Source organism: Rhinoderma darwinii, chromosome 5 (genome assembly GCF_050947455.1).
Source record: "Rhinoderma darwinii isolate aRhiDar2 chromosome 5, aRhiDar2.hap1, whole genome shotgun sequence".
Classification (NCBI taxonomy): domain Eukaryota; kingdom Metazoa; phylum Chordata; class Amphibia; order Anura; family Rhinodermatidae; genus Rhinoderma; species Rhinoderma darwinii.
In genome coordinates, this window is record NC_134691.1 from 24951830 (window position 1) to 25072141 (window position 120312).

A 120312-nucleotide genomic window follows, 5' to 3' on the forward strand; every position below is an offset into this window, starting at 1 on the left:
GTCCCTCTTTCGGCATCCAGCCCGACCTCCCTGGATGACGCGCCAGTCCATGTGACCGCTGCAGCCTGTGCTTGGCCTGTGATTGGCTGCAGCCGTCACTTACACTGAAACGTCATCCTGGGAGGCCGGACTGGAGACAGACGAAGGGAGTTCTCGGTAAGTATGAACTTATATGTTTTTTTACAGATACATGTATATTGGGATCGGTAGTCACTGTCCCGGGTGCAGAAACAGTTACTGCCGATCGCTTAACTCTTTCAGCACCCTGGACAGTGACTATTTACAGACGTCTCCTAGCAACGCTCCCGTCATTACGGGAGCCCCATTGACTTCCTCAGTCTGGCTGTAGACCTAGAAATACCTAGGTCCAGCCAGAATGAAGAAATGTCAAGTTAAAAAAGCAAGACGCATCCGCAGCACACATGACATGTGCATGACAGCTGCGGACTTCATTGCGGAACTTAGAATCTCCATTGAAGTCAATGGAGAAATTCCGCCATGAGTCCGCCACTGCTCCGCAACAGACAGAGCATGCTGCGGACACCAAATTCCGCTCCGCAGCCTATGCTCCGCAGCGGAATTGTACGCATCGTGTAAACGAACACTGCTAAATTAAAGTGAAAGTCAATGGAGAAACGGCTCCGCTGCGGATTAACGCTGCGGAGTGTCCGCAGCGGAATTTAAGTGGAATTCCGCCATGTGTGAACCCGCCCTAACATGGCAGAATTGTACATGGGATATAATAGAAATATGTCCTGAACATCAGCGCCTCAACTTCTACTGGACGGAAGAAATGCTACAATTATGTTCACATCTGCACTAGAGGTTCTGTTAGGAGCCTCTGTCGCAAATCTGGTAAAAAATGTCAGACACAATAGCGCAACAAGCAGCGCTATTTCGTCCGGTAAAACGACTGGCAACGTGACGGAAGCCAGAAGGACCCCATTATAGTCATCAGGGTTTGACGGGCGCCGTTGGTGTCCGTTATGCGATGAACCCGTCACTGCCGTCATTTTCGTTGTTCTGCTCCTATGACGGAGCAGAACAACGGAAATGAATAACTCAGATGTGAACAGAGCCTAATGCAGTAGAGCAAGGAGCAGTTTGCAGAAATCTCCTGACGTGTCTGACTTAACGGCATCGGAAAGACTCTTCTTGTACAGCTCCTGGTATCTTTGTTTTATCGTCTCAAGGTCAATCTGTGAAGAAAGAACATCGTTATCAGATCTGTACTATATACAGAAGTGTAACCTATGGTGCTATATACAGAAGTGTAACCTATGGTGCTATATACAGTAGTGTAATCTATGGTACTATATACAGAAGTGTAACCTATAGTGCTATATACAGTAGTGTAACATATGGTGCTATATACAGTAGTGTAACCTATGGTGCTATATACAGTAGTGTAATCTATGGTGCTATATACAGAAGTGTAACCTATGGTGCTATATATAGTAGTGTAATCTATGGTACTATATACAGAAGTGTAACCTATAGTGCTATATACAGTAGTGTAACATATGGTGCTATATACAGTAGTGTAATCTATGGTGCTATATACAGTAGTGCAATCTATGGTACTATATACAGAAGTGTAACCTATGGTGCTATATACAGTAGTGTAATCTATGGTACTATATACAGAAGTGTAACCTATGGTGCTATATACAGTAGTGTAATCTATGGTACTATATACAGATGTGTAACCTATGGTGCTATATACAGTAGTGCAATCTATGGTACTATATACAGAAGTGTAACCTATGGTGCTATATACAGTAGTGTAATCTATGGTACTATATACAGAAGTGTAACCTATTGTACTATATACAGTAGTGTTTCCCATGGTGCTATATACAGTATTGTAATCTATGATACGCTACTGTATACAGTATTGTAACCTATTGTACTATATACAGTAGTGTAATCTATGATACTCTACTGTATACAGTATTGTAATCTATGGTGCTATATACAGTAGTGTAATCTATGATACGCTACTGTATACAGTATTGTAACCTATTGTACTATATACAGTAGTGTAATCTATGATACTCTACTGTATACAGTATTGTAATCTATGGTGCTATATACAATAGTGTAATCTATGGTGCTATATACAGTAGTGTAATCTATGGTGCTATATATAGTACTGTAATCTATGGTACTATATACAGTAGTGTAATCTATGGTGCTATATACTGTAGTGTAACCTATGGTGCTATATACAGTAGTGTAATCTATGGTGCCATATACAGTAATGTAATCTATGGTGATATATACAGTAGTGTAATCTATAGTGCTATATACAGTAGTGTAACCTATGATACTATATACAGTAGTGTAATCTATGGTGCCATATACAGTAGTGTAATCTATGGTGATATATACAGTAGTGTAATCTATGGTGCTATATGCAGTAGTGTAATCTATAGTGCTATATACAGTAGTGTAACCTATGATACTATATACAGTACTGTAACATTTGGTGCTATATATAGTAGTGTAATCTATGGTGCTTTATACAGTAGTGTAACCTATGGTGCTATATACAGTAGTGTAATCTATGGTACCATATACAGTAGTGTAATCTATGGTGCCATATACAGTAGTGTAATCTATGGTGCTATATACAGTAGTGTAATCTATGGTGCTATATACAGTAGCGTAATCTATAGTGCTATATACAGTAGTGTAACCTATGATACTATATACAGTAGTGTAACATTTGGTGCTATATACAGTAGTGTAATCTATGGCGCTATATACAGTAGTGTAACATATGGTGCTATATACAGTAGTGTAATCTATGGTGCTATATACAGTAGTGTAATCTATGGTGCTATATACAGTAGTGTAACCTATGGCGCTATATACAGTAGTGTAACATATGGTGCTATATACAGTAGTGTAATCTATGGTGCTATATACAGTAGTGTAATCTATGGTGCTATATACAGTAGTGTAACCTATGGTGCTATATACAGTAGTGTAATCTATGGTGCTATATACAGTAGTGTAACCTATGGTGCTATATACAGTAGTGTAATCTATGGTGCTATATACAGTAGTGTAACCTATGGTGCTATATACAGTAGTGTAATCTATGGTGCCATATACATTAGTGTAATCTATAGTGCTATATACGGTAGTGTATCCTATGATACTATATACAGTAGTGTAACCTTTGGTGCTATATACAGTAGTGTAATCTATGGTGCTATATACAGTAGTGTAACCTATGGTATTATATACAATAGTGTGGCCTATATAAAGAAGTATAACCTATGATTTCTACAATTAGTTTCTCAAAAATCAGATCCCCATAGAGCTACGTCAGCGTAAAAATGTAAAAGTTATGACTGTTGGATTGTGGATTGGCTACAAAAAAAATCTTTCTGCCACTTGAACATATATAGCCCCCAAATTTCCAATAGTGAAGGGGTTAAATTACTGCCTCTCTTCCTCTTAGGCTGTGTTTTGTAGGGTTTTTTTGTTGCAGTTTTTGCCGTAATTTTCATAATTGCTGAAAAACTGCAGCAGTTTAAAAAACAATGTTGCAGCTCTGCCAAGATTAGAAAATCGATACAAAAAAGTTCAAAAACCGACTCGTAAATACAGAAACCCACGTACATGCGGCAGAAACAACTCTGTTCACACATATGGAACGGATTTTCATTTGATGAAATTCCTACAACAAATCTTCTGCGTGTGAACTTACCCATATGCCCCATGCACACGTAATTACGGACTCATTCACTTCTATTGCGGGAAGGTGTCCGTGCCGTAGAAAGGCTCCGCAACAGATAGGACATGTCCTATTTTTTATTTTTACGGACCGTGCTCCCATACTTTATATGGGAGCCTGACCTGCAAATGCGGGTGGCTGTCCGTGGCCGCCAGTGCCCGTAATCACGCACAGTGATTATGGGCACGGTCGTGTGCAGGGGGCCTTAAAAACTACCTGTCATTTTAGGTGACTTTTCAGTATGTGAGGAATAACACTATATATGGCCATTATATGACTTGCACAGGGGCGTAACTAGGAAAGACTGGGCCCCATAGCAAACTTTTGACTGGGGCCCCCCCCCTCCCCTGGGTGTCACACAACCCCCCCCCCCTTGTAGATAGTGCCTTTTTTACAGCCCCCCCCTGTAGATAACGCCATACAACCCCCCCCTGTAGATAACGCCATACAGCCCCCTCTGTAGATAACGCCATACAGCCCCCTCTGTAGATAACGCCATACAGCCCCCCTGTAGATAACGCCATACAGACCCCCCTGTAGATAACGTCATACAGACCCCCCCTGTAGATAACCCCATACAGCCCCCTCTGTAGATAACGCCATACAGCCCCCTCTGTAGATAACGCCATACAGCCCCCTCTGTAGATAACGCCATACAGCCCCCCTGTAGATAACGCCATACAACCCCCCCTGTAGATAACGCCATACATCCCCCCAGGTAGAGAAGGCCATACAGCCCCCTGTAGATAACGCCATACAGCCCCTTTTGTAGATATCTACAGAGGGGGCTGTATGGTGTTATCTACAAGGGGGTCTGTATGGCGTTCTCTACAGGGGGCTGTATGGCGTACTCTACAGGGGGGCTGTATGGCGTTATCTACAGGGGGGACTGTATGGCGTTATCTACAGGGGGGACTGTATGGCGTTATCTACTGAGGGGGCTGTATGGCGTTATCTACAGTGGGGGCTGTATGGGGTTATCTCCAGGGGGGGTCTGTATGGCGTTATCTACAGGGGGGTCTGTATGGCATTATCTACAGGGGGGGCTGTATGGCGTTATCTACAGAGGGGGCTGTATGGCGTTATCTACAGGGGGGCTGTATGGGGTTATCTACAGGGGGGGTCTGTATGGCGTTATCTACAGGGGGGGTCTGTATGGTGTTATCTACAGAGGGGGCTGTATGGCGTTATCTACAGTGGGGGCTGTATGGGGTTATCTACAGGGTGGGGTCTGTATGGCGTTATCTACAGGGGGGGGCTGTATGGCGTTCCCTACAGGGGGGCTGTATGGCGTTCCCTACAGGGGGGGCTGTATGGCGTTCCCTACAGGGGGGGTTGTATGGCGTTCCCTACAGGGGGGCTGTATGGCGTTCCCTACAAGGGGGGCTGTATGGTGTTCCCTACAGGGGGGGGACGCTGTATGGCGTTCCCTACAGGGGGGGCTGTATGGCGTTCCCTACAGGGGGGCTGTATGGCGTTCCCTACAGGGGGGGCTGTATGGCGTTCCCTACAGGGGGGGCTGTATGGCGTTCCCTACAGGGGGGGCTGTATGGCGTTCCCTACAGGGGGGGGGCGCTGTATGGCGTTCTCTACAAGGGGGGCTGTATGGCGTTCCCTACAGGGGGGGCGCTGTATGTCGTTCTCTACAGGGGGGGCTGTATGGCGTTCCCTACAGGGGGGGCTGTATGGATTTCCCTACAGGGGGGGCTGTATGCCGTTCCCTACAGGGGGGCTGTATGGCGTTCCCTACAGGGGGGGCTGTATGGCATACAGCCCCCCCCTGTAGGTAACGCCATACAGCCCCCCCCCTGTAGAGAACGCCATACAGCCCCCCCTGTAGGGAACGCCATACAGCCGCCCCTGTAGGGAACGCCATACAGAGTCCCCCCTGTAGGGAACGCCATGCAGCCCCCCCTGTAGGGAACGCCATACAGAGCCCCCCCCTGTAGGGAACGCCATACAGCGCCCCCCCTGCAGGGAACGCCATACAGCGCCCCCCCTGTAGGGAACACCATACAGCGCCCCCCCCTGTAGGGAACGCCATACAGAGCCCCCCCCCCCTGTAGGGAACGCCATACAGAGCCCCCCCCTGTAGGGAACGCCATACAGCGCCCCCCCCCTGTAGGGAACGCCATACAGTGCCCCCCCTGTAGGGAACGCCATACAGCGTCCCCCCTCCCAAAAAAATGCGACCTACAGCGTGGCCAACAAAAGACATGTATCCCCTATCCACAGGATAGGGGATACATGTGTGATCGCTGGCAGCGATAGGGAGATCGGGGGACTGAAAGTCCCCCAAGTTCTCCATGACTAACCTCTGACTTCCGGCGTCTGCGCAGATCACTAAAAATGAAAGGAGCGCTGGTCACGCATGCGCACAAGCGCGACCGGCGCTCAATTCATTTGTACGGAGCTGCCGATACAGACCCTGGAAGTCCGAGGTTTGTGATGGAGAACTTCAGGGGACTTTTAGTCCTCCGTTCTCCCTATCGCTGCCAGCGATCACACATGTATCCCCTATCCTGTGGATATCCTGTGGAGAGGGGATACATGTCTTTTGTTTAATGGCAGAGCGGGGAGATACCTCCCTGGTCTGCCGTAGTGTTCAGTGGCGTCCCGCTGTAGCAGCCATAGCGGCTGCTAGCGGAGCCTGCGGCCATGGTGGGGGCCCGTGCCGGCGGGCGACACGGGCCCCCTCATGCCGCGGGCCCCAGAGCAGCCGCTACTGCTGCTACGGCGGTAGTTACGCCACTGGGCTTGCATATGGTATTTATGAGCAGTTTCCCCCTCTGCATGCTCTATTTCTAATTGTCATTTGTCCCTGAACTCCAGAGGGGAAGGGGAGTAGCTGCTATGATGTCTCCCATACACAGCACAGAGAGAAGAGGATATTCTGCTCCCCTATCTCTCTTATATACATAGATGCAGCAGTAGCATGGAGGACATCATTCAGCAGTAATGAGCAGTGTAGCTGGGAGTTCAGCACTGGGGTGAGATAGTAAAATACCTACTAGTACAGATTGTCTACATGCGATAGTCCCTTTAACCCCTTTAGGACACAGCCTGTTTTGGCCTTGTGGACACAGATGATTTTTTCAAATCGGACATGTGTCACTTTATGTGGTAATAACTCCGGAACGCTTTTACCTATCCAAGCGATTCTGAGACTGTTTTCTCGTGACATATTGTACTTTATGTTAGTGAAAAAATTTGGTCGATAAATGCAATATTTATTTCTGAAAAACTTCAAATTTGAGCAAAAATTTGCAAAAATTAAAATTTTTCAAAATTTAAATGTGTTTGCTTGTAAAACAGATAGTAATACCACACAAAATAGTTACTAGTTAACATCCCCCATATGTCTACTTTATGTTTGCATCGTTTTTTGAACGTCCTTTTATTTTTCTAGGACGTTACAAGGCTTAGAATTTTAGCAGCAATTTCTCATATTTTCAAGAAAATTTCAATAGGCTATTTTTTCAGGGACCAATTCAGTTCTGAAGTGGTTTTGAGGGACCTCTATATTGGAAAGTCCCCATAAATCACCCCATTTTGAAAATTGCACCCCTCAAGGTATTCAAAACCACATTCAGAAAGTATTTGAACCCTTTAGGCCAGGGGTTTCAAGCACGCGGCCCGCGGTCCGCATGCGGCCCCTGGGGCCGGAGTCCCGAGCAGAGAGCTGGTGTCGGCAGTGGCGGATTATCATATGGGCGATTCGGGCGGCCGCCCGGGGCCCGAGGCTCCCAGGGGGCCCATGGCAGCCCGAACCGCACATCTTCCAAACCTATTCAGCGCGCTAGCGCTGCTAATTTCCGAAGATGAGGAGGGGAGGAGCAGGGAATTGGCCGGGAAAGGGGTAGGACACGCCTCCCTGACAAGTGCGCCATTGAGTAACAGAACAGCGACGGACGGCTGTTCTGTTACTCCAAAGCTGCAAGAGAAGAGAAGAGCCGGGCGGTCACCGGCGCTGAGGTTAGTTATCCTCCTACCCAACTGGTTCCCGACCGCTGGCTGTATTTTTACGGCCAGCGGTCAGGGATGGGTCCTCAAAACCCGAGCCATAGACTTTCTACGGCTCGGGTTTTAACTTGCTGCCCGCGCGATCGGGCAGCTGAATGTCGGGTCTCCGGCTGTCAGTGACTGCCGGGGACCCTGAGGAGAGGATAGAAGCAGCTTTCGCTGCTTCTGTCTTCTCCGATGTCTTCTTACACCGCGTTCAATGAACGCTGTGTATAGGAATAGAGACAGCAGCAGCGGCGCTGTCTCTATTCCTCCCGGTGATCATGTGACTGGTCACATGATCACCGGGTGCCGTTAGTGACAGACTGTTGCTGGGTCTAACTAGACCCAGCACAGCCCTATTAGTGACAATAGTCACTATGAGAGGGCTGATTTCCCCTGTAACTGGGGCTGCTGTGCAGCCCCAGTTACAGTGGAAAAACCTGGTGTAAAATAAAGAAAAAATATATATAAAGTTCCCCAAAGGTCTTCTTTGACCTTTGGGGGATAGACCATAGTAATAAAAAAATAGTAAAGTAAAGTCCAAAAAAAAAAGAAATAATAAATACACATAAAATACCCACCCCAAAATAAAAACGTTCCCCCCCCCCCCCCCGCCAAACATTGTTGTAACGCTAGCGCTGACCCAATTACCCTAATATAGACATGTAATATATTAAAATTTACGGTAAACAATGACGATTACAAATAAAAGGTCTATTTTAGGGTAAAACTGTTATTACCAAAAAAAATAGCTGAAACGTAAAAAAGCTTATTTTTTTACTATTATTTTCAAACTTTATGAATAAAAATTCTAAAATAGCAATTGTCTATGGAAAAAACGTCGTAAAAATCACGTCGTTTTTTTTTTTTTTTATAAAAATGTGTGTTTGGTGAAACTTGTAATTCCGTTTTATTAAAAAATATTTTCACTTTTTGAGATACAGCTGCTTTGTATCCTGTATCCGTCAGGTCAGCAGGACTGACGGGATCAGTGAAACGGGCCCTGCGCTAAATTCTAATCTTAGATGTGATAGATTTGAGGTGGATCCTGCGTGTCACTGATCCTGTCAGTCCTGCTGACCTGACGGATACAGGATACAAAGCAGCTGTATCTCAAAAAGTGAAAATATTTTTTAATGAAATCAATCAATCACACACATACTTATATATATATATATATATATATATATATATAATTATAATATAAAGTTTTTAAATGTGTACATAACCTTGTGGCACTATATACAAGGGGGAGCGCTGTGTGCCACTATATACAAGGGGGAGCGCTGTGTGCCACTATATACAAGGGGGACCGCTGTGTGCCACTATATACAAGGGGGAGCGCTGTGTGCCACTATATACAAGGGGGAGCGCTGTGTGCCACTATATACAAGGGGGACCGCTGTGTGCCACTATATACAAGGGGGAGCGCTGTGTGCCACTATATACAAGGGGGAGCGCTGTGTGCCACTATATACAAGGGGGAGCGCTGTGTGCCACTATATACAAGGGGGAGCGCTGTGTGCCACTATATACAAGGGGGAGCGCTGTGTGCCACTATATACAAGGGGGAGCGCTGTGTGCCACTATATACAAGGGGGGGGGCTGTGTAGTGCTATCCACAGTGGTATGTGTGTGGCGCTCTTTATAGGGGGGGCTTTTTGGTGCTATTTACAAGGGGGAGGGCTGTGTGGCGCTCTCTACAGGGGGGCTGTTTGGCACTATCTATAGGGGGCTGTGTGTAACGCTCTCTATGGGGGGGGATGTGTGATATATAGAGGGGGCTGTGTATGGCGATATCTATGGGGGTGTGTAATATCTACAGGGGCTGTGTGTGGCACTATGTACAGGGGGCTGTGTGTATGTGGTGTTTTACAGTGTGTGGTATTATTATATTCAGGCGCAGTGTTTGGTGCTATTATATTTAGGGGTACAGTATGTGGCACCATGATAACTTTATTTTCGTTTATAGGTGTGGAAATGTTGGAAAAGTGAGGAGACGTCTGAGTGGCAAATTCTGCAGAAATGAGTCATGGCCGGGAGAAGTCGTCATGAGCGCTGGACCGGATGGAGAAGAAAAGAGGAAAAAAACTACTAGAATCTGAGACGTCGTCACCTGTGAGTCACTAGATTTATAGAGAATCTGTCACCTCTCCTGACATGTTTATTATAGGAATCCTTGTATTTCACAAAAAGTCTTTCTGCAGTCCAGGACTGATAGACAATTCCCCTTGTCAGGAGGTTGTGTCCCTGCACAGTGTGATACTGTCAGTATGTAGGGACACCGCGCTGTGACAAGGGAAATCGTAACACTGTTAATGCTTGCCCAAAAAGGTAGTGTTAAAAATAGTTACGGCGCGGCAGGGCGGCGGTGAGGAAGGGGGGCCCAAGTTTGGGTAACAGCCCAGGGCCCATGGTCTACTTAATCCGCCACTGGGTGTCGGCTCTGCTCCGGGACTCTGTGGAATTCACTGACATTTCTGTCCATATATAGACAGTGTGTCAGGGTCTTCCCCAGAGCGCAGTCCCGGGCAGAGCGCTAGTACAGGCTCTGCTCCGGGACTCTGTGGAATTCCCTGACATCGCTGCCCATATGTGGACAGTGTGTCAGGGTCTTCCCCAGAGCGGAGTCCCGGGCAGAGCGCTAGTATAGGCTCTGCTCCGGGACTCTGGGGAGCCTCTGACATCGCTGTCCATACATCGACAATGATGTCAGGGGCTTCCCCAGAGCAGGAGTCCCAGTGATGTCAGGAGCACAGCTGGAGTCCCAGGAAGAGCCTACTAGCGCTCTGCCTGGGACTCCAGCTCTGGGGTTGCCCCTGACATCTCTGTCCATATATGGACAGTGATGTCAGGAGCAGAGCTGGAATCCCAGGCAGAGTGCCAGAAGCGGCTCTGCTCCGTGACTCCAGCTCTGGGCAAGCCCCTGACATCACTGTGGCAGCATCTGCAGATTGCACTGTGGCAGCATCTACAGAGGGCACTGTGGCAGCATCTACAGAGGGCACTGTGGCAGAATGTACAGAGGGCACTGTGGCAGCCTCTACAGAGGGCACTGTGGCAGCCTCTACAGAGGGCACTGTGGCAGCCTCTAAAGAGGGCACTGTGGCAGCCTCTAAAGAGGGCACTGTGGCATTATCTAAAAGTGGGTGTGTGGCAGTATCTGAAGGGGACATTGGCATTATCTAGGGGTGTGTTGCATTATCTACAGAGGGCACTGTGGCCTTATCTACAGAGGGCACTGTGGCCTTATCTACAGAGGGCACTGTGGCCTTATCTACAGAGGGCACTGTGGCCTTATCTAGGGGTGTGTTGCATTATCTACAGAGGGCACTGCGGCAGCATCCACAGAGGGCACTGCGGCAGCATCCACAGAGGGCACTGCGGCACTATCTAAAAAGGGGCTACCCAATCTTGACATGTGTGCTAACTGAGCCGCCGGACTGCATTTAGCGACACTTAAACTGGAAAGCTGGATTGTTGAAATAAGCATGTGGAGAAATATCTCAAATTTTAAACCTAGCGGTATTATTATAGTAATGTAGTATTATTATAGTAGTTCAAATAACTAATTGATTAACAATAATTTTGTATTGTATCAAATTTGAAAGTAATGCGGCCCGTCAACTTCCCATTTTTTCTATATGCGGCCCACTTACTCGGCCAAGTTTGAGACCCCTGCTTTAGGCGTATCACAGGAATTAAGGGAAAGTAGAGGTGAAATTTACAAATTAAATTTTTTTTGCCGAAATTCATTTGTAATAAAAAAAAATCTGTAACACAGAAGGTTTTACCAGAGAAACGCAACTCAATATTTATTTCCCAGATTCTGCAGATTTTAGAAATATCCAACATGTGGCCCTAGTGTCCTAATGGACTGAAGCACAGGTCTCAGAAGCAAAGGAGCACCCAGTGGATTTTGGGGCCTCCTTTTTTTAGGAATATATTTTAGGCACCATGTCAGGTTTGAAGAGGTCTTGTGGTACCTAAACAGTCGAAACCCCCCAAAAGTGACCCCATTTTAGAAACTACACCCCTCAAGGCATTTTTCTAGGGGTATAGTTAGCATTTTTACCCCACAGTTTTTTTGCAGAATTTAGTGGAATTAGTCTGTGAAGATGAAAATCACCTATTTTTCTGTGGAAACATAGAATTTTTTCATTTTTACAAGGAATAAAGGAGAAAAAGCACCCCAACATTTGTAAAGCAATTTCTCCCGATTACGGCAATACCCCATATGTGGTCGTAAACTGATGTTTGGACCCACAGCAAGGCTCAGGAGGGAAGGACCGCCTTTTGGATTTTGGAGCGCAGATTTTTCTGGATTGGTTTTCAGTGCCGCGTCGGGTTTGCAACGCCCCGGAGGAACCAAAACATTGGAAACCCCCCAAAAGTGACCCTGTTTTGGAAACTACACCGCTCAAGGAATTTTTCTAGGGGTATAGTGAGCATTTTGACGCCACAGGATCTTTTTTAGAGCTAAGGTGACCAAAAAACAAAGATTTTGCCGCTTTAAATTCTTCATTTCTTACAGCGTTCACCGTGCGCAATAAATTACGTTTTACTTTATTCTGCGGATCGGTACGATTACGCCGATACCATATGTGTATAGTTTTTTTTTACGTTTTGCAGTTTTTGCACAATAAAATTAAGTTTCTAGAAAATAATATATTTTCTGAGACACGCTATTCTGAGCCGTAACTTTTTTATTTTTTCGTCAAAAAAGCTGTGGGAGGTCTTGTTTTTTGCGGGACGGGTTGCAGTTTTTATTGGTACCATTTTGGGGTAAATGCGACTTTTTGATCACTTTTTATTCTATATCTTGGGAGGGGTGGTGACCAAAAAATAGCGATGCTGACATGGTTTTCCGTTTATTTTGTATGCGCCGTTCACCGTGCGGAAAAATTAACATTATAGTTTCATAGTTTGGGTCGTTACGAACACGGTGGTACCAAATATGTGTACTTGACTTATTATAGGAAAACAAAAACTTATTTTTACACTTTTATAAAATATTTTTATTAACTTTTTTTTACTTTTTACACTTTATTTTTTTGTTTATTAACTTTTCTTTTACTTTTTACACTTTATTTTTTTGACCTGCAGCTCTAATCGCTGCTAGAATACATTACACTACCTAGGTAGTGTAACGTATTCCAACTGTCAGTGTGACGTCACAGTCACTCTGACAGTTGGTCTACGAGGATCAGCAGATCTCCAAGTTCCCAATGCACACCTTGTCGCCGACAGTGTGCATCGGGAACGACACAGTGACTTCCTGTTACTCTGACAGGAAGCCTATCAGGACCAGCCGAAGGTTGGTCCTGATGGGCTTCCGTCCATGGCAGACACGGAAGCCATTGTTTGGCTTACGTTTGCCATACTAGCTATCGGCAAACCCCACGATTTCGGACCGGGGTCTGCCGATATGTTAGAAACCCCCAAAATTCGGCGATTGCAACCGAACGCCGAATTTAAGGGGTTAATTAGCCGAACTCAGCGGCAAAGGACCGCTGGTCGGCAAGAGTGGAATGCACACTGTCGCCGACAGTGTGCAGCGGGAAAAAGTAACCTCCTGCCACGACGCACAGTTACGTCCTCGTGCGGGTAGGGGTTAAGGTACATTCACATGTGGTGTATTCACTGTGTTTATTGGCATGCTTTTGTAAACACCACAGAAAAATATATTACTGTGCAAAAGTTTTAGGCAGTTGTGGGAAAATGCTGCAAAGTAAGAATGCCTTCAAAATTAGAAGTGTTAATATTTTTGTCAATTAACAAAGTACAAAGTGAATGAACAGAAGAGAAATCGAAATCAAATCAATATTTGGTGTGGCCACCCTTTTACTTCAAAACAGCATCAATTCTTCTAGGTGCACTTGCATACAGTTTTTGAAGGAACTCGGCAGGGGGGTTGTTCCAATTTTCTTGGAGAACTAAACCACAGATCTTCTGTGGCTGTCGCTTCCCCAAATCCTCCTGTTTCTTCATGTTATCCCAGACAGACTCGATGATGTTGAGATCAGGGTACTGTAGGGGCCGTATCATCACTTCCAGGGCTCCTTGTTCTTCTTTTAGACTGAAGATGGTTCTTAATGACATCGGCTGTATGTTTGGGGTCATTGTCCTGCTGCAGAATAAATTTGGAGCCAATCAGACCGCCTCCCTGATTGTATTGCATGATGGATAATTATCTTCCTGCATTTCTCAGCATTGAGGACATCATTAATTCTGACCAAATCATCAACTCCATTTACTGATACGCAACCCCAAACTTGCAAGGAACCTCCACCGTGCTTCACTGTTGCCTGCAGCCACTCATGATTGTACCGCTCTCCAGCCCTTCAGCGTACAAACTTCCTTCTGTTACAGCCAAATATTTCAAATTTTGACTTATCTGTACATTTTTCTGCACCACAGTTTCTATGTTTTTGTGCATAGTTGAGTCGCTTGGCCTTGTTTCCATTTCGTAGGTATGGCTTTTTGGCCGCAATTCTTCCATGAAGACCACTTCTGGCCAGACTTCTTCGAACAGTAGTTGGGTGTACCCGAGTCCCACTGGTTTCTGCCAGTTCTGAGCTGTTGGCACTGCTGGACATCTTCCGATTTCAAAGGAAAGTAAGCAGGATGTGTCTTTGATCTGTTGTACTAAGTTTTCCTGGCTGACCACTGCGTCTACGGTCCTCAACGTTGCCCGTTTCTTTGTGTTACTTCAAAAGAGCTTGAACAGCACATCTTGAAACCCCAGTCTGCTTTGAAATCTTTGCCTCGGAGAGACCTGGCTGATGCAGTATAACTACCTTGTGTCTTGTTGTTGTTCTCAGTCTTGCCATGGTGGGCCTGTGACATGAAAATGTCTTCCACAACCTCACCTTTGTAGCAGAGTTTGGCTGTCCCTCACCCAGTTTTAAGCTTCCTACACAGCTGTTTCTCTTACAATTATTGACTGTGTTTCAACCTTTTATATGAAAATTATGATCATTATCACCTGTTTGGTATAATTGGTTAATCATACACCTGATTATAAACCTACAAAATCCATGACTTTGTGCAAGTGTACCTAGCAGAATTGATGCTGTTTTGAAAGCAAAGGGTGGTCACACCAAATATTGGTTTGATTTAGATTTCTCTTTTGTTCATTCACTTTGTATTTTGTAAATTGATTAAAAAAAAATTATATTAAGGGTATGTTCACACGGCTTTCTATTCAGCCGTTAAATGCCCCTAAAAGTGTCTAAATATACGGAGGCTGAATGCCTCCAAACATCTGCCCATTGGTTTCAATGGGAAAAAAGTTGGTTCTTTCCGATGGGGCGTTTTTTTCACGCGACCGTTTGTAAAAACGGGGCGTAAAAAAACACCCCGTAAAAAGAAGTGCATGTCACTTCTTGAGCCGTTTTTGGAGAAGTTTTTCATTGTCTCAATGGAAAAACAGCTCCAAAAACGGCCGCAAAAAACACCTGATGCATAAAAAACACCTGAAAATCAGGGGCTGTTTCGCCTTGAAAACAGCTCCGTATTTTACGGCCGTTTTTTGTTTGCAGTGTGAACATACCCTTACGCTTATATTTTTGAAAGCATTCTTACTTTGCACGCACACAAAAGCAGCCAAGTATGAACATACCCTTAGGGCCACTGGCAGTATTATGGGTAGACTGTATACTGGATAAGTAAAAAGAAGTTGAGGCGTAGTGGGACCCATTGTGTCTCTGTCGCCCAAGGGCCCATATAAACCTGGAGCCGGCCCTGTTACTATATACAGTTCAGAGGTGTAGCCTATGGCACTATAGGCCTCCCATGTCTCAGATTCAGCAAGACTGTACCTCTGTCCCAGGACAAGTCACTTATGTCCTGGTAGAGATTATTTATCAAAGATTGATTCATACGGGAATACATATTTGGTACAGGAAGCTACAACTGTGAAGAAGTTTACATGTAACTTTCTTCTTGTCCTGGACGAGTGTAAGAGGATGTACTACAGCGTCTGGCTGTCAGGGCATGCTAGGTGTTGTAGTTTCTCAACAGCCGGAGAGCCAAAGGTTGGTGACCACTGCTATATACAGTAGTGGTGCCCAATGTAGTTTACACAATTGTATGACATATGGTATTATACACAGTAGTGGTGTCTAAAGCACTATACACAGTTGTTCGAAATATTGTACTATACACAGTTGTATGAGATATGGTACTATATGCAGTAGTGGTGCTTATGGCACAATCACCCATGATCAACACTTAACACTTTTATTATGTAGGTCAGGTGACTCTAAAATTATGATAACGATACGCAATAAAGGGGTAGTTGGGGTAAACAAATATGTGGAGTGTGTGTTTTTTTTTTTTTTAAAGAAACTATTGAAAAGTGAAATTCTAATTATTTTTTTAATCCAAAGTTTTTTGTTATGTGAATGTGTGGCTCATCTACATAATAACCACAGACCATTATATAAAAGTTAGGAAGGGGGCAATATCTAATGTATATAGCTCAGAAGTATTTACATACAATGCAAAATACATGATATATGTATCCAGCAACACTACTGGCATGCTATACCCCTCCTGTATTACCTCATCATGTCCTGTCTTTAACCAAAACACAAGTTTCATCATGTCTGGCTCAAGTCTATTGCACATGCAGCAGAAGTGTCCTGCGTTTACTGCTATGTTATAAATAATATCTCTGGTGCCCCCTAGTGTTTAACTAAGGAGTTTAGACTTAAAAAGAACCTGCACCTCTCCTGACATGCCTGTTTTGGTAAATATTTGCATTCCCCATAATAAAACAATTCTGGAGCCTCTTTTCTTAGAACTCAGTTGTACCATTCCTCTGTAATTCCTCCTAAAAATGTATGAATACATTGACAGCCGTGTGTTACCTGTTAGGGGTTTGTTCCTATACAGTCTGACAATGTCCAATCAGTGCTGTCAGTCTCAAACTATGTAGGGACAGCCCGCTTTGACAAGGTAAATGGTAACACCCAGTTGTCAATTTAATTATACATTTCTAGTAGGAATAACAGAGGAAAAAGACAACATAGAGTTCTAAGAAAAAAATCTCCATAATTGTAATTTCATGGTGAATACAAGTATTTACTAAAACAGACATGTCAGGAGAACTAACAGGTCCCCTTTAAAATAGATTTATCGGTAACTCTACAATGGTTAATAGTATAAACATTAAGAAAAAATTGTGCCCAGTTCAGGATTCGCTAAAAATTCAGTGTATTGGCAGTATTCGCAAAGCCTGAATAATTCCGGATTCCACGCCAGACAATATAAAAACTACCGATCTATAGTTTTTCCCATGGAAGTGAATAAATTCTAAAAATAGAGACCCATGGATGTCATTAGGATCCATATATTTAAACTCCATTATCTTCTATGGGTCTTCTATAGGGAGAATAAGAATCCGTATAATATGCCCCAAATATAATAGAAACAGGGGCATGGCTTATAGAGCATGAAGAAGAAAGCAGTGACATCCGTCCCTGGTGTTGAGGAGGGCCCTAAAGGCCCCTTTACCACATAAAAAGAGAACAGTATTATAAATGGCACATGGTGGGTGGGGGGCACGGTTTCCGATTTTGCATTAGGGCCCGGGAGCTTCAAGTTACGCCTCTGCAGTTCAGATTTGTGAAAGGAAATTTTAACAGATATGTATTATAAGCTTATAATAATCTTCTATTTACCATAGTGATACATAACAGCTCAGTAGGCCATGTGTTTTAAATGGGTTATAAGAGATTAGAAAAAAGGGAGGTTGTTGTAGGTTGTGTTTTTTCCCTCACAGAAACAGCACCACACTAGTCCCTAAGCTGTGTCTGGTAATGCAGCTTAGTCCAATTACTGGATACTGTTTATACATTGGATTCAATCATAGAACAGTATGCAGTAAGCTCCTAAGCTAGTGGTGGCTACAAGCAGTTAGAATTTTATCATTTAAATCTTTGTCTATACAGGGGTGTTAGGACGTTTCCTATTTGTGAATTACAAAACATATGTAGCCCATTCCGTATATAAATAGAAATAAGAGTAATAGATTTCAGAAGTTTCTTACCTCCGCCCTGGTGACAAGAATTCGAATTAATGCATCTTCATCTGTTCCAGCTCCCTTCATGGCTTTGTTAAGTTTCTTGGCAAAATATCCTTGACAATCCTTAGTACATTGTACTGAAAATAGATCAAATCTGGTTTATTAAAGTGGTATTATGATGAAAGCTTACATGATTGTTACTGGCTGTTGACTGGTTAATTAACTATGCCGAGAAAGCTATGAAGGTCCAGCATGGCATGACAGTCTTAAAGGGAATGTCCACTTTTTAACAGAGTTCTGTGTTCAGGGCCAACATTCTGTGCTCATTAATTTTATAACATGTTTATATAGTCGTTGCAGTTCCATTTTTCTAATACAGAGCTCTAAATCAACCACATAGATATAGACTAAAATGATAAAATTCTGTCTGCCTGTAGTTACCCCTAGGGGGAGTCCAAGAGCTTACTGCATACTGTTTCTACACTGAACTCAATAAAAACACAGTATGAAGTAAACTCCCCCTAGTGGTGGATCTCTGTTTCAGAAAGACAGAGTTTCGACCAATATAAAGATTAATGGATCGCTACAGAATGCTGGACAGATTTAGATGAAAAAAACTAAATGGTTTTCAAGGGTGGACATGTCACACTGATAGGGGGACAGGGAAACTGCGCTATCGGTAGCTGCTTGGTGGGGTCCCTAATTTCCTAAATGTATTTAATTACAGTATCTTGTCTAGTGGTATACAAAAAATAGCGTTCCAGAGTCAAAACATTACTCTTCGCCAAGTTGTAGCCACTGATTCTACTTTCTATGCTTTTCTTATAACTGTGCAATGTGGAGCACTTGCTATAAGTGCCCCAGTGCCATCATGTACCACCATTTACAGTATATGACCAATTGCATATGTGTAGTCAAGTGACAAAACCGCTGGTTAATAAATGCAAGAAACACACACGGCGCCACATAGTGTGAGTAAGCCCAGAATAACAGTCAAATGATGACGAATGGATGCTTACCACAGAAAGGTAGATCAATCACGTAAGACAGGTGAATAGCAGTGAGTGCTGCTGCCGAAATCCCAAACGGTCACGCCAATAAGCCACCGTGCAAAATAATCACATTTTCGTGAAAACGGGAATGTGTACGGCGCTGCTACTCAAACCGCTGGTTGGCATGAAATGGACCACTCATGTGCAGGAACATTGCTACTTTTAATGGGAAACAAAACACTGTAATTGGTCCCTGCTACCTAGTTGTACTGTGCAGGGTCCCTAATCTATTCACCAGAGCAGAGAGTGGTAAGAAAGAGTGTCTCTCTCTCTCTCTCTCTCTCTCTCTCTGGAGGACCCAGCAAGTCATTATATTACATGGACAGCCTATTGATTTAATTGAGAACTATGTAATACCTCATTTCCCCTGTGGTGGCGCTGCAGAACAATTGAACAGATTACATCTCATAGTAGGGGTCACCAGCAACGGGAAACCTAGAGATCTTTTATTGTCAATGGACCTTTGTAACAAATACGGATTGTCCAAAACAGACAGTTCCTTTACGTTTACTGTCAACAAGGTGGGAGGCCCATTGATGACTTTGCTATGGGTCCCTACAAATTCTAGTTGCACTCCTGTTGAGCATCCATCATTTTTATTGGACATCTGCGGATATCCAAAACCACTCTCAACTTTCGACTAATAGAGTAGGGGACTGTCATCAGCTTAAAGAGGACCTGTCAAGTCTCCTGACATGTCTATTTTTAGTAACTACTTATATTCCATATTCAATAACAATCCTGGAATATCTTTTCTTAGAACGCTTCATTGTGTCGTTACTCTTTTATTCTGTACACAGTCAGACGCTATCCAATCAGTGCACACTGTTTTAGACTGTATAGGGACACGCCCCTTTGACAAGAGTAATGGTAAATGCCCAGTTGTCAATTTATTCATACATTTCTAGGAGGAATAACAGAGGAATGGCACAACGTACAGTTCCAAGAAAATATGTTCCAGAATTGTTATTTCATGGGGAATATGTACAGATAGAGACACATCAGGAGAGGTGACAGGTCCTCTTTAACACGCAATGGAAGGACATATAATAATGATTTGATTATCGCTGATGCGAACAATAGCCCTTAAGTTATATTAGGACTACTATTCCCAGCATGCTAAGAGTTGTAGTTCCTTATAAGACTGAGAGTCACAAACTACACTACAGGGTGGGCCATTTATATGGATACACCTAAATAAAATAGGAATGGTTGGTGATATTAACTTCCTGTTTGTGGCACATTAGTATATGGGAGGGGGGAAACTTTTCAAGCTGGGTGTTGACCATGGCGGCCATTTTGAAGTCGGCCATTTTGTATCCAACTTTAGTTTTTTCAATGGGAAGAGGGTCATGTGACACATCAAACTTATCGAGAATTTCACAAGAAAAACAATGGTGTGCTTGGTTTTAACGTTACTTTATTCTTTCATGAGTTATTTACAAGTTTCTGACCACTTATAAAATGTGTTCAAAGTGCTGCCCATTGTGTTGGATTGTCAATGCAACCCTCTTCTCCCACTCTTCACACACTGATAGCAACACCGCAGAAGAAATGCTAGCACAGGCTTCCAGTATCCGAAGTTTCAGTTGCTGCACATCTCGTATCTTCACAGCATAGACAATTGCCTTCAGATGACCCCAAAGATAAAAGTCTAAGGGGGTCAGATCGGGAGGCATTTCTTCTGCGGTGTTGCTATCAGTGTGTGAAGAGTGGGAGAAGAGGGTTGCATTGACAATCCAACACAATGGGCAGCACTTTGAACACATTTTATAAGTGGTCAGAAACTTGTAAATAACTCATGAAAGAATAAAGTAACGTTAAAACCAAGCACACCATTGTTTTTCTTGTGAAATTCTCGATAAGTTTGATGTGTCACATGACCCTCTTCCCATTGAAAAAACAAAAGTTGGATACAAAATGGCCGACTTCAAAATGGCCGCCATGGTAAACACCCAGCTTGAAAAGTTTCCCCCTCCCATATACTAATGTGCCACAAACAGGAAGTTAATATCACCAACCATTCCTATTTTATTTAGGCGTAGCCATATAAATGGTCCCAGGGTGGCCGACAGTCCAGAACTTTGCATCAAGCAGAATTATTTCCACATCTCCCTTAATGTGATTATCAAATTTAAGTCAGACATTAGCAAAATTCCTCGGGGGGAAGAAGGATCCAGGTCAGGACCAGGGCAGGACATGCGTGAGACTGCACTGACATATTAGCAAAATCTGTTCCCAAAATGGAATTCCTGGCCCATGTAATGTCTATGTATGAGTCATGTGTCAGCGGGTAAAAGTGGTCTGTGGCCTGCCGCCCCCGCAGCCTGTACTGTGTGGAAATAGTTTATAGCTGTTTAAACAAGATTATTTATGTGAAAGAAAATTAATGTCTGTGCGGCTCATTATTAAAAATGTTATCTACTCATTGATCTGTGTTATTGCTTATTTTCCTATATTAAAGGGGTTGTCTACATTTCACAACGTCTTCTTGCATTGTGGTTCGCTCAGTCAACAGCTGATCATGGGTGGTCTTGGTGCTGGAAGCCATGTGAATTATCTTTTATTTTCCATATGGCACTCCCGCAGGAAAAAAGAGGCATTGCAGGGGACATTGAATCCAATGTGTGTCCATTATTTTCTATGAATGTTCGTGGTCCTCCAGAGACGAGAATTCTACTTGACTTGAATCTTAGCTTTACCTAACAGAGAGAGAGAGTCCCATATATAGGTAAGAGGTTTCTTATGGTAAACCTTTATCCTTCTCCAGATCCAGGTGTGTAAACATATGGTTCTAGCTCATTCACATTCAGAGCTGCATTCAGAATTCTGCTGGTTACCTTTTCTTAGCTATTCCACTGCGAGACATTACTTTGTTGACTGCTGATTGTTCAGTGTCTTACTGAGCATGCTCTGCTGTGGTGCATTGCAGGAGATATAGTGTTTAAAAATTGGAATCACTGAGCTCGATGTCAGATCATATAAGTACAAAGGGTTCCATGTAAGTTTACTGGTCCCCAATATACTAAACCAGCTAGAAGTACTGTAGTAATTACCTCTCATGCCAGAATAAGACAAAAGCCCTTGCATAAGTTCGGTAACCACATCCTTCCCGACAGATTTTACTTACATCCTATCACATTCCGCAAGTCTCCCAGGAATTGGAATAGATTATTAACCCCTGCCTCATTCCCAAGATACAGGTGATATTTCCCTGGGCATTGTGTGTGGGTAAACCTTACAGATTGTAAACGACTTCCAAATATTCCCCTCAAATACTAAAAATTTCTAGGAGAGCAATATAATCAATACAATCATTATTCCACACTTTGAAGACCCCTTTGAAAAACATCTTGGGGGATCTGCGTCTTATTTTTTTTTTTGGAAGGAGAAGTGGAATAGACTCATAATATTGTGTGATATACAGTGTCTAGATAATACCGCCACAAACTGCCAAGTAAAGGCATCCAACAGTGCATATGTACATAACAGTGAACATATAACTGGACCATACAGAGCCCATATAGCACAACTATACAGTAGCCAAATAATACCACAATTCAGTGCCAAATAATACCACCACACAGTGCCCAAATAATACCATCATACATGGCCAAATAATACCACCATACAATGTTCAAATAATACCGCCATACAGTGCTCAAATAATACCGCCATACAGTGCTCAAATAATACCGCCATACAGTGCTCAAATAATACCGCCATACAGTGCTCAAATAATACTGCCATACAGTGCTCAAATAATACCGCCATACAGTGCTCAAATAATACCGCCATACAGTGCTCAAATAATACCGCCATACAGTGCTCAAATAATACCGCCATACAGTGCTCAAATAATACCACCATACAGTGCTCAAATAATGCCCTCATACAGTGCTCAAATAATGCCCTCATACAGTGCTCAAATAATACCACCATACATTGCTTAGGTAATAATGTCAAGGAGTGTCTACATAACTCCTGCCTCATTCCCAAGATACAGGTGATATTTCCCTGGGCATGGTGTATGGGTAAACCTAAAAATTACAGATTGTAAACTACTTCCAAATATTCCCCTCAAATACTAAAAATTTCTAGGAGAGCAATATAATCAATACAATCATTATTCCACACTTTGAAGACCCCTTTGAAAAACATCTTGGGGGATCTGCGTCTTATTTTTTTTTGGAAGGAGAAGTGGAATAGACTCATAATATTGTGTGATATACAGTGTCTAGATAATACCGCCACAAACTGCCAAGTAAAGGCATCCAACAGTGCATATGTACATAACAGTGAACATATAACTGGACCATACAGAGCCCATATAGCAGAACTATATACAGTGAAGGAAATAAGTATTTGATCCCTTGCTGATTTTGTAAGTTTGCTCACTGTCAAAGACATGAACAGTCTAGAATTTTTAGGCTAGGTTAATTTTACCAGTGAGAGATAGATTATATAAAAAAAAAAAAAGAAAATCACATTGTCAAAATTATATATATTTATTTGCATTGTGCACAGAGAAATAAGTATTTGATCCCTTTGGCAAACAAGACTTAATACTTGGTGGCAAAACCCTTGTTGGCAAGAACAGCAGTCAGACGTTTTTTGTAGTTGATGATGAGGTTTGCACACATGTTAGATGGAATTTTGGCCCACTCCTCTTTGCAGATCATCTGTAAATCATTAAGATTTCGAGGTTATCACTTGGCAACTCGGATCTTCAGCTCCCTCCATAAGTTTACGATGGGATTAAGGTCTGGAGACTGGCTAGGCCACTCCATGACCTTAATGTGCTTCTTTTTGAGCCACTCCTTTGTTGCCTTGGCTGTATGTTTCGGGTCATTGTCGTGCTGGAAGACCCAGCCACGAGCCATATTTAATGTCCTGGTGGAGGGAAGGAGGTTGTCACTCAGGATTTGACGGTACATGGCTCCATCCATTCTCCCATTGATGCAGTGAAGTAGTCCTATGCCCTTAGCAGAGAAACACCCTCAGAACATAATGTTTCCACCTCCATGCTTGACAGTGGGGACGGTGTTCTTTGGGTCATAGGCAGCATTTCTCTTCCTCCAAACACGGTGAGTTGAGTTAATGCCAAAGAGCTCAATTTTAGTCTCATCTGACCACAGCACCTTCTCCCAATCACTCTCAGAATCATCCAGATGTTCATTTGCAAACTTCAGACGGGCCTGTACATGTGCCTTCTTGAGCAGGGGGACCTTGCGGGCACTGCAGGATTTTAATCCATTACGGCGTAATGTGTTACCAATGGTTCTCTTGGTGACTGTGGTCCCAGTTGCCTTGAGATCATTAACAAGTTCCCCCCGTCTAGTTTTCGGCTGAGCTCTCACCTTCCTCAGGATCAAGGATACCCCACGAGGTGAGATTTTGCATGAAGCCCCAGATCGATGTCGATTGACAGTCATTTTGTATGTCTTCCATTTTCTTACTATTGCACCAACAGTTGTCTCCTTCTCACCCAGCGTCTTACTTATGGTTTTGTAGCCCATTCCAGCCTTGTGCAGGTCTATGATCTTGTCCCTGACATCCTTAGAAAGCTCTTTGGTCTTGCCCATGTTGTAGAGGTTAGAGTCAGACTGATTCATTGAGTCTCTGGACAGGAGTCTTTTATACAGGTGACCATGTAAGAGCTGTCTATAATGCAGGCACCAAGTTGATTTGGAGCGTGTAACTGGTCTGGAGGAGGCTGAACTCTTAATGGTTGGTAGGGGATCAAATACTTATTTCTCTGTGCACAATGCAAATAAATATATATAATTGTGACTATGTGATTTTCTGTTTTTTTAAAAAATATAATCTATCTCTCACTGGTAAAATTAACCTAGCCTAAAAATTCTAGACTGTTCATGACTTTGACAGTGGGCAAACTTAGAAAATCAGCAAGGGATCAAATACTTATTTCCTTCACTGTAGTAGCCAAATAATACCACAATTCAGTGCCAAATAATACCACCACACAGTGCCCAAATAATACCATCATACATGGCCAAATAATACCACCATACAGTGCTCAAATAATACCACCATACTGTTCCCAAATAATACCACCATACAGTGCCCAAATAATACCGCCATACAGTGCTCAAATAATACCGCCACACAGTGCCCAAATAATACCATCATACATGGCCAAATAATACCACCATACAGTGCTCAAATAATACCACCATACTGTTCCCAAATAATACCATCATACAGCGCTCAAGTAATACTGCCATACAGTGCTCAAATAAAACCACCATACAGTGTTCAAATAATACCAACATACACTGCTCACATAATACCACCATACATTGCTTAGGTAATAATGTCAAGGAGTGTCTACATAACCCATGCCATAAGAGGCAGTGCCCAAATGACAGTGCTATATAGTGCCCAAATAATACTACTTTACAATACCTAAAGAATACCACAGGTGAAGCCAGCAAGTAAGTTATGGAAATGTATCATTTGTATTTGTCAATGTGGTCCCTGGTTTAGATCTTGGGGACTACTGCTGTATGGAGGTACCATGTATAGTTTGCAGAAGCACCTCTGGACACTACAGACACTAAAGAAACCCATTTTAAGGTGTCGTTTTTAGGGAACTGCTGCCAAATTTCTTCAGATATTTGTCAAATTTGTACTCCATTTAAGAAACAGAGATACACTATATGGACAAAAGTATTGGGACACACCTCATTGAATTCAGGTGTTTTGTTCAGTCCCAGTACCACAGGTGTATAACATCCAGCACTCGCCATGCAGTCACCTTTACAGACATTTGTGATAGAATGGGTTGTTGTAAATAGATCACTGATTTCCAGCGCGGTCCTGTAATAGGACGCCACCGGTGTAACAAGTCAGTTCCTGAAATGTCTTCCCTCCTGGATATTCCACCATCAACTGTGACTGATAGTATTGTAAAGTGGAAGGAACCGCAGCAATCTAAGCCACGAAGTGTCAGACCACGTGAAATTAGACAGCAGGGGCGCCGAGTGCTGAGGTGCATAGGGCATAAAAGTCACCAACACTCTGCTGACTCAATAACTGCAGATTATAAACCTCCTCTGGCATTAACATCCGCACAAAAACTGTGTCCCGGTAGCTTCATGGCATGGGGCCGAGCAGCTGCATGCCAGCCTTACATCACCAAGCACAATGCCAAGCGTCAGATGGAGGGGTGTAAAGCCGCCACCGCTAGACTGTGGAGCAGGGGAAACGTGTTCTGTGCAGTGACGCTTCTCTGTCTGGAGTCTCATGGACGAGTCTGGGTTTATTGAATTCCAGGAGAATGCTACCTGCCTGACCGCATTGTGCCAGCTGTAGTTTGGTGGAGGAGGGGTAACGCTATGGGTTTTTTTTTTCAGGGGTCGGCTCCTTAGTTCCCGTGAAGAGAAATCTTAATGCTCCAGCACACCAAGACATTTTGGACAATTGTAGCTTCCAACTTTGAGGGAACAGTTTGGGGTTCGTCCGTTTTCTGTTCCAGCATGACTGCGCCCCAGTACACAAGGTCCATATAGACATGGGCGGTTGGTTGGGTTAGTTTGGGGTGGAAGAACTTGACTGGCCGCACAGAGTCCTGACTCAACTCCATCCAACACCTTTGGGATGAACTAGAACGGAGATTACGAGCCAGACCCCCTCCCCCAACATCAGTGTCTGACCTCACAAATGTTCTTCTGGATGAATGGGCAAAAATTCCCACAGACGCTCCAAAATCTTGTAGAAATCCTTCCCAGAAGAGTGGAAGATATTTTAGCTGCAAAGGGGAAACCAACTCCATATTAATGTCTATGGATGTAGAATGGGATGTTATGAAAGCTCCTGTAAGTGTAACGTATGGATGTCCCAATAGTTTTATCCATATAGTGTAGGTAAATGCTATCTATCCCTACAAACTGCAGACTAAAGTCTGTACTGGATACTGGGCCTATCATGTACAGACAGCCGTAAAATCAAAGGCATCTGTAGCTAAGAGGGTGCGTAACCTTGTGGCTGAACCTGGAGGAGAAATAAGAGAACATCAATCGCATATTCCAGTCACACATACCAATGGTTAGATACGCTTTTTTTACGTCTCCAGAGGTTTCACTTTTAATTGCATCTTCAATGTTTTTCCCATGCAGCTGCAAAAAAAGTGGAAATATATTTATCAGGATTGTTAGTAAAACCCTGTTATATGATTATCTATTATAAATATATTCTGGGGAGGTGGCATTACAGAATGAATCCACCACTTACCACCCGCCATGTCACTACATCATTTATTCTGAACCACAGTCTTTGCTGACAAGTTATTTTTTGCCCAGGCTGTGCCCTCCATTGAAAGGGATATATTTTTTGCACAGGCTGTGCCCTCCAATGAAATGAATAGAAACCTTAAAAAGACTAAAAATCTAGGATGCCAGTGTGTCGGCTGTCATGTGGTCTTCCTCAGTGCAGGAATGTACTAGGCCAAGTTTGCAAAAATGGCAAAGGGCTTTGCGATAGTAACAAATACAAAACTGACAGACATGAAGAAAGAGGGAAGAGGGGAAAGAGCAGGGATGTGTCTTTGTATACCTGTACACATCTTAAAGGGGTTGTCTACTTTGGACCATCTCTTTTTGTTAGTAGGATCACCCGGTGATAAACTGAACACAAGGTGTCCTGCTACTGAGACCCCAGTGATTAACTGTAATCTGTTGGGGAACCTGGAAGCAAGCATTGACTTCTCCTGCAGGACCTCCACAGGGGAAACAAAGAATTACACAGTTCACATTGATATTATTGAGTTGTCCTTGTATTGTATGGAAGTGCCAGGTATTCCAGGTTATGGGAATATAGAATCTCCCACTCTACTAACTATTGACTGGATGACAAAGACAATTCTCCATACCCTCCAAAATGGTGTATGTACTATGTATGAAACTTCCCATCACAGCTTACAGTATGAAGAGCAGCTCTAAACTTAAAGAAGACCTCCAGTGGAACCACAATTTTCCATGTCTGCATCCCCCACCTGACTATATACTACACTACACTTCTTTTATGTATACTGTACTTACTTTTTGATCCGCTGCCTTGTCTGTGCTTTAAAAAAGCCTCCATCTTGATTCTTAGATTTCCCCAGCTTTCTCTTCCTCTCTGCTTTGCTATCAGTCCCATGATGCTTCAGCACAGCATCACATGACCAGCTAAAGACCATACCATTTCTGCATGCTGGGGGACACTGTGATTATCATTCTCTCTATATTCTCCTAAATAAGCTGAGAAACCATAAGTATACAGACAGGGGGGCCGCACTATATTCTTCTACATCATACCGGTGTGACAGGAACCTAAGTATCAGTGGTGGCTGATGATAGAAGTTTCTGTCCCACCCCCTGTGTATAACTAGTGTGGTACAGGAACTGCTGAAGTCTGTGATGGGTGACACATAGATCTCCATAGACACCAGTAAAGAAAGTGTCACCGAGCCGGATCCACACTGCTGCTAAGCAACCATCCCAGTCTGAGGGATTGGAATATGTTACGGTGCCAATGTCTGTGGTAAATAATACAATCACAGAGTTTACTTTATCGTCTGGGAAAAGTGCCTCTTGGGGGGGAAATGCAAAGACTGAATAATTCCCACAATACAAAGGATCTTCTATGAAAATTGTAACACTCATCATATCTGGGAAAAATCTGTACATCTTTGGCTATCAACGTCCGCGATACTTACAATTTCGTAAGCTTTAAATGTTGCTCTTAGCTGCATGTAGTTCCTTGTTGCCAAGATAACATTAAATTCCGACTCTTCTGTGCCCCATCGACCTTCTCCAGCCTAAGGCAAATACATGAAGGAATAGTCATGAACTGTTTCCATAAAAACTATTGTGTATATTTCATCTACTATTAAATATGTCTGTGTTCTTCAAGGAAATTGGCACCTACACAAACTTTGTCGATCCATACAGTTGTCTAAGACCAACCATAGATGAGCCAATTTCACCAACACCAATGGTCATCAGGACATCTGCCCATGCCCAGACCCTTTAAGCACCCACTTCGAGGGGATTCTTGCTCAAACATATTTGGCAGATAATTGGGCTGCAAAGTTATCAATATTAGATTGTTTGACACTCGTAATTCTCAGATTTTTTTTTACCCTTTCCAGTGGGCTACTACCTGCCTTCTTCTGGATCAACACTGTGCGATAAACTATTGAACTAGAAGCACCCATGTCTTTTTTTCAATGTTATTTTGTAATGATGCCGGGACAGGTCAAGATCTTTAGGGGCTCCTGGGCAAATATCTGTAATATTTCCTCCGATTTTTTTTGGAAAGAGTAAAATGGAACCATAATACTGTTCAAAAATTGTGACAGTGCCAAATTTAGGTATCATACTGTTTCCATGTAATACTGTCTGTAAGTACCTACGTGAAAGTGCCGTACAGTGCCCAACAAACTATATAATGCCCAAAAATATACTGCCACAGAGTGCCTAAATGATACCACAACTGGAGCTAAGATAAAGGTCGTCATAACAGGGTGATGGAGGTCCTATTACCTCTTTTTGCCCATTTTATAATCCAACCATAAAATATAGTGTCTTCTTATTTGATTTATTTCCACGTATTCTAAAAAAAAATGATGGATCCTCTCTGGAAAAAATACATGAAAGTTCTTATATTTTTCCTAGATATCTATTCAAGTCAGGCACTGCAAATAAGCAAAATATTAGCACTACTCACTTCATATAGCCTCTTGGCATCCTGACCAGCAAGATCCTGATTAATGTCCAGACCCTCATCACGATTTGCCTAAAAAAAAAAATACACAGTGAATTGGGTTGTAATTGGATAATTGTCATGAGTGGTTACAAACAGGTCTGGGATTTTATAATTTCAGATTACCAAATATTTAACAGAATTGATAATCTATAAGATAAAAAATTACTCCTCCCCCAAATACAACCCATTACATCCAATTCAGGTGGTGTCCAATGATATTTGTGCTCTTTCTTGTCTTAAGGACATTAACCATATTTGGTTTTCCGGTGCTAGACCTTTAAAATTCTGGTAATATTCTGAATTAAACTTTTTAGGGCCGATGTCAGATCCTTCGAATTTCTGGAATTTTTTGTAAAGGAATTTTAATTTACTAGCTGAACGAACGAGAAAGTCCCATTTCCTCATTAAGGTGCACGTTTAGGTCGGACAAATAGGGACCTTATTTTCTTGATGTGAGAGGAGATAAGTGGCTGCCAGACTCTTCTGACCTTTCCTAATAATGGAATCACCCAGGAAAAATCCAACCAGTCCAATCTAGTTGTCCCCATTACATCAGACATTGGGCATGGGTATGGCAGCCCCAAAGGATCCGTTAACAAACAGCTTCTGTTTATGGACAGCTTAACACTTCTTGGATCTATTATGATGGCTCCATCATAATAGAAGGTAACAAGGCTGTGACAGTCCCACCTCTTAAAGTAGAATGACCTAAATGTTGGAATGAGTAGGTCTGAATGTAGCTCTGGATGTGACTGGAGTATAAGACATGATGTTTCTCAAGGTCAACGTTACTCTGCATAAAATAGTAAATGATGTCCAAAAGTGAACATACATTTTAAAGGGGTTGTCTGAGACTAGAAAAAATGGTCTGATTTATTTTTTTCACTAGCAGTGCCACTCTTGTTTAATAGGATGTGTTTGGTATTGCAGATCTGCCTCATGAACTTGTCTGGGGCTTAGCTGCAATACCAGGCAAAGCCCGTGGACTGGAGTGGCGCTATTTCCAAGAAAAAAAATCACAAATTTTTTTTTTCTTTCAGAAAACCCCTTTAAGGGTCATTTATGATAAGACTATTATGATCCTTTGACTCATTGTATAAAGTTACAGATGATATTTTAGCTTTTGTGGATAAGTATAGGAGTTTATCAAGTCCAGTGTAAATTTAGTACCATGGTAAAAAATAAAAATAATTAAATCTGTATTTAAACCACTGAGGTCTTACATTTTGTATTACGTACTATAGTACTGTGGTATTATAATGGAAGTTTAAAAAAATATCTGAAATGGTTCTATACAAAAACAGACAGCGAGATCTGGCTCATAGTGCTGCTCTAATGTTTTCACTAATGGCCAGAGTTCTTGACATTTAAAAAACCCACTAGGGTTAGGATGTGAAAGAACGTCTTTTTTCTGGGCGGCTTTTGACAGCTCGCGCGGTGGGGGGAGCGGCACGTTTTTCCTTACTGAGGTTTCCCTCTCTGACCTCCCATTGAAATCAATGGGAGGCAGAAAAAACCTACAGCGCTCGTTTCTAAATACTTTTTGCAGGGTTTTTTGACTGTGGCCCTTGCATTAAATTCAATGGGCGCAAGCAAAAAACGCTGCGAAAAACGTGAAGTGTTAAAACAATGCTGGCAGTTCAAAACCTGTCTCAAAATTCCTGAAGGAATTTTGAGGCAAATTTTTTCTGCCTGCAAAAAAAGTCAGTGTGAACTACCCCTTAATGAGCGTGGGGCAATTACAGCGCGATGGTTCTAGATATAGGTGAATATGCTGTAAGCAGAAAGTAAGGAATCTGGGTTATGGCTACATTGAGGTGTGCACTACAGTCTAAGTGTACCCCCATAATGTCATATTGTAATACTCTAGAGAAGATCTGGGGTTTCTGAGGTCTTGACACTAATCTGACATTTTTATTCCTAACTCATCCCTAGAATTTAATTTCGTTTGGGTCTGGGTAGGGGGAACAGGCGTACACCTCAGCAGTAAAGTGTGTTCCCTCCACCTGAATTTTTCTTACTGTTTTGACGTAGTGAAAAATAACTTCTGTAGGGTCAAGGAGACGGCACATCTACAGGATCTCCGCCATTATAACTTGCCCAATGGGTAGAATCAGTTAAAATCAGAGCTTTGTGTAAAGTTACCTCAGATCTCTAAAGGCACAAGTTATAATGTAGATGAGCCGTATCCTTGACCCTACAGAAGTTATTTTTCATATCTGCCCAGTTTTCTTTTAAATGATACATTTTTATAGAACAGAACCCCTTAGGTCAACTTCAACAAAAGGTCCTAATAGAGATAAACCAGAAAGACGTGGAGTTCCCCTGAAGTGTCTCCACTTCTCATTAAAGACATATGTGATGCGGGCCGGCATAGACTTTTTATAGAACATCATGTTTCGAGCTAGTCTATTGGGTGGGAATGGGCCTACAGATTGCATAATAGGGATCAGTGGTGATCAGCATCTGAGGGCCATTGAGAGCAGTGGTGGTCAACCTAGCACATTATGGGGGCTTTGATGAGTCCTTTGTCTACATCCGGGGGCTTTGGCCCACCCCTGATAGGCATCAGTGACGTTCAGCATGTGCTCTTTGCAGACAATGTGCACTAGACATTGGCTCCTGTAATAATCCCATCTGAGGGCCATTTAGAGTAGTGGTGGTCAACCTAGAACATTACTGGATGACGGATACTCTTTCAAGTCTAATAGTAGTAGACTTAATTTGGAAATGTCCACGTTCTTGTAAAACACACTGGGTGTTGTACAGTCTGATGCCTGATTTCCAGCATATCTGATCACCACAGGCCCATTTGATATTCATGGCTTATATTATAACTACCTGTAACAATGAGATGAGTATCTTCCTGAAGTAACCACTGGTCTCACTCTTGACATCAGACTCCAAATCTCTGTCAAACACTGAAAAATAGACACATATCAATATAATAAAGTAAAACACATTCTCTACAATGTATTACTGCAGAGGAGTAATGGTACTTACATTTCTTGTATGCTTCTTTTATGCTTTTTATTTGCTGAAAAATAAAGATGGATATAATAAAGATATGTGTATTATATTATACAACCAGCTTTTATCGGTGGGCGCATAAAAACATCATTAATAAGTCACAAAGTCACTGCAGATTAATAAAAATACATAGTCCCTACTTTGTCCTTTTCCCCTCCCTCTTTATGTGGCTCCTCCCCCTGGTTTTACATTGAATTTAATGTACTGCCTGATATATGGCAGACTAGGAATAGACAGCTAATTAGGTAAGACATTATTTCTTTATAACAAAGCCACAGAATTTTATAAGAATGTCCTCGACATCTCCACATCAAGTTTTATAGCAATAAATAGGAGATCAGATTTAAGGCTGTGGTGGCTGAATGTGCGACGTTTTGTGTATACAGTTCCTATACAGATCCATATATCTCCATAGTTACAGACTACAAACAAACCCTGTGTAGTCTGATCCTGCAGTCATGTGTTACTCTATTCTAATTGTATGCTGTTATACAGTCTGCAAGTTAGGCCGCATGCACACGACCGTAGTTTTTACGGTCCGTGCATGGCCCTGGAGACCGGACCGCAGAAAGAATGGGCAAGCCTTATTACGGCCGTGTTCTGCGGTCCGGGCTCATTGAAAATAATGACCGCGGCCATGTGCACGGCCCGCGATTTGCGGGCGGCTCACGGCTAACACTCCGTGGCCAGCCGACCCGAAAATCACGGCCGTGCACATGGCTACGGTCGTGTGCATGAGGCCTTAGCAAGAAGAGGGAATAGATGGCTGGGAACAACTGACTAGAGGATTAGACTACGCACAGGGTTTTTTTGTAGTCTACAACCTTGGAGACACATAGAACAGCATAACCACTGAATACAAAAAACTGTAAAATATTTGTAATCAAGACTATTCGCCAAAATTGGTTGTAAAGTGGACCATACCCTTTAGGCAGAATATAATTGAATAGTCTATGAAGACCCTTGTGAGGTTGTGGACACTGTACCTGGTTAACTCTTGTACACAGGATTTGTATGAGCAGGGACTCATTGGTTCCTGCTCCCTTCATGGCTTTTCTGATTTCTCTTGCATCAAATTCACAGGGGCGGTCAAGCAATGCCAAGGCAGTCGTCTCAAATTTACCGCTCAGTTCACTTTTTAATACACCATCTAAGTCCTGAAAAATAAAAACACATAAAGGGGAGAACGGCATGAGATATGAGATTACAACCTGCACTAGACGCAAATATCCCACAAAACGTCCACCCCTATTTTATTGATTGAGTAGTGTTATATAGGAAACTGTCTGGCAGTGTTATTTGGGCACCTTATGGTAGTGCTATTGAGTACCATATAGTGGTGGTAATAAGGTGCTGTATGGTATGTTTATTTGTACATTGTATTATTTGGGCACTACGTATATATTACACCATAAGGAGGTTGTCAATAGAAGGTAGTGTACAGTGCCAGCCCCGGGTCTGACCGCTGATCGCTAAGACAAAGCTACAGTTGAGCTAGGTAAGCGATGTGCCAGTTTTTATCATGTCAGTTCCACGTTGCTTTGTCTGGAGGCTGCGAGGTTGGCCATTGGGTATAATGGACCAACCATGCAGCCTCCAGAGAAAGCAGGAGACAAAGTGGCACAGCGCCTTCCTAGCGCAACGGTCGCTTTGTTCTAACCCTCGGTGGGGTCACAGCAGTCAGACATTGATGGGGTATCCTATCATTATGTCATGAATATTTGTCATAAGACAATCCTAGGCTATGCACAACTTTTGAAAACTTTTTTTTTTTCAATAATAAAAATGTCTATCAGTATGTTTGGTGCAACTTTCTAATTACTTTTTATTAAAACTTATTTTTACTTTTTGAGATACAGCTGCTTTGTATCCTGTATACAGAGCAGCTGTATCGTGCGCTGAAACCTGAATCCGACAAGTCCGTGGCACTGACGGGTTCAGCGTCAGCAGGGCACGCAGGATCGAGCTGTTACCGATCATATATATGTTCATAACTTAGATGTGATCGATAACAGGTGGACCCTGCTGACACTGAACCCATCGGTCCCGCAGACCTGACAGATTCAGGCCTCAGCACAAGATACAGCTGCTCTGTATACAGAATACAAAGCAGCTGTATCTCAAAAAGTAAAAATAATTTTGAATAAAAAATAATTAGAAATTTGCACCAATCACACTGATAGACACCCTGATAGATATTTTTTTTTTAATAAAAAAAGTTTTCAAAGGTCTACATAGTCTTTAAGCATATATGTTGCAGTCAGTACACTACATATAGTACCTTTCCATACATTGTCTTGAATTTTTGTTTTACTTCCTGTCGCTGATTGGAAGATCTATTTGCCAAAATTTCAATAATTGCTTTTTCATCGGTTCCTATGAAATAAGAGAAAGGGATGAAAATCAACCAAGCTGCTGTAGTTTGAAAATAAAGCCCTCACCTATCAGTGTATAGAGGGGACCTGCAGTAAGAAGCCCTTATATAAAACAAATCCCACTCAATATTATTTTACTATAGATAACTAAAATAGCAAAAGCTTTTGTTATAAAAATATATTTTAAAGGATATAATACTTTTGCAACCAATGTGTGTATTGCTCCAATGCATGTAAAATAAGAATCAAAGCAACTTTGCAAATAGTTTTCATTAAAAAAATCTCCTACTGTTTTATGTATACAGTTCCTATGCAGACCTATATATCTCCATGGTTACAGACTACAAACAAACCCTGTAGTCTGACCCTGTAGTCATGTGTTACTCTATTTCCTTTGCCTCCTCTTCTTGCGAACTTACAGACAACAGAAGAGGAGGCAGATGAAAAAAAAGTATTATATGACTGCAGGGTTAGACCACACACATAGATCTGCATAGGAGCTGTATACACAAAATAATGTTGCTAATTTTTAAATTGTAGATGCATTGGAGCAATGAAAAAAATTAAGATTTAAAATGTTTAAAGCAGAGCCCTACTAAGATTTGCAGCATGATATTTATAATTCTTTCAGACGATCAGACAGGCAGACAACAAAATGTCACTTTGTTAGTACCAGTATGTGCTGACCATGTCTCAGTTTGTTGTTTGTTGCGAAGGAGCAATTCTCAGAATTTGAAATCTTGTGGAAATATACAAATTCACCACTAAGGGGCGCTATAGACTAAAATATGTGATTTGCAAATAAAGCAAAAACACATCATGAAACTCTTGATGGGAATAATATTATAAGTAACCCATTCTGTCCAATAAGGTTATTACAGGTGAGACATTGACATCTTTAGGGATTTAAACGTCATGTGAATAGAATTAGATAATTTTTTTACATTGGTAATATTCCATACCCATTATACCGTCTTTGTCTTTAGGGGGCACTGAACCTAACGTACAGGTAAATAAAATCTATTGTCCTCTGTTATCAACATTACAGGTTAGGGAGAGGCTTAATATTGTGTTTTTTAGTGGCATGGCTGGTAGGAAATTCAGAGAAATCGAAAAATTAAATGATTCCCAAAGTGCCAGTCAGAGGAGTAAAAGACTTGTAGTGCTTCAAGCGAGCCTGAAGGAACAATTTTGCTTCTGACACTGACCCCTGCATAGCTTTCAGTGCCCAGAGGCAGCCGGAACAACTGATCGGTGCGGGGTCCTAGTATCACACCCCCACAATCATATACTGATGACCTATCCATGTGAATAGGTCATCAGTATAAAAAACAGCCCCCAATCTGGACAACCCCTTTAAGTTTGCCTCTGCACACATCCTGTGAGACCTGGGTCTGTGGGTTTATATTTCGGATACCTACCCATCCCTTTACAAGCCTTGTGCAGCTTCTTGGCATCTCTTTCTGCATCAAAATCATGATGGTGCCGGATGGTTGGCTGAAAAAGACAAAAGGGAAAAATTGATTTACTAGTCCTTTGGATAATCAATAACTGATGCTCTTGGAATATAACGTATAGTAAATGAAAACATATTGCATTGGTTTATGTAATGATAAAACGGATTCAGAAATCATTCTGTTAATACAGCTAATAATCGAATACTACCCCTCATTATAATATGGGCTCATGCACGATTGCCACGGAGATTCTATATTATGGAGCAGTACAGTCTCCGTGCACTGCCGTAAATGCCCCGACGGTAAGTAGAGAGAGATTCTACCCCAAGGCTTCATGCACACAACCGCATTGGTTTTGCAGTCCGCAAAACCACGAGTCCGTTGTGGTCCGTCGGACCGCAAAGAACCTTTGTTGTGCATCCCTGTATCATCAGGACTAACGGATCCACAACAATTCACTACTATGGGCAAAGCCCCACGTGGCGGATTTGCGCTGAAATTCCGCTGCGGACACTCCGCAGCGTTAATCCGCAGCGGACCCGTTTCTCCATTGACTTCCACTTTTTTTTAGTAGGGTTCGTTTAGACGATGCGGAAAATTTTGCTGCGGAGCATAGGCTGCGGTGCGGAATTTGGTGTCCGCAGCATACAATGGATGTTGTGGAGGTGTGGCGGACTGTTTGCAGACTCATTGCGGAAGTTCTCCATTGACTTCAATGGAGATTCTAAATTCCGCAATGAAGTCTGCAGATGTCATGTACATGGTTATGTGTGCTGCGGAGCGTATTGGTTTTTACACATGACATTTCTTCATTCTGGCTGGACCTATGTATTTCTAGGTCTACAGCCAGACTGAGGAAGTCAATGGGGCTCCCATGATTACGGGTGACTACGTGTGCGCACCCATAATTACGGGTGACTACGTGTGTGCACCCGTAATTACGGGAGCGTTGCTAGGCGACGTCAGTAAATAGTCACTGTTCAGGGTGCTGAAAGAGTTAAGCGATCGGCAATAACTGTTTCAGCACCCTGGACAGTGACTACCGATCACAATATACATCAACCTGTAAAAAAAATAGAAGTTCCTACTTACCGAGAACTCCCTGCTTCTTCCTCCAGTCCGGCCTCCCGGGATAACGTTTCAGTCCAGGTGACCGCTGCAGCCAATCACAGGCCGATCACATGCTGCAGCGGTCACATGGACTGCAGCGTCATCCAGGGAGGTCGGGCTAGATGGCGAAAGAGGGACGCGTAACCAAGACAACGGCCGGTAAGTATGAAATTCGTTTACTTTCACTAGGGAAAGGGCTGTCCCTTCTCTCTATCCTGCACTGATAGAGAGAAGGGAAGTACTTTCACCTGAATACGCAATGGCTAGTCCGCATCAATTTACTGCACATTTTGGGCAGATCCGCCACAGAATCTGCAACGCAGATTCTGTGCGGTATTGATGCGGACAGTGGCGGAAGAAATACGCCACGTGGGGCCATGCCCTATTGGTGAATTCGCAAATCCGGACCATAAAGTTAATGTCCTTCGTTTTTGCACTCCTGATTTGTGGCCCCCACACAGATCCGTGTAAACCACGGTCATGTGCAAAAACGCAAAAGCACGGTCGTGTGCATGACATCTTAAAGCAATGCTCATAATACCGCTATACATCCGATTATTTTTTTGTACGGAATCCGACATAAAAATCCTCCATAAAGCTCTGTGTAAAATCTAAAGCAAACAGAGATACATGAGAGGACGTTTCATGCACCTTTATGGGTGTTTTTATTACAGTTCCATAAAAAAAATGAAAGCATAATATGGCCATGGAACTGAGCCCTAATACTAATGCATACTGCTGCTACTACTATTACTCATAATAAATACTACTGCTACTACTATTACTAATAATAAATACTATTGCTACTACTATTACTCATCATAAATGCTATTGCTACTACTATTACTCATCATAAATGCTATTTCTACTACTATTACTTATAATAAATACTACTGCTACTTCTATTACTAATAATAAATACTACTGCTACTACTTTTACTCATAAGAAATACTACTGCTACTACTATTACTCATCATAAATGCTACTACTATTATAAATGCTACTGCTACTACTATTACTCATAATAAATGCTACTGCTACTACTATTACTTATAATAAATACTACTGCTACTACTATTACTCAAAATAAATTCTACTGCTACTACTATTACTAATAATAAATACTACTGCTACTTCTATTACTCATAATAAATACTACTACTACAATTACTCATAATAAATACTACTGCTACTACTATTACTCATAATAAATACTACTGCTACTACTATTACTAATAATAAATACTACTGCCACTACTATTATTTATAATAAATACTACTGCTACTACTATTACTCATCATAAATGCTATTTCTACTACTATTATTTATAATAAATACTACTGCTACTACTATTACTCAAAATAAATTCTACTGCTACTACTATTACTAATAATAAATACTACTGCTACTTCTATTACTCATAATAAATACTACTACTACAATTACTCATAATAAATACTACTGCTACTACTGTTATTTATAATAAATACTACTGCTACTTCTATTACTTATAATAAATACTACTACTACAATTACTCATAATAAATACTACTGCTACTACTATTACTCATAATAAATGCTACTGCTACTACTATTACTTAGAATAAATACTACTGCTACTACTATTACTCATAATAAATACTACTGCTACTACTATTACTCATAATAAATACTACTGCTACTACTATTACTCATAATAAATACTACTGCTACTACTATTACTCATAATAAATGCTACTGCTACTACTATTACTTATAATAAATACTACTGCTACTACTATTACTCATAATAAATACTACTGCTACTACTATTAATCATAATAAATGCTACTGCTACTACTATTACTCATAATAAATACTACTGCAACTACTATTACTCATAATAAATAATAATGCTACTACTATTACTAATAATAAATACTACTGCTACTACTATTACTTATAATAAATACTATTGCTACTTCTATTACTTATAATAAATACTACTGCTACTACTATTACTCATAAGAAATACTATTGCTACTACTATTACTCATCATAAATGCTATTGCTACTACTATTACTCATCATAAATGCTATTGCTACTACTATTACTTATAATAAATACTACTGCTACTTCTATTACTTATAATAAATACTACTGCTACTTCTATTACTAATAATAAATACTACTGCTACTACTATTACTCATAATAAATACTACTGCTACTACTATTACTCATCATAAATGCTACTGCTACTACTATTATAAATACTACTGCTACTACTATTACTCATAATAAATGCTACTGCTACTACTATTACTTATAATAAATACTACTGCTGCTACTATTACTTATAATAAATACTACTGCTACTACTATTACTCATAATAAATGCTACTGCTACTACTATTACTAATAATAAATACTACTGCTACTTCTATTACTCATAATAAATACTACTACTACAATTACTCATAATAAATACTACTGCTACTACTATTACTCATAATAAATGCTACTGCTACTACTATTTCTTATAATAAATACTACTGCTACTACTATTACTCATAATAAATACTACTGCTACTACTATTACTCATAATAAATACTACTGCTACTACTATTACTCATAATAAATACTACTGCTACTACTATTACTCATAATAAATGCTACTGCTACTACTATTATTTATAATAAATACTACTGCTACTACTATTACTCATAATAAATGCTACTGCTACTACTATTACTCATAATAAATGCTACTGCTACTATTATTACTCATAATAAATAATAATGCTACTACTATTACTAATAATAAATACTACTGCTACTACTATTACTTATAATAAATACTATTGCTACTTCTATTACTTATAATAAATACTACTGCTACTACTATTACTCATAAGAAATACTATTGCTACTACTATTACTCATCATAAATGCTATTGCTACTACTATTACTCATCATAAATGCTATTGCTACTACTATTACTTATAATAAATACTACTGCTACTTCTATTACTTATAATAAATACTACTGCTACTTCTATTACTAATAATAAATACTACTGCTACTACTATTACTCATAATAAATACTACTGCTACTACTATTACTCATCATAAATGCTACTGCTACTACTATTATAAATACTACTGCTACTACTATTACTCATAATAAATGCTACTGCTACTACTATTACTTATAATAAATACTACTGCTGCTACTATTACTTATAATAAATACTACTGCTACTACTATAAGGGCGGGTTCACACATGGCGGATTTTCACTTAAATTCCGCTGCGGACACTCCGCAGCGTTAATCCGCAGCGGAGCCGTTTCTCCATTGACTTTCACTTTAATTTCGCAGTGTTCGTTTACACGATGCGTACAATTCCGCTGCGGAGCATAGGCTGCGGAGCGGAATTTGGTGTCCGCAGCATGCTCTGTCTGTTGCGGAGCAGTGGCGGACTGGTTGCGGACTCATGGCGGAATTTCTCCATTGACTTCAATGGAGATTCTAAGTTCCGCAATGAAGTCCGCAGCTGTCATGCACATGTTATGTGTGGTGCGGAGCGTATTGGTTTTTTAACATGACATTTCTTCATTCTGGCTGGACCTATGTATTTCTAGGTCTACAGCCAGACTGAGGAAGTCAATGGGGCTCCCGTAATGACGGGAGCGTTGCTAGGAGACGTCAGTAAATAGTCACTGTCCAGGGTGCTGAAAGAGTTAAGCGATCGGCAGTAACTGTTTCTGCACCCGGGACAGTGACTACCGATCCCAATATACATGTATCTGTAAAAAAAAATGAAGTTCGTACTTACCGAGAACTCCCTGTTTCTGTCTCCAGTCCGGCCTCCCAGGATGACGTTTCAGTGTAAGTGACGGCTGCAGCCAATCACAGGCCAAGCACAGGCTGCAGCGGTCACATGGACTGGCGCGTCATCCAGGGAGGTCGGGCTGGATGCCGAAGGAGGGACGCGTCATCAAGACAACGGGCGGTAAGTATGAATTTCTTTTACTTTCACTAGGGAAAGTGCTGTCCCTTCTCTCTATCCTGCACTGATAGGGAGAAGGGAAGCACTTTTCCTGCAGTCCGCAGCGGCCAGTCCGCATCAATTTTCTGCACATTTTGTGCAGATCCGCAGCCGTAATCCGCAACCCGGATTAGGTGCGGCATTGATGCGGACAGTTGCGGAGGAATTCCGCCATGTGTGGTCATGCCCTTACTCATAATAAATGCTACTGCTACTACTATTACTAATAATAAATACTACTGCTACTTCTATTACTCATAATAAATACTACTACTACAATTACTCATAATAAATACTACTGCTACTACTATTACTCATAATAAATGCTACTGCTACTACTATTTCTTATAATAAATACTACTGCTACTACTATTACTCATAATAAATACTACTGCTACTACTATTACTCATAATAAATACTACTGCTACTACTATTACTCATAATAAATACTACTGCTACTACTATTACTCATAATAAATGCTACTGCTACTACTATTATTTATAATAAATACTACTGCTACTACTATTACTCATAATAAATGCTACTGCTACTACTATTACTCATAATAAATGCTACTGCTACTATTATTTATAATAAATACTACTGCTACTACTATTACTCATAATAAATGCTACTGCTACTACTATTACTCATAATAAATGCTACTGCTACTACTATTATTTATAATAAATACTACTGCTACTACTATTACTCATAATAAATACTACTGCAACTACTATTACTCATAATAAATAATACTGCTACTACTCTTACTAATAATAAATACTACTGCTACTACTATTACTTATAATACATATTACTACTAATACTAATAATAAATAGTAAATACTACTGCTACTACTACTATTACTCATAATAAATGATACTGCTACTACTATTACTCATAATAAATGATACTGCTATTACTATTACTCATAATAAATGCTACTGCTATTACTATTACTTATAGTAAAAACTACTACTGCTACTACTATTACTCATAATAAATGCTACTGCTACTACTATTACTCATAATAAATACTACTGCTACTACTATTACTCATAATAAATGCCACTGCTACTACTATTACTTATAGTAAATACTACTGCTACTACTATTACTCATAATAAATGCTACTGCTACTACTATTACTAATAATAAATACTACTGCCACTACTATTATTTATAATAAATACTACTGCTACTACTATTACTCATAATAAATGCTACTGCTACTTCTATTACTTATAATAAATACTACTGCTACTACTACTATTACTAATAATAAATACTACTGGTATTACTAATAATAAATACTACTGCTACTATTATTACTCATAATAAAGACTACTGCTACTACTGTTACTAATAATAAATACTACTGCTACTTCTATTACTAATAATAAATACTACTGCTACTACTATTACACATAATAAATGCTACTGCTACTACTCATAATAAATGCTACTACTATTACTAACAATAAATACTACTGTTACTACTATTACTCATAATAAATACTACTGCTACTACCATTACTTATAATAAATGCTACTGCTACTACTATTACTAATAATAAATACTACTGCCACTACTATTATTTATAATAAATACTACTGCTACTAATATTACTCATAATAAATGCTACTGCTACTACTATTACTTATAATAAATACTACTGCTACTACTATTACTCATAATAAATACTACTGCTACTACTACTATTACTAATAATAAATACTACTGGTATTACTAATAATAAATGCTACTGCTACTATTATTACTTATAATAAAGACTACTGCTACTACAGTTACTAATAATAAATACTACTGCTACTTCTATTACTAATAATAAATACTACTGCTACTACTATTACACATAATAAATGCTACTGCTACTGCTCATAATAAATGCTACTGCTACTACTATTACTAATAATAAATACTACTGCTACTATTATTACTTATAATAAATGCTACTGCTACTACTTATAATAAATACTACTGCTGCTACTACTATTACTAATAATAAATACTACTGTTACTACTATTAGGGCATGACCACACGTGGCGGATTTCCTCCGCAACTGTCCGCATCAATGCCGCACAGAATCTGCGTTGCAGATTCTGCTGCGGATCTGCACAAAATGTGCAGTACATTGATGCGGACTAGCTGCTGCGGACTGCGGGAAAAGTGCTTCCCTTCTCCCTATCAGTGCAGGATAGAGAGAAGGGACAGCACTTTCCCTAGTGAAAGTAAACGATTTTCATACTTACCGGCCGTTGTCTTGGTGACGCGTCCCTCTTTCGGCATCCAGCCCGACCTCCCTGGATGACGCGCCAGTCCATGTGACCGCTGCAGCCTGTGCTTGGCCTGTGATTGGCTGCAGCCGTCACTTAGACTGAAACGTCATCCTGGGAGGCCGGACTGGAGACAGACGCAGGGAGTTCTCGGTAAGTATGAACTTATATATTTTTTTACTGATACATGTATATTGAGATCGGTAGTCACTGTCCCGGGTGCAGAAACAGTTACTGCCGATCGCTTAACTCTTTCAGCACCCTGGACAGTGACTATTTACAGACGTCTCCTAGCAACGCTCCCGTCATTATGGGAGCCCCATTGACTTCCTCAGTCTGGCTGTAGACCTAGAAATACATAGGTCCAGCCAGAATGAAGAAATGTCATGGTAGTAAAACCAATACGCTCCGCAGCACACATAAGATCTGCGGACTTCATTGCAGAATTTTGACTCTCCATTGAAGTCAATGGAGAAATTCCGCCATGAGTCCGCCACTGCTCCGCAACAGACAGAGCATGCTGCGGACACCAAATTCCGCTCCGCAGCCTATGCTCCGCAGCGGAATTTTACGCCTCGTCTAAACGAACACTGCTAAATTAAAGTGTAAGTCAATGGACAAACGGCTCCGCTGCGGATTAACGCTGCGGAGTGTCCGCAGCGGAATTTAAGTGAAATTCCGCCACGTGTGAACCCAGCCTTACTCATAATAAATACTACTGCTACTTCTATTACTAATAATAAATGCTACTGCTACTACTATTACTCATAATAAATACTACTGCTACTGCTATTACTAATAAATACTACTGCTACTACTAATAATAAATACTACTGCTACTACTTATAATAAATGCTACTGCTACTACTCTTACTAATAATAAATACTACTGCTACTACTATTACTTATAATAAATGCTACTGCTACTACTATTACTAATAATAAATACTACTGTTACTACTATTACTCATAATAAATGCTACTACTATTACTTATAATAAAGACTACTGCTACTACTATTACTAATAATAAATACTACTGCTACTGCTATTACTAATAAATACTACTGCTACTACTTATAATAAATACTACTACTACTACTACTACTACTATTACTAATAATAAATACTACTGCTACTACTTATAATAAATACTACTGCTACTACTATTACTTATAATAAATGCTACTGCTACTACTATTACTAATAATAAATACTACTGTTACTACTATTACTCATAATAAATGCTACTACTATTACTAATAATAAATACTACTGCTACTACTGTTACTAATAATAAATGCTACTGCTACTACTTATAATAAATACTACTGCTACTACTATTACTTATAATAAATAGTACTGCTACTACTAATAATAAATACTACTGCTACTACTTATAATAAATACTACTGCTACTACTTATAATAAATACTACTGCTACTACTCTTACTAATAATAAATACTACTTCCACTACTATTACTAATAATAAATAATACTGCTACTACTATTACTCATAATAAATAATACTGCTACTACTATTACTTATAATAAATGCTACTGCTACTACTATTACTAATAATACATATTACTACTAATACTAGTAATAAATACTACTGCTACTGCTATTACTAATGATAAATATTATGGCTGCCACTAATGCTAATAATAAATACTACTACTTTTACTAATAATAACTATTACTGCTACTACTATTACTAATAATAAATACTACTGCTATCACTATTAGGGTATGTGCACACGATAACAGCATTTACGTCTGAAATTACAGAGCTGTTTTCAGGAGAAAACAGCTCCTGAATTTCAGACGTAATTGCTCGTACTCGCGTTTTGCGAGGCGTCCACTAAGGACGTAATTTGGAGCTGTTCTTCATTGGATTCAATGAAAAACGGCTCCAATTACATCCCAAGAAATGTCCTGCACTTCTTTGACGAGGCTGTTATTTTACGCGCCGTCTTTTGACAGCGACTAATAAAATTACAGGTCGTGTTTTCAGGCGTAATTCGAGGCGTAAAACGCCTCCATTACGCCTGAAAATAGGTTGTGTGAACCCAGCCTTACTAATAAATATTACTGCTACTTCTATCATGGTGTGCGTAGAGACGCAGTTCAGTATAATGATGTCATTGCACCGGCTTATGGTCCTATAGGCTTCCATTGATAAACCTATGGGGGTTTTCTGGTACCCAGAAACCCCTGTCTAAGGAAGTTCAGAAAGAAAAATAAATAATAATTTCGTCGTTGGGAGCTGTATAAATCCCTATACAGTGAGCCCCCTCTAGTGACAGCTGTAGGCAGACAGTTTTCTGGAATTTTCAGTTCATGGACCATCCTTAGAATAGGCCATCGATGTATGATCAGCAGAATAAAGGGCTCCCTACATAAAACTGTATACAGAAATTAGCAACGTACGTGAGTATAAATGGCGGGGAAGGAATTGCACTTCCAAATCCCCCCCAATAAATGCCCTACGTTTGTCCCTGGGCTCCATGTCGAGCCGGGAAGCAACATTATCTAGGGATATTTGCACAAGGCATAGCTTAACATAATGTTTACTGAACGATCCTCACGACCGGCTAATCTTATGCAAACAACCGTAATAAACCAACGTCTGCCTCATGTGCTGAGAGACGACTTCCTCATAAATTATCTTTTTGCGTGGAAATCTTTATCATGATATTAGATAACTAATATTATTCTTCCTGCATGTAGGTAAATCTTTTTATCTGTTGCTATATTATAGGCTGTTACGGGCCCCAGCCCATACACACATATACCAACCTATAATCATTAAAATCTTTTCTCTGTGTGTATGGAGTAAGTCTGACCGAGGGTTTGGAGTGCCGATGTGACCTCGATCTATATCCTTTTGGCCATTCTGAGAAACATTAATTTCAAATTTGATCAGTCAATGTAGTAATGGGGGTTGGTTTATTTAATAAAATTCATATTATATTAGACATGTTAAGAATACAGCGCGAAGAAAAGGGACAAGGAACCTCATCCAAATGATACAACGGTTTCGTGGTCACATGACAGAATCAGCCATGCACACTCACAAGACTCTGGCCGTACACGCCATGGATGATTCAATCATGTGACTTTAAATGTATTACATCATTTGGACAGGGATTCCTTGTACATAGTGACGTCACCACTGCAGCCATTGATTGGCTGTAACAGTCATGTGACATAACACGGCAATGGATGACATGTCGTCACACAATGATGACAACATGAAGCAGCGGGGGACTTCAGTGACTGGTGTCACGAACACAGCACCAATTTGTTAAGATAATAATTTTAGATTATTATATTCTAACATCTTCTTAGGGGGTTATAGTAAACATATAATGACGCTACCTTATGTTTTCTTCTCCCTTAAGTCTCAATCTGTGCTGTACTCTGAACCACCCCGGAGCTAGTCATACTTTAATTACCTATAGCCTAATTTTTTTGCAGTTGTATACAGTTGTATCTATGAGACAAGGCAAAACTTTTGCTTTAGACAGTACACTAATCTGACCACCAGGGGCCACGTTGTAACAGATATACATTCCATTACTGTAGTTTTCGGCTGAGCTCTCACCTTCCTCAGGATCAAGGATACCCCACGAGGTGAGATTTTGCATGGATCCCCCGATCGATGTCGATTGACAGTCATTTTGTATGTCTTACTATTGCACCAACAGTTGTCTCCTTCTCACCCAGCGTCTTACTTATGGTTTTGTAGCCACTCCAGCCTTGTGCAGGTCTATGATCTTGTCCCTGACATCCTTAGAAAGCTCTTTGGTCTTGCCCATGTTGTAGAGGTTAGAGTCAGACTGATTAATTGAGTCTGTATATATATAATTTTGACTATGTGATTTTCTTTTTTTTTTATATATATATAATCTATCTCTCACTGGTAAAATTAACCTAGCCTAAAAATTCTAGACTGTTCATGTCTTTGACAGTGGGCAAACTTACAAAATCAGCAAGGGATCAAATACTTATTTCCTTCACTGTATATGGACCTTGTTGTCAGGCTCTTCCCCAGAGCGGAGTCCCGGGCAGAAAGCTAGTATATTCTCTGCTCCGGGACTCTGTGGAATCCCCTGACAGAGGGCACTGTGGCAGCATCTACAGAGGACACTGCAGCAGCATCTACAGAGGGCACTGTGGCAGCATCTGCGGAGGGCACTGTGGCAGCATCTACAGAGGGCACTGTGACATTATCTACAAGTGGGTGTGTGGCAGTATCTACAGAGGACACTGTGGCATTATTTAGGGGTGTGTTACATTATCTACAGAGGGCACTGTGGCATCATCTACAGAGTACTCTGTGGCAGTATCTAAAGAGGGGCTGCCCAATCTTGACATGTGTGTCTGCCAAATGCTGCCAACTGAGCCGCCGGACTGCATTTAGCGACACTTAAACTGGAAAACTGGATTGTTGAAATAAGCACGTGGAGAATTCTCTCTAATTTTAAACCTAGCGGCAGTATTATAGTAATGTAGTATTGTTATAGTAATGTAGTATTATAGTAATGTAGTATTGTTATAGTAATGTAGTACGGTATAGTAATGTAGTATTATAGTAATGTAGTATTATAGTAATGTAGTATTGTTATAGTAATGTAGTATTATAGTAATGTAGTATTATAGTAATGTAGTATTATAGTAATGTAGTATTGTTATAGTAATGTAGTATTATAGTAATGTAGTATTATAGTAATGTAGTATTATAGTAATGTAGTATTATAGTAATGTAGTATTGATATAGTAATGTAGTATTGTTATAGTAATGTAGTATTATAGTAATGTAGTATTGTTATAGTAATGTAGTATTATAGTAATGTAGTATTATAGTAATATAGTATTGTTATAGTAATGTAGTATTATAGTAATGTAGTATTATAGTAATGTAGTATTATAGTAATGTAGTAGTGTTATAGTAATGTAGTATTGTTATAGTAATGTAGTATTATAGTAATGTAGTATTATAGTAATATAGTATTGTTATAGTAATGTAGTATTATAGTAATGTAGTATTGTTATAGTAATGTAGTATTATAGTAATGTAGTATTGTTATAGTAATGTAGTATTATAGTAATGTAGTATTATAGTAATGTAGTATTGTTATAGTAATGTAGTATTATAGTAATGTAGTATTATAGTAATGTAGTATTGTTATAGTAATGTAGTATTATAGTAATGTAGTATTGTTATAGTAATGTAGTATTATAGTAATGTAGTATTATAGTAATGTAGTATTGTTATAGTAATGTAGTACGGTATAGTAATGTAGTATTATAGTAATGTAGTATTGTTATAGTAATGTAGTATTATAGTAATGTAGTATTATAGTAATGTAGTATTATAGTAATGTAGTATTGTTATAGTAATGTAGTATTATAGTAATGTAGTATTATAGTAATGTAGTATTGTTATAGTAATGTAGTATTATAGTAATGTAGTATTATAGTAATATAGTATTGTTATAGTAATGTAGTATTATAGTAATGTAGTATTATAGTAATGTAGTATTATAGTAATGTAGTAGTGTTATAGTAATGTAGTATTATAGTAATGTAGTATTATAGTAATATAGTATTGTTATAGTAATGTAGTATTATAGTAATGTAGTATTATAGTAATGTAGTATTATAGTAATGTAGTATTGTTATAGTAATGTAGTATTATAGTAATGTAGTATTATAGTAATGTAGTATTGTTATAGTAATGTAGTATTATAGTAATGTAGTATTATAGTAATGTAGTATTGTTATAGTAATGTAGTATTATAGTAATGTAGTATTATAGTAATATAGTATTGTTATAGTAATGTAGTATTATAGTAATGTAGTATTATAGTAATGTAGTAGTGTTATAGTAATGTAGTATTGTTATAGTAATGTAGTATTATAGTAATGTAGTATTATAGTAATATAGTATTGTTATAGTAATGTAGTATTATAGTAATGTAGTATTATAGTAATGTAGTATTATAGTAATATAGTATTGTTATAGTAATGTAGTATTATAGTAATGTAGTATTGTTATAGTAATGTAGTATTATAGTAATGTAGTATTATAGTAATGTAGTATTGTTATAGTAATGTAGTATTATAGTAATGTAGTATTGTTATAGTAATGTAGTATTATAGTAATGTAGTATTATAGTAATGTAGTATTATTATAGTAATGTAGTATTATAGTAATGTAGTATTATAGTAATGTAGTATTATAGTAATGTAGTAGTGTTATAGTAATGTAGTATTGTTATAGTAATGTAGTATTATAGTAATGTAGTATTATAGTAATATAGTATTGTTATAGTAATGTAGTATTATAGTAATGTAGTATTATAGTAATGTAGTATTGTTATAGTAATGTAGTATTATAGTAATGTAGTATTATAGTAATGTAGTATTGTTATAGTAATGTAGTATTATAGTAATGTAGTATTGTTATAGTAATGTAGTATTATAGTAATGTAGTATTATAGTAATGTAGTATTGTTATAGTAATGTAGTATTATAGTAATGTAGTATTGTTATAGTAATGTAGTACGGTATAGTAATGTAGTATTATAGTAATGTAGTATTATAGTAATGTAGTATTGTTATAGTAATGTAGTATTATAGTAATGTAGTATTATAGTAATGTAGTATTGTTATAGTAATGTAGTATTATAGTAATGTAGTATTATAGTAATGTAGTATTGTTATAGTAATGTAGTATTATAGTAATGTAGTATTATAGTAATGTAGTATTGTTATAGTAATGTAGTATTATAGTAATGTAGTATTATAGTAATGTAGTATTGTTATAGTAATGTAGTATTATAGTAATGTAGTATTATAGTAATATAGTATTGTTATAGTAATGTAGTATTATAGTAATGTAGTATTATAGTAATGTAGTAGTGTTTTAGTAATGTAGTATTGTTATAGTAATGTAGTATTATAGTAATGTAGTATTATAGTAATGTAGTAGTGTTTTAGTAATGTAGTATTGTTATAGTAATGTAGTATTATAGTAATGTAGTATTATAGTAATATAGTATTGTTATAGTAATGTAGTATTATAGTAATGTAGTATTATAGTAATGTAGTATTATAGTAATATAGTATTGTTATAGTAATGTAGTATTGTTATAGTAATGTAGTATTATAGTAATGTAGTATTATAGTAATGTAGTATTATAGTAATGTAGTATTGTTATAGTAATGTAGTATTATAGTAATGTAGTATTGTTATAGTAATGTAGTATTATAGTAATGTAGTATTATAGTAATGTAGTATTGTTATAGTAATGTAGTATTATAGTAATGTAGTATTATAGTAATGTAGTAGTGTTATAGTAATGTAGTATTGTTATAGTAATGTAGTATTATAGTAATGTAGTATTATAGTAATATAGTATTGTTATAGTAATGTAGTATTATAGTAATGTAGTATTGTTATAGTAATGTAGTATTATAGTAATGTAGTATTGTTATAGTAATGTAGTATTATAGTAATGTAGTATTATAGTAATGTAGTATTGTTATAGTAATGTAGTATTATAGTAATGTAGTATTATAGTAATGTAGTATTGTTATAGTAATGTAGTATTATAGTAATGTAGTATTGTTATAGTAATGTAGTATTATAGTAATGTAGTATTATAGTAATGTAGTATTGTTATAGTAATGTAGTACGGTATAGTAATGTAGTATTATAGTAATGTAGTATTGTTATAGTAATGTAGTATTATAGTAATGTAGTATTATAGTAATGTAGTATTATAGTAATGTAGTATTGTTATAGTAATGTAGTATTATAGTAATGTAGTATTATAGTAATGTAGTATTGTTATAGTAATGTAGTATTATAGTAATGTAGTATTATAGTAATATAGTATTGTTATAGTAATGTAGTATTATAGTAATGTAGTATTATAGTAATGTAGTATTATAGTAATGTAGTAGTGTTATAGTAATGTAGTATTATAGTAATGTAGTATTATAGTAATATAGTATTGTTATAGTAATGTAGTATTATAGTAATGTAGTATTATAGTAATGTAGTATTATAGTAATGTAGTATTGTTATAGTAATGTAGTATTATAGTAATGTAGTATTATAGTAATGTAGTATTGTTATAGTAATGTAGTATTATAGTAATGTAGTATTATAGTAATGTAGTATTGTTATAGTAATGTAGTATTATAGTAATGTAGTATTATAGTAATATAGTATTGTTATAGTAATGTAGTATTATAGTAATGTAGTATTATAGTAATGTAGTAGTGTTATAGTAATGTAGTATTGTTATAGTAATGTAGTATTATAGTAATGTAGTATTATAGTAATATAGTATTGTTATAGTAATGTAGTATTATAGTAATGTAGTATTATAGTAATGTAGTATTATAGTAATATAGTATTGTTATAGTAATGTAGTATTATAGTAATGTAGTATTGTTATAGTAATGTAGTATTATAGTAATGTAGTATTATAGTAATGTAGTATTGTTATAGTAATGTAGTATTATAGTAATGTAGTATTGTTATAGTAATGTAGTATTATAGTAATGTAGTATTATAGTAATGTAGTATTATTATAGTAATGTAGTATTATAGTAATGTAGTATTATAGTAATGTAGTATTATAGTAATGTAGTAGTGTTATAGTAATGTAGTATTGTTATAGTAATGTAGTATTATAGTAATGTAGTATTATAGTAATATAGTATTGTTATAGTAATGTAGTATTATAGTAATGTAGTATTATAGTAATGTAGTATTGTTATAGTAATGTAGTATTATAGTAATGTAGTATTATAGTAATGTAGTATTATAGTAATGTAGTATTGTTATAGTAATGTAGTATTATAGTAATGTAGTATTGTTATAGTAATGTAGTATTATAGTAATGTAGTATTATAGTAATGTAGTATTGTTATAGTAATGTAGTATTATAGTAATGTAGTATTGTTATAGTAATGTAGTACGGTATAGTAATGTAGTATTATAGTAATGTAGTATTATAGTAATGTAGTATTGTTATAGTAATGTAGTATTATAGTAATGTAGTATTATAGTAATGTAGTATTGTTATAGTAATGTAGTATTATAGTAATGTAGTATTATAGTAATGTAGTATTGTTATAGTAATGTAGTATTATAGTAATGTAGTATTATAGTAATGTAGTATTGTTATAGTAATGTAGTATTATAGTAATGTAGTATTATAGTAATGTAGTATTGTTATAGTAATGTAGTATTATAGTAATGTAGTATTATAGTAATATAGTATTGTTATAGTAATGTAGTATTATAGTAATGTAGTATTATAGTAATGTAGTAGTGTTTTAGTAATGTAGTATTGTTATAGTAATGTAGTATTATAGTAATGTAGTATTATAGTAATGTAGTAGTGTTTTAGTAATGTAGTATTGTTATAGTAATGTAGTATTATAGTAATGTAGTATTATAGTAATATAGTATTGTTATAGTAATGTAGTATTATAGTAATGTAGTATTATAGTAATGTAGTATTATAGTAATATAGTATTGTTATAGTAATGTAGTATTGTTATAGTAATGTAGTATTATAGTAATGTAGTATTATAGTAATGTAGTATTATAGTAATGTAGTATTGTTATAGTAATGTAGTATTATAGTAATGTAGTATTGTTATAGTAATGTAGTATTATAGTAATGTAGTATTATAGTAATGTAGTATTGTTATAGTAATGTAGTATTATAGTAATGTAGTATTATTATGGTAATGTAGTATTGTTATAGTAATGTAGTATTGTTATAGTAATGGAGTATTATAGTAATGGAGTATTGTTATAGTAATGTAGTATTGTTATAGTAATCTAGTATTATAGTAATGTAGTATTGTTATAGTAATGTAGTATTATAGTAATGTAGTATTATAGTAATGTAGTATTGTTATGGTAATGTAGTATTATAGTAATGTAGTATTGTTATGGTAATGTAGTATTATTATAGTAGTTCAAATGACTAATTGATTAACAATAATTTTGTATTGTATCAAATTTGAAAGTAATGCGGCCCGTCAACTCCACATTTTTTCTATATGTGGCCCACTTACCCGGCCGAGTTTGAGACCCCTGTCATAGAGGGAGGTCCCCGGCTCGGGGGTCCCTTCTATGAGCCAGTGTGGAGAGCTGCTCAGGTGAAAACGAGTCTGTCCGTATATAACATGGAAAGCCAATCATCCTAATTGCTGCTATCTATTATTACATACTACAAAGCAAGCAGCAAATCCCAACAGTAGGAAAGTATAAAGGAAAGATTGCGACTCCTCTCCAGCGCAGAATACGGTACAAACTTACACAAACATCCTTGGTCGGATTCAAACCAGGGTCCCAAGGCAACAGTGCTAACCACTGGGTCAAATGGTAGAGAGTACAACAGGATCAGACAACACATTTTTTTTGTCATCTGTAACCATGGAGAGACAAGTGGGCATAGTAGCTGTATACCCTAAACAGAAGTTGTTGTTTTTTAGTCCGGACTGTGTAAAAAAAAAATGGTTACAAACGTTCAAATACCCTTTGGATCTTTTTTTTCTATTCGGTATCCAGCTATATACAAAATAATTCTGGATCTGCAGATAGTATGGTCTTTATGTCTGAATGCCCATATTGTTTACAGGCTATCGATTACTGCATCTTCTTAATTGTGTTTTTGCTAAATTATTCATTTTGATATATTTCTATCTTTTTGTATCTTAGTTCTTCCTTGATTATTAGTTTTTGTTTTATAACCGAATGAACTGATGAGATCCTCATAAAAGCTCGCTTCCCGCCTGTTTACATACGCTCCCTCCTTGATCAAAGTTTGGGCTTATCTAGCAGCTGATAAGTGAAGTCATAAATGGGATGGTCATTGTTATTAATAATTAACAGGATTCATTATTTTGTGCGCCAGACTTTTCAACATGATGTCACAACCAATTGAACGTATTGATTAGACAGTGAAGACACAATGGGTAGGACTTTGTCCATAGGATAACAGATTTTATCTTTATTTTAGCTGGTTATTATTAATCATCACCTCATGAAAATAACCAGTGTTGGACTTTAAGTTAGTGGTAAAATTTGATCGACACATTCAGTGTTTATTTATGAAAAACACCAAAATGTTGAGAAAAATTGCAAAAATTAGCATTTTTTTTTTACATTTGAATGTATCTGCTTGTAAGACAGATAGTAATACCACACATAATAGTTACTATTTCCCATTTCCCATATGTCTACTTTATGTTTGCATAGTTTTTTGAACGTCCTTTTATTTTTCTAGGACGTTACAAGGCTTAGAACTTTAGCAGCAATTTCTCACATTTTCAAGAAAATTTCAAACACCTCATTTTAGGGACCGGTTTGTTTTGAACTGGTTTTGAGGGCCTTATGTACTATAAATCCCCTTTAAATCACTCCATTTTAAAAACTGAACCCCTCAAAGTATTCAAGACAGCATTTAGAAAGTTTCTTAACCCTTTAGGCGTTTTACAGGAATTAAAGCAAATTATGGCTGGGTTCACACAACCTATTTTCAGGCGTAAGCGAGGCGTATTATGCCTCGATTTACGCCTGAAAATATGGCTCCAATACGTCGGCAAACATCTGCCCATTCATTTGAATGGGTTTGCCGACGTACTGTGCTGACGACCTGTAATTTACTCGTCGTCGCTTGACAGCTGTCAAACTACAACGCGTAAAATTACAGCCTCGTCAAAGAAGTGCAGGACACTTCTTTGGACGTTTTTGGAGCCGTTTTCTCATAGACTCCAATGAAAACAGCTCCAAAAACGGACGTAAAAAACGCAGCGAAAATGCAGCGAAAAACGCGAGTTGCTCAAAAAATGTCTGAAAATCAGGGGCTGTTTTCCCTTGAAAACAGCTCCGTATTTTCAGACGTAATTGCAGTTATCGTGTGCACATATCCTAACGGTGAAATTTACAAATGTCATTTGTTTTGCAGAAAATCAGTTTGATGCATTTTTTTCTATAACACAGAAGGTTTTACCTGAGAAACACAACTCAATATTTATTGCCCAGATTCTGTAGTTTTTAGAAATATCCCACATGTGGCCCTAGTGCGCTACTGGACGGAAACACAGGCCTCAGAAGCAAAGGAGCACCTAGTGGATTTTGGGGCCTTATTTTTATTAGAATATATTTTAGGCGGCATGTCAGGTTTGAAGAGGTCTTGTGGGGCCGAAACCAAGAAAATACCCAAAAAAAGACACCATTTGGCAAACTACACCTCTCAAGGAATTTATCAAGCGATATAGTAGGCATTTTGACCCCACAGGTATTTTGATGAATTTAGTGCAATTAGGCTCTGAAAATGAAAATCTAAGTTTTTTCTAATGAAATGTCGTTTTAGCTCAGATTTTTCCATTTTCACAATAGATAAAGGAGAAAAAGAACCCAAAATTTGTAAAGCAAACTCTTTTGAGTACGGCAATACCCCATATGTGGTAATAAACTGCTGTTTGGACCCACGGCAGGGCTCAAAATGTAAGGAGCGCTATTTGGCTTTTGGAGCTCAAATTTTGCCTGACTGTTTTTCAGGTGCCCTGTTTCTTTTGCAAAGCCCATGAGAGGCCAAAACAGTGGAAACCCCCCAAAAGTGACCCCATTTGGGAAACTACACCCCTCAAGGAATCTGTCTAGGGATATAGTGAGCATTTAGACCCCACAGGTCTTCTTCAGAATTTATTCGAATTAGGAAGTGAAAATGAAAATCTACATTTTGTTCCACTAAATTGTAGAATGTCTTCATTTTCACAAGGGATACTGGAGAAAAAGCACCCCAACATTTGTAACGCAATTTCTCCCAATTACGGAAATACCCCACATATGGTCATAAACTACTGTTTGGACACACGGCAGAGCTCAGAATGGCAGGAGCGCTATATGGCATGCAGATTTTGCTGTATTGGTTTTTGGCCACCATGTCGCATATGCAAAACCCCTGAGGTACCAGAGTACAGTGGAAGCCCCAAGACATGACCCCATTTTGGAAACTCAAGGCATTTATCATTTGCCTGGACATATGACAGGGCACAGAAGTGAAGAGCACCATGCGCATTTGAGGTCTATTTTGGTGATTTTCACAGCATTGGCCCACAATTGCCGGGCTCTGAAGTGAAATAGTAAAACAAACCCCCAAGTAGTGACCCCTATATTGGAAACTACACCCCTTAGGGCATTTTAAAGGATGTAGTTAGCATTTTGACCCCACAGGTGATTCTACATTAGAAATTAGCGCCCAGCGGATGGTGCAAAGTGAAAATTTCAATTTTCCACTGATATGCCAATTTACTGCACAATATGTGGGGCCCAGTTTGTGCCACTGAAGGCAAATATCTCAAGCTGTTAAGCGTGTTCTACCGGGTATGGCGATGCCATATATGTGGACGTAAACTGCTGTTTGGGCACGCTGTAGGGCTCAGAAGGGAGGGAGCGCCTTTTGGCTTTTGGAGCACAGATTTAGCTTGGCAGTTGTTCTGTTTGGGGTTTTACTGATATTTCGGTTTATAATGTGCGGTCGTATGTAATCTGTGCGGAGTACATCAGGGTATAATAAGAGGGTATAATAATGGAGTAAACAAATAATATTTCAGAGATATGTGGCCGGTGTCGCTCTGATAAATGGCGCCCAATCTTATCCGCTTTTGGAACACTCTGCATATTTTTCATCGCCATATTCTGATAGACAGAACTTTTTTCTTTTTTCTTTCCTGGAGCCGTGTGAGGGCTTATTTGTTGCAGGACAATCTGTAGATTGCATTGGCACAATTATGGGGTACACGCAATTTTTTGATCACTTTTAATTAAATCTTTTGGCAAGCAAGGTGACCAAAAAGCAGCAATTTTGACTTCATTTTATTTTTTTTTACAGTGTTCACCGTGCGCTATAAATTACTTTATTCTGCGGGTCGATATGATTACGGCGATACCAGATGTATATCGTTTTTTTTATATTTTGCAGAATTTTTGAAAAATTATTTTTTTTGTGTCCCCATATTCTGAGAGCCATAACTTTTTTATTTTTGTGTTGACAAGGCTGTGTAAGGACTTGTTTTTTGCGGGACGGGTTGTAGTTTTTATTGGTACTATTTTGGGGTACGTGCGACTGTTTGATCACTGTTCTATACTTTAGAAGGGATGGTGACCAAAAAAATAGCGATTCTGGCTATGTTTTTTATTTCATTTTTTTGCGGTGTTCACCGTGCGGGAAAAATAACATTATCGTTTTATAGTTGGGGTTGTTACAAACGTGGCGATACCAAATATGTTTACTTTTTTTTAACAGTTTAATTTTTTTTCCTATAATAAAAGACTTATTATAGGAAAAAAGGCAGTTTTAAATTTTTTTAACTTAGAGCTTTAATTTTTCCACTTTAGATGAACTTTTTTATAACTTTTTTTTGTCCCACTAGGGGACTTGAAGACCTGCACCTCTCATCTTTATTCTAATACATTGCACCACAACCCACGTAATGCAATGCATTAGAGCTGTCAGCTATTCACTGACAGCAAGCCTATTAGGATCCGCCTCTGGGAGGGGCCTAATTGGCTTCCGTACGTGGCAGACCAGGAAGCCACTGTTGGCCTCCTGTTCCCATAGCAACGATCGCCATCCGTGTGACCACATCGCAGCGATGCCGGTCTCCTGGAAACCACTAAAATGCCGCGATCGCTTTTGATTGCAGCATCTAAGGTGTTAATGGCAGGGAGCAGAGCTAGCTCCGTTCACTGCCGCTACTGCAGTATGTCAGCTGTTACATACAGCTGACATCCTTCGGCTGATGGCGCAGGCTCAGCTACTGAGCACGCCGCCATCTTTCATCTGCCAGAAGTCTTTTAAGCCCCGCCTCCAGACGGGGCCTAACAGGCCGCCATACTTGGCAGACAGGGGGCCATTGTTATGCCTCCTGTTGCCAACAGCCGATCGGCTAGCGTGCCTACCCGGCTCTTTTAGCCCAGTAACCATGCTGCAATACTGTAATTGGTCAGTCACTGTATGTGGCAGCCGATGTCACTGTTCTGTCACCATGTCTTTTGACATGATGACAGAAAAGCACCATGACGTAACTGTACTTCATGGTGCCTTAATGCAGTGCAAACTATGACGTACAGTTGCATCAATGTGCGTCCAGAACTTTATGGTCAAGTATTCCTAATAATCCGACTTTAGGCAAAAATAGTTCCAGTGCTGAATTGCCTGGACATTGTTTAATGGTCCCACATTCTGGGACAACGAAAAGACTGGGCAGCCACTATGTTTTCTGCACTACCCACTTCAAGGGCCAGTTTTCACAAAAGTGAGGATCTGGGTAGCAGGTTTGCATTTTCAGTATTCTCCACTACCAAATTCATAATGCTCTGGTAGACCACTGGTGACCTACCATTTTCAATAATCTGGCACCCTGGATTTTTAGACGTTTTCTGTATTTCAAGCTTACTGTGGTGTTTCGCTGTAAAACATATTGCCACTCTATACCTAGGGCCTGAACAAGCACTATGGGGCACCTGGGTAGAAACTATTGAGTATATCACGTTATAGTTCTCAAATTACAAATCCATACAGTATACAAATAATAGCACTATATAGTAAAGAAACAATGTGCCTATACAATACACTGACAAAATAATGGCACTATACAGTGACCAAATAATAGCACTTTAAAGTAACCAAATAATAGCCCTATACAGTGACCAAATAATAGCACTATACAGTGACCAAATAATAGCCCTATACAGTGACCATATAATAGCACTTTAAAGTAACCAAATAAGAGCAGTACACAGTTACCATATAATAGCATATACAGTGGCAAAATAATATAACTATACAGCACCTAAATAATAGCACTATGAATTGAATAAATATTATCACTATACAGTGGCCAAATAATAGCACTATATAGTGACCAAAAAATAGCATGATACAGTAGTCAAATGAGAGCCCTATTCAATATACAAATAATAGCAGTATACAATGACCGAATGATATATACAGTGATCAAATAGTAGCATATACAGTGGCCACATAATAGCATATACAATGACCAAATAATAGCATATACAGTGGCCACATAATAGCACTATACAGTTACCACATAATAGCATATACAATGACCAAATAATAGCATATACAGTGACCAAATGATGGTATACAATGACCACATATTAGCACTATAAAGTGATCAAGTAGTATATACAGTGACCACATAATAGCACTATACAGTGACCAAATAATAGCATCTACAGTGACCAAATAATAGCACTATCCAGTGGCTAAATTAGAGCCCTATTCAATATAGAAATAATAGCACTATACAATGACCGAATAATATCATATACAGTGATCAAATAGTAGCATATACCTTGACCACATAATAGCATATACAGTGACCAAATAACAGCAACTAAAGTGATCAAATTATAGTATACACTGAACACATATTAGCACTATAAAGTGATCAAATAATAGCATATACAGTGATCAAATACCATATACAGTGTATTGAAAAAGAAAAAGAAAAAAATGATCCAGGAATATAGCTAGGCACTCTTGGGTTGGATAAAATTTAACAAAATATTTTATTTATGAATCCAGATAATACCGGCAATATAAATTTATACAACAATTTAAAATATTTTTCTCCTGGCCAGGAAAAGAGACATATAATAGCACCTCTATGCGTCTATAATATCACCTCATAAGTATGTAAACATCATATATGCATGGAACAAATTTGAGAAGATAACAATTTTCAAAGCAAAATCACTGGGTTATGTTCACACTTGCGGTTTTCAACCATATATGTTGTTTTTATCACAAAGTGGCCAGAGTTCCTATATAGAGTGGTTGGTAATGGTGTTTTGAAGAAATTCTTTTTATAAGAAATATAAATCTCAAAATAGGAAGACAGTCCCGTATGTTAAGGGGATATAATTTGCAGCGGATCTTTTTCCCTCATAAGCGGATCCTTGATTTTTATGGACAGGAATTCACAGGGCAGGGTTTAGACGTCACTACCCGCCCTGTCTGATTGAGACAGCTGACGCGTTTCATCCCAGTACGGGATTTCTTCAGAGCCTGTTCAAGGTAACAACCTCTAAAGCTCAAGATTGAGGGCTACATATTGACCCTAAAGGTCTGTGAAAAGACTACCTATCACCATAAGATTTATATGTTACATATTGACCTTAACAGGTCTGTGAAAGGACTCTCTATCACCATAAGATTTACATAAAAATCAAGGATCCGCTTATGAGGGAAAAAGATGCAAATTATATCCCCTTAACATACGGGACTGTTCTCCTATTTTGAGATTTATATTTCTTATAAAAAGAATTTCTTCAAAACACCATTACCAACCACTCTATATAGGAACTCTGGCCACTTTGTGATAAAAACAACATATATGGTTGAAAACCGCAAGTGTGAACATAACCCAGCGATTTTGCTTTGAAAATTGTTATCTTCTCAAATTTGTTCCATGCATATATGATGTTTTACATACTTATGAGGTGATATTATAGACGCATAGAGGTGCTATTATATGTCTCTTTTCCTGGCCAGGAGAAAAATATTTTAAATTGTTGTTGTATAAATTTATATTGCCGGTATTATCTGGATTCATAAATAAAATATTCTGTTAAATTTTATCCAACCCAAGAGTGCCTAGCTATATTCCTGGATCATTTTTTTCTTTTTCTTTTTCAATATTCTTTATCAGGAATGGCACCGTGCTATATTATATTGCAATTTTGGGTATGTTAGGTATGGTTTTGTATAACCACATCTTTTTTCTATATACCATATACAGTGTCCAAATAATAGCATCTGCAGTGATCAAATAATAACATATACAGTGACCAAATAATAGCATATACAGTGACCAAATAATAGCATCTATAGTGATCAAATAATAGCATATACAGTGACCACTTAATAGCCCCATACAGTGACCAAATAATATCATATACAGTAACCAAATAATAGCATCTACAGTGATCAAATAATAGCATCTACAGTGATCAAATAATAGCATATACAGTGACCAAATAATAGCATATACAGTGACCACATAATAGCATATACAGTGACCAAATAATATCATATACAGTGACCACATAATATCATATACAGTGACCAAATAATATCATATACAGTGACCACATAATATCATATACAGTGACCAAATAATATCATATACAGTGACCACATAATATCATATACAGTGACCAAATAATAGCATATACAGTGACCACATAATAGCATATACAGTGACCAAATAATATCATATACAGTGACCAAATAATAGCATATACAGTGACCACATAATAGCATATACAGTGACCAAATAATAGCATATACAGTGACCACATAATAGCATATACAGTGACCACATAATATCATATACAGTGACCAAATAATATCATATACAGTGACCAAATAATATCATATACAGTGACCACATAATATCATATACAGTGACCAAATAATAGCATATACAGTGACCACATAATAGCATATACAGTGACCAAATAATAGCATATACAGTGAGCACATAATATCATATACAGTGACCAAATAATAGCATATACAGTGACCACATAATAGCATATACAGTGACCACATAATAGCATATACAGTGACCAAATAATAGCATATACAGTGAGCACATAATATCATATACAGTGACCAAATAATAGCATATACAGTGACCACATAATAGCATATACAGTGACCACATAATAGCATATACAGTGACCAAATAATAGCATATACAGTGACCACATAATAGCATATACAGTGACCAAATAATAGCATATACAGTGACCACATAATATCATATACAGTGACCAAATAATATCATATACAGTGACCACATAATAGCATATACAGTGACCAAATAACTGGTTTCCCAAGTCTGTAAATGCTGATTTTAGTGCCTACTCTGAATTCTGCCTACTTTGAATTACCGTATCATTATTAAATAGATTTTTTTCTTGTTCTATGGTCGGCTGTTTTAAGTTGTCAAACCACCTTCTCTGTTAAGTTTTTGCCTCTCCATTTTTTCAACAAATTTGTTCCTCTGTACAAAGAACCACACAATGCCTTGCCCAGGGGGGTATCAACACACCAGGCCTGGTTGGTCACATCACTCATTTTAATTGGTGGGAAAAATGGGTACAGAGATCCCCGCCCCACAGAGAATACAGTACTAAAAAACAAGGATGGGTAATCTACCCAGAGAGAATGGGGCAAATAAATGCTAATTCCTCCAGGCCAAGGTGGTTAGATATGTGGTGGTGTTAACCACTATGATAATATTTTAATCTGTGCTATGGGTCCCTGCTCTATGTACACCCCTCCATCTATGGCCAGCTTACGAGGTCGAATGGACACCTGTGTGAGGAGGGGGTAGTGACAAACCATATGGGGGCCACCCTAGTAGTACCTATAGGGGATATATTTAGGGACTGCTTTTTTTGGGGGTTTCATTCCGCAGTTTCTTAGCTACGCAAAGCCGATCTGCATCTATTCTATTACTGGAATCTTCTATTATGAAAATTCATATAAAAATATAATTAATTGCTGCATTACTGGCCATATTTATTTGGATCTGATCTAATCTCATATATAGTAATGTATTTTCCATGATTATCGGTCTAGGCGGGTGCTGGGAAATTCCAATGATGTGCCTTTTATCTGTGCAATTTATCATGATAAAAACTAAGTGCATCATTAACCCATGTGCTATATCTCATATATGGAATTCCGAAAATCCAACTAAAAAATATTGTTAAAGTAGAAGCTGCCCGAGACATTTTCTCCACAAAGGAAAAGTGGAGCAATTGTCCATATCAACCAATCAAGTTGTAGCTTCAATCTAATAAAAGAGCCGTAGACAGTCCATTGATACCAATAGTCACTGTGTAATGCTTCTTTTCACCTGTGGTGGCGCTGCAGGGAAATTCAACACTTGCTGCCTGCTTCCTCCACAGATTACAGTTGATCAGTGGAGCTCCCAGCAGCAGGACTCTCTGCGATCATCTTATTTTCAGGGGACCTTTCTAACAAAAAGGGATTATCTAAAACAGACAACACCTTTAATTCTAATCAAAATCTGAAGATTCCTCTTCCCCCGTGGCACACTGACACGGGACCAGGAAGCAGAGTTGGGGCGTTGTTTTGTTGCCTTTATTTTTAGCTCTGCTACATGGAGCAAAGTCTGTGGTCCCTGATGATAAGCAGCTAAATAGCAGCTCTGCAAGGTCAAAAAAATCCCACTGAATGTATGCATGCTCAGTATACATATATCGGATCTATGCATCCCCTAGAAATGTATGGGATCTGTCAAAGTATAAAAAAAAAAATGAAATGAAAAAAAAAAGTTACGCAAAACACTAGTGTGATTGCAGCCTAAGGCTATGTTCACACCTGCATCTTGGTTTCTATTCATAAAGAAAGCCCCAATCCATCGGGCTCTGCTGTAGTGGCCATCAATCTGATGAAATTTCCTACCCAGGCTCCAAACGCAAATGTGAACAGAGACTAAGGGCGCGTTCACACGTGGCGGAATTTTTCCGCTGCAAATGTTGGTGCAGATTTGGGGCAATTACGCAACGAATCTGCACCAACATTTGCATATTTCAGACGTTGCGGATATCACAGCGGACTTGCCACAGATTTCAGTTTTTGCATTGCAAAGGCTGAAATCCGTGGTGAAATTCTGCTTCTTCTCCGCAATGGAAAGAGCATGCTGCGGAGGGAAAATTCTGCACCGCAGCCTGATTTCCGCCCAGTTATTCTCTGCAACGTCTGAACTAACTTTCCTAAAAATGTATAGAAACAAATGTAAATAACGGCCGCTGCAGAAGTCCACTGTGGACTGTCCAAAGCGAGATTCAACAGCAATTCCGTCACGTCTGAATGTGCCCTTAGGCATACAAAGAAGGGAACAGTTTAAGGTCAATGACTCTCGGTTGATGTCAGAAATTAGATCAGGTTTCATATTTTTTGCATCATGAGGCCGAAATATGACCACATTTTAGTGTTTGTAAATACGAGCGCAACATTTGGCCATCCTGTGGTTTTACTGAACTGAACTTAAAGGGTAACCAAACGCTCAACAAATTTCTGACATGACAGAGTCCGAGCACTGAGACCCCCACCAATCGCTAGAACGAAGCGGCAGAAGTGCTCGTGTGAGTATTCAGCTGCTTTGTTTCTGTTTGGCTTTTTCCGGAAAGCCGATTTATCGGAGTACGGCTCATAGACTTTCTATTGAGCCCGTACTCCGATACATTGATTTCCGGAGAAAGCCAAACAGAAATGAAACGGCTGAGCGCTCACACAAGCACTTCTGCTGCTTTGTTTTAGCGATTGGCGGGGGTCTCAGTGCTCAGACCCCACCCATCAAAACTTCTGACATGTCATTATGACATGTCAGAAGTTTGTTGAACGTTTAGTTACCCTTTACATAACCAAAGTGTTCAATGATGGTCTAAGTCTGGTCCAACAGAACTTCAAGGGGTCCAGGTGTGGCGGCATTGTATGGAAACCATAAGGGATCCTTCACACGCATCATTTTTATGGCAACTTAAATTGCATCAAAAAACTTTTAGAAAATCGCTAGCATTATTAAAATGTAACATGCGTTTTTTAAGGCGTTTTTAGGCGTGTACTTCGTAGGCGTTTTACATTTGGTGTCATTTTGTACTTACTTTTTTTCTGGCGTTTTTGAAATCCTATTATCGAAGCCTATGAAAAAAATGCCTGAAAAAACTCCATACTCAGAGCATGCTGCGTTTGAAAAAGACACCACTGACCACAAAATTGCCTCAGAAATACCACAAACCAAAACGCAGTTGTGTGTAGTGCATTTGATATTGTACTATAGACTTTAATCAAACATGTCGCTGCAATAAAGAGCACTATAAAAACAGCGAAAAACACAGCAAAATGCTCACACGGAACTTTTCTTGGCCTTTTTTTAATGGGAATTTATGATTTCCCATTAACACAATGTATTTTTTTTATCATTGTTTTACAGCAGTTTTAGAATATACTTTTTTGTGTTTGTATGTGTATATATATATATATATATATATATATATATATATATATATTTGGATTTTTTTTTCTTCTTTGGCTTCAGAGGAAGTGAAACATGCAATATTTAAAGCCCCTTGTTAAAATGCTGGCATGTGTTACATCATATGAGGGTATTATATGTTTGCAAATACATTTTCCTTTAAAAAAAATTACAAAAAAAAACATTTACGGCAAAATCCAAAATGTCAAATTTGTTTTCTTTCTAGAATTTTCTTTGCTTTAATTATTAAAATAGTAAAAAAAATTATAGCAATAATATATTCAATATAATTATAAGAATAATACATAATAATTAATATACAAATATTAATCACAAATAAACCTAAAATATAATAACAGTAATAATATTGTTTTCTAATGATTATTTCATCTTATGTGTACGGTCTATCCTGAGGATATGAATTGTATACTCAAATAAAATAAAAAAAGATTTACTTTTTACCATAATTTACGTGTAAAATTATAATTCATTGTAATAAGGTAAAGTATAATCTGTACTAGATAATAATATGCCATTAAAACGTATAATCAAATATTAGTGAATGATAAAATGCAATAATGAAAAACGTATACCGTAACCCATATGAAGAGGTAGCAGAGCTGAATTTGCCATGAAACATTGTTTATTTATTGCAATAACTCCCTGAGTATGTGATAGGTCTTCCTGCAGTCCTAAGTAAAACTGCAGACTACACATTGTTGTTTCAAATGACAATCTCCAGCTTCTGTGATTAACAAACTTGGTTCTGCTACATCTGTACATCACAATACAATATCTAGTGTAAAGCTTACATGGAAGTTGCCCATGGTCCTCTTGTTCTGCAGGAGAAGGTGATAGTTGATAATGAGTCTGCAGGGAATAGTCCAGTTTTATGAGATGAGCGTGATTAATGAATAACTTCTGCCATTATCCCATAGGCTACGTCACATCGTTCTGGTGGCGGCAGAACATCGGTTGTTATTCAGAAAGCTCATTGTAGATTATTTTTAGAGCTGCATGTCACAAACTACACATTATACTATGCTAAATAGGTGAATAAATGAGACAACAAGTGATTGGAGGATTACTTGTGCGTTATTAAAATATGCGAATCCCCTTTAAGTTTGCGTCAATAATTATCTAAATGGAAAACGCATGTTAAAACCCATTCTTTGTATTTATTTATTAAGGAGTATTTTCATTAGAAGAAGATTCTGGTTTTATGTTCATAAAGTATACACAATATGCTTTGTGTTTCAATTCATATCCATTTTTAAGATCTCTGCCTGCTGTCAGTGAATAGGAATTCTATACTTGCCGACAGCTGACAGATTCTCTATACTACACCACACAGGAGAACTGACAGATCCTCTATACTACACCACACAGGTACGCTGACAGCTCCTCTACACGACACCACACAGGAGAGCTGACAGATCCTCTATACTACACCACACAGGAGAGCTGAATGATCCTCTATACTACACCACACAGGAGAGCTGACAGATCCTCTATACTACACCACACAGGAGAGCTGACAGATCCTCTATTCTACACCACACAGGAGAGCTGACAGATCCTCTATACTACACCACACAGGAGAACTGACAGATCCTCTATACTACACCACACAGGAGAGCTGACAGGTCCTCTATACTACACCACACAGGTGAGCTGACAGATCCTCTATACTACACCACACAGGAAAACTGACAGATCCTCTATACTACACCACACAGGAGAGCTGACAGATCCTCTATACTACACCACACAGGAAAACTGACAGATCCTCTATACTACACCACATAGGAGAGCTGACAGATCCTCTATACTACCCCACACAGGAGAGCTGACAGATCCTCTATACTACACCACACAGGAGAGCCGACAGCTCCTCTATACTACACCACACAGGAGAGCTGACAGATCCTCTATACTACAATACACAGGAGAGCTGACAGGCCCTCTATACAACACCACACAGGAGAGCTGTCAGGCCCTCTATACTACACCACACAGGAGAGCTGACAGATCCTCTATACCACACCACACAGGAGAGCTGACAGATCCTCTATACTACACCACACAGGAGAGCTGACAGCTCCTCTATATTACACCACATCTGAAAGCTGACAGATCCTCTATACTACACCACACAGGAGAGCTGACAGATCCTCTATACTACACCACACTGGAGAGCTGACAGATCCTCTATACTACACCATGCAGGAGAGCAGACAGATCCTCTATACTACACCCCACAGGAGAACTGACAGCTCCTCTATACTACACCACACAGGAAAGCTGACAGATCCTCTATACTGCACCACACAGGAGAGCTGACAGATCCTCTATACTACACCACACTGGAGAGCTGACAGATCCTCTATACTACACCACGCAGGAGAGCAGACAGATCCTCTATACTACACCACGCAGGAGAGCAGACAGATCCTCTATACTACACCACACAGGAGAGCTGACAGCTCCCCCATACTACACCACACAGGAGAGCTGAGAAATCCTCTATATTACACCACACAGGAGAACTGACAGATCCTCTATACTACACCATGCAGGAGAGCTGACAGATCCTCTATACTATACCACACAGGAGAGCTGACAGATCCTCTATATTACACCACACAGGAGAACTGACAGATCCTCTATACTACACCACATAGGTAAGCTGACAGCAATTCTATACTACACCACACAGGAGAGCTGACAGATCCTCTACACTAAACCACACAGGAGAGCTGACAGATCCTCTATACTACACCACACAGGAGAGCTGACAGATCCTCTATATTACACCACACTGGAGAACTGACAGATCCTCTATACTACACCACACAGGTAAGCTGACAGCAATTCTATACTACACCACACAGGAGAGCTGACAGATCCTCTATACTATACCACACAGGAGAGCTGACAGGTCCTCTATACTACACCACACAGGAGAGCTGACAAATCCTCTATACTACACTACACTGGAGAGCTGACAGATCCTCTATACTACACCACACAGGAGAGCTGACAGATCCTCTATACTACACCACAAAGGAGAGCTGATAGCTCCTCTATACTACATCACACAGGAGAGCTGACATATCCTCTGTACTACACCATACAGGAGAGCTGACAGATCCTCTATACTACACCACACAGGAGAGCTCACAGCTCATCTATACTGCACCACACAAGAGAGCTCACAGATCCTCTATACTACACCACACAGGAGAACTGACAGTTCCTCTATACTACATCACACAGGAGAGCTGACAGATCCTCTATACTCCACCACACAGGAGAGCTGACAGATCCTCTATACTATATCACACAGGAGAGCTGACAGATCCTCTATACTACACCACACAGGAGAGCTGACAGCTCCTCTATACTACACTACACATTAGAGCTGACAGCTCCTCTATACTACACCACGCAGGAGAGCTGACAGAACCTCTATACTACACCATACAGGAGAACTGACAGATCCTCTATACTACACCACACAGGAGAACTGACAGCTCCTCTATACTACACCACACAGGAGAGCTGACAGATCCTCTATACTACACCACACAGGAGAGCTGACAGATCCTCTATACTACACCACACAGGAGAGCTGACAGATCCTCTATACTATACCACACAGGAGAGCTGACAGATCCTCTACACTACACCACACAGGAGAGCTGACAGATCAAACATCACACAGGAGAGCTGACAGATCCTCTATACTACACCACACAGGAGAGCTGACAGCTCCTCTATACTACACCACACAGGAGAACTGACAGATCCTCTATACTACACCGCACAGGAGAGCTGACATCCTCTATACTACACCACACAGGAGAGCTGACATGCATGAAGATTTTAGGTGATCAATGTCTGATGCTGTAAAGTAGGTATAACTATTAGGTGTATTGCAATCATGACATCTTCTTTAACTATCACAGTAACAATTATTGAATCAAACTTCAAGGGGACAGCTTTTGGATTATCAAATTCTTTGCCGGAAAATGTCCAGTCTTAAATATATAAAGCTGCAAATTTCTAATATGCTATGTGTTTAAATTCCTCGCCATTTTACAAGTCCCAAGTCCCTGCTAGCTGTTGCTGTTAGTAAATAGAAGCATACTTGTTCATAACCCAAGGCTTGAAATCCCTTCTTGATCATGTCCAACTGACAAAGCTGCAGAGCTTGTTACAGTGTATCATAGGTGTATTTTCGTAATGAGTACTGCAGCTGTGTAAATTGAACATTATTAAGACAGGTTTTCAGCCTTAGGGCTCATGCACATGTGTACGCAGCCTGTACTGCAGTGTGTGGAGGGCAGATAGCTTCATAGTATGAGCAGAAGGAGGATGATTTGCAGATCATTAATCTGTCATCACGACTTCTGACTCAAGAGGAGACCAGTATTTTAAAGAAAGGGTTGTCATTTGTGCCCACAAATAGATTTGACCTATTCACATGGGTCAAGGATTTAAATCTATTTATGCGCAAACTCAAATGGAAGAAATTTTTCAAAACCCATGACAGGCGACAGTGCCTGGAATTAGAGATTTCAGAGGAGGATCTACCACACCTCAGAGTATTAGACCAATTACTGCAAGAGGGTCAAAGAAATATGGGGGATGGACCATTTACGAATCTACGTCCACCGTCAATAAAAAATGCACCCGTGAATGACAACACACCGATTGATATATTCTTAGAGGTAGTGGTTGATCAGTTGAGTAAAATGGCCTCCTCTGGTCCGATTAGATTTAACACCTCGAAGGATGAGATGGCTGCGTTGAAAGCACTCGAACAAGATGAGACTATTGTTATCAAGCCCTCTGACAAAGGGGGAAATATTGTGGTGATGGATCGGAAGCAATACTCCACAATGTGTCAACGTATTCTAAGAGAGCCTGTCTGCTACCGGATTTTGCCTGGCGACCCTATGAGGACGTTTGGGAACATCCTTAAAGATTTAGTGAATCAAGGGAAATCTCTGAATTTGCTCAGCGCTTCATACTTGTTGATCAACCGCAATACTCTACCTTTTATAGCCTACCAAAGCTGCACAAAGGTACATCCCCACTCAGGGGGCGCCCGATAGTGTCAGGGGTAGACAATCTGACCCAAAATGCTGGTCTCTATATAGATCAAATCCTTAAACCTCTAGTGTTGACTCTCCCGTCATATGTGAGGGATACTATGGACGTAATGAATAGACTCGAAGGCATTAGATGCGATACGGAGGTCCTTCTAGCATCACTAGACGTTGAGGCCCTCTATAGCTCTATACCACATGAATTAGGTTGTAGGGCTGTAGGGGACTTTCTAAACGAAAGGGGAACACATTTCCAACCTCACAATGAGTTTGTAGTTGAATTACTCAAATTCGTCCTTGAGCACAATTTCTTTCTGTTTGATGGTAAATACCATCAACAGATTAGGGAGGTAGCGATGGGTTGTCCCTGTGCACCCTCCTATGCTAACCTGTATCTGGTAATCAATATATGCACTCCAAAACGCATTAGTACTGCGGGCTAGGTCTGGTTGAAGGACCGACCTCCCATATATGATCAGATAGGCAACTCCATTTAAGTATATCACAGAAAGAAGAGAGTTTGAAGCCAGGAATATATATCAAAACGTACAAATTTTTATTAACATATACAAACATACAATTATATAAAAAATATATGTATATAATATAATACAATATATTAAAGGAACGAGACTCTAGTAAAAAGATTCAGGAGGCAAATATCGGCAATATTAATATATAGACTGCGTTGGCTATATTGTCACAAAAGCAAAGTCTCTCCAATATGTTAGGGAAATCCCTCTTATAGAACGTAGTAAGATTGAATAGCCTCAATATAGAGTAGCAAAGTTGCATAAATCTCGATATCAAGTATAACATATAAACAGGGGGATTCCAAATATCTAACTCAGATAATTAGTGAGAGAATGCATTGGACAAGGCTTACCCATAGTTAGTTGAAGTGTCAGTCCGATAAGTGCTCCAGCACAAAAGCCCCAACGCGCGTTTCGCTACAATGTTGCTTCCTCAGGGGGGGATGTGTTTCTATGTCCTGTGTCTAAGAGCCATTTTATATTATGAGTCTCAACAAGAAACAGCCGATGATTGTCGGCGCATGCCCAGAGCCACGGCTGGAAGCGAGGACTGCCCCACTTCCGCCTCCACATGATGGAGGGCACATCCGGATACCCGACGCGTAGCGGGATTTCCGGGCATGCGCAATGCACCATTAGAGACGGAGCGGGGACAACGTCACAACACAGGTCGGATCCGGGCATGCGCACACATCGCACTGACAAGTTTAAGACTCAGGTAAGTAGAGTGATGTTCATCTACATGTGTGTATGTCAGCGATCATTTTTTTATAATTATATTTTCTTGTGTGAATATTAAGTATAAGGAGTAATAGATATACTCTTAATAAGATTGGTACATAATTTGAATGGAGAAACTGTTATCTACAGCACTCACGGACTGACCACCATACATAGTGGTTACGAGGCAATTTTATAAAAATGACAAAAACACAACAAAAATATTAGGATAAATACGTGAAAAATAAGACAATAGCGCAAACTATTGATATAAAAAGTGACCATGTTATGCTATAATTTTATATAGTTCATGACAAAACAAAATACATCCTACTAAACCGATATGTCGATCCTATGGATAGTGCTAAATGCTTAAAGGCTAGACAAATAAAAATATATTGATAAAAATCAATAGAAAAATGGGATATAGTATGTATGAAAGTAAACATGCAAATCGGTATATAAAACAGTTACAATCACCAAGAGGCCATTATATATAGTTTGATGCATTCTCCAATAGTGATAGTAATAAAAATTTGGATGGAGAATACTAGAAAGCCTTCCAGACATTCACGAAATTGAAAGTCTAGAAGACGCATGTCTACTATTTCTCCATATTCTTGCCATATATATTAGTATATAGTCACACTAACCTATACTTTAAAGAGAGTTAACCACATACAATATCACTATATTACATGATCATATTATGTAATGCAATGAGTCAGGCATTCTTGTTGTTCTGATATTCTAGATGGTAGAAAAGAGAGTAGGGACATCACTCATAATCTTCAAGCAAAAAGACATACAGGAACATTATTTGGAAACCTAAATAAAAACAAACAGTTAGAAAAGGTACAAGAAACAAAGTTAAAAGAATTTAAAATTAAGATATGGCAAGGACTATAGAAATAGAACGAAACTCAGGTTTTCGTTAAGGCCATGAGGTTTCATGGATCCGATCATCACGATCCATTTACATTCCCTTTGTGAGATAATTTTCTTCACGTTGCCCCCTCTGATGCCACAGTGTATTTTGTCAATGCCGCGTATCGATAGAGTCTTAGGGTTACAGTTGTGATATTTTTTGAAATGCCGAGGCAGAGTTTTAAGACTCAGGGGATCATCAATTTCAACTGCTTTAGCAATATCTCGTACATGCTCCCTGGTACGGGTTCTTAGTTCCCTGGATATGAGTCCAACATAAATTTTCTGGCAGCCACATGTGGCATAGTACACCACATGTGTACTGCTACACGACATATAATCCCTGATCTCAAATTGTTTACGCCCATCAGCTGACACGAAATTGGTCGCCCGACATATATTGCTACATGCCTTGCAGTCACCACAGGGATAGCAACCCTTTTTAGGTCCACGGGAGCCAAATGGGCAAATCTGTCGAGGTATGTAGTGGCTTTTGACTAAAAAGTCCCTCAAATTCTTGGCCCTCCTTGCTGTCATCATCTGCCTTTCTGACAAGGTCCGAGCTAGTTGTGGTTCCGATCTAAGGATCGGCCAATGCTTATCCAATATTGCCCTCATCTGATTCCACTGTCTATTGTATGTAGAGATAAATCGTATTTCTGGATCATTAGGTTGATGCAGTTTAGGTCTCAAGAGCTCATTTCGTGGTGTATTTCTTGCTCTCCCATATCCTGTTTTAATCACTCTATTGCTGTACCCTCTCTCCCTAAATCTAATTTTTAGATCGTTGGATTGATTTTCAGAAAGGGTGTTGGAAGAGCAGATCCGCCTGATCCTCAGGAATTGTCCAACCGGGATGGCTCTAATGGTGGATGGAGTGTGGGCTAATGGTGCATTCTCTCACTAATTATCTGAGTTAGATATTTGGAATCCCCCTGTTTATATGTTATACTTGATATCGAGATTTATGCAACTTTGCTACTCTATATTGAGGCTATTCAATCTTACTACGTTCTATAAGAGGGATTTCCCTAACATATTGGCGAGACTTTGCTTTTGTGACAATATAGCCAACCCAGTCTATATATTAATATTGCCGATATTTGCCTCCTGAATCTTTTTACTAGAGTCTCGTTCCTTTAATATATTGTATTATATTATATACATATATTTTTTATATAATTGTATGTTTGTATATTTTAATAAAAATTTGTACGTTTTGATATATATTCCTGGCTTCAAACTCTCTTCTTTCTGTGATATAACCTGTATCTGGGTTGGTGGGAGAGGAAAGTCGTTTTCAGTGAGGACATGGATAGATGGACTTCCATGATCCTTCTGTGGCTAAGATTCATTGACGATGTCCTGATTCTCTGGACGGGAACCAGGGAACAGTTCAATGAATTTGTGGCCACCCTCAATGTTAACGAGATGGGACTATTCTTTACCTCGGAGATCAACGAGAATAAAATCACGTTCCTCGACATCAACATATTTAAGACAGAACGAGGATGTATCCTGTGATCGCAATGAGGTCACGTTACGCCTTGATCTCCATGCAGGTTCAAATCAGGTGGGGGGGGGCGAGCTCGGAGAAGCAACAGATACACTGAGACGTTTCTCAAGGTAAAAATACTTCTGACTTTATTTGCAGAGACACAGAGTTTATATAGTAAAAATATCATATAATTACGTGCAGACACATATACATTCTTGTGGTTTCTTTCCTCATTATTCTTATCTCTACGTACATTATTCTTATTCCTTACATCTAGTTTTTAATCCGGTGTTCTACCCATATCTATCTTGGCTGTACGCCCAGAACCCAAAAAGTCTGTAAACAGACTCCCTAGTTCCTGGTAGTACCCTCATAACATAATGAATTCGCAATTTCCAGTTTCTGCAGAACATCTGCAGATTATTACATTCCATAACCTTTCAATAATACCCAAAATATAGACTCGTTTATCCTTCTACCTTGAAGTAGTACATACATTACACTTATATCATTGATTATAGGTTGTTCTATACCATCACATACCCAACATATATTCTAATACATGTTCTTCTCTTCAGCATTGCACTCATTGAGGTCCCAGATACATTATACATATATTTATTCCATAACAATCCCTCCTTTTGTGATTTTACCAACACCTAAATTCCAATGCTACTTCTATCTCCTGATAGCAAGGCTTCGATCCATTTCTTCACTTGATTCACACAGGTATGTAGGTGGGGTAATCTCACAACATTCTTTCATCATAATGTATAGGCCTCTGATTGAATGCTTCCCTTATTTTGCAAAATGTATAACAATTGAAACATGTAAGCAATATAAACAATATTATGAAACATATCAAGGGTTGGAATAACACGTGCAGTATCTTAGTGGCAGTGGGGGAAAATCCTGTAAATATGTCATACCAGTGATGGGCACTGGCATCTTTTATTGCTGACGATAAATGTATTACTTCCTTAGCTGCTATTGTAGCCAATACTTTCACTTTACTTAGAGTTACATTATGGGCTCCTATCAATTTCTTTACGTCTTTAGACTTTTGTAACACTTGTTTTAACTCTTCCAGTGGCAAACTAAAATTTCCATAGGGCAAAGGTTCAGGTACCCATACAGTGGACATTATTTCTTCTAAAGTAGGCAGGAACACTATAGTTTGGTTCCCCCAAGTCAAATGCGTCACATTGTATAGACATCCTGAAAATGGTCCTGTGAGATTAAACTGGCTAAGGTTCTGCTTGTCGTTAGTTATTAAGCATACATGCTGTGGACCTACTTCAATATATACCTGTAGGTTAGCTTCTGGGATTATAGTGAGTGCGCATACATTATCCTGGTGCTGCATTAGACAGGGTTCATATATCCCTGACTGTTCATTACATACATATCCTTGCTCTGTTAACTGGCACAAATCTATATTCCTCGTCTTATTTTGAGAATCTATGTGTGTTCCTTTCATTTCTGGCATCCAATATTGTCCTAATAATGTCACCGGATCAATCATTACCATTGGCATAACAATAAATTTGCATAATAGAGTAGGATTTTTCACATTAAATGCTATTAGTCTTCCTGCACACCATCTAGGTGTACACTCAGTATACTCAGGCTGGAACAATAACCACGTATCATTTCTCTCTCCTATGGGCAGAATGTCTGTCCATTACCTAACATGACTCTTATATGTGGCTTAAAACTATCTCTTAGAATTGTTATCAAGAATACAAAATATCTTCTATTTCTTATTTGGCTATTATTCATACATAATATCATCCCATCAGTTTCTTTTATTACAATCGTAGAGTTGAGCCTCTCCTTGTTGCATCTTTCATAAGTCTTATTTATCATTTCGTTTCTATTTTTACTGGTTGTATATTTCTATAAATACTGTAAATCTGGTTCATAACAACAAAACAACAGCCGTCTCTTCTTGTATGCTAATGTTGGCTGTTTTGTCTATGTGAAGGTACACAGTCCCTCCATGTGGTCCTTTTTTCCAAGTCCCTTCGGTTGTAGTCACATTTGTAGTATAACACGGGGCATTGGCCTTACAGGTGTAGTTACCCTGCTTTCTATCCACTGTGGCATTCGCCCACCCTGTCCTGAACTGTTCCAGTGATTCTGTACTGATTACGTGTACAGGAGTAGCAGTTCTGCCTTTTTGTATAAGAGCACACGCAACAACCGCCGCAACAACCGCAAATATCTTCATTCTTCTGGCTGAAGAACCTTTTTACAATGACTGGCGTGAATCCAGCTTGCCTTTCCTTCGAGCTTCACTGAGGTGCTTGTAACGAGTAAAACTTGAAAAGGACTTGAAACGGTCCGTCAAATCTTGGGTCTAGACTTTTCCTCACGTGTCTTTTGACAACGACCCAATCTCCTGGTTCTAGCTTATGCGTCCTTTCAACTGAATCAGGATCTGGAATGGAAGCAAAAACTTGTGCATGCACCTTGGTCAATTGTTTGTTCAGCGTTGATACATAATCTGTTAGTCTACCATACTGCATTTGGAGCACCTGTGGAAAATAACATCCTAATCTGGGAGCCGACCCAAATAAGATCTCATATGGGCTGAGACCTGTTCTTTTTGTGGGCGTGTATCTTACTGAGAACAAGGCTAATGGTAGACACTCGGTCCATGGTTTCCCGGTTTCTACCATTGCTTTTTGGATTTTCAATTTGAGAGTCCCATTTAGTCTCTCAACCTTCCCACTACTTTGTGGATGGTATGGTGTATGTAGGGCTTGACTTATGCCTAGAGCTGACAACACATGGTTCATGATTTCACCCGTAAAATGAGTTCCTCTGTCGCTCTCGATCATCTCTGGAACTCCATATCTGCACACCACCTCGTTGATCAGTTTCTTTGCTGTGGCTACGGCTGTAGCTTTGGTGACTGGAAAAGCTTCTGGCCATCCTGAAAAGAGATCAATACAAACAAGCACATACTCATAGGTACCGACTTTTGGTAATTGAATATAGTCTATCTGTAGTCTCTGGAACGGATATATAGGTCTGGGTGTGTGCTTCTGTGGTACTTTTACAGTTCTTCCAATATTATGTGTTGCACAGATCATGCATCCTTGTGTAAAACTGCTGGCCATCACACTAAACCCTGGGGCATACCACACCTTGTTTACCAAGTCCATCATTGCCGTTTTTGACTGGTGTGTCTCTCCATGTGTTATTTGGGCCATCATTGGGAACATTGTCTTAGGCAGGCACAGTTTATTCTGGCACTGCCAGAGGCCATCTTTTCGTAGCGTTGCTCCTTGGGCCGTCCACTTGTCTTTTTCTTCTTTTGTTGCTTGTCCTTGAAGTTTTTGCAGTAGTTCCGGGCTTACAGCTGGTCTTGTTTCCTCTGGATCTTTTATCTGATATACGGCTGCTAACACGGGTAGCTTCTGTGCTGCTTGCTTTTGCGGCTTGGTCTGCCAAAGCATTTCCTTTTGTCTCTGGTGAACTCACCTTAGTGTGAGCTTTTAATGTTTACTACTGCTACTTCTGTGGGTAACATCAGGGTCGCCATCAAATATTTTACAAAGTCTGCATTCTTTACAGGTGTACCTGCAGAGGTCAAAAATTGTCTTGCCCTCCATATGGGGCCATAATCGTGTGCAATCCCAAATGCATATCGAGAGTCAGTGTATATATTTGCTGTCTTTCCTTCTGCATGTTGGCATGCTGCTGCCAGGGCCTTAAGCTCCGCTTCTTGTGCTGAGCGGGACGCTGGTAAGGAGGCTGCTTCTAGGACTACATCTTCGGTGGTTACTGCATATCCTGTAAGAAAAGATCCTTCTACACAATACCTTGAACCATCCACAAAGAGTATTAGGTCTGGGTTTTGGAGTGGGGTATCTTTCACATGTGCGAACCCCACTGTTTCCTGGGCCATAAGGGCCATACAATCATGTTCATCAGTTTCAGGCAAAAATTGTGACCATACTTTACCTACGTCTTCTCCCCCTTGCTCCAAAGGCAGTAAGGTAGCTGCGTTCAATGTAGTACAGCGGTGTAAAGTAACCTGCTCAGGAAGAAGAAGAGCACAGGTTAATCTCAAATGTCTTGCAGTGGACAAATGCTTCGGTTGTACTTGAGTTAGAATAGCAGTAATATCATGTGGTGGAAATGCCAGGACCAAATCTGAGGCCTTGTTTAACATTGAATTTACAGCAATAATAGCTTTCACACATGATGGGGAACCTCGGGCCACAGGGTCTAGTCTAGCTGAAAAATATGCTACCGGGCGCTGCTGTGGTCCATGACTTTGTGTGAGAACCGCAGTGTCATGTCCATTTTGTTCAGTACAGTACAAAGTATATGCTTGCGTAGAGGTACTCCATGGATTGGTGTCACAAGCCGCTACCAAACACAACTCCTCCTCATTCAGCTGATAATCCAGAATACTTTGAGAATCTCACTTTTATCAGGTTCTGCAAATACTTGATTAATACAAAAACAAATAAAAATAAAACATTCCCAAAAACTTTACATCAAATTAACAATGTCCAGACAAGTTTTGTTTTGCCTTCTCCCTCATCTAAATCCATAAAAACTCGTGTGAGTGACGTCACATCGCCTCCTGTGTAACTTTGCTGGAGGGGGATGGTCTCTTACACATAAACCAAAATTGTACCTGATCAGTTCCTTCACCCTTCCCCCCTTTGTGGACTCTGCGAGAGTGATGTAGCAGAGTTCAAAACTACATCTCAACATAACACTAATTTAACCCCCTGTAATGTACAACAGCCTGAAACAAAAATAACTTTTTCCTGACAAACATTTGATCTTTACAATAACATAACTCATGTGTGAAATCAAAAACAAAACAATTGTAGTTAGTTATTCAATAAAACAGAAAATATTATCTCTGATAACATTAATTACTGCAAACCAATAAACTGTATATAAAAATAGGGAACGGTGGGGGGCACATACATTTTCAAACCCCCGTGTCTCACCGTATCTGTAGTTTAATACATCTGAATTAACATCAAAACACATGAAATCTGATCACATCATAACACATAAATATCGTAACTTTTATAACCAACAGCGCTTGCGCAAAAGAGAAGAAATGTATTTCAGTTTGTAGACATTACTGATATATATATATCTCAGCAGTGCATATTGAGATCCCTTTGTCTCATCAGCCCTGCAGACTGCACCCAGTCAGCCCCCCTCCTCCTCCTCCCAAACACAGCACACTTCAGGGGGGAGGGAGGGGGGTCACAAACTCATTTCTCACAACTTCTCACAATCTTAACACTTTCAATGCCGGCAAAACAACATACGTATCTGCAATCATTCATCACACCATTGTACAGGAATTATCTACGTTAATGTTTAACAGTACAATCTGACGGCCACCATCTCTATATTATGATGACGTGTTGTTTCATCAGTGAACTAAAACTGGAACTTCTGTAAATAGAAAAGACACTACAAATGACAAAATTAACAAGGTGATTATTTCATACTGATTTGGATGGGCCGGGCGTGGCCACATCAGGGGCAGGGGGGGGGCAGCCTCTCCCCTTGGAAACAGTGCGCAGGGGGTTTCCCACCAACAATGAGGACACACTCAACATGAGGTACGGACGCCATTACCGGGCGTCGGCTGGTCCTGTTTTCTAATACATACAATACATTTCTTATTCCTAACTTCCTCTTCTGCAAATCCCTCTAAAGCACTTTTCATCAACTTTCTACCTTCCAACTTCCCTTTGTTCTCCAGAATACCTTTTGCCCAATCTGCGGCTTGGAGCCGCCCTCCTCTTTTTCCCTCTGCCAGTTTACATGCCTTGATCAGGGCAAGCAACTCTGCACTCTGTGCAGAATGTATGACAGGATCAAGGGTCTCATCATATAAGACAGAGGTGTCTGGTGGTTTGGCTGTGAAGGACTGCTTATACATTATTACATTTATCACTTTTCCTGATTCAATCTACAAAATGACACAAAGTCATACAAAATATCTATATCAGCATTTAATGTTGTGTCCATTCATTTCAAGAACAAGATTACATTTCTTCATATCTCACCAGCAGCTGTTCTCCACCTCCCCCTTCTCTTGTCACACTAGTTGATTCTAAATTATATCGTATGGGAATTTACTATAAGGTCATTTGCAACATTAAAACAACTACTTCTTCTGACACTTTTCTCAATGCTTCTGCTTTCCCCTGTAACTTTTTATCTTTCAACCATCCACGTTTTGTGTCACAACATTCATTCCATTTTTCTGCGTCTAACCGTCCATGGGATTCTAGACCACATGCTTTCATTAATTTTTTTTTTTTTTTATTTATTTATTTATTCCCTGCGTTGCCTTTTTACCTTCTCTTTCTGCTACTACCTGTTTGGCGGTTTGTCCTTTGGGGTGCTCATCTCATACTCTTGTTACAGATTCTAGCTACTGATAGATGAATTCCATTCTCATCTATTTTAGACAGTTTCTAGCTTCCGTACTTACTCTTGTTACAGATTTTAGCTGACAGACGAATTCCATTCTCATCTGTTTTAGACAGTTTCTAGTCTCCGTACTTAATAGGGACACCAGTTCCCCATTGTCTAGTTATAAGTGGTCGCCTATAGGCAGACCCTAAGTTATGTAGGGGGTAGTTTTCCTGATAGGTGAATTTCTGGATTTACGATCCCCTAGTAAGCTTACACCCTTTTAACAGGTGCTTGCTCACCCATATGCCATACCTCAAACTCTCGTTTGCCGTGACTGTTTCCCATAGCCCTGCTATGATGGAGGGGACTCTTACCCTTCTCTCTCAGTTTTTATCTTCACTAACAAACACTATGGCTATTGGCTGTTAGGGAAAGTCCCACACTACCTTTCTCACCTATTTTATACAGTTACTTATCCCCTCAAAACCCTTTTAAACCTTCTTCTACTCTGGCCAGAGAATTAAATTCCTTTTATAACTAGCTTACTTTCTTCTTATTCACTTTAAACACCACTCAAGGAGATATCCTCCACACCATAACAGTAATATGACAAATATTCCTGATCCAAATAACAAGGCAAACGTAAAATCAAGCTGTTCATTTGACATGCCGGATTATCAGATTGCAGAAAATTCTGGAATTTTGAGCTGAAAATCAGTGCATGATAATCCCCGCAAGTACCTCAATGCTGTACACACATTTTCGGCATTTTTCCGGATTATCAGATTGCACAAAATTTTCGATTTCCGGGCTTAAATTTAGCCTATCATAATCCCCGTAGTCACCTGAAGCATGTACACATGTTTCTGGTAATTTGCCGGATTATCGGAAGTTTTTTCCAAAAACAATTTCCTTATTCTAAAATGCATTTGTGACACAAAACTGGGTTTCTACAACATTCATACAAATACTGCCATGGAGATCAGGCACTTTATCCTGAGGGTAGGATTACATATAGACTTGACCAGATTTTTACACTAAAAATACCCTCATGTGGCCCCTCTATCCCTCAGGAGTACTACCGGGAAGGTGACCTACCAGACAGGAAGGTGCAGAGCAGAGTTTGTAAGAATTAAGTCTTCTTACCTTGCTGCAGCAGTGGTCTGCCCGTTCCTTCGTCCGGGAGGTCGCCACTCTAGTCCCGGGAGATCCCCTGGGTGGGGTGCCGTCCTTCTGGTCAAGTCCCTGGTTCGGGCGCCAATTTCTGTGATCGCAATGAGGTCACGTTACGCCTTGATCTCCATGCAGGTTCAAATCAGGTGGGGGGGGGCGAGCTCGGAGAAGCAACAGATACACTGAGACGTTTCTCAAGGTAAAAATACTTCTGACTTTATTTGCAGAGACACAGAGTTTATATAGTAAAAATATCATATAATTACGTGCAGACACATATACATTCTTGTGGTTTCTTTCCTCATTATTCTTATCTCTACGTACATTATTCTTATTCCTTACATCTAGTTTTTAATCCGGTGTTCTACCCATATCTATCTTGGCTGTACGCCCAGAACCCAAAAAGTCTGTAAACAGACTCCCTAGTTCCTGGTAGTACCCTCATAACATAATGAATTCGCAATTTCCAGTTTCTGCAGAACATCTGCAGATTATTACATTCCATAACCTTTCAATAATACCCAAAATATAGACTCGTTTATCCTTCTACCTTGAAGTAGTACATACATTACACTTATATCATTGATTATAGGTTGTTCTATACCATCACATACCCAACATATATTCTAATACATGTTCTTCTCTTCAGCATTGCACTCATTGAGGTCCCAGATACATTATACATATATTTATTCCATAACAATCCAAACCAATGTATTTAGGAAAAGCACAGCGACCAATATCCTCTTGAGGTGGGAGAGTTGGCATCCTGGACCCCTGAAAAAAGGTATACCGAAGGGGCAGTACCTAAGAGTACGCAGAAATTGCTCGACCATCACTGACTTTAATATAGCTGCCACCCAAACAGATTACGTCGGAGAGGGTATCCCCAAAAAGTTTTAAGATCGTCGTACCAGTATGCTCTCAACAACAATCGAAGTGATCTACTTATCCCTAAAAAACGGTTGCTTGATGAACAGATACGCATCATAGGAACCTTCGACTCTTCTAATGGGGAAGTCATGAGGATACTCCGAGATTATTGGGGGATCCTGAAGGCCGACCCTGATATTGGAAGTATGGTGGGAGAGAGACCAATGGTGACTTACAGGAGGGGTAGAAACATAAGGGATCGCTTGGTGCATAGCCATCTACAACCAATTTCCTCGACATCGTGGTTATCGCACGATGTAAAGGGTACTTTTAGATGTGGCTCCTGTAAGGCTTGTGACTCCATACTGTGCCGTAAAACATTTCAGAGCCATACTACTGGTAGGACATTTGTAAACAGATCATTCATAAACTGCAAGACTAGAGGGGTGGTATATTTGATATCATGCACATGTGGATTGCAGTACATTGGGAAGACCTCAAGGGAATTCAGGAGGAGGATCAGGGATCATATAGGGGATATTCGTAGGAAGGAGGACACACCTGTGGCAAGACATGTATGGGAGTGCCATGCTGGGAATACCAATGCTATCCGATTTCAGGGGATTGAACATATACGACCATTACCCAGAGGGGGTGACATTGAGAAGAGGATTTTGCAAAAAGAGGCCCAGTGGATTTTCAGAATGCGTACTGTGAAACCTGGGGGCCTCAATGAACAATTATCTTTCAATTGCTTTTTATAACCATAATAGGTCGTAATAATTTGGATCATCTACCCTGTATGATTGACCCTCCAACCCCTAGAGATAAATGCTCTCTGCTTGATTCCGGCAGATGAATGTCCTTTTGATTCCTTACCCTACCGTGCCCATGCGTATGTCTTGATCTCTAACCTATTGTATCTTTTCTCACTATGGATGCACACTAGAGTCCGGATTATGAGCATCATTTTGGATCTGTAGCTGTCCTAGATGCACACTATGGTTTTAGACCATGGCTGTGCCATTATCACTACATCTGGGGCCAGTATACTATAGTTACTGTAATCTCTATATATACACTATCGCTGCCTGATTTTTGTATACCAATTAGCCATGTATATGTATTTCATCTATGCCACATTAGGTACTTTTAGCGTCAAATAGCGTCTTATGGGATTTATCTGCCATTCTGATTATGAGGGCTTTGATATCGTTGTATATCTTGTAGCCCATGGGTATGAGGATTTGGGGTCGTCCTTATAGTTATAGTGACCTGGTGTATAATATAATGCATGTCACTAGATTCAACGTCAATGTATGCCACACCACGCTGGGCTGCCTAATGTCTTGGCATACCTGTTAGCGACAATACCACACTACTGTGGTCGGCATACACTGGTCACATTGAGGTTTCACCAATATGCCATACTATTTACCTTCAGGGTATATCACATGATCAAATGACGCCACTTATGCATGTACTTTTCATCCTGATAACAAACGGTTATTTGAGCAGGGCATCGATATTTTTGTATATTCATTAGCTGAGGGGTACATTCGGGTTAGGGTGTTTTTGTTAAGTGATTTGGAAATCCTACTAGCGACAATACCACACCAATGTGGTCGGCACACATTGGTCATATTGAGGTTCACCAATATGCCACACTAGTTACCTTCAGGGTACATCACATTATAAAATGACGCCACTTAGGCATGTATTTTTCATCTTGATCACAAATAGTTACTTTAGTGGGGCTTTGGTATCATTACAGATTTATTAGCTCATGGGTACATTTGTATTAGGGTGCCTTTGTTAGTGACCTGGTTTCTTTCATTATGTCACAAGATTCCACGTCAATGTACATCACACTATGCTGGTTTGTTGCCGTAATCTTATTACCGACAACATTACCCTAATGTGGTCATTAATATGTTATGGCACCTTAGATGTATAGCCTAGATGGCTGTTATATATCATACTAATGCCCCGTATTGTTGTTGTTAGAGCTCTCCACTTTCTCATTGAGAACTCGCCTGAGTGGACTACGGCCGCCTTTGATCCCTGGTTTCTAGGGACGCTACTTTCCCTCTCCCTGGTTCGGCGGCGGGGCGCTCCGATTGGCTGTCCTCGTGCGGGCGTCATACCCACGTGCGCCTGCAGTTGATTGGCCGGCAGGGCACCGCGCCTCCGGAATATGGGAGGGGACTAGGACTACTTTAGGACAGCGTTCACTCGGCTCGTGTTCGACCAGCTGACTAGTGTCGTGCACGAGCCGGGTGAATGTTAAGGGCACGCAACATGTGCTAACCGGCCTATCTTCATGTGTCTAAATTTAACAACAAAAATCATTGTGACCCCTGATGATGCACCCCGATAAATGTGGGGAGCAGAAACGCGTTGGGATGCAAACATAGGGACACAAATTTAATGGCAGTGATAACCAGGTTTATAATATAAAGGGACCTTTAATTTGCACGCAGGCTGTGTTTAATAAATCAAATTCACAATATTTGCCTGCGTCTCCTGCAATGGTTGTCTTGCTTATGCCTTAAACAGTTCTTTTGGCTATTTAAGCCCATTTTTAGTTTTGATACCTATAATAAATATCAAGTTTTAATCGTTCATTAAGGCAGTGATTTATGGAACCATACAGCCTCCGTATAGGCTCCATCTTGCCGCCATCAATAGCATTTCATAGAGTTTGAATCATTTAGGAGCAGAGATATGAATAGATTACATATCTGTCCAATGACTGCAGTATACCTAATATCAATATCACCTTGGCATTGCAGATTAACGTGGTGATGAAGTGTCGCCAGTGAGGTTTCTGTGTCATCCATTGACTGATGATTCATTGAAAGCCCTAAGTGAAGTGACACGACAAGAAATATCACCTCCCTCAGAAACAGGATACTATACAGTAGGAAGGGACAAGGTAACAATGCAGTAGATGTGTCTTTCTAGTAATGCTTAAATACAGGCATCTATAGATGCCCAAAGCAGGTAATAAAGTTGGCGCAGAGCATTTTATACAGGTCCCTGAAGCAGTGAGTCAGTGTTGTGACTAGCAAAATTAGCACCATTAATTTCTGGACAACTCCTTTAAATTTAAAGGGGTTTTCCAGTTTAGAAAACCCCTTTTCACATACCATTTTAGGGAATTGTGAGTTAATAGAGGGGGGTTCTTTATTCAGGATTCTTATCTATTGGCCAGAGTGGAGAGTGGTTACAAAGAGTGTCTCTCGCTCTGGAGGAGCTGTCCTGTATTATACACACAACACAGTGATATGAATGGGCACTGTGTAATGCTTACTTTCCCCTGTGGTGGCGCTGCAGGGAAATTGAACACTTGTTGGCAGGTTTTACCACGCATTACAGCTGAACGCTGAGCTCCCGCCTGCACAGGGACGCTTTGCGTTCTGCTTATTGTCAAGGGACAATAAGTAAAGATTGTCCAAAGCAGTAGGGATTGTCCATTTCAAGGCCGTTTACACATCTAAATTATCATTATGATTAAAACGCTTGCTATCGATCATAATGATAATTTCCCACTGTAAAAGCACAAAACTTTCGAGATCAGGGCTTGGCCTTACGCTTGATGGTGCCGGTGCGGTACATTTTCTTGGTGCTATTCCCCAAAAAGGGTGTACAGAAATACAGTATACAAATAGCCATATCATACAGTGCCTAATTATACAGTATGAAGCCATATGTTAGCCAAATAACACTTACATATTGTTGCCTAATTATCACCACTATAAAGTTCCACCACAATGCCTGAGAAAATACCACCATACAGTGCTCAAATAATACCAACATATAGTGAGCATATAAGGGTATGTTCACACGCAGTGTTTTCAGGCGTAAGTTGGGCGTTTTACGCCTCGAATTATGCCTGAAAAAACGCCCCTAATAAGCCTACAAACATCTGTCCATTGCTTTCAATGGGTTTTACGATGTTCTGTCCCCACGAGCCGTAATTTTACGCGTTGCTGTCAAAATACGGCGCGTAAAAAGATGCCCGTGAAAAAAAAGTGCATGTCACTTCTTGGGACGTTTTTGGAGGCGTTTTTCATTGACTCCATTGAAAAACAGCTCCAATAACGGCCGTAAAATACACCGAGAAAAACGCGAGTTGCTACAAAAACGTCTGAAAATTATTTTCAGACGTTTTTAGTCACTGCGTGTGAACATACCCTAATACCAACATATAGCGAGCAAATAATACCAACATATAGCGAGCAAATAATACCAACATATAGCGAGCAAATAATACCAACATATAGTGAGCAAATAATAGCTTTATACATAAAGAAATCTAATACCAGTTCTATACAGTGTCTAAATAATACTGCTATAGAATTAATACAATTTGTGGTAGTCAATAGTCTCAGGTGTCAAGCTGAGACCCTCTCTGGTGCCCCCTTCAGCACAGATGGCTCATGTGCTCTGTGCCCAGGTTACACACCCCGAAGAGCCGGCCTTGATTTACCCTAAATTTGAACTTTATGTGTGCCATAAAACCTTATGTGGAGTTCTTAACCTCATGAGTCATGCGGTCACATATTCTGATTTCATAGCATTCTACACATTATCTATGCAGATATAGCGACATATCAGCTAAGAAATCACCCAGCCTCAACATTAACCTTTGGGACATGGGAAACGCAATGTTTGTTAGAGAAGTAACAAAAAACATATTGGCTCGTCCACACGCTGCGGAAGTGCCACGTTTATTCCAGCCGGAATTTCGGACATTGAAAACGCATCAGAATACAGTAGCAGCATAGTGGATGAGATTTAACAAATCTCATCCACACGTTGCGTAAAAATTCAGAGAAGAAATCGGCCTGCGGTGCGTAATTTTCACACCGCAGCATGTCAATTCCTGCTGCGGAAAGCGTAGAGAATTGCTGCGTTTTTCAGAGGAGACGTTTCCATCTCCCAACATTGGGAAAAACACAGCAAAATCCGCACTACTTTCTGCCATAAAAACCGCAGGAAATGGTGCGTTTTTGCCTCAGCGGAAAGGCTGCGTTATTCAACGGAATTGCTGCAGAAATTTTCTCCAGCAATTCCCTTGTGTGTGGACAAGCCCTAAAGGGGTTGGCCAAGGTTAGAAAAACATAGCTACTTATTTCAAAATAATTCCACCACACCTGTCCACAGGTTACATGTGGTATTATGACTCAGATCCATTCACACATTGACAGGTGTGGCGCTGAATCTAAAAGTAAGCAGCCATGTTATTCTAATCCTGTACAACCTATTTAAAGCCTGTGAATCACTTTGTAAATACATGACAATACTTATCCTGAGTTACAGCATGTATTATACTGCAGAGCTGCACTCACTATTCTGCTGCTGGAGTCACTGTGTACATAAACTACATTACTTATCCTATACTAAACCTGAGTTACATAATTTATTATACTGCAGAGCTGCACTTACTATTCTGCTGGTGGGGTCACTGTGTACATACATCACATTACTTATTGTAACGTCTGTGGTCGCAGACCACGAACTCCTTCCATCCAGTCGACGCACTTCTCTCCAGAGATGTTTGCATATCCGGCCGTCCTGTTCCACAGTGACCACCAGGGTGCACTCGCGAGCTCAGTCCAGACAAGGAGCCAGGTCGCACACAGGTGGAAGATTGAGCTGATTGCTCCCAGACCACCCTGGACTATAAGAAGGGCCCAGCCCCTTCCTGCCATGCCTGAGCCTTGTTGTCGTTATCCTAGTATATCTATGCAAATGGTCTCCTAAGTGTTTTCCAGTTCCCAGTGTTCCCCGTTCCTGCTACCTGTAACCTGTATCCCATGCTATCCTGGTAAAGTGCCGTGTTGAGCTGAAGGCATGCTGTGCTGTGTACCACGCTTGTCCTGCTGCGCCACGCTTTGAGCCTGCCTGCTGCCTAGTCCCAGCCGAGCCTGTCTTGCTACTGTCTGAGCTACCACAGGTACACTATACGAACTATAGACTGTGACCTGTGTCCTGTTGGCCAGCTGCCATACCGTCAAGGCAGTACGACCCAGTGGGTCCACATACCCAACGTGACACTTATCCTGTACTGATCCTGAGTTACATCCTGTATTATACTCCAGAGCTGCACTCACTATTCTGCTGGTGGAATCACTGTGTACATAAATTACATTATTTATCCTGCACTGATCCTGAGTTACATCCTGTATTATACTTCAGAGCTGTGCTCTCTATTCTGCTAGTAGAGTCACTGTGTACATACATTACATTACTTATCTTGTACTGATCCGGAGTTACAGCCTATTCTATACTTAAGAGCTGCATTCACAATTCTGCTGTCATTGGAAACAACCAGCAAACTTATTGACAGACATGCCCCCTAACAACTTAGCTGAGCTATTATAATGAAAGGGGCACGAGGAACTAGATACGTACTGCCATTATTGACAAACTTTTTATGGAGACTATATTTATATATAGTATAAAACATAAAAAATAATATAAGTACACATCTATGATAAAATAATATAAGTACACGAGATAGCTATGATGGGCACATATATAGAAATGTGTATGTAGATATGCTTAATCATATTCCTGGAAAATTGTCTTGAGTGGTAAGACTAGCATAATTATATCAGTGTATTTCACAAAGAGATTGGATCTATGGAACACAAAGGAGCCTGCATGAGGGACACGCCTATGGAGACAACGCCCCTGGAATGCAAGAGGAGTGTACAGAAGAACTTACAGCTGAATAGAGCCAATAGGGCTTAAGGACGTCCCACCTTCCTACAGGGAAGATTTTTTTGTGTTTCTTTGTTCAATAAAAAGTTCAGTTCACTTCCTACTTCACTGAGGGAGGATCTGTACCAACTTGTCTCCTGGTATATTTTCTCCACGCATGCCCTCAGATTCCAACTTACGGAGGTGGTTATTCGGTGTGAGATAACAGGGAGAAAGAAGCTACCCTGACACTAATACAAATCCTTAGGGTATGTTCACACGGCGGGGGTCCGTAACGGCTGAAATTACGGGGATGTTTCAGCCTGAAAACATCCCCGTAAATTCAGCCGTACCGGCATGTGCAGGCGCTTGAACGCCGCGTCAATTACGGCCGTAATTAGCGCTGCTATTCATTGGAGTCAATGAATAGCGGCTCCAATTACGGCCAAAGAAGTGACAGGTCACTTCTTCTACGCGGGCGTCTATTTACGCGCCGTCATTTGACAGCGGCGCGTAAATATACGCCTCGTGTGAACAGACAAACGTCTGCCCATTGCTTTCAATGGGCAGATGTTTGTCAGCGCTATTGAGGCGCTATTTTCAGACGTAATTCGGGGCAAAAACGCCCGAATTACGTCCGTAAATAGGCCGTGTGAACATACCCTTACAAGCAGACTAGTAAGAGCTGGGACTGGGCATAGGAGCCAGAGCAAGAAATGCAGCGTGCACTACTGCCGAACAGTTAATACCTAAGTTCTTTAAATTTGTATCCCTGAGCTACGTCGATAACTCTCACACTGATAACAATGAATCCCTTCATTCTAGTGATCAGTGGAGGTCGCAGGTTATAGACACCACCAACCCAACTTCACACGTCTCCATGACCCGTCAGAAGATAAATAAAGATGAACCTTCAATTTTAATATCTGAAAAGAAGAATGTGTTCTATCACTGCTGTACAAGGTCTCAGTGAGTGATCTCTGCTTATCACAGGTGTCTTCTGCAGGAATGTCCCATATAACCGTGACCTAAGGAAGGGAAATTCTCATCATAATCGACCCTTACCCCACAACTCATTCATATAGCATGTAATCTAGATCAAATGAACCGCACCACTTTTCTGGGTATTATGGGATCTTTACCTCACTCTATATCTTATCTTATATCCAATATTTCCTATACCTGTAATTTCTTCTGTCCTCCTGCCGGTCATTCACATAAGATGGAAGTCTACGGTAACAAGTTAAACAGTTATGGGCAACTATTAGGTCGAAAGAGTCCAACACCCAACAGATACATATGATTGGAGGGGTACTTGTTGTCATGGGTGCCATCATTTGTGTCTTAATGACCTAAGAAGATCTAACAGTGGGTTCTCTCTCTTTAGCAGGATCGGGATTCAGATGTGGCTTGTGACGTCATCCTCCTGAGACCATAAAACTTTAACTGATCCATAGTACCATTGCCTCAAAACTGGCGACAGGGAGATATAGAGTAGGGCATTTTAAACATACATTTTGTCTTGGTTATGCAAGTTGCATGACCGAAAAAATGCTGTTCAATTTCCCCGGCATACCGATTGCAATTTAGAAGGTAGTGCCAATCATTTACTCTCTTATTTTTTGAACCGATCACAAGTGCCACTAAGGCAGTACTTTATGTGCAAGTGCTCCTGCACTGCATGTTACAAGCTCCGCCCCTCTGCTCTGAGTGACTACTCTAGTGGTCTTCTGATTGGCTGCTAGATCCATCACTCAGAGCAGATAGAGGCACATGCGACCGTCGCGCCGGGGGAATTAACTGTCGGTTTCTCGGTCATAAAACCCTATATAGGTCTGTCAGCACTTTTCGAGATTCCCTTTAAATACCCTATTCAGAGTTATTAGAGTATCTCTCACTCTGGAGGACCTGCCCTGTCTGTGTATTACATGGACTGCTCATTCATTGCACTGAGTACTGTGTAATGCTTCATTTTTCCTTTGGTGGCACTGCAGGGCAATTGATCACTTGCTTCTGACTTCCTCCATAGATCATATGTGATTGCTGAGGGTTTTAGCAGCGGCTCAGAATTTGAGCAGATCACCGGGGACCTTCCTAGCCAAAATGGATTGTCCACAGTGGATAATTAAACAAGCCTGTGCAGCATGAAGAGGCAGTGCAGTGTATGGCAGATAGCAATTCCTGTGACTCACCACTTCAGTACATCATTTGGTGGTCTGCAGCAGGGGAAATTCTGTAGGAAAAAATCTGGGGACAGGGAGCGAGGTAAAAATGCTTCTCCTGAGCTTGTGTTTGTGTCAATTTAAAAAAAATGCAATCTTGCATAAAAAACTGAATCTGAGTTTATGATTTGAGGCTTAGACTATGCTCCTATATGACATAATAGTACTGTGCAACAATGTCAATTACACAACCAGGGCAATGGCAACCCATTATTCACCATACAGCACTGGAGTACATTCTGCCCTCACTTCTGCACCTTCCTCTCTACTTTTCTTTTGCAAATCCCCCAACTCACTTCATTTACTTTTGGTAGCTTATCTGAAGGCCACATTGTACTTAGTGAATGGCCGGTATAGATAAGTACAATATAATACTGAAGGACGCATGCTTAGTATTACTTATTGATTGCACTAATGACTCATTTGTTCATATAGTCGATCATAAAACTTCCTTACTATGTAAATTCATTGACATGATCTCACATACTGTGTTATAAAGGGACGCAATAAAAAAAAAAAATGACTAGCGACACTAACCAGAATATTCTCTTATTTCTTGATTCTGTTTTGTATCATCTTGCAATACAAAAGGTAAAAAATACCAAGTCCCCACTTTGTCTCTCCTGCCTTTTTATATATGCGGCTGGGAGGCAGCTTGCTGCAGCAGAAACCTTCCCCAATGTTCTGTCAGTGAGAGACTTGGCAAGCTGTTCTTCATTCTTTTACCTAAACCTCCCTAGTCCCCGGCTAAACATAGAGATGATTAGGAGATCATGAGCTCCTGTTTTCAAGGTCAGGTATGGGACAGTTCAGTACATGTCATTCATTACTAGGTTTAGGCCCTGTTCACACGCAGTTGTTTACAAGCAGAAAAAAGTAGCCTCAGTCTGGGTTCACACGACCATGTTACGTCAGTAATGTACGGAACGTATTTCGGACGGAAGACCCGGACCGAACATAATGCAGGGAGCCGGGCTCCTAGCATCATAGTTATGTACGACGCTAGGAGTCCCTGCCTCTGCGTGGAACTACTGTCCCGTACTGTAAACATGATTACAGTACGGGACAGTTGTCCTGCAGCGAGGCAGGGACTCCTAGCATCGTACATCACTATGATGCTAGGAGCCCGGCTCCCTGCACTGTGTTCGGTCCGGGTCTTCCGGCCGAAATACGTTCCGTACATTACGGACGTAACATGGTCGTGTGAACCCAGCCTCAGAATTCCTTCAGGAATTTTTTGGCAGTTTTTTAACTGCCTGTGCTTTTTTTCTGCGTTTTTGGCAGCGTTTTTTGTCCACGGCCATTGAATCTAAGGAAAGGACCGTGGGCACAAAAACGCATGGCGAAAAACTAGAACTTTTTTTTTCGTCCTCCCATTCATTTCAATGTGAGGTCAAATGTGGAAACTGCAGAAGAACGGACATGCCGCTATTTTTTTCCACGAGTGTCCAAAAGCCGCCCGGAAAAAAACGCCCCCAATTAACCCCTTCACGACATTTGTCGTAAGTATACGTCATGGAAAGCCAGTGCTTCCCGCAAATTGTCGTATACTTACGACAAATGGATTGGCACCTGCTCAGAAGTTGAGTCGGTGCCATCATCCCCAGATGTCAGTTGCATATTACAGCTGATCCCCACTATTAACCCCTTAAATGCAGCAGTCGAAAACGATTGCTGCATTTATGGTGTTTGCAGCTCATCGGCATCCCAGCAATGAAATTGCCGGGGTGCCGGTGGCTGCAACGGCAACCGGAGGCCTTTTAGTAGCCTCCTGGTCTGCCTTGTATGGAAAACTTCCAGCCCCGCCCGAAGGCGGGGCCTAAAACGCTTCCGTAGCCATCGGCAAGATGGTGCCGGCTCAGGAGATGAGCGGTGGATGTCAGCTCTATGTTACAGCTGACATCCACCTGTAACGGCAGGAACTGGAGCTAGCTCCGATCCCTGCCATTAACCCCTTAGATGCAGCGATCGAAAAGGTGGTTGGCAGTAGATTGGCAGCTCTGCCCTGCAAACGCAGGGCTGGCGACTGCTGCTATAGCAACAGGAGGCCTAACAATGTCCTCCTGCTCTGCCATTACAGAAGCCGATTAGGCCCAGCCCGGAGGTGAAAACTAATCGACTTGCTGTCTGTACGTGCAATGTATTAGAAAAAAAAAATTGACATTTGGATCTTCAAGTCCCCTAGTGGGACTAAAGAAAAGTGTAAAAAAAGTGAAAAAATAAATTGTAAAAAATATAATAAAAGTTTCAAGTAACAAAATAAAGCACAATCGCCCTTTTCCCTTATCAAGTCCTTTATTATTGAAAAAACAAATAAACCATACATATTTGGTATCGCCGCGACCGTAATGGCCTGAACTATAAAAATATTATGTTATTTATTCCATGCGGTGAACACGTAAAAAACAATCCCGGAATTTCTGTTTTTTGGTCAATTTGCCCTACAAAAATTTATATAAAAAGTGATCAAAAAGTTGCATGTATCCAAAAATGGTACCTATAAAAACTATTGCTCGTCTCGCAAAAAACAAGCCCTCACACAGCTCCACGACAAAAAAATTAAAAAGTTATGGTTCTCACAACATGGCAACAGAAAAAAAAACATTCTTTTTACAAAAGTAATTTTATTGTGCAAAAAGTTGTAAAACATAAAAAAGTTCTATAAATTAGGTATCGCCGGAATTGTACTCACCCGCAGAATAAAGGTAATGTGTAATTTATAACGCATGGTGAACGCTGTATAAAAAAACTCAATAACTATGCCAGAATTGCTGTTTTCTGGTCATCTTGCCTCCCAAAAAAAAAGGTAAAAAGTGATCAAAAAGTCGCATGTACCCCAAAATGGTACCAATAATAACTACAGCTTGTCCCGCAAAAAAACAGCCCTCATACCACTACGTCTATGAAAAAATAAAGTTAGTTAAGGCTCCAATAAGTCAGGAAATAAAAAATATGCAGTTGTGCCGGCCCGAGGGGAACATTTCTTCTGTTTCAAGAGGCGATTAATCAAGGCCCTAAAATTAAGGAACCAGGAAGGGGAGAGCCCAAACATATCTGCTGGAAGCGAGGGCGCCCGTATTATACCAGGACAACACTTCCCAGCAAAATTCCCCAAACTGCATATGTGTGGAGTGTGGACCAAAAGGGGGATAAGAAAGGACATTTATCAGTGCGACACCGGCCTGTGCAGAAAGGATTGCTCCACAGCGTAACACACATCTATGGATTATTTTATTCTTTTTTTTATCACATTATTGTACCACCTGACTATGCCCCTGATGTACTCTGCCCGGCTTACATGTACCCCCACATTATAAACTGAAATACCAGTAAAACTCCAAACAAAACTACTACCAAGCAAAATCTACGCTTAAAAAGCCAAATGGCGCTCCCACCCATCTGAGCCCTACAGCCTGCCCAACCAGCAGTTTACTTCCACATATATGGCATTGCCATACCCGGGAGAACCCTTTTAACAATTTTTGGGGTGTCTGTCTCCAGTGGCACAAGCTGGGCATGACATATTTGCCACTGAATTGGCATATATAGGGAAAAATTAAAATTTTTACTTTGCACCATCCGCAGCGCAATCATTTATGGAAAAGACCTGTGGGTGAAGATGCTCAGTACACCCCTTAATAAAAGCCTAGAGGGGTGTAGTTTCTAAAATGGGGGTAACTTCTGGGGGGTTTCCACTGTTTTGGTCCCACAGAGCTTTCGCAAATGCGACATAGCGACCAGTAACCAACCCAGCAAAATCTGCACTCCAAAAACCAAATGCCGCTCCTTCCATTCTGAGCCCTATTGTGTGCCCAAACAGCAGTTTATGACCACAAATGTGGTATTGTCGTACTCTGTAAATTGCTTTACAAGTATTGGGGTGGTTTTTTTCTTTTATTTGTTGAGAAAATGACAAATTTTGAGCTGAAGCTACGGCTTATTGAAGAAAAAGGTTTTTTTTTTATTTTCACTGCCTAATTCTAAAAATCTGTGGGGTCAAAATACACCCCTAGATGAATTCTTCAAGGGGTGTAGTTTTGTGAATTTAGTCACTTTTTGGGCCTTTTTTCTGTTTTAGTCCTTCAGGGGCTTTCCAAAAGCAAAATGGCGCTCCTTGCCTTCTAAGCCCTGTTGTGTGTCCAAACAGCCATTTATGACCACATGTGGGGTCTTGTTTTACTTGGGAGAAATTGCTTTACAAATGTTGTGGTGCTTTTTCTCCTTTAGTCTCCTTTAGTCCTTGTGGAAATGAGAAAAAATTAGCTAAACCTACATTTTCTTTGAAAGAATGTAGATTTTCATTTTCACAGCCTACTTTCAATAATTTCTGCAATAAACCTGTGTGGGTCAAAATGCTCAGTATACCCCTAGATAATTTCCACTGTGTTGGCACCGTAAGAGCCCTTCAAACCTGACATGGTGCCTAAAATATATTCTAATAAAAACGAGGCCCAAAATCCTCTAGGTGCTCATTTGCTTCTGAGGCTGGTGCTTCAGTTCATAACTAGGACCACATGTGGGATATTTCTAAAAACTACAGAATATTGAGTAGCATTTCTCCGGTAAAACTTTCTGTGTTACATAAAAATGGATTAAAAATGAATTTCTGCAAAAAAAAATGAAATTTGTAAATTTCACCTCTAATTTGCTTTAATTCCTGTGAAATGTCTAAAGGGTTAAGAAACTTTCTAAATGCTGTTTTGAATACTTTGAGGGGTGAAGTTTTTAAAATGGGGTGACTTATTGGGGGTTTCTAATATATGAGTCCCTAAAAGCTACTTCAGAACTGAACTGGTCCCTGCAAAAATAGCCTTTTGAAATTTTCTTGAAAATGTGAGAAATTGCTGCTAAAGTTCTAAGCCTTGTAACGTCCTAGAAAAATAAAAGAATGTTCAAAAAATGATGCTGATCTAAAGTAGACATATGGGGGATGTTAATTAGCAACAATTTTGTGTGTTATAACTGCCTGTAACATAAAGTCCAATGTGTCACGAGAAAACAGTCTCAGAATTGCTTGGATAGGTAAAAGCATTCCGAAGTTATTACCACATAAAATGAAACATGTCAGATTTGAAAAATGAGGCTCTGTCAAAAAGGTCAAAAGTAGCCAAAGCGGGAAGGGGTTAAATCAATGAGGGGCAATTTCGGCCGTTCTTTTTATGCTGATTTCTACGTGTGAACTGAAGTCTCCCTTTCAGAAGTTCTTCAGATTTTCATAAAGAGGTTGTCTTATGAAGACAACGCCTTTCTAAACAGAAGTCAGCCGGGCGATCAGCTAATGGAGCGAGTGCGATCTAGCCCCTCATTGATCAATTACGGACATTATTGTTCAGCGCCAAAAAACACAGCACTATAGAATAATCCCCCTTCAAGGGGAATGCCATCACTTTTTGATCATTGGGTTCCAATCTCTGGGACCCTTACCGATCCTGAAGAGGCTGCACTGCTACTTTAATTCTGCATCCCCTTCAACGTTTTACCTCCTCAGCGGCGCTCCCAGTCACTGGGAACTGCAGCCTAGCCCATTCACAAGTTCCTTGCATAGCGGATGCCTAGGAGCGCCGCTGTGCAGGGAAAAACAGTAAAGGGGTATGTCCTGGAATATATATATATTTTTTTGAGCCTTCCAAAAACAGTGAAGAGGCTGAATGCTAAACCAGTGATTCTCAGGATTAGTGGGGGTGCCAGAGGTTGGACCCCCACCAATCAGAAAGTGATGGCATATACTAGCAATACAATATCCCTTTATGAGATGGGAATACCCCTTTAATAGCCGCCATAAAAATTTGCGTTCACAAAAGGGGTCCTCTCAGAGGGTATAAATTTCAATTTGTCAGAAATTATCGTTATAGGAAAACTCCATATTAAATGGTAACTAAACTTTAAAAAAACTCCTGACACGTCATAGTGACACGTCAGAAGTTTTGATCGGTGGGGGTCTGAGCACTGAGACCCCCACCGATCGCTAGAACGATGCGGCAGAAGCGGGTGAGCGCTGAGCCGCTTTGTTTTGATCGGCTTTTATCGGAAAGCCGAGCAGTTGGTGTTTTGGCTCACAGACTTTCTATTGAGCCTGTACATCGCTCCGAGAAAAGCCGATCAGAAACCAAGCAGCTCAGCGCTCACCTGAGCGCTTCTGCCGCTTCATTTTAGCGATCGGCGGGTGTCTCAGTGCTTGGACCCCCACTGATCAAAACGTCTGACATATCACTATGAAAAGTCAGAAGTGTTTTGAAAGCTTAGTCATCCTTTAATAATTGATCGCTTTTTAAGGCTTTTAATCGCTATGGAACCATAAAAGTAGGTTCGACATAAAATAATATAGCACACCCCATACTGCAATAGCTTTTTGGGATTTCCATTCAATCACGAAAATTCTTTTTTAATTTTCTGGTAAATACTTGAATTGAAAATATTATTTATAAATTTTAATAAGAAAATTGCCTTCCTTGGTTGGAGCCACAGCTGAGAACATAGACAGTCCCTTCGTGGATCGGGGAGTGGTCTGACATGACTGAATTACCGTATCTGATGGGAAAACGACTATATTGCCCTTATCAGACTCAGTAAACAGACAGTACCAGGCAACCGGTTGTACTTTGTGACAGTTTCCATGGCAGCTGCGATTGATCTTCCCCTCTGTGTCCTGTTTGTAATGACATAGTTTCAGATGTGACTGATATTTCTCACATATTGTTTATAGCGACTGAGATCACAAGTATTTGGCGTAAGGCCGTCCTTATCTCATTTTTCTATTACACATTATATGCCTTGTGACCTCCGCGTATCCCATACCGGGTCTATGAGGCTTAAATATCAAGGGCTCCTCATAAAACTGGCAATAGATCGGAGGATTTACTGGGCGGACAAACTATCTCCTAGTTATCCTCTGTAACTTTTTGAAATGGCCTTTAAGGTGAAACAGTTTTTTTTCTAATATAAGACACTCTGTTTGCAGACCACGACTCCATTTACAGGCTACACCCTTTTAGGGGGTGTTCACACAGAGTTTTTTTTATGCGGAAACCGCATCAGAAACGGCGCTAAAAAACACCCGAAAACGCCTCCCATTGCTTTCAATGGCAGGCGGAGGTGTTTTTTCCCACGAGCGGGAAAGAAGAAGAAGAAGCGACATGCCCGATCTTTGGGCGTTTCCATCTCTGACCTCCCATTGATGTCAATGGGAGGCAGAGAAAGCAGTTTTCGCTGCGTTTTTTGCCCACGGCGCTCAATGACCGCAAAACGCGGCAAACAGCGTGCAGGCAGATCAAAATCTGCCTCAAAATTCCTAAAGGAATTTTGTGGCAGATTTTTTCGCCTGCAAAATAACTCAAAGTTACAAGGCATGATATCCAGATTCTTTTTAGGCTTACATACCGTTCAACATTATAAATGTGCCCTGTATTTCTTTATTTATAAGAATAAGTGCAGAAAAAAACAGAAGAAAATGAAGAAGTGAGAAGGGAAGAAAGGATGTAAGGAAAAAGTCAAAAAGGAAGAAAGGAGTAAGGCCACATTCACATCATGTTTTGGCCTTCCGTCGTAAACTGTGGGAGGACTACTGACTTATACCTCAGACAAAAGGCCAAAAAGTATGCATATGGCATACAGTGGGATACGTCGCCCGATGACTGGCCCTGGGGAAATTACTGAAGTCACTGTCCATAAATGGACAGTGACGTCAGGAGCTACCTAAGGTTCGGAGTCCCCAGGCAGTGTATCCAAAGCACTCCAGCTGGGACTCTTTTCCGAAAAAAGCCCCAGACATCAGTGCATTAGCTCCACAGGGTCATAGTCCGCGGCAAGAGCGCTTCCAATGCTCTGTCCGGGGACTCCAGCATTGGGAAGCTACTGACATCACTGTACATTTATGGACGGTGAAGTTGGGAGCTTCCCGAAGTAAACGTTTACTGTATACAGGGGCACCCGTCACCCATAGGCTCCCATTTTAAAAAAAAGTATACCGCGCGCTAAACATTTCTTTTGCGAGATGCTACGCTATTCCATCCTTCAAAAAAAACAACAGGTATACTGACATATACCGGTCCAACAGAGACGGAAAAAGTGCTGAAGTAAGATGCATCTAATTTATTAAAAGGCGGAAATTATACATTAATTGTCACTTATGTCCTGAATTTTTTTGTTGTTGTATTGTTTTGCTTTTTTTTTCTTCGGTAACAGTCCATGCGTATATACTATGTAGATTGTGAGGGATTATATGGATTTCTCCATGGTCCCTCATCATACTGATGTTGATTCCAGACAATTACATTTGGATAGAGAATACTTTATTTTCACGTAAATGCAATATAATAAAGATATGCGAAATGAACATGTTATAAAACTACAGAATAAGAGAATGACAATGTCAGCCTCTACAGGCAGGCAAAGGAAATACAGGCAGTGATTTTATAGGTCCACACGGGGCGCTATACAACAACAGACATTCACATGAGGTCGGCGGCAATCGTCTCATGTTGAATTCCCTCCCTGCCTCCATTACAAGTGTCTAATGCTCATTGAGAAATACTTTGCCAGCACAATGCTAACAGAACAGTCGTTCGTGAAAAATAAGACTTGAGATTACAGACTCCCCCTCCCCTCCAACGTCATCTGTGATTGTTTTTTTCCATGATTGTGGGGGCCTCATATGTGGACCTTGACTACATCAAAGGTTCATAGATCACATGCAGCCAGGACTGCGTTAATAGATAATATAAAACCATATAAAAGAGCAGCACTTCATAGGGTAAAAAACGGGTGGGCATTCTGATGGCGGGTCCGCACCTAGGCACAACACCGTACCTCCCGAAGATTCCAGCGGGAAGCGGAGACGGATGGGAGGTATGCAACAGTATCTGTAAATATATAATAGAGATGATACCGATCTCCAGATCAGTGACCACCAAAATACAGCAAAAAATCCAAAATAAAATAAATGGCTAAATGTTCATAAGATTGTAGGTCTGGGACCCGCACCTATATAAAAAAAAAAGCGGTCACCCAATCCCAGTCACACCTGGGGCGATTGGTCGGCTGTTTCCGTATTTCCATAGAACATAATAGAGAGAGCCGTGCACCACCTCTCCACATAGCCCCCCTGATACAAGGGTATGTCTTTTTCCTTGCTTGACCCTCTGGCTTTAAGCCTACCCAAATTTGCTTGCTTGCAGTGAGGCTCCTGCACGTTCAGCTGTCAATCACATGCTGTCTCTCACACGGAAGCTCCTGCCCTTCATCTGACTGGCTGTAATCCACACACACACATGCAGGTAGGCTCCTGCCACTGTCACCCACTGACACTCCAGACCTACTCAGAGTCTGGGCCTCATGTAAGACTGGTACCCTCTGGCACCATGCTGCAACACCTCTGTTTCAAAAGGTCGCAGCTAGTGCACTGTACCCCGATAGGCGGGAACAGCTGTCTTTTATGCACTAAGCAGCTCCCCCAGCGCCAGAGGCAGCGTAGCCACGCTGTGTGACATGACCAATGCTGTTATGTTGTGGCAATCCCTCATGGCCGTGCCCGTAATCACGGTCCGCGATTACGGGCATGGACAGCGGCTGCGGACAGCCACTCGCATTTTCGGCCCGTGCTCCCATACAGTATGGGAGCCCGATCCATAAAAAGCAAAAGATAGGACGTGTCCTATCTTTTGCAGAGGCTTTCTACGGCCCAGACACCATCCCGCAAATATACGTGAAGGTGTCCGTGGTCAATAGAAGTGAATTGGTCTGTAATCGCGGACCATGATTACGGCCCGCAATTACGGACCAACTCTACGGGCGTGTGCAAGGGGTCAAACATGGCATCTGGACCATTTCTCCTAGCACCAAATGCCTTAAAGCCATAGTAGCGAGCCATCACTGCCTGTAAACCAAACCACAATACAAACAACAGTAGAAATGACAAATAATCTTCATTGTACATCAGGAACATGTCTTCCTCTGGAAGTCCAATCCTGGAAACTCCAAACCAACAAACAGGATGCATTTAAAGACACAGTAATATTTACATAGGACTTCCATATGTACATTGCAAAATAAATATATTTGTGACCTCTTGTGGATCGGGGATCACCCGCACATTCTTACACCTGTAAAAGAAGAGAAAACAGAGAAGCTCTTCTGTTGGGCAGAGAACTCTTAGTGTTTGGGGGATTTGTGGGTTTCAAAAAGTCAATTCTGCACCTTATTTTACCCCCCAGACCAGACCGATAAAGTTAATCAGACCCCAGACCAAACAAAAAAATATATATATACTTATCGATCCCGGGTCTTCTCCACACGCCACTACACACAGCGTCCGGAAGCTGGCTAGTGTCAGGAGTCAGGACCTGAGGTGCCTGGCGCCGGTGGTAGTTCCGCTCCTGATGACAGACCTGCTGCTATAGATGCATTGGAGTAGACACTGGCATTTTCATATATGACGCAGGTCTTCAGGGTCCAGGTGACTGATTTAGGACAACTGATTTAAAGGGGTTGTTCTGCCCCTAAAAATTGATGACCTATCTTCAGGATAGGCCATCAATAGCTGATGGGTCGGGGTTTGACTCTCAAGACCCCTGCCAATCAGCTGTTTTGACGGTGGTGCATGACTCGTACGTGCGCTGCTTCCCCTTAATTTCTACTTGCTCACTGTGAAACCATCAACACGGATGTAGCGGCGATTCACAGGTATTGTAGCCTTCTTCTCCTATTGAAGTAAATGGGAGAAGAAGGCTGCAATACCTGTGAATCGCTGCTACACGTGTGTCGACGATTTACAGTGAGCAAGTACGAGCATTGCACCCCCATCAAAACAGTTGATCGGCGGGGGTCCCGGGAGTGAGACCCTGACCCATCAGCTATTGATGGCCTATCCTGGACAACCCCCTAAAGGGAATGTGGTCTGCAGTTTCTGTTTATTTTGGGGAGTGTTAAAGGGGGTCATATGAACTCCTACCTCCCAACCGTCCTGGATCCAGCGGGACAGTCCAGCATTCCAGGCGGTGTCTTGCTGTCCCAGGCCGTCGGTGGCATTTCCCAGTGTAAACTGCATCTGCCTCCTCCGGATGTAGATACAGTTGAACATAATAATGGAGCAGCTCCCTGCTACACCATTCACTATGTAACACCAGCCGTGAGCGGCATGGCGCACACAGATGTGATTCGGTGACGTCATTACGTCTGTCTGCGCCGAGGCACACACTGCATACACGTGAGGTGACCTGCTAAGGGTTCTGCTCCAATTGTCGTGAAAATGGTGCTAGGTGAGTAAAATACTTTGTAAGGGCCACTATGGGGGCATTATACTGTGTGGGTGCCACTATGGGGATATTATACTGTGTGGGGGCCACTATGGGGGCATTATACTGTGTGGGGGCCACTATGGGGGCATTATACTGTGTGGGGCAACTGTGGGGGCATTATACTCTGTGTGGGTTTAGATATAGGGGCATTATACTGTGTTGCAGCTATAGGGGCATTATACTGTGAGTGGGCAGCTAAGAGGGCATTATAATGTGGGGATACAAAAAATAGGACCCAGGTATCTGGTGGGCTGAGGTACACACAAAAACACATCAATATCGCCAAAGGCAAAAAGATTAGCCCTTTTTTCCCATAGACCTATTGAATGCTTGCTAATATTGTAACGTATAACTTTATTATGAATAACTATAAGCAGACAAATGAAGGTTATAAGCGCAATGTGAACTGAAAGTCTCCATATAATGATACTAATATTACTCTATAGTCTGTACCCTCTGAGTGCAGAGTCAAACCACCATCCCTGATGGCCGCACCCCCTATATGAAACAACTATGATTCGTGGCTGCAGTCCACAAGAAAAGGGACTTAGAATTGTCAGAACACATTGAATTTTAAAAAAGAAGAAAGAGCCCCCCAATTCTAAGTTATACGTCACAATATTAGTCAGCATTCAATAGGTATCTGGGAAACAAGGGCTAATCTTTTTGCCTTTAGCGATATTGATGTGTTTTTGTTATACTGTGGGGAGGCACTATGGGGGCATTATCCTGTGTGTGGACCACTATGGGGGGGGGGTTATTCTGTGTGGGGGCCTCTATAGGGGCATTATTCTGTGTGGGGGCCACTATAGGGCATTATAATGTATGAGTACTATTGTCATTACCATGTATATTGTTTGCAAAAATATTATCCTTACATATATATATATATATATATATATATATATATATATATATCAGCATATTTCACAAAGAAATTGAATCCATGGAACAATGGAGGCTGTATGAGGAACACGCCTATGGAGACACCGCCCCTGGAATGCAAGAGGAGTGTACACAAGAACTTACAGCTGAATAGAGCCAATGGGGCTTAAGCACGTCCCACATCTCTAGGGAGGAGTTTTGTGATTCTTTGTTCAATAAAAGTTTAGTCTTCACTTCCTACTTCACTGAGGGAGGATCTGTACCACCATTTGTCTGCCTGGTATACTTCTCCCACGCATGCCCTCAGTTTTCAATTTACAGAGGTGGTTATTCGGTGTGAAATAACAGGGAAAAGGAAGTTTGCCCTGACAATTGGCGCCCGAAGCGTGGGGCTGCACTCGAGGGGATCTCAGAATCCGGACAACCGACAATCACAGGGCGAAACAGACGACCCAGGACTGCCCACTGAAGGAGCCTGATCACCTCCACAATAACACGGTAAGTCAGTTGATTTTATAAATCTTCGACTTATCTGTGTTAGTGGACGGTCTTGTGGTAGTCTGTATAACCCTTGTCGATTGCCTGGATTAGCTCAGGCGACAGGAGCGACATCCTTGCTGTGTGGTCACGAACCCGTAAGAAATTAGTCGCGCCCGACTAACCATCCTCTGGGTAATTAGGGACTAGATAGAAAATATAACCTGTTTTATACAGGGGCACGATAAGACGTGTGATTTCCAGTGAGACCTGTGAGTTGCAGACTGCGAAATTGTAATATTCCAGCCAGATTTAATAAATTGCAGACTGCGAAATTGTAATATTCCAGCCAGATTTAATAAATTGCAGACTGTGAAATTGTAATATTCCAGCCAGATTTAATGAATTGCAGACTGTGTGTCGTTTGTGATGAAAATGGACTGGGTAGAAGTCTCTCATCACAAAGAAAAACAGGTACAACATTTTTTTTCAGATCTGGGAGGGATTCATCGCACTGTTACCACAGAATGTTAAAGATAAGATACGCACGTGCTTTTGCTCAACAACATGGTACCAAAAACAAATAATATCAGGGGAAGCTCCATTATAATATCCTGAGAGATATACTGTAGGTTTGGGGTTAGTGAGGAAACCAGAAGACATGGGATAGTGGGACAGGGAGAGACAGGTCATATTTGAAGGTAGAGGCGGCGGGTCTATGTGTTGAAAAAGTTCAGTTTAACAGTATACCACTACAAGAGCGCTACTGTAAGAAGAGGCCTGGTAAAAAGCATAATAATAGTTGAAGATGGAGATGTCAAATTTAATATGACATGTATAATACCGAAACTTGATGTGGATGCTGTACTGTTGTTGATAAAAATGTTGTAAAATGAATAAAAACATATTTTAAAAAAATAAAAAAAAATTGCAGACTGTGAAATTGTAATATTCCAGCCAGATTTAATAAATTGCAGACTGAGATTGTAATATTTTGGCCAGACCTCGGTGAACCGGTCACTAGAAGGTTGCAGACCAAAAGGTGTTATATAAATTACGTGAAGAATATAGACGGTTAGAATGGATGGTTTACGGTCCATATTCGAATCATCAGGATCACCCATACCCGGACGATCCTATTCGTATGATTTGGTGAAGCGAAGGGAAGGGAAACCGTATGTGAGTAAAACAAAGAAATTGATGGAAGTGTGTGTGATGCATAGGGGAGGGCGGCTACAAGCCGGAGACTGGGCAAAAGGTATTCGAGAGAAAAACGGAAGTTGGAAATAAGAACTACATTGTATGTTATATGTATTATAAACCACAGGACCAGCCACCGCCCCATAATGGCAGCAGTCCATCATGTTGGGTGTGTCCTCATTGTGGGCAGCAAAACCCCCCTCACAGCTGAGCGATGTGCTTCCTGTGGGAGAGGCTGCCCCCCACCCCCTGATGAGGTCACGCCCGACCCAACCAAATCAGTATGAAATGATAACCTTGTTAATTTTGTCATTTCCCTCAGTAAAGAGCTGACAGTAACACATGCTGCAGTGTTTTCTTCTATTCTAGATTCCGTCCCACCGGTGCAGGACGCTGTGCACTGGTGAAAAGACACGTCATCATAATATAGAGATAGTGGCCGACAGATTGGATACTGTTACAGATTATGTGTTTGATGTTTTGAACGTAGATAATTCCTATACAATAGTGGGATGAGTGATTGCAGATACGTACGTTGTTTTGCCAGGATTGAAATTGTTAAGATTGTGAGAACAGAAGCTGTGAGGAGTGAGTGCGTGACCCCCTCCTGTAGTATGCGATGACATATCAATTGTGTGGGGGAGGGGGGCTGTGTGCTGTGTGCAGTGTGACGTCTGAAAAGCAGACTGGTATACAGGGCGTGGAGTGATGAGACAAGTGATTTCAATATTGCACTGATTTTAGATCTATATTGTATGCTATTATTTTTAACAGCAGTAATGTCTAAAAAAAAATTCTTAGTGTTTTGTGTATGGGGTTAAAATCTGTTTCTTTCTTTTTTTCTGTGTAAAGGAAAGTTTCTTATCTTTGCGCATGCGCTGTTTTCCGTAACTACACCAAGCGAGAAAAATATTACAGACCACTGGATATGTCTGCAAAACGATAAAAGTTACGCTGCATATTTATGTGTTAAGATGTGATAAGATTTAATGTGTTTTGATGTTAATTCAAATGTATTAAACTACAGATATTGTGAGACACGGGGTCTTGAAAATGTATGTACCCCCACTGTTCCCTATTCTTGTATATAGTTTATTGGTTTGCAGTAATTAATATTACCAGATATATTATTTTCTGTGTTATTGAATAATTAACTACAATTGTTCTGTTTTTTACACTTGAGGCGCGTGCTATAGTGCGGCCTAAATGTTATTTTGGAAAATGTGAGATGTTTTACAGGTAAATGATTGCAAGTCATTTTAACCCCTTCTCACGATGGATCGCGGGTGGCGATGGTTGCTATGGCAAATAAATAATAAAAACAACAATCGCCCTGTTTCCCTGATCAACTCCTTTATTATTAGAAAAAAAATGAAAACATGACAAAAAAACTATACATAATAGGTATCGCTGCGTTCGGAACGGCCTGATCTATAAAAATGTCACATTATTTTTACCGCACGGTGAACACCGTAAAAATTTTTAATAAAAAACAATGACAGCATTTTATTTTTTGGTCATCTTGTCTCAAATTTTTTTTATAAAAAGTGATCAAAAAGTTGCAAGTAACGCAAAATGGTACCAATAGAAACTACAGTTCGTCACGCATAAAACAAGCCCTCCCGCAGCGATATCAACGAAAAAAAGTTATTGCTGTCAGAAAATGGTGACACTAAAACATGATTTTTTTAGAAAAGAGTATTATTATTGTGGGAACGTAGTGAAACGTAAAAAAACGATATTAATTTGGTGTTGCTGTAATCGTATCGACCTGCACAATAAAGTCAACATGTTGTTTATACTGCACGGTGAACACTGTAAAAAAAAAAAAGTGCTAGCAGTGCTGTTTTTTGGTTTCCTCATCTCCCAAAAAGTTGAATAAATAGTAATAAAAAAAAAATCGCATGTCCCCCAAAATGGAACCAATAAAAATTACAGCTCGTTCCACAAAAAATGCGCCCTCACACAGCTCCGTCAACGGAAAAATAACACGTTATGACTCTTAAAACGCAATGATGCAAAATGACGGCCCAGACGAATTTTTTAGGTCCAGTAGAATTTCACTAAATACCCCACATCGTCATTTGCTGGACCCCACAGGTGGACCTTGTAGATGCAGCGGAGATGAGGAAACTTTAGGGCCTTGTGCGGCTTATAGGGCTAGTGAAGAAGTCAAAGATTAGGTAATACTGGAGCGCAGATATTTTGTATAATATCCAATAAACCCGGCCTGTGTATAAAGGATTGGTTCAAAGCGTACCACCCCAATCCATGGATTATTCATTCTCCCCATTATTACATCATCCTATTATGCCCTGATGCACTCCGCCCAGCTTACATATACCCTGATGTACTCCGCCCAGTTTATATATACAGAGATGTACTCCGCACAGCTTACATATACCCTGATGTACTCCTCACAGTTTACATATAGCCTGATGTACCCGCACATATTACATATACCCTGATGTACTCCGCACAGATTACATATACCCTGATGTACTCCGCACAGATTACATATACCCTGATGTACTCCGCACAGTTTATATATACACAGATGTACTCCACACAGATTAAATATAGCCTGATGTACTCCTCACAGATTACATATACCCTGATGTACTTCGCACAGCTTACATATACCCTGATGTACTCCGCACAGATTACATATACCCTGATGTACTCCGCACAGTTTACATATACCCTGATGTACTCCGCACAGATTACATATACCCTGATGTACTCCTCACAGCTTACATATACCCTGATGTACTCCGCACATATTACATATACCCTGATGTACTCCTCACAGCTTACATATACCCTGATGTACTTTGCACAGTTTACATATACCCTGATGTACTCCGCCCAGCTTACATATGCCCTGATGTACTCCGCCCATATTACATATACCCTGATGTACTCCGCCCAGCTTATATATACAGAGATGTACTCCGCACAGCTTACATATAGCCTGATGTACTCCTCACAGTTTACATATAGCCTGATGTACCCACACATATTACATATACCCTGATGTACTCCGCACAGATTACATATACCCTGATGTACTCCGCACAGCTTATATATACACAGATGTACTCCGCACATATTACATATACCCTGATGTACTCCGCACAGATTACATATACCCTGATGTACTCTGCCCAGTTTATATATACCCTGATGTACTCCGCACAGATCACATATACCCTGATGTCCTGCGCACAGTTTACATATACCCTGATGTACTCCGCCCAGCTTACATATACCCTGATATACTCCACACAGATTACATATACCCTGATGTACTCCTCACATATTACATATACCCCGATGTACTCCTCACAGTTTACATATCCTGATGTACTCCACACAGATTACATATACCCTGATGTACTCCGCACAGATTACATATACCCTGATGTACTCCGCACAGATTACATATACCCTGATGTACTCCTCGCATATTACATATACCCTGATGTACTCCTCACAGTTTACATATATCCTGATGTACTCCGCACAGATTACATATACTCTGATGTACTCCTCACAGCTTACATATACCCTGATGTACTCCTCACAGTTTACATATACCCTGATGTACTCCGCACAGTTTACATATACCCTAATGTACTCCGCACAGATTACATATACCCTGATGTACTCCGCACAGATTACATATACCCTGATGTACTCCGCACATATTACATATACCCTGATGCACTCTGCACATATTACATATACCCTGATGTACTCTGCACAGCTTACATATACCCTGATGTACTCCGCACATATTACATATACCCTGATGTACTCCGCACAGATTACATATACCCTGATGTACTCTGCACAGCTTACATATACCCTGATGTACTCCGCCCAGCTTACATATGCCCTGATGTACTCCGCACAGCTTACATATACCCCTGATGTACTCCGCACAGTTTACATATACCCTGATGTACTCCTCACAGATTACATATAATAAATCCAAGAAAATATGATCGACTAAAGCACATGAGATATATAGAGAAATATACAAAAAAATTTATTGACATAAAAACATGAAACAATTAAAACTGGAACAGGGAATGAGTCACTCAATAAAAAGACATCAAACCGATCACGCACCGGATGTAAATATTACGTCAGTATGTAAGTAGTATACATGTTGTTGAAACAGCACGAGAGAATTGCAGACACTGAAGCGCCTAGGGAGAGTGTCAGGGACTGCAAGGGGTTAAGAAAGGATGGAACGGTTTAAAATAATGCCCAGGATCAGGATTGGTCAACAAGGGGTAAGAGGGGCGTGGTTAAGAAGATATAAGGCAGGGGTTTGGAGCAGGAAGCCCTCTTACCTTCAAGCTGCAGTGGAAGAAACACCTTTGCTGCTGCTGTGGAGATTCAGAGCGTGGTCTTTCAAGAAGATGGCAGAAGAACTGTTGCGGAAGGTGGCACAGCGGGTAGCGTCAGAGGGACCTGCCTGGCTGGAATCCCTGTTGGAGGAAGGAGAGAAGCGAGGATCTGAGCGGGGCACGGAACAGTCGGGAGCGGCTACCCGAGGTAGGCCGCAGCGCGTTACACGCCCTCCGGTTCGACTGAGCCCTAGCCCCGTTGCTATGAGGGGTGCTGTGACTGCTGCACAGTCATGCGGTGGTCCCAGCAGGTCCCCTAGGCCTATGTCGACGGGTGCTTCGTCGGTCGACATAGTGCCCCCCTCCCCCCCGCCCACTCGTCGCGCTGGCGTCCTTCCCCATGGCGGTAAGAGGGCGGCTGTTAAACCGGCACGGGCACGGTACAACCCGCCTCGAGCTGCTGATGCGGGCGCGGAGGCAGCGGTCGACTATCGTGACAGTGGGGTGAATATGGCTGACTCGGGTAACTGGTCCGACATGGTCGCTTACCATGCGGCATGTTCACAGGAGCTGGGACTTGCTTCCGGTGCCTGTGTGCAGCCGGGGTCGGCGCCATCTTTCCCCGTGCTGTTCTCTACGCAGCCTGAATTCGCGGCCGGGGGAACAGGGGCGGGACGTCCTGGCAGGCGCAGTGCGGCCAGGACACAAGATGGCGGCTCACGAAAAAAAAGAAGATGGCGGCGGGTTCGGGGAAGCGGGCGGTGAGCAAGCAGCCCAGCCAGGGGGCGGGGGCTTCTGCGGTGCCTGTCGCTTCTCCACCCCGGTCCCCCCCGGGCCCCTGTCAGCATGGGTCAAGGCCAGGGGGGGAGTGTGCTAGGAAAGATAGGGTTGAGGGTGTTTTGGACTCTATTTGCCCTTCTCCTGCCTTGTCATCTTTTTCTCCTGCAGGTCCAAGAAGGGAGCGTTCCAGGCGAGGGAGGAAACGCCGGGCTGGAGGACATCGCCGGCACGGCCATCATAGACGTCGCAGTTCAGGTGACGAGAAGAGGCGTGGTCGGCGGTATTCCTCGTCTTCCAGCGATGGATTCTCCTCCTCGTCGGCGACGACGTCCGCATCATCGGGATCGTGGAGGAGGTCGTCGAGGAGATCATGACGGCCGCAGAGACGCAGTCGACGCCGGGAGGTGCAGCGCTTGTCGGTGGATCAGGAGCAGCTGTCCCAGGTTGTCCCTCCCGCCGGGCCGGTGGAGGAGGTGCAGGCCGTGGTTCCAGTGCCGCGGCAAGTGGCTGAAGGACCCTCTGGAGTCGGTGGGACCTCTGGGAGCGGTGAGTCGGCCTGCGGTGACGCATGGCTTAATAAATCTAATGCAGCGGGTGCGGATTTGATTTCTGTTTTAAAAGCCGTGGTGGCTGGGTTAAAAGTGAATGAGGGAACGTCGTGTCCCTCGGTGCCACCAGAGGGAGCTATGCCCCCGTCTGAGAAAGAGAATGCTTTAGCTAGTTTGACGTTTAGAGATTCATTGTTTTGTGGAGTCGCTCCTCTCGGGACTCATTTGTCAGCTGAGATCAAGGACAAGATTTGGAGGAATGAATTTGTGGATATTTGGTCCTTGGTCTCGGTGGAGCAGGTGACTGTCGACAAGGAGCGGGGTTTTGAGAGAGGGTCAGATAGGAAAGCGAAAGTAGCAAAAACATTTGGCAACTGGGTACAGTGTTACGCTACACTGGCTCATGTTATTTGCCAACGCTATCCTGGGAAAGGGGCCGAGTTGTTTGTCTATTTTGACACAATTTTCAGCGTCCACAGGCTGCACGGTGGTGCGGCCTGGTGGCGATATGATGAAGAATTTCGGCGTCGTTTGGCTTTGTCGCCTGATATTAGTTGGGCGACGAAGGCAACGGATGTGTGGTTGCAGCTTATCTTAGCGCAAGGGAGCAGGCAACAACGCCCCTTTCCCAGTGCGGCCGCAGCGCCGGGCCCCGCCCCTGGAGTTGCGGCCGCTAGGCCCACGGGTGCCTGTTGGCTCTACAACGAGGGCCACTGTCGTTTCCTTGCCACGTGCAAATTCCGACATGAATGCTCCATCTGTGGGGGCGCTCATGCGGCGCTCCGGTGTTTCCGGAGAGGTAAGCAGCCGGTTAAGGCACCTCCTTCCGGCACAGCGGAGAACGCCGGTGAACGTGCTCGAGATGGGCCCATGGTTAGAGCGGTACCACAGGAGGCGGGAAGCAGAGGTGCTCACTAGCGGGTTTTCGTTTGGTTTTGAGATTCCTTTTGAATATTCTGCGACATTGTCATTGGCTGACAATTTGAAGTCGATCAATGAGAATGTGGGCATTGCGCGGCTAAAATTGGCAAAAGAAGTGGAATTAGGGAGAATGGCAAGTCCATTCAGTGAGCCGCCGTATACGAATCTGCGAGTTTCCCCCCTTGGTTTAGTTCCAAAGAAGGAACGAGGAAAGTTTAGGCTGATTCATCACCTTTCCTTTCCTCGCGGTGGTTCTGTTAACGACGGTATTTCTAGGGCGGAGGCGGCGGTTTCGTATACGTCTTTCGATGTTGCAGTAAGGCTGGTACAGGCGGCTGGACAGGGGGCGTTGTTAGCTAAATCGGATATTGAAGCGGCTTTTCGTTTGCTGCCGGTTCATCCGGAATGTTTTCACCTGCTGGGTTGTTGTTTAGACAAAGGGTTTTACGTGGATATGTGCCTTCCCATGGGTTGTTCAATATCATGCAGTTATTTTGAGATGTTTGCGTCATTTTTAGAATGGGTAGTTCGTTTGGAGTCTGGTTGTGACTCGGTTATTCATTATCTGGATGATTTTCTTTTTGTGGGCCCGGGGGGCTCTGGGTTGTGCAGCACGTTGCTGAGAGTGTTTCGACAGGTGATGTCGCGTTTCGGTGTACCTATTTCCGAAGATAAGACGGAAGGTCCTGTTACTGTTTTGTCATTTTTGGGTATCGAAATAGATAGCGAGCGGATGATTTTTCGCTTGCCCGATGATAAATTGGCAAGGCTAGTGACGCAAGTTGACCAGGTCATGGGGTCGAAAAAAGTGACGTTAAAACAGTTACAGTCGTTAATGGGATTGCTGGTGTTTGCTTGTCGTATAATTCCAATGGGTCGTGTTTTTTCTAGGCGTTTGTCTTTAGCCACTAGAGGTATCTCGAAGCCAAATCATTTTATCCGGGTAACTTCTTGTATGAAGAAGGATTTGTTTGTCTGGCATTCTTTTTTGAGTTCGTTTAATGGGAGGTCGGTGTGTCAGGAAGCTGAGTTGTCTAATGTAGACTTGGAATTGTTTACGGATGCAGCCGGAAGTGATGGTTTTGGAGCAATTTTGGGCCGAAGTTGGTGTAGATCCCCTTGGCCTTTGCATTGGGGTGATTTGGGAGTTTTACGTAATTTGACGCTATTGGAATTGTTTCCTATTATAGTTGCAATAGAGTTGTGGGGTAACGCAATGGTGAATAAGAGGATTGTATTTTGGACAGACAACATGGCGGTGGTGCATGCGGTGAACGGGTTGTCGTCTAGTTCGTTGCCGGTATTAGCTTTATTAAGAAGGTTGGTTTGAAGTGTTTGCGTTTGAATGTGTGGTTTTGTGCGAAACATGTTCCGGGTGTCCATAATGTGATGGCTGATGCTTTGTCTCGTTCACAGGTGTCCCGGTTTCGGGAATTGCACCCGGCAGCTTTGGCAGAAGGGGTGTCCCCCCCCCTTCACTTATGGGCCCTGGTCGAGGACAACTTATGAGGCTGTTGAGGGGTTCGGTGGTACCGGCGACTTGGAAGAGTCATTGCAGAGCGTGGGATCGGTGGTTGGAGATTGCGGGGAATAACTTCCCATCACAGGATGGTTGTCACCTGGATGTCACGTTAGCAAGTTTGTTACAAATACGTCAGGAAGGGGGTAGTGCGGCCACGGCGAGCAAGTTTTTAGCAGGGGTGGCCTTTATGTTAAAATTGTGGGGATACAGGGATGTTACAAAAGAATTTGTGGTTCGGCAGTCTTTAAAAGGGTGGAAAAAAGAGGCGTGTTCCAGGGACACGAGGCGGCCAGTATCTTTTTCGCTTTTGGCTCGGCTCCTAGCCGTTTTATGTTTTGTGTGTCGGGATGAGTATGAAGTGTCCTTGTTCGGCGCGGCGTTTTCTTTGGCTTTCTTTGCCGCATTGCGGGTTAGTGAACTGGTTCCGCACAGAGTAAGTGCAAGCGGTGGTCTTCTCGGATCGGATGTAGTAACGTTGGGAGATTCTCTCAGGGTCTGTGTGCGGAGGTCAAAGACTGATATGGTAGGGAGGGGGGCTTGGCTGTCGATTGGGAGGATTGGGGGGCAGTATTGCCCGGTAAAATGGGTCCAGGAATTCGTGTTGGTCCGAGTGCCCGGGGATCAATTCTTGATCCATCAGGATGGATCCGCAATGTCGCGTTTTCAATTCGAGGCGATTTTTAAGGCCGGTTTGAAGTACCTAGGTTTGCCACCGGGCGAGTTTGGTACACATTCGTTTAGGATAGGTGCGGCAACGGAGGCGGATGCCTTGGGCCTGGATTCAGCGGCTATCATAAGTCTGGGTAGATGGCGTTCTAATAGCTATAAGTCATATGTGCGACCTGATTTGGTTTTAAAAACTGTGTAAGCTGGAATTTTTCATAGAAAAATGTCGTCCCCTCATCCCCCCCCCCCTCACCCCTGTTTTCCTTCCTTGTTAGATGGAGTGATATGTTAATCCTGCCTGTTTCTTCATTTGACCGGAATGTAGCTTAATTTCTTTGTTAGGGTCGCGGCGCCCCCAGGTGTGGATCTTGGGGCATTCGTATGTGCATTGGGCAGCGGTTCGAGCGGGTCGAAGGCCATTAGGTCCGAATTTGGGCCTCGCACAGGCCGACGTCCATTGGAGAGGTGTCCGGGGATTACGGTGGGTGCAGTTACTGCCAGAAGTAGTGGCAGTTACAAGGCACACGTACGGACCTGTTGTCCTGATCATACATGCGGGTGGAAATGATATCGGCCAAGTGAAAATGGCTGAGTTATTGTCATTTATACGGACTGATTTGGCGCGTTTTCAGGATCTGTTCGCCCGTTGCGTGATAGTTTGGTCCGAAATAGTGGCGCGTACGGTGTGGCGAGGAGCGAGGAATATGACAGCGTTGGAGAGAGTGCGCAGGCTAATCAATGTGCGGGTGTCGCGGTTCATTCGCTCTATAGGGGGGATTGGGTTGCGACACCAATCCCTGGAGGGGGATAATGCAGATCTGCTGGCGCCGGATGGAGTGCATCTGAATGATATCGGGCTCGATATCTTTTTATTGGATCTCTTGGATGGTGCCGAGAGAGGGTTGGCGTTGCTTGGTGGGGGTGGTCGGGGGACTGAGTAGGTTTCTCAGTTCCCCCTTCTTGGCGGAAAGTACGGCAGATGAAGACGGAGGTAGCACCCTACATGCCTGATGGAGATAGGGAGCATCGGCATTTCAGGAGGAGAGAAAAATAAATATATATATATGTCTTCATGCCGATGTTTGTAAATAAGAATAAAGCTGTGGCCACTTCCACATTTCCATAAAGAAGGTGTTGGTGTGTTAATTCAAAGAAGGATGGTTAAGGTCCTGGGCAGGTAAAGTGGATAATGGGTCCTTGCAGTCTTGCAGACACTGAAGCGCCTAGGGAGAGTGTCAGGGACTGCAAGGGGTTAAGAAAGGATGGAACGGTTTAAAATAATGCCCAGGATCAGGATTGGTCAACAAGGGGTAAGAGGGGCGTGGTTAAGAAGATATAAGGCAGGGGTTTGGAGCAGGAAGCCCTCTTACCTTCAAGCTGCAGTGGAAGAAACACCCGCCCTCCCTCCCCTGGTGGTTTTGGTTTTGTTTTGGAGAATTTTTTCTACGGTTATATATTCTTGTTCTGGCGTTTTTCTGGTTTTTTCGTAGATGTCACAGCTGGCGGAAAGTACGGCAGATGAAGACGGAGGTAGCACCCTACATGCCTGATGGAGACAGGGAGCATCGGCATTTCAGGAGGAGAGAGAAATAAATATATATATATGTCTTCATGTTTGTAAATAAGAATAAAGCTGTGGCCACTTCCACATTTCCATAAAGAAGGTGTTGGTGTGTTAATTCAAAGAAGGATGGTTAAGGTCCTGGGCAGGTAAAGTGGATAATGGGTCCTTGCAGTCTTATATATATGCTCATGCAAGCCTGTGTCTAATGGAGCCGAAGTAGGTTACAACAAGAAAAAATCCAATGGAATCCAACAAATGTATGCCATCTAGCACACCTATGTCAAAGCATGTGACACCAATTACGTGTAAGTACATAGTTGCAATGGTTGTCTGGATACACATGGAGGGCTAACAAGGGCCGTGGCCCATGATATGGATGTTGAAGGATCAGCACTAGAGTGTCAAGTGGGCAATGTACATGGGCTCACAAAAATGCCAGAGACAAGGCAAAAAAACTTCAAATGCAGCTGTCTAACAAGAAGGAGATATGAAACATACCAGTGGACATGATGGGGGCGTGAAAGAGATGTCTGGACCCGATGCGCGTTTCGGCAACTGCCTTCGTCCAGCTTACATATACCCTGATGTACTCCGCCCAGCTTAGATATATCCTGATGTACTCCGCCCAGTTTACATATTCCCTGATGTACTCCGCACAGCTTACATATACCCTGATGTACTCCGCCCAGATTACACATACCCTGATGTACTCCGCACAGCTTACATATAGCCTGATGTACTCCGCCCAGCTCACATATGCCCCCACATTATAAGATAAAATACCACTAAAACACCAAGCAAAATCTGCGCTTCAAAAGCCAAATGGTGGTCCAACTGGACCTGGCAGTGTGCCGAAACGGCAATTTATGACCACATATGGGGTATTACTGTATTCTGGAAAACCCGCTTAACAATTTATGGGATGTGTGTCTACGGTGGTACAAGCTGGGCACAACACATTGGGCACTGAAATGGCATATCTGTGGAAAACAGCAATTTTCAATCTGCAACATCTATTGTTTACTCATTTTTGCAAAACACTTGTGCGGACAAAATGCTCACTACACCCCTAGATAAATTCTTTGAGGGATCTAGTTTCCAAAATGGGGTAATTTATCAGGGGTACCACTGTACTGGTACTATAGCTCAATGCAACATGGTGTCAAAAAATGAATCTTATAAAATCTCCACTCCAAATAGTAAATGACGCTCCTTCCCTTTAGAGCCTTGCTGTGTGTCAAAATAGCAGTTTATGACCACGTGTGGGGTATTTCCCTACTCTGAAGAAGTTGCTTTACAAATGTTATTGTGCTATTTCTCCTTTATTTGTTGAGAAAATGAAAAATTTTGAACTAATGCTGCGTCTTATTGGAAAATAATGTAATTTTTCATTTTCACTGCCCATTTCTAATAAAATATATAAGACACCTGTGGGGTCAAAATGCTCACTACACCCCTAGATGAATTCCTCAATGGGTGTAGTTTGCCAAATGGAGTCACTTTTTTTCCACTGTACTGGTACCTTAGGAGCTTTACAAATGCGACATGGTGCAGAGAAATCAAACCAGCAAAATCTGTACTCCAAAAGCTAAATGGCGTGCTTTCCCTTCCGAGTCCTGCCGCTTCCCCAAACAGCAATTTATGACCACATGTTGGGTATTTCCGTACTCTGGAGAAGTTGCTTTACAAATGTTGGGGTGCTTTTCATCATTTATTTGTAGAAAAAAAAAAATTTGAGGTAACGCTACATCTTATTGGAAAATAATGTGATTTTTTTTATTTTCACTGCCAAATTCTAATGAAATCTATGAAACACCTGTGGGGTCAAAATGCTCACTACACCCCTAGATTAATTCCTCAATGGGTGTAGTTTGCCAAATGGAGTCAATTTTGGGTAGTTTCCACTGTACTGCTACCTAAGGGGCTTTGCAAAAGCGACATGGCACAGAAAAACCAATCCAGCAAAATCTGCTCTCCAAAAGCCAAATGGCACTCCTTCCCTTCTGAGCCCTGATGTGTATTCATACAGTACTTTATTACCACATATGCGGTATTTCCGTACTCTGGAGAAGTTGCTTTACAAATGTTATGGTGATTTCTCTCCTTTATTTGATGAGAAAATGAAACATTTTTACCTAAAGCTATGTCTTAGTGGAAAAAAAATTAATTTTTCATGTTTACTGCCCAATTCTAATGAAATCTATGAAACACCTGGGGGGTCAAAATGCTCACTACACCCCTAGTTGAATTCCCCTAGGGGTGTAGTTTCCTAAATGGAGTCACTTTGGGGGGTTTCCACTGTACTGGTACCTTAGGAGCTTTACAATTGCGACATGGTTCAGAGAAATGAATCCAGCAAAATCAGCGCTCCAAAAGCTAAATGGCGTGCCTTCTCTTCCGAGTCCTGCCGCTTGCCCAAACAGCAGTTTATGACCACATGTTTGGTATATCCGTATTCTGGAGAAGTTGCTTTACAAATGTTGGCATGCTTTTCCTCATTTATTTGTTGAAAAAATGAAAAATTTTCAGGTAAAGCTACATCTTATTGGAAAATAATGTAATTTTTCATTTTCACTGCCCAATTCTAATGAAATCTATGAAACACCTGTGGGGTCAAAATGCTCACTATACCCCTAGATGAATTCCTCAAGCGGTGTAGTTTCCAAAATGGGGTCTATTTTGGGGTGTTTCCTTTATTTTTACACCACAAGACCTCTTCTAACCTGACATGGTGCCTGAAATATAATTTAAGAAAAGGAAGGCCCAAAAATCCTCTAGGTGCTCATTTGCTTCTGGGGCTTTTGTTTCAGTCCAGTAGCACACTAGGGCCACATGTTGGAGATTTCTAAAAACTTCAGAATCAGGGCAATAAATATTCAGTTGTGTTTCTCTGGTAAAAACCTTCAGCATTACAGGACAAATTGATTAAAATGGAATTTCTGCAAAAAAAAATGAAATTTGCAAATTTCCCTTCCACTTTGCTTTAATTCCTGTGAAACGCATAAAGGGTTAAGAAACTTTCTAAATGCTGTTTTGAATACTTTAAGGGGTGCAGTTTTTAAAATGGGGTGATTTGTGGGGGTTCCTAATATATAATGCCCTCAAAGCCACTTCAAAACTGAACTGGTCCCTAAAAAGATAGGCTTTTGAAATTTTCTTGAAAATTTGAGAAATTGCTGCTAAACTTATAAGCCTTGTAACGTCCTAGAAAAATAAAAGGATGTTCAAAAAATGATGCCAATCTAAATTAGACATATGGGAAATGTTAGCTAGTAACTATTTTGTGTGGTATAACTATCTGTCTTACAAGCAGATAGATTTGAATTTAGAAAATGCTAATTTTTTGCAAATTTTCTCTAAATTTTGGTGTTTTTCACACAAAAATATTGAATATATCAACCAAATTTTTTCACTAACTTAAAGTTAAATATGTCACGAGAAAACAATCTCAGAATCGCTTGGATAGGTAAAAGCATTCCCAAGTTATTACTACATATAGTAACACACGTCAGATTTAAAAAATGAGGCTGTGTCATTTGGTCCAAAAGGGGCTGGGTCCTGAAGGGGTTAAAGATAAAATGTATTTTTGTTAGGAGAAAGTAATTTTTGTTCCAGGCTGTTGTGTATTACAGGGGGCCAAACTAGTGCCCCCCAGATAGAGTGCCCAACCTTATTATGTTGACCTGTAGTTTTGAACCCTGCTACATTACTTTCGCAGAGTCCAGAAAGGGGGGAATGGTGAAGGGACTGATCAGGTAAAATGTTGGTTTGTTTTGAATTAATTAATTTGGTTCCAGGAGATCTACAAA

The 120312-nt window shown here is 40.6% G+C and overlaps 1 protein-coding gene across 1 annotated transcript; it reads right to left on the bottom strand.

Annotated features, from left to right (window-relative positions):
• Positions 1-547: 547 nt before the first annotated feature.
• On the bottom strand, positions 548-67026 carry ANXA13 (annexin A13). The gene is made up of 11 exons (XM_075827966.1): positions 66901-67026; positions 36441-36516; positions 34926-35020; positions 33631-33801; positions 32618-32651; positions 32456-32535; positions 29576-29644; positions 28563-28664; positions 26907-26982; positions 17814-17926; positions 548-1199 (listed from the first exon to the last, which is right to left on the bottom strand). Exons 1-11 carry the CDS (start codon positions 66913-66915, stop codon positions 1080-1082), a joined length of 951 nt encoding a protein of 316 aa, XP_075684081.1. The 5' UTR covers positions 66916-67026; the 3' UTR covers positions 548-1079.
• Positions 67027-120312: the final 53286 nt, after the last annotated feature.

What these genes read in the sequence shown, in the direction of transcription:
- ANXA13 (XM_075827966.1), bottom strand. An exon ending in CATTTAAAGCTTACGAAATT is followed by an intron (nt 26,983 to 28,562) that starts GTAAGTATCGCG and finishes CTTTTTTTGCAG; the next exon opens with CTGCATGGGAAAAACATTGA. An exon ending in TTCTTGTCACCAGGGCGGAG is followed by an intron (nt 1,200 to 17,813) that starts GTAAGAAACTTC and finishes CTTTCTTCACAG; the next exon opens with ATTGACCTTGAGACGATAAA.